This window comes from Gopherus flavomarginatus, chromosome 3 (genome assembly GCF_025201925.1).
Source record: "Gopherus flavomarginatus isolate rGopFla2 chromosome 3, rGopFla2.mat.asm, whole genome shotgun sequence".
NCBI classification, from domain to species: domain Eukaryota; kingdom Metazoa; phylum Chordata; order Testudines; family Testudinidae; genus Gopherus; species Gopherus flavomarginatus.
The window spans coordinates 24,460,068-24,590,402 of NC_066619.1; the positions used below are offsets into that span (position 1 = coordinate 24,460,068).

The window sequence follows — 130,335 nt, forward strand, 5'->3', positions numbered from 1 at the left end:
ATGGCTTTCTGTGTCTTGTTTCTCATGTCAGATAAGAACACAAAAGTCATGGGAATTCCTTATAGAACCCTGAATGAACAGTTCTAATCTAACAAAGTAGATAAAATAATATCACTCTGAATTTATGAAACTGTGGGAGGGAAAAGGATGTAGTTTAAAACACTCCCTTTTAAAGAACATTAGAACAAATCTGCTCTCATAAGTGAATGAATTAGGACATAGAACTTTGCTGAAAAATTCCTCATAGATTTACAAGTTGCTGTAAATCCCTCGGGAGATGGATTTTGATCTGTAAACTTGTCCTAGGTACACAGATCTGCATAGTATAGTGAACATTTGGGAACTGACATCTTTCCACAACAGATACCTCTGATTCTAAAAACCAGACCTATCTGCCCTTTTTTTAAATCCCCTGCGTTAAATCAGTGGAGACTTAAATACACATTAATAGTTACTGACTTTAGGAAGCAAGAGATTTTAGAATACAGTGTGAATGTAAAAATTAAATGGAGTAATTCTGAATTAAAAAAAACTGTGACAATTTTCTTTTGTGTCCCTTTTACTGTGCACACTCCTGGAAAAATGATTTAATGTTCGTTGTTTAGAATGTATTTTGCAAAAATATTTATTTCTTTTGTCTTTATCCTTTGCTTGCTTCAGTGCCAAAGGAAAGCAATTATTCCAGTCTATAATACTATTCAGAATTTTTATCGTGCAATGTATCCAGATCAGCTGATACGAATTCCTGTCAGAGCATGGGACAATTTAAAAGCAAGGCCTGAATCTGCTGCCATTCCTCACACTGAGAAGTAACATAGTGCTTGATTGAAAGGCCACTAAACTCAACGGGAATCTTCCATTGACTTCCATGAGCTTTGCATGAGGACCATGTTATGCAAATAATCTCACTGATTTCAATAGGACTACAGTGGAGTAAATTATTATCCATCATAAAGTAGGCAGAATTTGGGCCCTTAGATATTAGGCATTCTCCTTTGAGTTTACCAGGAAAGTAAAATTTACTGTTTAAGTTTTCTGCATGCTTAAAAGTAGAGCTGGTCAGAAAATAAGGGTTTTTTCCTGGGAAAAATGTTGACTTCACAAGAAATATTTCAGCAGAAAACTGAAATATTTCAATTCAAAATGGAGCTCTGCTGCATCATGGAAGTTGTAGTTCTAGTGTGCTATGCTCCCATTCTCTTCCATTGACTGGATTTTCTGGCCAGACTGTATTTCCCATGATGCACTATTTTTCCCATCTTGGTGAAGGGCGTATCATAGGAATCCCTGGCTGTGGTGCGTAATGGGAGATGTCCTACAGCCAGAGACCAAGGTTTAGCACTTTTGAAATTCCAAACCCCCTCACACGAAGCAACCTCAACCATAAGGCAAGTCTGCACTCTCCCCCACTTCAACAGCCACTTACAGTATCTAGAGAGAGCACATATAGTGATTGATAACATCACACCTCTCCTCACTCTCGCGCGACTCAAACCCTCTCCACTACACACACGCAGTGCTCTTGCGTATTGGTGGATGGACAGCTGCTGTATTTTCAACAGTTTTGATCTGTTACCACTTAAACTGCATCTTTAGCCGAACACAGAAACTTTTAACATTAGATATCCCAGTGTGATGATAATGCAAATCCTTAGATCCACTTAAAGAAAACCTGGCAGATTAAATTATTTTTCTGGCAACTGGCAAGCCCATAAAAAAAACCTGGCCACGCTGTTCAAATACCATCCCAGGAGGTAACCCTTCAGAGAGCCCAGAGCTTGGAGGAAATGAGAATATGAGGCAAGTGACCTACAACTCCCATAAGGCACTGTGGTGTTATTTTGAATCTAAATATTTTGGTTTTTAGCTGAAATAGTTCTGTTTTCAGTTTTGGTGAAATATCAACATTTTCCTTGGAAAGCAGACACTTTTTGTGAAAAATGTAGATTAGTTGAAAACCCAATTTTCCTCAAAAGTATTTTTGATGAAAAATTTTCAACTAGCTTTTCATAAAGGTTTTTCTTTTGTGGTTACCTAATTGGGAAAAAATGGAGAAGAACCTGATAGACATCCAGATCCTTCAAAACCTGGAATATGTACTCTAAAAGATGTGGGGGTTTGTTTTTTTTTGCCAAATTCTGTATTCTCAGTTACAAAAAATGTGGTTTTGGTTTTGATAGTATTACATGACAAGTTCTATAACAGTTTATGAGAAATCTTGTATGTATGTATTTTATCTTATGGACCAGATTCACAGCTGGTGTAAGTAGTTGTAACCCCACTGAAGAGCACATTTGGAATCATTTCTGAAGTTCAGATCCTATTTAAAATAAAATTTGTTCCTTTTTCTGAGTATTAGACTTGATTAAAAAAACCAAACAAAGGAACCAAATTTCCATGATAAATGTTGTTTTTCAAGTATTGGTTTCCTCTCCAGACAGTGGAAACTATGCAAACCAGTACGTCCACAGAGGGGACACACTTCCAATAGCATTGAATAATATTTTATACCCAGAAGTGGGGTGTAATAATGAAGCACAACTGGTGCATAATGAAGCCCTGTGTCCAGCATATCATTAACATGTAACATAGACATTTCTTCTATTCTGTTCTATGTTGGTCCTTGTATCACACTCATCACCACAGTGTCTGAGCACTTTCAAGTAATGCATTAAGCAAAGTGACTAACATCTGTCATATACTGTTTGTCCTCTAATCTTCTCCCCAGGGGGAGAAGAGTGTGCAGTGGAGTGTCTTGTTTTCATATGGTTTTAGGTTTGTGGGTTTTTTTTACATATACTTGTAGTGCTTTTTTAAGTTAGAGAAAGCAAGGTCAAAGGAATGTGCCTTGCACTTGGAGCAGAAAATGGTAGGGTTTGTGATGGTCCTTTAATTCCTGAGGGAGTTCATTCCAGAATACAGGACTGCCCCCAATACATTTTTGTTTTTTGCAAATACAAGCTTTGCCCTTATTGTAGAGAGTTCCACTGTGCCAGAAGAATGGAGTTGTCAGCCATGGTCTCCATTCCAGAGCTTTAGCTCTAGCTGGTCTTTTAGATATCCTGGGCCAAGGCCATGGAGTGCCTGGAAGGTAAGAACAAAGACCTTGAATTTGTTTCAGAATTCTATGGGAAGCCAGTGTTGGGTGGAGGACAGGTGTGATGTGCTCACCTTATCTGTGTTGCTGAGGAGATGCACTGCAATGTTCTGTACTAGTTGGAGTTTCCATGAATGGAAGACTTCGTGCTCAGGGCTATTGCATAGCTGTAATCCAGCCAAGAGGTGATGAAAGTGTGAAAAGTAAGACCAAGTAATCATCTGCCAGATTTGGAGGGAATCTCTTAGCAACTGCAGATGCTGGAACCAAGAGTGCTGGGAGTGCTACTGCACTCCCTGGCTTGAAGTGGTTTCTATCATATACAGGATTTACCGTTTGGTTCAATGGCTTTCAGAACCCCCATTATGCAAATTGTTCCAGCACTTCTGATGGGAGATGATAGAGAGTGTTACTCACAGATGCTACTATGTAATAGCATAGCATTAGTGAGGAACCTATGTGTATTACTTAAACTATAGACTATATGTATGTACTTAGTGTTTGCGTATTCATCAAGCCAAGCAATAGCATTCTTAGTGGCCAAGTGGAGCTCTCGGAGCCCACCACTGAATTTGGCTAGCGGGCACTCCTCAAAAATGTGTATCATTGTTTGATCTGTGCCACAGCTGCAGCCCGGATTGTCTCGAAGACCCCTATAGTGCTGGTTGGCTGCATAGAGGCCTTGCCCAGTCCAAAATTGGTTGAGAAGAGTCCACTGATGATATGGCAGATTAAAGCTGGGAGGGTGAGCAGTAGGGTCTGTGATGAGGAACTGATTGGTGGTTGGTGTTAAGCACCGGTCTTCCTTCCATAGGGACTCTGCTGTCACAGCCTGGCATGGCAGCCTTGCTCAGAGTGGGTGTCTTGATGAAAGATGTGTAGCTGGTGAACTAAAAAGGTCGTTGAACAAGGGCAAGCTTGGGTTGGCATGTACCTTCTCAACAGGGCCAGCCCACAACATTTTGGAACCTGAGGTGGGGAGCTCAAATGACCCCCATCTCCCTCCCTTGGGCCAAAACTTTGAAAGGTCTCAATTCTGCCTTCTTCCTGTTCTACTCCTCTCATGGTACTGCTTTGCTACCTACCCCAATAAAGGAGAACTAACAACTTAAAATGCCTTGTTCAAAAATTTTAAGTAACACTTAACTTTCAAAGGCTTGAACAGCAAATGTAACTTTTCTTGTCTGCATAATAAACACTGGCATTTTTATGTTTGAATAATCAAAGTGGTGCTTTCCATGCTTTCTTGGTTGCAAAGATTTGAACTGTTTCCTGGAAGTCCACAGTCTGGGCCAGCTCATGCTCTATTGAGATGGCTGCAAGGCTGACCAGCCTTTCCTCTGTCACTGTGGACCGTAGATGTGTTTTTATTAACTTCAGCTTGGAAAAGCTGCCTTCTCCACTGGCAACTGTTATAGGAAGTGTTAGAAGTATGCTCAGAGCAACAAAAGCATTTGGAAAGAGGGTGGTCATCTTATTTGTTCACATATATTCCAGAACAGCCTTTGGAGTTGATCCTGCTGCAATGTATCTTGAAATGGCTTTCAGTTCATCACTTAAATTGCTCACATCAATATCATGCATGTCATCATGTGTCAACACTGTCTCTAGTGCCTGCATTGCTCGTGTAAGTCTTCTTCGGGTATAGTGAGGAGCTTTGGAATATCATACAACATCCCAAATATACTGCTGTGTTCCTTGAGCTGAATGAAACGTTCTTCAACTGATTGTATCACACAATCTAGCACCTGGTTAAAGAATTCAACTTTGAATTGTTGTTTGGGGTCTCTTATGGGATTATCCCATGCCTCATAATCAAAATGTCATCTTCGGTGACTCTTGTGGTCTTGAATGGGTGGGAAAATAGCTTCAGTGGGAAGTTCCTGTGCCAACTTCTCTGCACTCTTCAGAATGTTTTGAAATCCCAGTAAGATTGTAGGTCTGACTTTGCTTTGTCCAGTTGTTCCATTGCTCCAGATATATCAAGGTCATCACCTTGGAGTCTCTTGCTTACCACATTTATTTTGAACAGTATGTCATGCCACAACACTAAGTCACACAGAAATTTGAAGTTATGTATGTTTCTGGTGATTCCATTTCCCTCTGCCACTGTTTTTCTACGAACAGTTCCTATCATAGCATTATCCTCCATAATGGCAACTATGGCATCATCTATCTGTCCAATTTGGTGTTTGATAGGCTTTGTTGCCTCCACTTGACTTTCCCATCATGTTGCACTCAGTGGTTTCAGTGTCAGAAAGGATGTTCCCAGATGTTGCTTCAAAATTTGCCATCGATGAGTTGATGCAGAGAAAAATACGTAGATGCTTTGAATTACATTAAAAAATTCAGCGGCCTCACTAGAAGCTGATGCTGCATCACTGACCACCAAGTTCAATGAACGAGAACTGCATGGGACAAAAAAAGCTCAAGGGTTTAACTCTTGGATCTGTGTCTGTACTCCTCTGTTCTTTCCTCTCATGTTGGCACCATTATCGTAGCCCTGACCTCTCCTGTCAGCTATCATAATTTCAGTATCTTCCAGCTTTTTAGGAAGCGCATTTGTCATACCAGCTCCTGTAGTATCATCAATGTCAATATTCACCCACGAAAGCTCATGCTCCAAAACGTCTGTTAGTCTATAAGGTGCCACAGGATTCTTTGCTGCTCTCTGACAGTCACCATTGCAGGGACATTTTCACTAGGTTCTGTTGTTGTTACAAAATGCACCATTAAAGTAATTTGTTCCATATGGCTGATGTCAGGTGCGCGGTCTGGAATAACAGAGTAATATCTTGCTGACTTCAGATCTGCCACAATCTTCTGCTGACTTTTGTTGCCAGTAACTGTATGATCTCATTTTGAATTGTTTTTCCAAGGTACTGGTGTGTGTACATTTCTTGGCTGGTCACTCTTCCTAGATGCTCCTGGAATACAGCGAAAAACTCAGCCATCAGCTCCACAATTATAAGGAAGTTTCCATTGTTTGGCACATACAGCTGATCTGAAGTGCCACGCAGTGCTAGGTTTTGGGTAACAAGCATTCTCACAGTGGCATTAAGCCTTTTCAGAACATTTTGCCAATAAATAGACTGATGCAATCTTCCCTTGATGCTGATCATCTATGGTGGCCTTTAGCCTTAGTCTCATCTCAAGCTCTTTCCACCTATGGAATGCTCTCTGGTGATTTGCTGCCTTCTCATGGCATGCCAGATTTCTAGCCAGATTTTTCCAGTCCTTTGTTCCTGTAGAATCCACTGTGGCTGGAACATTAGACTGGAAGAGTTTGCAACAAAAACAGTATGCAGCATTGTGGGGTTTTGAGTACATAAGCCATGGTCTCTCCACTTTTGTCATCATTGGGGATTTCACGCCAGTAATGTGTTGGATGGAAACTTCCATTTTCATTGTCTTTGGAGAACGCGAAGTTTTTCACTCGCTGTGGCCCATGCAGTGCAAGGAAGTCCCTCAGGCTACTGCTCAAGTGGGTCCAGAGTCCTGGATCATCTAGACTTAAGGATCTAAACTTAGCAGCAGCTGTTTCTTGCGCCTCCACCACACTCTTCTCTGATCTACACTTTTCTTCAGGAATGTGCATGGTTACATCCATTTGAGATGGAGATATGGATGCTGCAGTAGCTGCCAGATCACCTGCACTCTGACTAACTGGAAGATCAGGCATCTCCTCACCACTCACATCCTCACTGTGGCCAGAAGGCTCACGATGAACATTTGTGTCTGTCTCTCAGGAGAGCTCCTTCCTGCTTAGATAGAAAAGCTTCCTTTGCTTTCTTTCTTTTTCTGAATGCTGCCCCAGAGGGGCGTTTTCTTCTTTCACTCAGGACTGCTGTTCTGTGCCAGCTATAGTGGCTCTCAACACTCAGTTGAAGGGGACAAATAAGCAGGCTGGTAGCAGGGCCAGAGTGAGGGAAGATATAAGCGTCTTATGACCTAACTGGCTCCTACTACTTGAGTTGACTGCCTGTTCTTCTCAAGTGGGTTCAGAGAAGCAGCAGGAAACAGGAATCCCTGAGAAGCTGGTGTTAATCAGTCCAGGATTCTGGGGGTGCTAGAGAGGCACCTAAGATGCTCCCCCTTCTCTCTCTCCCTGCAGCTCCTGCTGCTTTCTGTTATTCCCTCTCACCTTTTCTACTGCCTGCCTGTTATGTCTCTTGTGCCCTCCTTCCTCCAGCACAGCGCTTCACCATCTCTGTGCATTTGGAGCAGAGACAATACATATGCAGCATCAGCAGACACAATTTTCTACACTCTGGGTCCTAGTGGCGCCCCTCTCCCTCCTTCCCCCCGCAGTCTGGCACCTGAGGCAGCCGCCTCAGTTCGCCTCATGGTAAGGCCAGCCCTGCTTCTCAAGCAAGTTGCCAGCTGCAATCTCTCTCCTGATGTAAGGGGGAGCAATGTGGCTCAGAACTGGAAGCCATGGAAGATGAGTCAGTTGGAGAGTTCATTGTTGAGATGAGTTGCTTGTCAACAAGTTTGATGTATGCCAGCCAACTTCATACAGTACTCTGCTATTGAGTCTGAGATGGGAAGGGCTGAGATCCTTAGAATTGGAGCATCTGCTCCCTATAAAGAACCTGCCAGTTTGCTGAGAAGGTTGTTGCATGTCTTGACCTTCTCTACTATCTTGCTTATGTGATTTTTGGATGTCAGTGGTCAGTCGAGGGTCAGGCCTAAATAAACTGTGTATGCTTCATGCTTCAGTGGCAATGGATCAGCGTTTTCATTGCACCACTTGTCAGTATCTGGCACAGTCCAGGGAAGGTAATGATCCTCCTAGAAAACCGAACTCTGCATGTTCATACTTAAAGAATCCCAGTATTGCCACTTCTGGTAACCCTAAAACAGTACAATCCCATGGTTTTTATACCATCCGGCCCTCACTTCAAGTCTGACAACTCAACGTTGAAGGTTTATCAACAGCCAAGCAACATTTAATCAGTTGATAAAATCAATTTTATCAACAGTCAAGCAACATTCTTGCTCATCAACATGCTATCAATGTTAGCTGTGTGGACTACATTGATCAATTGTTGGTTTCCTTTTGCCTTTTTAGTTTAACTCTAGTAAAACTGGATTTGATTTTTTTTTAAGTATGCATTCAGCTGGCATGACATTGCCTTCTTGGTTTGTACATTGTAACTAGAGCTGTGGGGAGCTCATCAGCAAGGCGAATGAACTGGTCCTCAAAACTTACTAGCTTTCCACCATCCTCCTGGGAAGCTACTCCTTATCAGCAAACCTGATTCCATCCAATAAGGCTTGCTAGGAGGAGTGAGGCTGAAAAACGTGGGAAAACTAAAGCCTCAGAATCACTGTAAAAATTAAGTATTTTGCATGTGTGGCATCTCACCCACTCTAGCCGCAGAACTGAGGTGTGATGTTCTGACAGAGCATTGTATTAGGATCTCTTTCTGAATGTGAGTACAAGACAATCATGTTGCATTTGTGATATCCACAAAAGGGTTAATGTCTGTTTTCAAGTCAATAGGTAACAATATCAATGCAACAACAGAGTAGGGAGAATAAATTAGTCACCCTTAGCTTATTAACGAGGGGGAGTAGGAGGTTTATATGTTACTATTTACTTGAGTTAAAAATCATTTTCTGCTTTTCTTTTTTTTTAAAGTTTTACACACAACTCCTTTACTATGGTTCATGCCTCTCAATATGTAATTTTATGGAAATAGTTTGAGTTAATGAAACTACCAGAGAGGAGACAAAGGTCAAGTTCTTCAAAAGTGAGTAGTGATTTTTGGATGCCTAAATCTGAGGCACTTGAGGACCCTGATTTTCAGAGGTGAAAATCAGGTGCTTTTTAGGTGTGTCAAATTGGGCAACCAGAAACAGAGCCATCCAACATACATGTAAAAAATGCTGCACAAACTTTAACTCATCACTGTTCAAAATTTCCACCAAAGGATCTGAAAACATTTCAGATCAACAAGGGTACTTTGATGTGTGGAAATAGTGGGAGTTGCCCCACTTCCATCACTTATAGTGACTCAACCTGAATATTTAACTAACTGAAGAATAGAAGAGGAAAGGGCTTTGTCAAATACCTGAACTAACTTTGTAAGGAAAATGGAGCTGCCATTGAGAATGTTACATTCTCAAGTAACATGTAACATTCTCTGAGAGGTGGTGCTGTTCATTGTCACTGCAGTGGATCCCTTTTTCCATTTACAAAGAGGGAACCATTACCACACTTTTACAGTTTTTGTCTGCCATGTACCTTTCCTTGTTGGTTGTGCATAGAGGTGCAATTCTAAAGATAATTAAAAAAACATACAGCATATGATTTCACATTTTGCAGCTATATGGTAATGAGAAGAATTGCACAGATATCATGAGGAATGTGAAGGCATGTCTTTGCCGCCTCCCTCTACTGTCTTGTTGATAGTGTAAGGTTGTTAAGTTAGGTACAATATGTTCTAGCTGGACATGAACTCATAACAGCATATGTTTGACAATAAATTTTATTTAAACTCAAGTTGTCAGTGGGTGGGCCTGGGCATGGCTGAAGGTTGCAAGATTGCAGTGTAGATTTTAATTTTTCCTCAGGGGTCGAAGGGACAGAGTTCAGAGAGAAGGCAGCAACATCTGGAAAAAAAAAAGGTTCAGAATACCCAAATGAGGTTTATTTTACCTTCCTAGTAAGAGTACATGAAAATAATCCATATGATAAGACGTTATAGTGGATCACAGATTGAATATGAGTCAAGAATGTGATGCAGTTGCAAAAAAGGCTAATATTCTGGAGTGTGTTAACAGAAGTGTTGCATGCAAGACATGGGAGGTAGCTGTTTCACTCTACTCAGCACAGGGGAGACCTTAGCTCAGGCCTGCACAACTCATAAAGTGGCGAGGTCCATATTACTCCAAAGAAAACAGCTGAGGGCTGAATCTCCCAGCACTGCTGAAACACCCCCCCCAGCGCTGCCCAGCCCCCCCCAAAACACAATCCCCCCAGCACCACTCGCCCTGTGAAAACACACCCCCAAGCGCCACCCGCCCTACAGAAACAAACCCTTCTTCTTCCAGTGATTGCTCACATCCATTCCAGTTAGGTGTGCGCGCCGTGCGTGCACGCTCGTCGGAAACTTTTTACCCTAGCAACTCCAGTGGGCCGGCAGGTCGCCCCCTAGAGTGGCGCCGCCATGGCACCCTATATATACCCCTGCCGGCCCACCCGCTCCTCAGTTCCTTCTTACCGCCGTGTCGGTCGTTGGAACTGTGGAGCGAGGCATAGCTGTCCTCCACGTCCCTAGCTCTCCTTGTTCTACTGTTGTTAGTTAGTGGTTAAGTATAGTTAGTTTTATAGTTTATAGTGTAAATAATATTGTACATAGTTGTTAGCCGGTTTGGGCCGTAGCCCTTCCCGGCACCCGGCACCGGGCTCATGCCTGGTTCGCCGGGCTTTAAGCAATGTGCGGCCTGTAAGAAGCCTATGCCGACCAGCGACCCTCACGACGCGTGTCTAAAGTGCCTGGGGGAATCGCACAGGTTGGACAAGTGCCGCATTTGCAAGGCTTTTAAGCCCAGAACAAAGAAGGAGAGAGACCAGAGACTTAGGACTCTCCTAATGGAAGTGGCACTTGACCCAGCAGCTTCGCAGACCGTGATCTCTACACCGGCACCGGATCGCACCGGCACCGGAAAGACTTCCCGGCACCGACCTTCCCTGGCACCGGGTGCAGAAACAAGACCCTCGAAGTCTGCAACTCCATCCGGGCAGACTCGAGTGGAGCGCCCGGCATCGACATCTGCCGCGGCGCTACCGGCACCGTCGACTCCGGGCCCGGTGGGTCCGTCGAGTCCGGTCCCGCCGAGCTCCCCCATAAGATCTGGGGTTGAGCTACTGGTCCCATCGACTCCAGAGACCTTCGCCTCTGCACGGGACCTCATTGCCCTGACTGAGTCAACTCAGCCGCCACCCCCCGGTACCTCCGGTGCGGGTAACGTCCAAGGGCAAACCCATGATGACGGCGCCGTCTCGGGACTCACGCTCGCGATCGAGGTCCCGACGCCACGGTCGCTTGAGATCCCGCCGCCGCTCGCAGTCCCGGCACCGCTCCCCTCGGCGGTACCGGTCGTACTCGCGGCACCGATCGGCCTCCAGACGGTCACGGTCTGGTTCCAGCCGCCGATACCGACACCGGGACTCTAAGAGCCAGTCCCGCCGTCGTTCAGCGCACCGGTCGACCTCCCGGCACCGAGCTGGTGGCAGGTCCCGGTCGACCTCCCGACACCGCGTCGGTGGCAGGTCCCAGTCCCGATCCCGGCACCAAAGCAGCGGCCGGTACCGGTCCAGATCCCGGCACCAAGACAGAACCCGGTCCCGATCCCGGCACCGGTATGACTCCCGGTACCGGTCCCCGGCACTGAGAACATCTTCAGTGCCGGACCGCGGAGACTCTTACCAGCCGCGGTCGGCCCCTCCATGGCCTTCCAGACAGCCGTCGGTGTCATCACAGGCGGACAGCGTATACGCGCTGGGCACCGACAGGCAAGCGGCTCTCTTCCAGGACCCTCCGCAACAGGACCAGGGTCCGCAGCAGTGGGGGTTCTGGACACCCTGGGCGTACCATCAAGCCCAGGGCCCCCAACAGCTTCCTCCTAGGCCTGCAACGGCAGAGCACAGGGTGCCGGAGGCATCGTTGTCCCGCCCCCCTCCCTCCCCTGACGGGGAGGAAGGATCGAAGCAACAAGACCCTGGTCTTCCTCCTGAGCCAGAGGCGAGGGCTGAGGCGGACCCCCCGCTGGACACTTTCTTGCCAGGGGTCTCCTCATCCTCTTCTCCTGACGAAGCGGTGGCTGGCACTTCCTCCAATAGCCCTCCTCCGCTAGATCTCAGGGCACATCAGGACCTCCTCAGGCGCGTAGCACAGAATCTGAGCCTGCAAGCTGAGAAGGTCTCTGAGATCGAGGACCCCGTCGTCAGCATCCTCTCCTCCGATGCTCCCACCAGGGTCGCCCTCCCCTTCATTAGGACGATCCAGGCCAACGCCAATACAATCTGGCAGTCACCGGCCTCCATCCCCCCTACTGCGAGGGGCGTCGAAAGGAAGTACATGGCCCCCTCCAAGGGCTATGAGTACCTCCACATTCACCCGACACCATGTTCCCTGGTGGTGCAGTCGGTGAACGAGAGGGAGCGTCATGGACAGGAAGCCCCAGCCCCCAAATCCAAGGAGGCCAGGGGTATGGACCTCCTCGGCCGCAAGGTCTATTCGGCTGGGGCCCTTCAGCTCAGGGTTTCCAATCAACAAGCCCTTCTTAGCCGCTACGCTTTTAACTCGTGGGTGGCAGCGGACAAGTTCAAAGAGCTGCTGCCACAAGAGGCTCGTCAAGAATTCGCGGCGATTCTTGACGAGGGCAAGAAGGTTGCACGAACCTCATTGCAGGCCTCCTTGGACGCTGCAGACTCGGCTGCCCGTACCCTCGCCTCGGGGGTAACGATGCGCTGCATCTCCTGGCTTCAGGTTTCTGGCCTTCCACCGGAGCTCCAATACACCATCCAGGACCTCCCATTCGAAGGCCAGGGCCTGTTCTCAGAAAAGACAGACCCCAGACTGAAAAGTCTTAAGGACAATCGGGTCATTATGCGCTCCCTTGGGATGCACACGCCTGGGACGCAGCGCAGACCCTTCCGGCCACAGCAACAGCAGCAGCGTCGGCCATACCCCCAGTTCCGCCAGCGGCAGGACCTTAATAGGCGCCGCGGCAGGAATGGAAGGCGCAGACAGTCGGGGAACCAAGGGGGGCAGAATCAAAGCTCCTCCAAACCCCCGCCTGGGCCCAAACCTTCGTTTTGAAGGTGCGCCCGAGGGCGCAGTACCAGTTTCCCCCACGGATCCTTCCCCCCCCGTTTTCCAACCGCCTTTCGTTTTTCCTCCAGGCGTGGACCCAAATAACATCCGACCGCTGGGTCTTACGCACGGTGCAGACGGGATACCGCCTGCAGTTTGTATCATTTCCTCCCTCCCGCCCCCCTTCCTCGTCCCTCTTCAGGGACCCCTCTCACGAGCAATTCCTTCGACAGGAGGTACAGACGCTCCTCAACAAAGGAGCTATAGAGGCGGTTCCGGAAAACGAGAAAGGCAAGGGGTTTTATTCCCGCTACTTTCTGATCCCCAAGGCCAAGGGAGGCCTCAGGCCTATCCTCGACCTGCGAGAGCTCAACAAGTACCTAGTGAAGTTGAAGCTCTGCATGGTATCCCTGGGGACCATTATTCCATCTCTGGATCCGGGAGACTGGTATGCCGCCCTCGACATGCAGGACGCTTATTTTCATATTGCCATATGGCCACACCACAGACGTTTCCTTCGATTCGTGGTGGGCCGCCTTCACTACCAATTTGCAGTCCTCCCATTTGGCCTTTCTGCGGCTCCGAGGGTATTCACAAAATGCATGGCCGTCGTTGTGGCACATCTTCGGTGCAGTCGCATCCACGTGTTCCCTTACCTAGACGATTGGTTAATTCGGGGCACGTCGGAGCTACAGGTTTGCAGCCAGGTCCGCAGGATCACCGGCCTGTTTGCTACCTTGGGCCTCATGATCAACGTGGACAAGTCCACCCTGCTCCCCTCGCAGAGGGTGGAGTTCATTGGGGCCGTCCTGGACTCCACCGTGGCCAGGGCCCTTCTGCCGTTGCCAAGGTTCCAGGTGTTGTCGGCGATCGTTCAGCGCTTGCGGGCAGCCCCCTTGACATCGATACGGACATGTCTAACCCTGTTAGGCCATATGGCAGCCTGCACATTTGTGACCGGATACGCACGGCTCCGCATGAGGCCCCTCCAGTCGTGGCTCATCGCACATTACCGGCCGGCAAGGCAACCACTAGACATGCTGATCACAATCCCCCAGGGGGTGTTGGATTCTCTCAGCTGGTGGCTAGATCAGTCCGTAGTGTGTGCGGGGCTCCCATTCCACCCGCCCCAGCCCTCGGTGTCCCTAACGACGGATGCCTCAGATCTTGGCTGGGGGGCCCACCTGGGAACCCTGAGAACACAGGGCCTGTGGTCCCCACAGGAGGTGAAGCTGCACATCAACATGCGGGAGTTGAGAGCGGTCCGCCTTGCTTGTCAAACGTTCTGTCACCAGCTTTGGGGTCGTTGTGTCGCGGTATTTACCGACAACACGACGACCATGTACTATATCAACAAGCAGGGCAGCACCAGATCCTCTCCCCTATGTCACGAGGCGATGCGACTCTGGGACTTTTGTATAGCCCACTCCATTCACCTCACGGCTTCCTTCCTCCCCGGAGTACGGAACACGCTGGCGGACCGCCTGAGCAGGTCCTTCCTCTCGCACGAGTGGTCCCTTCGCCTGGACGTCGCCCTCTCGATCTTCCAGAGGTGGGGTTGTCCCCGCGTGGACCTCTTCGCGTCCGGGGGGAACAGGAAATGCCAGGCGTTCTGCTCCTTTCAGGGCCGGGAACCCGGGTCTATAGCGGACGCCTTCCTTATTCCGTGGACGACCCACTTGTTCTACACGTTCCCCCCGTTCCCGCTGGTCCACAGGGTCCTTCTGAAGGTGCACAGGGACAAAGCCCGCGTGATCATGGTAGCCCCGGCGTGGCCCAGACAGCATTGGTACCCCATGTTGCTGGACCTGGCCATAGCCGACCCAGTTCCCCTGCCCCTTCACCCGGACCTGATCACCCAGGACCACGGAACTCTCTGTCACCCGGACCTCAAGTCGCTGCACCTAGCAGCGTGGCTCCTGCGTGGCTGACAAGTTCTGAGTTGTGCTGCTCCACCCCGGTACGTGAGGTACTCTTGGGCAGCAGGAAGCCTTCCACTAGAGCGACATACTCGGCCAAGTGGAAGCGTTTCTCCTGTTGGTGCGTGGAGAAAGGACTCCTCCCAATGGAAGTTTCGGTGGCCAATATTTTGGACTATATTTGGTCCCTCAAACAACAGGGCCTGGCGATATCGTCCCTGCGGGTCCACCTGGCGGCTATCTCCACCTTTCACCCGGGTGGGGATGGCCGCTCCGTTTTCTCTCACCCGACGGTGACTAGATTCCTGAAGGGGCTGGAACGTCTATACCCTAACGTCCGACTCCCTGCCCCGACCTGGGATCTTAACCTGGTGTTGTCTCGGCTCATGGGGCCCCCCTTCGAGCCGTTAGCTACTTGCTCCCTACTCTATCTTTCTTGGAAGACTGCCTTTCTAGTAGCTATTACCTCAGCTAGACGGGTGTCGGAACTCCGGGCTCTCACGGTAGACCCCCCGTATACAGTCTTCCATAAAGATAAGGTGTAGCTGAGGCCACACCCTGCCTTTCTCCCCAAGGTGGTCTCAGCCTTCCACGTCAACCAAGAGATATTCCTCCCGGTTTTTTTCCCGAAACCTCATTCTTCAGGCAGGGAGCAACAACTCCACTCTCTTGATGTCCGTAGGGCTCTCGCGTTCTATGTGGAGAGGACCAAACCGTTCCGCAAATCCCCCCAGCTTTTCGTGGCAGTAGCGGACCACATGAAGGGGCTTCCCATTTCCTCGCAGAGGTTATCCTCGTGGGTAACATCCTGTATCAGGACCTGCTATGAGCTGGCCCACGTTCCTACGGGCCGTGTGACTGCGCATTCTACCAGGGCGCAGGCGTCGTCGCTGGCTTTCCTCGCCCGTGTGCCCATCCAGGAAATCTGTCGGGCAGCGACCTGGTCATCGGTCCACACCTTTGCTTCCCACTACGCCCTGGTCCAGCAGTCCAGAGAGGACGCGGCCTTCGGATCTGCAGTGCTCCATACCGCGACTTCTCACTCCAACCCCACCGCCTAGGTATGGCTTGGGATTCACCTAACTGGAATGGATGTGAGCAATCACTCGAAGAAGAAAAGACGGTTACTCACCTTTGTAACTGTTGTTCTTCGAGATGTGTTGCTCACATCCATTCCACACCCGCCCTCCTTCCCCACTGTCGGAGTAGCCGGCAAGAAGGAACTGAGGAGCGGGTGGGCCGGCAGGGGTATATATAGGGTGCCATGGCGGCGCCACTCTAGGGGGCGACCTGCCGGCCCACTGGAGTTGCTAGGGTAAAAAGTTTCCGACGAGCGTGCACGCGCGGCGCGCACACCTAACTGGAATGGATGTGAGCAACACATCTCGAAGAACAACAGTTACAAAGGTGAGTAACCGTCTTTTAGTCCTTCCCCAGCGCCACCCTGCCGAAACAGTCGTATTGAACCTTGGTAATATGTTATAGCAGGCCCCTAAGGTAGTATAATTAAGGCTAAAGAAAAATGTCATTTTGCTAGAAGTAGAATAAGATCTTCCCCCCACTTTGTAATCAATTGCCCTGTTGAATGAATGAGGTGTGACTGAGGAAGGCGTGGAGGCAGCACCTCCAGACAGCTGCAACCCTTGGAGAGGGGATGAGAGCCAGACCAGATCAGTAGAACAGATCAGTCACCGACTCGTAGCTCATCTCTTCAGCCCCCCACCCCCTGCTCGCCTCCTCAGCCCCCCTCCCCTGCCACCAGCTCACCTGCCCCCCCGCCACTGCCCGCCCACTCACCTCCTCAGTCCTCCTCTCCCGCTGCCAGCTCACCTGCCCCCCTGCCAATGCCTGCCCTCTTGCCTCCTCAGATCCCCACTCCTCCGGCTTACCTGCCCCTCTGCTTGCCTTCTCAGACCCCCTCCCCTACCACGCATATTCACCCCCCCGCCACTGCCTGCCCGCTCGCCTCCTCAGCCTCCCACCCCCCTGGCCTGTGTTGAACTGCCAAAATCTTAACAACTGGTTCCCTCCTCACCCCACAAGGGGGTCATGGTCCGCCCCCACCCACTGGAACTCCTGCACCATCCAACCCCCTGCGTTCCTTGATGTCCCCCCGGGACCCCTGTCCCATCCACCCCCCTTCCCTATCCCCTAACCATGCCCTGCCACCCCATCCAACCCCTCCTTTCATTCCTGATGGCCCCCCGGGACCCTTGCCCCATCCAAACACCCCTTCTCTCTGTCCCCTGACTGCCCCTGGAACCCTTGCCCCTGACTGCCCCCTGCTGCCCCATCCAACTCCCCCTCCATCCTGATGGCCCCCCGGGACCCTTGCCCCCATTCAATCCCCCGTTCCCTGCTCTCTGACTGCCCTGACCCCTATCCACCCCCCCCACCCTGACCACCCTCCTCCCTATTCACCCCCCTGCTTCCTGCCCCCTATCCAACCCCGCTCCCTGCTCCCTGCCCCCTTCCATGCTGCCTAGAGGTGGCTGGCAGTGCTACAGCTGCGCTACTTGGCTGGAGCTGGGCCAAGCTGCCGCCGCACAGTGCCTGGAGCACTGAGTCAGGCTGAACTTGCAGCCCCCCGCTTCCTGCAAATCAGCGGTTTGCATGGGAAGCCTGGGAAGGCTGAGAAGCAAGCGACAGCTTCACACTCAGGTCCAGGGAGGCGAAGGCGGAGCGGAGGTGAGTTGGGGCGGGGAGCGGTTCCCCTGCGTGCCCTCCCTGGGTTACCTGCTGTGGCGCGGGCGGCCCCCCCCACCCCAGCTCACTTCAGCTTCATCCCCGCCTCGCTGAGCCTGAGCGTGAAGTCACTGCTTGCTTCTCTGCCTGCCCCAGCTTCCTGCGCGAACAGTTGATTCACGGGAAGCAGGAGGAGGGGGGGAAGTGGGGCGGAGCATTCAGTGGAGGAGGTGGAGGTGGAGCAGTGGTGAGCTGGGGTCAGTCGCTGGCTCACCTGCCCCCCCACCACTGCCCGCCCGGCTTGCCTCCTCAGCACCCCTCCCTCACCCGCCGCTTGCCTACTCACTCCCTCCCCCATACCGGCCGCACAGTGAGCCCATGTGGGCTGCACGTTGTGCAGGCCTGCTTTAGCTGGAGTACTGTATCCAGTTTTAGGTGCCACACATTAAGAAAGATGTGAACAAATTGGAAAGTCCAGAAGATAGCAAAAAAATGTTAAAAGGTTTAGAAAACCTGACATACGAGGACAGGTTAAAAAAACTGGGCATGTTTAGTTTTGAGAAAAGAAGGTTGAGTGGGGACCTAATGAGTCTTCAAATAGGTTAAGGGCTGTTATAAAGAGGACAGTGATCAGTTGTTCTCCATGCCTACTAAAGGTAGGACAAGAACAAATGGGCTTAATGTGCAGCAAAGGAGATTTGTTTAGATATAAGGGAAAACTTTCTAACTATAAGGATAGTTAAGCTCTGGAATAGGTTTCCAAGGGAGCTTGTGGAATCCCCATTATAGGAGGCTTTTAAAAACAGTTGGACGAACACCTGCAGGGATGGTCTAGCTTTCCTCGATTCTGCCTCAGTCTGGGGTGGTGGGTGGGGGGGAGGTGATGGACTAGATGGCCTCTCAAGGTCCCATCCATCCAGAGTAAAGCTAAGATACTCTGTCATTGAAAGGGATTGAAGACAAATTTGTAGTTATTTATATTACAGTAGTATCCTGAAGCTGCTTTGTACAAAATAAAGTGTAAGACACCATCTATCCCCAGATAGCTTGCAATCACAATAAACAAGACAGACAGAGAGGGAGGAGAAACACAGAGGCGGGGAGATACATGCAGCATGTCAGTGACAGAGCCATGAATAGAATCCAGGTTTCCAGACTCCCACTCCAGTGAATCCAAACAGAGAAAAGGCCATTAGAGCTTGTGTTTTGGTTGTCTTCAGCTGCAGGTATTGTCAGGACATCTTTCTGGGTTCTACAGCACCCAGATTGACCCTTTTGAAAATCAGAAATACCTTGAAGAAAGAGAGAGAGCTGAGTAAAATTAGAAGGAAAGGGGGAGAGCGAGAAGTATGGGAGGACCACAAAGGAGGAAAGGGAAGGAGGGAAAAATAGAGAATGATCTGAAGATGAAAATGAGTGATGAAAAATAAAAAGAGAATGTGATGGAAATTCAGGTTTTCCTCTTGCTCACACATAGACTTTCAAGGTTGGGAAATGCTATTCATCCTTCATTTATTTCCTTGGTCCAGAAAGGGGAACTTCAGGAGTGGGAAACTCAATGTTAGCTTGTGCTGATAAAATCTGTTGGTCCAGTTGCAGTTAGGGACAGGGGAAGGAATTTTCAGGTCAATCATAGCCCAGGTGATGAGAACATATAGCAGCATATTGAGCCCTGGAACTGTCAATAGCTCCTAATGTCTTTAATCTCTAGGATTTGACAAAAGAGGGAATTGTTAATGAGGCCTTTAAGATATTTGCTATTGCCTAGTGGTGCACGTCTATAAATATTCAAGAAATGATGGGTTTCTGGGCTGAGATTTGTGAACCAATCCGCCTGAGCTTGAACCTCAACTCTCTTCCCAAATGGAACTGGAAATTTGTATACGGTGTGTGGCTTGCTTTAAATTAGATCCCTCTCTTCCCTGTCTCCCTTTTCTTGTCTGCTTCCCCCAGATCGCTCTGTCCGTATCCAGGCTGCTTTCAACTCCAGCACTAATTAGGAGCTTTTCTCTGAATGTATCCTGGCCCATAAATAATGGGGAATCAGAGATGGAAATGATAACTGATCAGATCATCTTGCCTTCCCACGTGCTGCTGCAAGATTTTCCCCTGCTGCGTAGTCTCAAAGGCTTTTGCTTTAAATACCTGAAGCAACAAAAATTCTATATGCCAACTTTGGGAGATTAGTAGACTAGACTGCTCTGCAATTTTTCCTGATACCAGCCTACATTTTCATCTGTTCAATGTCATGATTCATTATCCTATTTATAAGTGGTGTTGGGTGAATCTCAAAGGGTTCAGAGGCTTATTTCAGTCCAGTTAGACATCCAAAAATGCATCTGCTTATCTAAATCTTGTAGGAGTCTCACAGCCAGGCCTAGTTTCCACTTTCCCCATGCTGCCCATCTCCCTGCAATAGGCCCTGCTCCTCGTGTTTATCGTGTCAAGGTGGTTGGGTACTGGCCAGTTTTGACTCCCTGACTTTCCAGTGTATAACCATAAAATGTCATTACTAGCTCTTCAAAGAGCTTCAGTGTAGAACTATGTAAAAACAACTTGACTCTTTGCATTTCTTGTTGACAATTTCAGACTTTACGCACCAAGAGGTCAAAGCAGTTGGTTAGGATCATTGGAGAAATTATAAATAGAAATTTAAATAAACCGGCTTGTTTAAAGTAGTATTACACCCCAAACACGATCCCTCAAAATGATCCCAAACCTACATCCTTCACCGAGTCCTTTCTTATGCATCACACCTCAAAGTATGGGATGGAAGAGTCAGAAGACGACATGCTGGACTTCTCACTCATTCCCTTTCTGTGAGGTTAGCACCCTTCTGGTACATAGTACAATCTGGGACATGAATTGTAGAAAAGTCTCAAAGGACCTTTCAATGTTATCATCATCATCACAGCACTGGGCCCAGTGAAAAGGGAATAGTTAGCCCTGGGATCTTGGCAAGTATGGGGAGAGTGAACCACTTGGCAGCCCCCTGAAATTGATAGGACACTAGACTGGGGGAATTAGGCTACTGGGTAATAACTAGAAAATGGCACATCATAGATTGAGTGAGAAGAGATTTACCAGAGCAGGGGAACAATGCATTCCCATTTTTCTCCTGGGATAGTTTTTTTCTTAGAAAACAGCCTAAAAAATTGCTATGTGGCCCCTGGGAATTTTTACTCATCCCTATAAATTGATTGAATAATATGCATCAATGTCAAAGGTGTGCTGAAAGAATTAATATTAGTGCCCTGTTTAGAGATCCATGGATAAAAGATACTACGCAGTGCAAAGTGTTCAATTGTTGGGCCTCGTTGGGCCTATATTTTTTGCTTTCATTTACCCTTTTCTTGTTTGCTCGTAGACTTGCACAGAGTCACAACTAGTCATTGTGCTGCCTGGAGAGAGCAAGCCTATTTGCACTCCCTACTGTTTTTTCATAATTTTTCCATGCCCGCAGCTTTGGGCCCTAGGTGGCTGCCCTGCTCAGCCCACCCTGGTTAGGGTCCTGGTAACTCTGTTGGCTGTTACATATCTAAACCTTCTCTCTTGTAAATTCTCAAAGTCTTTTATTTTGATGAGAATATGGATTAGATGTTGACTCCTCATATTCATTTTCAAGTTGTTTTACGTTATCAAAGTCTGGTATGGTTTCAATAACTGGCTTTAAATTTGGATTGCACCATAACATTGATGCAACATACAAATGTATGTTTGTAAGAAAGCTGTAGACCAGGAGTGACAGGATGTCCTAATGACTGTATTTTAAAATCCCAGAAATGTGTCAGAGTAATACAGTCACGAATGTAAGAGATTTGATACATATCCTGCAGTCCATTCTTGGGAAAAATTCTTCAGTGCAAGTTTTGCCTGACTGCAAGAATTTGCACACAGAGGTTTAATAGCTGGTGGATTTAAATAATCATGTGTCTATTTTATATCTCATTGGAGAAGCCAAGAAATGTATCAAACATTTTACAATTATTTATCAAAGCCTTTTTTGGACTTTGACACAGTTGTGGTATCTTTCTTCTGACACAATTAAAATGACTCCCAGTGTAATCAATTACTGGATTTATTTAATACTTCACCTTTGATAAGCCCTAGTCATTATTAAAATCAGGATTTCATTAGATGTGTAAAAAGTAAAATCAGAAGAATCTTTTTATCATTAACACACTATACTCTGATGTCTCCAAACATTAGAGACCAACAATAAAATCAACAGGTGATGAGAACAGAGCAGGAAAATGTACACTATCACATTTCTATTTCTTTAATGGGAACATTTTGTTATACTCTGGATATGTGACATTCTTGCCGCCTTGATGTGTTTACAAAAAATGTACACAATTAAAATCAGTGGGCACTGATGAATGTAGATATTTTAAATGACCAACTTGTAAAAGAAAGAAATACATTACACACATAAAACAGAGGTTATATCCACAGTCATGAATACACATTCTCCTTTACACAAAAACAATAAATAAAATCACATTATATGCATATAGTTCTACTTACATCAGTACAATATACTGTGCAGCTTTCCATTCATTTTCTACTAGACTGATACTACATTTCTGTGTTGTCCAGTATTTTTACATTGATAATGAATAGTAACATCCCAAAAAAGGGGACAAAGTTAACTTCCACAGTCTCTATCCTGAGTCCTCTTGGTTTCGTGATAATTACATACTAGGCACAAGGAACAAAGCAAATCCATCCCATCACCTTCCTTTCAGCATCCTGCCCCAAAGCCTGGGGCTTTATATTTTTAGACATGCTCAATAAAATAAACACTCTTATTTAGGTAAGCACTTAGTTTTAGAGGTGAGATTCACCCCTGGGCAGAAGGTCAGCCCAAGTCCTATGTGCCACTTAAATTTAATGTAAGCCATATTTTGGGATTTAATTGGTGAATAGTCCTTAGGCTGGCCCTCTGAGCTTAACTATAAAATAATATAGACCGCATCCTGTGCAGAAAGCAAGAGCTTGATCCTGCTCTCACTGAAGTCAGTAACACATCAATGGGTGTACAATCAGTCCCTGAGTTTCTCTTTCTTTTCTCCCTCAACTCAACTGCGCAGGTATTAATTCTCTATTCCCAACAGACCTTTCCACACCTTGAATTCTTTGCTACACTAGAAGCCATTAAATAGTCAACACTTGCCAATCGTTACCCCACAGTCACCCCAGATATGTACTAAATACAAAGAAAAACTGTAATGATCTCGTATACCACTATGTGGTAACTGTTACACTGGATTTTTAGTGGTGCCTCCTATACTATACGGAGAAACACCCATGCATGTGGGTCATAGGGGATAAGGCGTCAAAGAAATGAACCAGATCTTCAGCTGGTAAATATCAGTGCAACTCTACTGAAGTCAATGTAGCTGTGCCAATAATTGTCAGCTGATGATCTGGCCTAATGTTTGTAAAACACATGGTTACACACTTTGCTGTGAGAGAATTGTGCAGTTATTCCTTGTGCAGATCATCTTAGATTAAGAAATTAACAATCAAAACAAGATTTTTTAAAATCCCTTATTAGGTACATTTCCTCTGCTTGCTCAAGTGTCTGGTAGGAACATTCACGCAACAGAAACACCAAGCAACAATTTACACCGAGTCAGGATTTTTAACCTTCTGAAGTTTCAGCACCTAATGAATCCACAAAAGGCGTCTGATGTGCTGTAGTTTAGCACATAAACTTTAACAGTGTCAGATTCTTCAGAGTATTTTGCAATCGATGCAGACTATTAACATTAGTGGTTAATGAGAAATTTTGAATGAACTCTAGTCCAGCACCTTTTAAAAGTCATTTTTGTAGGGTCTAAATGTGGTGTACACCAGTCAGAGGCATTTTGAAATGTGCATTCTGGAATAAGCAATTCTGGATTTAAAAAAAAAAAACCTACACAGTTATTTCATAATTAAACACTAATCCAAGATAAAGTCTCCAAGTCATAGCAATATTATTTTCCTGATAAAAAGTCAATAATATCCTTGTAAAACACCAAAGCCTCCCCTTTAAACCAGATGGGTAAAATATAAAGGGATGGTCTCCATTTCACATACATGCTAAATTTAAGACAGAATTAAGGCCAAAAAGACGTACACAGGTTTCTTGTGATTCCCAAGAGGAGAAAACACTATCATAGCCCATTGCACTACTTGTTAACCCCTTCAGATGGTCCAGTCCTGAAATCTTTCACTGGCAACATTTCTATTGACTTCAACAGAAATTTGGCCTCATATGGTCTACGGGATCATTTTCATTCCGTATTCGAAGATGTCTGAAAATAAAAGACCACACATCATTGAAACTCCTTTCTGACTAATATTTCTATAAACAGAGATGTGCACAGTGCAAATACTTCAACTTTCTCATGTGAAATGTGTCATTTAAACAAAAGCTCCTGTACTCATAAACTCTGCCTGCAGATATTCAGACAGCCAATGGGCATTAGGCATATATCTGAAAGCAGAGCTTTCCCCAACATCTTTAACTGCTACCAAAAAAAAAAAAAATTATGTATGAATTCTCTATTAACTATATCACTTTAACACGTATGGATGTGCTTAAGTTTGTGTGCTAAAGTGCTGGGCTCATTTGTGGCCTTTATATGTTGATTATTTGTTGTTATTGTTATATATGGATAGCCACAAATACAGGTTTTGGTTAAACAACTTTCTGAAACCCACATATTACAATACATTTTATTTACTTGTATAGCCCCTTAGATCCAAAGAATTCTTTAAAAACTTATTTGAAAATCAGTGTTTTTTGTTTGAATTTAAACATTGCCCTGCAGTATTTGAAGCCTAAGCTCTGAGCTACTGCAGGAGAACCAGAGAGGGAGACTGACTAGTCTATTTTCCTTGTCCAAATTGAGAAAAATGTAAAAAATAAACAAACTACATCAACGGTAAAAAGTAATGTTAAAAAATTGTTCACTTTTAATCATCTACAGTGTTATTACTAACACAGGACAGAGATTTTAAAAAAATAGCTAAACACGCATTCTTCCAACAGCAGTCTGCTATGCTCCCAATGTTATGGTGCCTCCTCTGGAAGTGAATAAAGTGGGTTGTGGTGCTTTAAGCTGTGGCCAGTCCTGCATAGGAGCCCCAGCTGGTGAGACTTCCTGGGCAATGCTATCTAGGGTTGTGATTAAAAGGATACAGATAATCCAGGGCTGCATGATTTTTTTTCAGCCTCACAGTGGCTCTCTAATTACCCTTTTCTGTTTTCTCCTCAATTCCATTTAGCTGAAACAAGATCATGTGATAAAAAATTGTACTGTTAATTACCCCAGATCCTCTACCTGGACTTAACTGTGCTTGGCACAAGACCAGGTGATGAGGACAAATGCAGCTTGAGCCCACCTTTGTGTTTCTGATCTGTGAGGCAGGTCGGGGGGGACAATAGATCAGCCTCCCGTGTATGTCACAGCAAACAAAATGTTTTGTTTTGTGAAAAAATATAATATTTTAAACTGCCCTGGTTTACTATAAAAACATTTTGGTTTTTATTTTTTGCTTTTTTCCTTCCCTCTTTTTCTTTCCCTACTTTCAGTAGCAAAACAGAAAATGAGAGAAAAAGAGGAAAAAAACAAATTGAATATTTCCAAAAGTGACAAACAAATCAAAATGAGTTTGAAACCAGTAAAAAATTTTGCTAACATTTTCAAAATCAGTTTCAACTAAAACATTTTAGAAATTTTCCAAAAAATTGATCAGCTTTTTTCAGCCAGCTCTAGTGCAATGTGAATTCTGCTCTAACCTATGCCAAGCTCGGTGGTTCATGGCTTGAGGGGGGCCAGTCTAGTGACCAAAGTTCACTGGGCTATAGTGGTACATTGGCCATGTCATTTTTTCAACAGACGCACACTGCAGACCTGGGCTGTGAAATGAGTTATGTTAGAGCCTCTACCTTACTCTGTGCTACCCAATGAGAGGGAATCCTTAAGGTCTCAAATCCACAGTTTCCAGCCGCTTTGATCTACTCTGGAGCAGCTCCAAGAATGGGCCCCTGCCTCGATGCCTGAGGAATCAGACAGAACTTCACAAATGCAGGCAGTAAACCCAGGACTGGCTCTAGGGGTTTTAGCGCCCTAGGCGCATGGCAATTTCGACGCCCCGCGCCCTGGTCCCGTGGCTCCGGTGGAGCTGCCGCAGTGGTGCCTGCGGGAGGTCCACCGGAGCCGCGGGAGCAGCCAACCGTCCGCAGGCACGACTGCGGCAGCTCCACCGGAGCTACCTGCCGCCCCCCCCGGCAAAATGCTACCCACCAATAATCCTGGCGCCCTACGCGATTGCCTAGGCCGCCTAAATGGAAGCGCCGGCCCTGAGTAAACCACATGCCCAGATACATATTTTAGAAAAAAGTAGATCAAACACATCAGCAAAATCTGTCCACACACTGAAAAAATAGAGAGCTGTAATAAAACAAATCGGGCCAAATTCTGCTCTCCATTTACTGTAAGCTACTTCGGTGCACTTTCTCTGGACTTACACTAGTGTAAATGATGGCAGAATCTGGCCCTTAGCGCAGTGGTCCCCAAACTTTTCCTCTCGCGCCCTCCCCCTTGCCAGTAATAGAATGTGTCTGCGCCCGCCCCGGGAGTGGAGTTATGGCTGGGCTGGGAGCCGCAGCTGGGGCCAGGAGCAGGAGCCAGCGGCTGAGAGTAGGGGTCGGAGCAGAGCTGTGGCCAGGGCCAGGAGTGGAGTCAGGGTATCCACTGTGGCCAGGAGCTGGGGCTGGAGCGGAACTGGGGGCAGAGTGGGGCTCGATGGAGCTCCCTCCCTGTCCCCTGGTAGGGGCTGGCATGGGCCCTGCTGTGCTGCCCCCAGATGTTCCTCTGTGCGCGCACACCCCAGGAGGGTATTCCCCAGAGTTTGGGGACCACTGCCTTAGGGACTAGTTTTAAGGGCTCTGTTAAAGAAAAGTTTTCTTAATATGAAAAATTGCCAGGATAAACCAAAGGATTCACAAACTTAGTAAATTTTCTCTCTCTCAGGCAATACTCTTAGAGCGATTACTCTCCAAATCAGGCATTCTAAATAATACCTACATTTCCTGACTAGAAAGTGTTTAGAACTTTTCTATATACAGTATAAAATAACCTACTTTTAACAGAGCCAGTCCTGCTCCAATTGAAGTCCATGATAAAATTAATGAGATAATTATCAAAGATACCAATGTCAGCAGGATCTGGATCAGGCCCCACAGCAGCATCTTAAAGCTCCAATCCTGCAGACGCTTTACTTTACCCATGTATGTAGTCAGTCTCATTGATTTGAATGTGTGTAAAGTTAAATGTCTGCAGGATTAGGGTCTAAATTTGTAATCTGAATAATTTTTTGCAATTTTACAACTAAGTAATCAATTGCATTTTACTTTAGCTAATTAATTATTTGCATTCTGCACATGCCTGGGGAAGAGGGAGGGGAAAAAACTGGTTAATATTCATAAACCAAAATAACTTTTATTTACATCAATGACTTCCTGTGTACATTATTCACACTGTAAAAATATTTCTTCAAACCTTCTCGCCTTGACTTTTAATTTTATCAAAGCCAAAATAGACCATTTCTAATCGAAAAATACAAGATAAAGAAACCTAAAAATAAAATGCTAGCACGGAATGTCATTTTTATAAAAAAAAAATCTTTTGAATTACCGTTACTGTACAAACACTCCCCTATTATTAATATTTACAGAGTCTGGATCGTACCCTCCTCTCACTGAAATCAGGGGCATTTCTGCCATTGACTTCAATGGGAGCAGAAGCCAGCCCTTTAGGTACTGCACTAGCCTTTCTAAGAGGTGGTGATCGTGGAGAGAGAGAAGGATGATGACTCTTCTGGGATGTTTTGTTACAATATAAAAGCATATGTTAGGCTGAAGAAAAAGCACTTCTACTCCAGGGTTCTGTTTCTCCCTTTGCTTATGTCCCATACCAGTGAAACGCCACTGACTGCAATGAAGCTACTCTTGACTTACACTACTATAAGTGAGAAGAGATTCAGTCTCTGTATTCCCTGTCTTGATTTTGATACTGTACGTGCAATGAAAAAATGACTTGAGTGCTTCCACCCCCTACTTTCTCAATAGTTATTTACATCTCAAGTGCCAACTCCTGAGATTAAACTCTAGCGGTCTTATCCTGCACCTACTGAGGTCCAGGGCAAAGTGGCCCATTGGTTTCAATAATGCAGGAAGCCCATAATGAAGACATCTTTATTTTAATGGCAAAGCAGCACTGAAACCACATTTTGATATCCTTGCTTGTGATGCAGCTAAGAAAGGAAGCACTAGGAGTTAAAAAGAAGGGGTCAGGAAGAAGCATTCCCAGCCCTAAGCACAAAACTGCTGCCCTCAATAAATGTCTTAGAAAATACCCTCTCAAAACACTAAGAACATCCTATAATGTGAAATTATCTTTTTTTTTCCACGAGATGAAAGGCCATGTGGCATAATGTGATTAGTAAATCATTCCTGAGTTTTTGAAAGAAATTAAGATAAAATGACTCTACTGCTTAAAGAATTAGTTCTTCAAGAGCCTCTTCTTTTACACTGATGTCTTTGGTTTTGTCCATTTCCCTAAAGTTTTTTTCAGGAAGAATGAGATTTTTTTTCTTCTTTACGCGGCAGAAAAATGAGATCTAATGGAGTCTTCACGTAACTGTCGATGCTTGCCCACATTACACTCTTCCTGTTGACTTCGTCTCTCAATAGTTATTCTGTATTTCTTTCTGCATGAAAGGAGAGGAACAGAGTGAGAAATCCTCCCTCAATAACAAGATAATAGGACTTCTCTTTCAAAGAATGCCTACAGGGGAGAACTGGGTTTCTGTTGAGAAATGAGAAGTGACAGAATCTGAAACCCTGGTAAAAGATTAAAGTCATTTGCCTTGAAGCATTTTGCCCTAGCCCAAGAATTCTGTGTAAAAGTTAACAGGCATTCTCAAGGCACGCAGACACAAACATTTTCTTCTTTGACAATTTGTGAACTAAACGATTAGGACGTTTTTGTATAGTGGCATGGGAACTATGCCAGATTACTCTTTTTGCATTGATCAGAGCCAAATTACTTTCTTATACCAGACATGGGGGCCACTTTCTGTGGGATCCGCACAATGGATCTGACTCTTTATGCAGTCAAAACTCCCACTGAAGCCAGATACTATCTAATTAGCTCCTCACAACATCTACATGAGATACATTAGTGTGTTTATATCACTGGAAGGGATCTTAAGGAAAACTGGAAAAGAGATTTAAATGATATCTAAGGGGTATATTAAATTGCTTGTGCATCAGCCATAGTTTTCCATGTGTGCCCACCTCAAGCCCTTATCAAGAGTTTCTTTATATTATTCATACATCAAAGTAAGGTACTAAACCCACTTCCTCCCATAAACCTCCAAAATGAAATTTTAGAAACTCTGAGTCTAATACTTTTAATATTACATCTATGAACCCACTGGGTTTCAGGGCTAATTATTCAAAAGGGCCTCAAACCAGCCCCTGTTGTACATGCAGTTTTTGCACAATATTGCTTTTGCACACAAATGACACAATGTTCACATACACAGGAAATTTGCATTCAATTTGCATGAACAAGAGGATTTAAGTCCAGGATTTCCAAAGTTAGGCTTCTGAAGATGCAGCTAGGCACTTAACGTGCTAACACCCTTTTGAAAATGCTAACAAGTGCCTAACTCCCATTGAAATCAATGGGACTTAGGCACCTAGCTGCTTTTGAAAATCCCACTAGTCATCTTTCTGAATCTTTAGGTACCTAAATACTTTTTAAAAAACAGACTCTTACTTCATGTATATTCTATAATTTCTTTGTGCATGGAAGGTGTTGAGGCACAAAACCAGGCCATTTTTGGAAATATAGCCTTTTACTTCCTTTCAACACAATATAGCAGAAGAACTATGGTTCTGATTTTTCAACAAAGTGTAGTTGTACACTCAAAGATATGCAAGAAGTTGTATCCCTAATTGTGGTAATTACACATGCAGATGACCAAATAGTTGTATAACTATATTTGCATGCACATTAGTGTAACTGCTTCATAACTATGGATGCAGATACAAATAATTTTTGTGAACACAATCCTATATGTGCTTTTCTTAAAATCTGGCCCAATTTGTCCAGTGAATATATGCCAGGTCTGATATTTAATTCTTGCCATTCATTCTAATGGATTAAATAAGGCCCTAACCCTCCACTCCCTAATGTCAATGTGTGCAGAATTCGTCCCCAAATGTCAACGTCAGAAGCACTTGGGGCAAGTCCTCTGCTGGTGCATACTCTCAGTTTACACCAGCAGAGGACTATGGATCTGCCCCCTAGTGTGTGTAAACTTAAAAAAAAATACCACCCTTATATTTTGTACTTTCAAATTGGGAGTGTTGTAAAAGATGCAAGGGTCTGGCTGTGACCATGCACAAAGTAAATTATAAAGGCACGTTTGTACCATCTTTTTGTCTTTTTCAAAACATAAATGGGGTCTTTAATCATGTATTTATGTACTTGAAAACTGTTATCCCGTCCCCCTCAGTCTTTTCTTCTCCAGACTAAACAGACCCATTTTTTTCAATTTTCCCTCTTAGGTCATGTTTTCCAGACCTTTAATCATTTTTGTTGCTCTTCTCTGGACTTTCTCTAGTTTGTCCACATCTTTCCTGAAATGTTGCCCCCAGAACTGGACACAATACTCCAGTTGAGGCCTAATCAGTGCAGAGTAGAGCAGAAGAATTACTTCTCATATCCAGTTTACAACACTCCTGCTAATACATCCTAGAATGATGTTTGCCTTTTTTGCAATAGTGTTACACTGTTGATTCATATTTAGCTTGTGATCCACTATGACCCCCAGATCCCTTTCCACAGTACTCCTTCCTAGGCAGTCATTTCCCATTTTGTATGTGTGCAACTGATTGTTTCTTCCTAAGTGGAGTACTTTGCAATTGTCCTTATTGAATTTCATCCTATTTACTTCAGATGATTTCTCCAGTTTGTCCAGATCATTTTGAATTTTAATCCTATCCTCCAAAGCACTTGCAACCTCTCCCAGCTTGGTATCTCCTGCAAGCTTTATAAGTATACTCTCTATACCATTATCTAAATCATTAACAAAGATACTGAACAGAACCTGACCTAGAACTGATCCCTGCAGACCCCACTTCATTTGCCCTTCCAGCTTGACTGTGAACCACTGATAACTACTCTCTGGGAACAGTTTTCCAACCAGTTATGCACCCACCTTATAGTAGCTCCATTTCCCTAGGTTTTTTTTATGAGAAGGTCATGTGAGACAGTATCAAAAGCCTTACTGAAGTCAAGATATACCACATCTACCACTTCCCCCTACCCACAAGGCTTGTCACCGCCGTTTCCACAAGGCTTGTCAAAAAAAGCTATTAGGTTGGTTTGACACAATTTGTTCTTGACAAATCCATGCTCACTGTTACTTATCATCTTATTATCTTCTAGGAGTTTGTAAACTGATTGCTTACTTCTTTGCTCCATTATCTTTCTGGCTACTGAAGTTAAGTTGACTCATCTGTAATTCCCCAAATTGTCCTTATTTCACTTTTTATAGATTGGTACTATATTTGCCCTTTTCCAGTCCTCTGGAATCTCTCCCATCTTTCGTGACTTTTCAAAGATAATTGATAATGGCTCAGATATCTCCTCAGTCAGCTTCTTGAGTATTCTAGGATGTATGTCATCAGGCCCTAGTGATTTAAAGACATCTAAGGTGTCTAAGTAATTTTTTCCTTGTTCCTTCCCTATTTTACCTCTGAACCTACCTCATTTTCACCAGCACTTATTAAGTTAGATGTCCAATTGTTAGTAAACTTTGTGAAAAGTGAAACAAAGAAGTCATTTAGCACTTCTGCCATTTCCACATTTTCTGTTATTGTCCCCATCCCCACCATTGAGTAATGGGCTACCCTGTCCTTGGTCCTCCTCTTGCTTCTAATGTATTTGTAGAATGTTTTCTTGTTACCCTTTATGACTCTAACTAGTTTGATCTTGTTTTGTGTCTTGGCCTTTCTAATTTTGTCCCTACGGACTTGTGTTATTTGTTTATATTCACCCTTTGTAATTTGAATTAATTTCCACCCTTTTTAGGACTCCTTTTTTGAGTTTCAGATAATTGAAGATCTCTTGGTAAAGCCAGGGTGGTCCCTTGCCATTTGTCCTATCTTTCCTATGCAGTGGGATAGTTTGCTCTTGTGTCTTTAATAATGTTTCTTTGAAAAACTGCTAACTGTCTTGAACTGTTTTCCCCTTAGACTTTCTTCCCATGGCTGACTTAATGATATGGAGAGGGAATTAAAACTTCTTAGAGCAGTACTTTTCCACCGTAATGTGTATTCATTGACTGTGCAATTGACCAGCATTGACTGCCCAGTAAAATTTGGACTTTAAGTATCTTCTGAGCAAAACTAGTCAAATATCGGAGATATTTCAGAATGATTGCTTAAGATGGGCTTGTACATCAGAAACACAGGTTTCATTATGTTTCATTTTGTTAACCTGTATTTCAAAAACAGTAAAAAAGGGGCAGTTGTCTTAATTGTTACTGTTGCATAAAAACATTATTTCATTGTAATATACAAGGAATCAAATGTATTCTTTTTACTTATTTTCTTCCATGCATAAGGAAATACAGAACAACATGTATAATATGCTCAACAGTTAAGTCAATGGAAGTTTTGCCTGAGATGTACAATGGCCTCGAATGTTGGTTGACAGTATAAGATTTAAAAATACACAAACAACCTAGCAACAAAGCATTTGGTCCTGCCTCTTGGAACCCACAGAAACTCAACAATTCCCTTTGGCCAACCGTGCTAAAGCAGTCACTTTGAAATATCTCCAGTATAAAACTGTTTAATTTTGTTCAGCAGTTAATTAAAGACATTACTCTGCTCTACTAGGCAGCTGGTCCTGTGCGCAATCACTACATGCACAATGCTGAAAAATTGCCATAGGAAAGCTTTCCACACCTGTGAGCTTTATTATGTTAGCCGTGAATTTACTGGCAATACTAACACAAGTAAAATTACCCACAAGCATAAGGGATTGAAGGATCAGGGCCTAATACACAATAAAGCTGACTCAAGCATACAAAACAGCTATTGAGACAGTAAAGTGAATGAACTGGCTTCAGTGGGAGTTTTGCCCCAGAGAAGTAGGCCCTTGTTTTAGCACTTGTCGTCTCCTCTCCCCATACCAGACACAGGCATGCAAGGTGTGGAGAGGTTTGGGCTCTGTAGGTAGCTAAGGAACTTTTAGTAACCGGGACTAACCTGAAAATGTAGAAAGCCATTAGTAATCCTGCTCCAAGTAAGGCACCCACTACGATCCCTGTAACTGCTGACTCTCCCAGGCCACCTGCTTGAAAAAGCAAAAAGAAATAAACGATCAGCATTCATACCCGGAACTGTTCATGTTCACATTTTGGAAAATATGTGTTAAAGAAATGACCAATGCAAAAAAATTACTAGAGCTGTTTATAACCTCGTTCAGATGGGGCTTGAGGGGAACCTCTCCTTTGGTTCAAACTCATGTGATTTTATTTTCCTCTCTGCTTTACTCTGAGTGTTGGGGGTCAACCCTCTCACCACCACAAAATCAAAGGAACACTCAGTCACAGTTGTAATAAAGGTGTGATATAGAGAAATGCTGGTAAGAGATGAGTGTGTAGGGCCTACCCCTCACGATAGGGGCTAGGATTACAATAGATGACATGGCAGGGGTCAGGGTCTAATGACTGCAGCAGCTACTATGACAGAAATGACTGAGTTTCACCTGGGTTAACCTCAAAATTGTACACCAGCCCAGGTTTAATGCAAGGATGGGCTCATCTTCACTCAGTAGCCTCACAGATCTCAGCAAACCTTTTGATGAACCTGGGCTGAGTTTCAAGTAAAATTCACGTGATTTTAATTCTGTGCTGAAAGTTTTGCACATGAAGTTACAGTCAACAAATGACTATGTGAACACAATCAGAAATCAATATTCAGCTGAATGGTGAGAACATAGCACTTTGCCACAGAGTTGAGTAGGGGGCAGAGCAGAGATGCAATGACCCAGGGCGAGCTCAGGGAAGAAAGTCCCTCTAGGGAGCAAAAAAGGAGCATGCTCGCGGCATCAGTCTTTAGGAGGGCATAGCCTGCTTCTCTTGCCATGCCTGGCCCACACCACAGGCTGGTACAGAGGAAGGGGGAAGCCATGGACCCGACTCCTCTTCACGCTTCTTTGACTCTTTGAAGGGCATTGCTGCTCCCCACCCAGGGACACATGGAGATAACAAGGGGGCACAAATGCCCTGTCCCCCTCTGTGCTAGTCAGGGACAGACCAGGCCAGAATGAATGTATACAGAAAATTATAGAGTACAGCTATTGTTTTAAATCTTAATGGAAAAGAGGGAAATAATACTGTCGAGCTGGAGGTATCTCCCAGCTCCAGAGCTAGCAATTCATCTCCTGCAAAACCCTCCTTATAAAAGGGGAGCTAAGACCATCCTTTTGAGGGAGATGTCCACAGCAGAGGGAAACTTGCCACAGAAATATTGCAAGTATCTTCTTCCAGTCACCTCACTGTCCCCTCTGTGAGGCATGTTCTGTGAACACAAGGAACTGGAAAGAGATGGGGCTGCTCAAGTTGAGAATCCCTGGAGGGCACCATCCCAAACCCCGTGGAGAGTTAATGCTCTTCTTATCAGCATCTGTCAAAGAGGTATGATTACGCCTTGTCTCGGGGGACAAGCTTGCATATTCCAGCTACTCACTGTGTTTGCTCCCTTCTGGCCTGCGGAGAACTACCTGTTTATTTTCCTGGAAGGAGACTTTCATGGGCTTAGGGCCAACACAGACGTATCTGTAGCATAATGGGCATGCACCAGCTTAATGATGGGAGTCTGACAAGAAGTTGCATATCTGCTTGAGCTTTTTTGTTCCCAGTAGCAGCATGCAATGTCTGGGAATAAAGATCTGTTCCAGCCATTATAAACAGAACTATTTCAATACGGCACAACTGTCAAGTTACTGCTGGCATTTTCAGGCCCAGCAACTTTGACAGTGTTCCATTAAGGAATGTGAGTGTAAACAAGAGGATGCTGTCTCTCTCTCTTACAGCTTGGAAGGAAACATTAAGTCACTAAACTTACATGATTTACAAGGCGTATTGTTCGTGTGCTCTAAAACTCTGTTTTCATCTATTCTCAGCTTGCCAGGACCCCAAGGATACTTCACATTTGATCGAATTTCAAAACGCCCTTGCTTTCCATAGTAGTCCCCAATCACCTGTGTAAAAACAAGAAATGATAATGCTTTTCTCATGAATTTATTCCCAGAGAAAAGAGACACACTGGACAACTGCATGTGCTTGGAACCTTGTGAAACGTCCTGATTATTCACAGGACTTGAATAAGTTGCCCTGTCAGAATCCCACTGATGCGATCAATAATTAGCAGCTGTCATAAACAGATAAGTAAGAGTTAATAGAACAGAAGTACTTCATATCTCTTTTGCCTGTAAAGGGTTAACAAGATCGGTGCGCTTGGCTGTCACCTGACCAGAGGACCAATCAGGGGACAGGATACTTTCAAATCTTGAAGGATGGAAATTTGTGTGTGTGCTGTTAGATTTTGGTGGTTGTTCTCTCTGGGGGCTCAGAGTGACCAGACGTGCAACCAGGTTTCTCTCCAATCTCTCCGATACAGGCTCTTATAAGTTCAGAATAGTGAGTACTAGGTAGATAAGGCGAGTTAGGTTATGTTTGTTTTCTTTATTTGCAAATGTGTATTTGGCTGGGAGGAGTTCAAATGTGTATTTGGCTGGAAGGAGTTCAAATTTGTATTTTGCTGAAAGGATTTTAATTTGTACTTGTATACTTAGGCTGGGAGGGTATTCCCAGTGTCTATAGCTGAAAGACCCTGCAGCTATTCCATTTTAAATTTATGAAAATAATTTTTACTGTTTTTCTCTCTTTAATTAAAAGTTTCTTTTTTAAGAACCTGATTGTTTTTTTTTTATTCTGGTGTGAGACCCCAGGGGACGGGGTCTGGATTCACCAGGGAATTGGTGGGGAGAAAGGAGGGAAGGGAGAGAGAAAGGTTAATTTCTGTCTGTGTTAGGATTACTGTCTCTCTCAGGGAGAGTCTGGGAGGGGGAGAGAGAAGGAGGGGGGAAGGTGAATTTTCCTCTCTGTTTAAGATTCAAGGAGTTTGAATCACAGTGATCTTCCAGGGTAACCCAGAGAGGGGAAGCCTGGGAGAGGCAACGGTGAGGGAAAGGGTTTACTTTCCTTGTGTTAAGATCCAGAGGGTCTGGGTCTTGGGGTTCCCCGGACAAGGTCTTGGGAGGACCAGCATGTACAAGGCACTGGAATTCCTGGTTGGTGGCAGCGCTACAAGTACTAAGCTGGTAATTGAGTTTAGAGGAATTCATGCTGGTACCCCATCTTTTGGACGCTAAGGTTCAGAGTGGGGGTTTATACCATGACAGCAGCACTTATGGCTATGGACAAAATTCTAGATTATAAATCTAGGGCTTTCCATACGTTGCTCTGCTTTAGTTACTGAAATCAATTTCACCAGCTTTCTGCCTCAAACAGTAAATGGCCAGGGTTCAGAGATAATTTGGAGTTAGCTTTTTTAAAACTTTGTGATGGTTCTTGAAATGGTTCCTGATGGGGTGTACCAAGCCTTTTGTGGCCCACTGCTGGAGGCTCTACAATCCTACTACACCTCTCCCCAAGAAAGGAGCAGGAAAGGTGGGCCTTCCAGACCTGCCTGGAGCGGCTGCACAGATACAGCCAATCAGAGCCCAGGAGGCTCAGATAAAAAGGAGCTGTAGAACTGTAGCAAGTAAGTTCCTGGGACCAAGGGCTGAGGAAGGGTGCTTTTTTCTGGACAAAGGAGCTTGAGTGGCAACCAGAGTTTGGTTCTGACTACAATCATTTAAGCTGGAAGACAGAGGACCTGAGACCTTTAACCCTAAGATAAGTGGATGAAGATAAAGGGGCCAGGTGAGAAGAGGTTTAGGGAAATAGCAACAATGAACTGAAGTGAGTGGTATGTGGCTGCTGTGTGTGTGGCTGCTGGTGGGCTGGAACATGGAGTAGTAGGCAAGCCCAGGCTCCCCTACCAGCCACTAGCAAAGTATTGTAAACCCTGTGAAGGGGACAAAGCTTGTTTGGGAACTTCAGCCAAGGGCTGACTTTAAAGGGCCCAGAGCCAGAACTGAAGGCCCTAGTAAGAACTCTTCCTACCTCAGAAGGGGTTCATTTTGACTGCGACCAAGCTGGAGGACTGAGCCACTGGAGGGCTACCAAGAAAGGTCGACAACCTACAGGGGTGCCAGGAGTGGGAAAGACCTGCAGTATCTCATGCAGTAGCAGGTGCTCCAGAGGTGTTATAGGCCAGAACAAAAACCCTTTAATCTGATCCTCCACAAACTTTTTGGCATTTGAAATCTGGACTCAGATCCTGACTTTCTTGCATGGAGACCATCTCTACCAAGTTCATGGACCTCAGTAAACCTGGACCAAGGGTTTTGGGGTTGTAAAGAAACTTAAAAGCAGGAAAGCTTGGCCTGATTTTGGGTTCCATTTTATAACGTTCTGAGAGGTCTACATGCATTTCTGTTTTCTGTTCAGGATTTTGGGTTCACATGTGAGAGTTTCAAAATCTAGATTAGGATTCTGAACTCTGAACTTCCTTAAAATTCAAGGCTGTATGTAATCAAGTTTGTGAGTTGGTTCCTTCCTTAATATTATATGTCCAAGAAGATGATTCATGTTGCATCCAACTAAACATATAGGATATGGTTTACTACTGCAGCAATCCAGTTTAATGCCAGTGGAACAACAGAGCTACAACAGTATACAGATGGAATAATACAGTAGGGAATCTGGCCCAAATTATCTGTATAATTAGCAGAGTAAAAGAGGCTGCTTTCTATCTACTTGATGAAATTCACACAGGAGAATATTTTAGGCTCCCATTTGTGGGTGCAGTTTGCAGAAATAAAATGCAAGAACAAATGAGTAGCTGCATCTCTACCTGATTTGTGCCTCCAGTCAAGTACTGCAGTTAGAGGAACAAATATCCAGATATGTGAACGGCATGGGCAAAAATGCAGGAATAAATCCTGCCTGCAAAAGGAGAAGAGCTGCCCACCCTTCTGAAAATATTCCCTAAAATGTATAAATATTAATGAAGAAAATTTAAAAAAAAATGGAGGGCCAAATTCTGCCTTTAAGTAACATGCACGGATGCCAGGGAAGTTAATGTAAGTGGTGCATTTGCATCAGAAGATATAATTGTCTGGGCTTAAAGTAAAATTTGTTACTTTCCTTATCTGAGCCACTGAGGCATGTTGAGGTGTGAAATTCACCATTGTACATAGGTCCTGCCCAAGCTAGATGTGCCACACAAATCCTATTTTGAGGGCTTACATAAGACTTAAATGGAGTATACTTGCTACATGCACAGGAGAATTTCACGTTGAAGGAGTCTGCATTTCTCTGCCATTAGTGCAACTGTAGTTCAAATCTTTACTGGAAACACTTTTATTCATATTCCAACTAACAATTGCTCAGATATGGGACTGCAGGTATAGCAAAGTGGAGAGGGTGCAGAAAAGAGCCACAAACATTATTCAAGGGCTGGAGAAAATGCTTTACAGTGAGAGACCTGAAAAGCTCAATTTTTTTAGTGTATCAAAAACAAGCTTGAGAGGCAACTCAGTTACAGTATATAGTACCCAGTATTTTTTTCCCCCATGAAGGTACTTAAAGGGCTCTTTAACTGAGCAGAGAAAGGCATAACAAGAATGAATGGCTGGAACCTGAAGCCAAACAAATTCACATTAGAAATGTGTGGGTGATTAACCACTGGAACAAACTGCCAAGGGAAGTGATGGATTTTCTCTCTCTCGATGTCTTCAAATTAAGATGGTTGCCTTTCTGGGAGATACGTTTTAGTCAAATACCCATTACTGAGGTCAATATAGGGGTAACTGGGTGAAATGCAATGGAGGTCAGACTAGATGATCTAATGGTTCCTTCTGATCTTAGAGTCTATGTATGAAGCTGTGAGCAGGGTTCTGGCCAACGCATGCACTCATCTGGCTCAATTCCATTGAGGAACTAATGTTTTCATGACCAGATGGAAGGAACCAGTGAAATAAATTAAAAAAAAACAACAATGGCTCAAAGAAAGAGGCCAGGTTATAAATCAGGGCAAGGACAGCGGAAAAACCTGAGCAAAACAGACACAATTAACAACTAATAGATTACAAAAATGAAAGGAAGAAATTAGCATGAGACATACTTTTGAAGAGAAACAGAAATACACCATCGAAGGGGAAAAAGAGAAATTCAACAGGAAATGAAAGGCAAGCAGAAGCAAAGCAAGGGAGAATGAAATTACTAAAAAAAAATCAATACAAATAGGGGCTGATCACACAAGATCTTTCCCCCGTAATCAGTCCTACTGACTTCAAATAGCTATGACTACTCATGTAAGTATCTGCAGGTTAGGTTCAGAGTTTTCAGTCACTTGTATCTATAGAAATGTATTAGTGGCCCGGCCTGGCCCTGTAAATCATTACTCATGTGACTAGACCTTACTCACTGGGACTATTCAAATGAGGTCACTGGAACTTTCTGAGTTGTTATGAGCTTGTCTGCACTGCACTGTTAGTTCGAGGTATAACTTGAGTGTTGGCCTTAACCTAACTCCCATGCACATATATCTAGCTTGAGTTAAGTGGTGCTTTAAACTCTAGCTAGTTGGACTCTGTGCTGAATCAGCCACAGACAGTGGTTTTGCGCTCACCTCACCTAGTTTACCTCATGGTAAAACTAAAGTGCCTTATCTTCACTGTGTCATTACCTTGGATAACTCATGTGTTTTAGCTTCCCTGGGGTAAAAATATACCTTTTCTTACCAGTGAAGACAGGGACTTAGTCATTTTACTCTGCAACTTCTCTTTTTCAAACTATATCTCAGGATCAGCTAAGATACAGAGCAAGGGTGGCCACATCGCGGCTTGCAAACCACATGCAGCTCTTTTTCAGTTAGTGTGGCTTGCAGAGCTGGCCCCCTCCCTCCCATTCTCTGCCTACCAGGCTGGGGGTGGGGAGTTTGGGACCTTTGCCCTGCAGTGGGGCTTGGGGCTTCTGCCCAGAAGGGGAGGGGTGCCTGCTGGGGCTTGGGACTTCAGCCCCTAGATCCAGCAGGCGCCCCCCTCAACCCCACAGGGCTGAAGTCTCTAGACCTGGCAGGCACCTCCTCAAGGGCTGAAGCATTTCATAGAATCATAGATTATTAGGGTTGGAAGGGACCTAAGGAGATCATCTAGTCCAACCTCCTGCTTTGAGCAGGGGGTTGGACTAGATGATCTCCTGAGGTCCCTTCCAACCCTAATAATCTATGATTCTATGAGCCCGAGCCCCGGCAGGTGCTCCCTGACCCCACACGGCAGAGGCCCTTAGTCCTAGCAGGCGCACCCAGCTCTCAAACTTCTGAAGATTATCGCATGCGATGTGGAATGTCAATAAGTTTGGCCACCCCTGATACAGAGCCTAGTCCTATAAAGTCTTACACCCAAGTAATCCTTTGAGTGAGAATTGATTTGTAGAACTGGGTTTTACGCTTTAAGATTACTTTTACAAGCTGGATTTGCACTTAGGGTTTGTAGGATTATGTTATGACATTTTAATACACACAAATAATTATCCGTCTACTGAGTAAGCAGACAATATGATGGTACATTATACTGCGACATCTCGTCAGTAGGCATTTGCAGTTATCTTTATTTTCTTACCTCCTGTGTGCCTGCTTCTGGGTTGGTCATTGCAATCACTGAGAAATCCCCATATCGGTCTCCATTGGCATCGATGGATACCTGCCCTGCAATGCCTAGAGAATGGCATGTAAGGAATTAGAAAATTAATTAGTTAAAATGTTGGACTCTTCCAAGGAAAACAAAAATATGAGTGGACAGATTTTTACAGACTGATACTTGACAGGAAATTTCATCGGTCTCACAGCACTTTTATTGGCATTCCAGAAGAAATTGTAATTTCATCTCAGCGTCTGCATTCCGAAACGCTTAACATTTCTCCTTTTGAAATATAAAATATGTGAGCCTGTGTGGGGAATATGTGAAAAAAAATGTAATCCAGAAACTCAGAGCACTGGAATAAAAATAAAAATGCATTTCATGCAAGTTAATTTACATAAGGCCTTGTCCTGAAATAGACAACAAAGCCCAAGTGAAAACACACATGCTCATGTGAAGCTGGGAACTAATGAAACAGAGACCAAGGCCAGAGTCAGCAGCTCCAACATGTGGTACACCTGTGGAGTTGGTTTATTGCTGTTCTCACTGGATATGATATGGGGGGATATAGCTGCTTTACTGTGAGATAAATCCTGCCCTCATTTAAATTCCATAGTCTTCATTGGGGCTGAAAAATTTGATCCTGAAAGGGCGCTGTTAATCTTACAGGCTCCAGTTCAGTAAAGTACTTCCTGCACATGCTGAAGTCTCACTGTCAAGCTTAAACGTATGTTTACGTGCTTTGCAGAATTGGGGCCTTGTTTTCTTTCTTCTCTATGTTACAGGTAGAGATCAAGGGAATTATTAAACATTCACTGAAGCAATGAGACCCTTCCCATAGAATTCAATGGCGCTGAATTATGCACACATCCCCCCCCAAGAATATACTGTGTGGGTTTGACAGACCCACAGCTCATATAGACTTAAATCAGAGTTTGCGGTAATCAGTCCTTTTTAAGGTCAAGGCTCTATACAAATTTCTATGCATGAAATTGGGTTCAATTCTTATCTTTTCAATGTTTCTGGTTACAGCTTTGAGAAAGACACATTCAGCACTTGTCGTCAGTTTCTCAAGTCCTCGGCTTGGCACCTGCCCTCAGTGACTAATCTCCAGTGAAACGTAGGGTCAGTTTATCCATTGGTGTAAATTGATGTAGCTCTACTGAAGACCAGGGTTCCATTCCAGTTTACACCCCCAAGGCTCTGGCTCAGAATGTACACAGTAACAGCCGAATGCATTTCTGTCAAAGACACTGTAGAACTTTGTGAATACACACTTATGACTGGGAAACTGTGTGCCAAATCCTGAAATTCTTAGTGAGTTTTTAATTCAATTTTAACTCACAGAACAACTCCACTAAAGTCACTGGGCCTGATTCTTCTCTGACCCCAGTGTTACAGCAATTTGCCTTCACTGATTTCAGTGGCGTTACCCCTGAGTTATAGCGGTATAAGTGTAAGCAGAGTCAGGATGAGCTCTACCCTGACATCTGGTGGTGAATTGTGGCGAGTTGTGGAAAAGAACTTCAGAGTCTGGTCTTGTTGGCATAGGCACACCCACCCCACCTGGTATGAACCCACAGCCGTCCAAATGGTCACTTTGGCTGCTGTGGGATCCCTAGTTTCTTTGTTACTGGGGCAGGAAGAATAAAGTGTTGTTATCCTGATTATGTGAATCAAGGCCAGTGGAACTGTTATATGACAGAGGGACTCACCATAAACTAAGCAGCACTCGTTAGACAAGGGACATGGGTTCCAAAACCCAGTGAATTGAGAGAGAGGTGCTGGGGACAGGTATTTGTACCTGATGGACTGGGCCCCCCTTTGAGAGCCTGAAACACCAATTGCACCTCCTCTTTCTTCTCTCTCCATTGTTGAATAGCAGAGCTAATTTTGATCCCATTAAGAATCTAGCTACAGCCTGCTGTGCTGAGTTCACTTTGGTGCACCAGCACTGGGGCTTCCCTATTAAGAGCTGAAATCACTAAAGAGCTAAAATTACTAAGAGCTGAAATCACTGAGTGCTGTGTTAAATACTGGGGGAGCCTGAAGATATATTGCTAAGCAGCTGGCAGAGCAGAGCAGTTTTGTGAGATGACTGAAGCGACCCATGGGACGGTGAGCGGAGCTGAGCAGAGAAGTTTGTGGGATGGTTGGAGTGGTCAGCAGGACGGCAAGTGGAGTGAAGTGGGGCGGAGTGGGGCAGAGCAGAGCAGTTTGTGGGATGGCTGGTGGAGTGGAGCAGCTCGTGGTGAAGGCTGCAGCAGAACCCCATGGAGAGACGAGGCAGTCACCCTCGGACCACGTAAGGTGTCCCTTAACACCCTGAGTGCCCCTTCCGCCCCCCATTTTCACCCAGGCTGGGGAGGTAAAACTCTGCAGATAAACTTTCGAACTCTGGGGCTACACTGACCAGGGGCAGAGACTTTTGGGGTGCTGGACTTTTGCGTAATCTTTTGGGTTGTTGGACTTAAGACCCTGAGGGGAAAAGGATACTGCCAAACTTACTTGAGGGTGGGTCTTTTGCTCATGATTTGTGTTATTAATCCTGTTTGTGGTGTTTCCCCAACATAATGCTGCATTGTTTCCCTCCTTTTTTAAAAGGATTTTGCTACACTCAGACTCCGTACTTGCGAGAGGGGAAGTATTGCATCCTAGAGGCACCCAGGGAGTGGTATATAATTGTCCCAGGTCACTGGGTGGGGGTTCGAGCCGGTTTTGCATTGCGTTCCTGAAACAGAACCCCTAGATACTGAACCCGGCCCTTGTTGCTGCCAACTCAGAAGGTTACATAAGCAAGAGCAGAATCAGGCCCACTAGGTGTTTTCCCTGACTCAGCAAAAGAGTGAGAAAGGATGTCACGATTTGACCCTGGGGAATGACTGAATTTAGCAACTTTGCAGATTTAGGCCCTTACTGAGTAGTCCTACTGAAATCAGGGGATCTTCTTGTGGAGTAAGGCGCTACTCACCGTGAATAAAGCTGGCAGAATCAGGCTAACGATCAACAAACCCAATAATAAAACAGGAAAATGCAACACAGTGCACTGTGATAGTTTATTTTCTCAGTTTTCCTGTAGTTTAATGACTATGGATAATACCTCCCAATATACTAGTACATGTAATGTGGCAGAGTTTGTGAAAACAATGGAATCATAAGAACACAAGACCTCTTTCCAGTGCCAATTCTTTGCTGAGGGGCGTGCAGAGAACAGGGCAAGAACAAGGCAAAGGGCACAGTTAGCAAGGTTCTGTTGTAGCTCTTCTTCAGTCAGGGGATGAAGACCATGGGCCTGGGTCTCTGTTGCACTGTGCAAAGTGAAAACAGATCAGAATGGTAGCCCTTGACACCCATGCCACTGAGATGATTACGCAAGGTGCAGGGTAGTGGAGAATCAGGTCCCAAGGTGCAATTACAAACCAGGAGAGAGACTTCAGGTACTCAGTACCAGAACGTAAATTTTTCTCAACAAACCTAATCTTCCCAAATGCTCAATGAGCTAAAATGCCTCACCTTTGCTCTTTTCCTATTAAAATAGAATGACCTCAGGAAAGATTAATCCAAGTTTAATCATAGGCCTACTGAGTATTAACCAAACTGTTTACAACCAAATGGCTGCCTGTAGATGTAATGGTACGGTAGCCAAACAATCACAAATTTGTGTTACTATGCCGGACTGAAGGATTAAAGAGTGAGCACAGCCAAATGACAATAGCAACACTCAAAGGCCACTACCAACTTGTCTGGCATGGCAAGGCTGACTCCCAGAACTGAAAGGAAGGGTTTACTAGAACAGGAAGCTTAGTGACTGGAAGCCAAGACCATCTGGCCTGAAGTCATTACTAGAGCTATTCAAAACTTGGAAATTCTGAAATTTTCTGTCATTCTGAATTATAATGAAAAGTTGAAAATTTCCTGCAAAAATTTTTGAAAATTTGATCTGGAAATATTGAAACAACTTCATTGAAGTGCTCTGGTTTGACTTAATAAACTATCAAAACTTTAATATATTTTTTAAAAATCAGCATTTTCTAATGGAAAACTGTTTTATTGGAGAATTTTTGACCAGTTCTAGTCCCTATCCCTCTCCTGAAGCATTCATGCTACCATTGACTGGCTCTCCCCTGCCCCAACCTATGCAGAGGGGAGGATGTGTATGAATGTTTCTTTAGCAGCTATTAATATCCAACAAGATTCCTGACTGGACACTTATCTGATGTGGAGCGGAATGTACCATGGAGAAAAGGTGCCCAGGCAGTTAGAAATCTAAATGGCAGCTACTATGTTTTCAATGACCTGTGTGCAAAATTTCAGGGGGAATACAAGGCCCCATCCTGCAATGGACTCTGCATGGATGGTCTCCTGGCTCCCACACAGAGCCCCACCGATCATGGTAGGGCTCCCCACAAGGGCAGGAGTCCACTTGCATGGTTCTCCTTGTAGGATTGGCTCCTAAGAGGACAGGTTGAAGACCACTTTCAACATCAGCCCTATAATTAATAAATATTTGCTCAGCGAAGTATTGGGATAGTGAGGAATTGGGGGGCAGGAGTCTTTACCTTGCAGTCTTATGCTCCTGACAGCTCAGCGTTAAGCCTGAATTTTCAAAATAGCTATGATAAGAGAGAGGTTGCTCAGCAACAAAGAACTTGTTTTTACCAGTGAGGAAAGAGAACATTATTTTCTCTTGGCTGGTTTTATGAGTAAAGAAGCTTAGGACACTACTGTGTAGCCTGGCAGTCCCACTGTTTAGAGCACATATCTCTATAAGAAACGCGCAAGGACGCACCTTGGCATGTTCTTGGAGGACTCTAGCATAAAATTATAGGATATAAGATGGACATTTTGGGCGGATTCTCTGTTCAGAGAGGCTGCTGTAAAAGGAATCTCATGACAGAGGGGAATCCCCTGGGTGTAAAGTGCTGTGGGGTGCCATGATTTGGAGGGGATGGAGTACTTTATACAGCACTGTACCTGATCCTGACCTAATGCAGTGGTGCCTGTGGGGCTACTTTAGCTGCATAATTCAGAGGAGTCACCAGGCTGCTTTAAATTCACTAGGGATCATATTAGCTTCTGGTGAACCCAGGACCAGGGGAACAGAAAGGTGCTTAGAGCCACCTGCCCCTTGACTTCTCCTCAACTCTGCCCAGTGTATACTCATGGCAGCTGAGAATCTGGCCCATTATGTCTTTCATAACTGTTATATTTCTGAGTTAATCATTGGTTTCTTATGTAAGGGAAATATTTTCTTTCTCAAGTACTTCCACCGGAAATCAAACACTGAAAGATTAATGTAAGAAATGACATGTGGGTCTGGTGCTGTGTCACTGCTCTGTTTCTTTACTGAGGCCCATACTCTGCAAAAACTTAAGCACATGCATAACTACATCAATGGGAGGGACTACACACATGTTTAAAGTTACACATCTGCTAAAGTCTCTGTAGACTCAGGTCCTAAGGGATTAGGCTCAGAAAGCCACAGTCCTTGTTTGGTTACTGTGCCTGAGATAACAAACAAAGCTCTTAAAAGGAAGGGAAGAAAAACCTTCCAATGCTCAAAACAGCGTCAACGACAAAGGAAAAAATTGGCACTCTTGTACTTTTATCGAATCCAGCTTGTTAAGATAAAAACGCTAAATGGAAAAAATGAAGCAAGCTCAAGAGGTAGTAGATGCACATGAAGTAAGACACGCTGCTGTAATCTTTTCAAAAACAAAGGAGCCTGAGAAAGTTATTGGCATTTCTTTACAACCCTAATGAGGGTCATTAAGTTATTAGGAGTTCCTTTAAGCAGAGTAATACCTAAAAGGATGTTATGAAAAATGTTAAAAGTGGTGAATTATTTGATCTTTAAAAATGCAGGGTGTATATTTGAAGAACACATATTCTGACTATTTTTTAACCTCTTGTGTCCTGGTCCTCAAGTGGCACACACAGTAATAGCCTGAGTTGTAATGACACTGATACAATCCAGTATTCCAGCTAGCAGATACCTACCTTCATATGTCCTGTTCCGTGTCTGATGAACAATTTTATCCCCATCCTTCTTGCTAAAACCATATTTTAGGACTTCACGCAAAGCCAGAGCATAGAGGAGAATGGCATCATGGAATCCTTCCACAAACATGTTAATCTAAGAACAAGATGACAACATTCATATTTAAGCCATCTATGAAAAAATATTTATCTTTACAAAGGCTCAAACCCTGGATCAGGGAGACCAGGCTTGGCCCAAACTGATTAATATTAGGGAACTTCTACAGAATAATCAAAAGAACCCATTTTCTGGGTCTGAATCTTTGTTTCAAAGAAAAACAGAGAATTTTGCAACTTGTAACATTTAACGGAAAACCACTAACTGATTTTTTTTTTTAACTCTGCAACTCTGGCATTCAAATGGTGCTTCATTATCACATCTAAACAGTGATACAGAGAAGAAACTCACTGTACCACAGTTCATGTGCCAATCTGCGTATAAACTGTGCAGCTGTTCCTTAGAGATGCCGAGTACCTTCTGTAAGGTGCTGAGCTCCCTCATCCTCATTAGCCTGAGGGCCCTCATCATCTTACATCATCTTCTGTATTCAGGCCAAATTCTGCAGCCCTTGGCTGGTTGGCGTTTACACCCATAGTTCATAGGCTTACTAGACTAGCAGAACTGGATCAATAGTTTAATGCAGACATGCGCCTGTTCCAAAACCCCAGGAGAACACATCTGGTTAATTGTCTGTTTTACACCGCACACTTCACTGGACATGAAAATATCCTCTCCCCATTATGTTTATGGCGAGAGGAAGTTTTTCTGACTTTGCTGACAGATTTGCTTGTTTAATGATTACTCCCCTCCATTTCTGCTGATTCTGGATCTTGCTCAACGGACCATCTCTCTGCTAGCAAATGAACAACAGAGCAAGCTGTTTACTCTGTACTATGTAACGTTCTCTGGAGTTGCCAGAAAACTGGTTTCCCATCTTTTACGTCTGTTTCAGTAAATGGCATGAGCTAAATGAAATGCCATTTTCTAGTATAAATCCAAAAAGCAAATACGGTATTGTAAACCAGCACTGGCCTTCAGTGAGAGCAAATGTGATTTCACATTAGACCTACACTTACACTGATCTCCAGAACACTTATGAACAGAGCAGTGCAAAAATTGATAGGTTTGGTCCACAGTAGGGTGGCAAATTTAAAATAAGCCTTTGTGGGTGCTATATCTGAAATCTTTTTTTTTTTCCACGTTTTGGGTTCAAACTGAAAATTCAAACTCAGTTGAAGCCAGCTAAGTTTGCCTGATGTGAGGTCAAAACCTAGACAAAAGAGTGGGTGGCAAAGTTCAGTGCTGGATCCAAACTTCCCCAAAATTCAGGGAGGTTGGAGCTGGGGATTTTGGTTCAGCGCCCTGTAGGGAGAGGGACCACATATGAACTCACATTTGGGTTCATTTTCCCCAAAAATCTGTGGTGTTCAGTTCTGAGGTTTTGGTTCAGGCCTATTTCAAGATGAAATATCGTGAAGCATCCAGTTTTCATATGGATTCTAAACTAAAGCATGAATTCCTACCTGGCACCTCTGGAGAAAGAAGGGGTTTTCTGAAAACCTTCCCCCAAAAGCTGGAAAAAGTTCACCCAAGGTTGATCCTCAACTAACATTTCCGCCAAACCCACTGAACCTGAAAGGATTTGGGCCTGATCCTGGCTCCCAGTGAAGTCAATGAGAGTGCTGCCATTGACTTCAATAGGATCAGGCTCCAAAATATCAACTAAACCCAAACCTGAGTCAATTTTGCTTTCTTTTCTGGAAGTGATATGCAATACATGGCAGTTACTTTATGCACCTGATTAAGAAGTGATAAAAAAAGAAGACAAGAGTGTGCGGTGGCATTGGAACAATTTGTATAGTGGGGGTGCTGAAAGACGTTGAACAAAACTGTAAACCCTGTATATTATGGAAACCACTTCAAGCCAGGGGGTGCACCAGCACTCGTAGTTCCAGCACCCCTGAGAATGTGTATGCACATTGGTTTCAGAGTGGTAGCCATGTCAGTCTGTATCAGCAAAAACAATGAGGAGTCCTTGTGGCACCTTAGAGACTAACACATTTATTTGGGCATAAGCTTTCGTGGGCTAAAACCCACTTCATCAAATGCATGGAGTGAAAAACACAGTAAGCAGTATATATATTACAGCACATGAAAATATGGGAGTTGCCTTACCAAGTGCGGGGTCAGTGCTAACGAGACCAATTCAATTCAAGTGGAAGTGGCCTATTCTCAATAGCTGACAAGAAGAAGTGAATATTAACAGAGAGAAAATTACCTTTGTAGTGCTAACGAGGCCAATGCAATCAACGTGGATGTCGCCCATTCCCAACAGTTGACAAAAAGGTGTGACTATCAGCAGAAGGAAAATTACTTTTTGTAATGACCCATCCACTCCCAGTCTTTATTCAGGCCTAATTTGATGGTGTCCAGTTTGCAGATTAATTCCAGTTCTGCATTATACCATTAAGTCAATGTTATGGAGCAGAAATGCTATGCCCAGCAGCACCATCAACAAGAATTTGACTTCTAATATGTGCCCCTTTTAGGAGAGAACTATGTGTGCACACGTGTCTGACTAGCTGTACTGGCCAGTGTGAGCTGTGTAGTCATAGCTATACCTCTTGACAGCTCCCTGCACAAGAGTGTTCTGGGGCTACACTTGGGGCTAGCCTCTCCATGGGTATAGCACACTGGAAGGTACAAGGAGACACCCATGTGCACTCATGCCAGGACCAAATTCAGTCTGCAATTTGGCCTCCAATTTTTGTGCTCAATATAAACCAAAAAAATGTAACAATGGAAAAAAACAGCTACTGAAAGGAAGATGATTTTGAGCTCAGTAGGATCACTTGTGTGAATCAGAGTTCACCAACGTGAATAAAGTTTGCATCATGTAGTCCTACTCTCCCTTCTCTCTCTCAGTATATCTTATCTTATAGGTGCCTGAATCATAGATTGCAGGGACTGCATTTATGTTTCTGTTCTTCAGAAAGCAACAGTACTTAGAAAATGACTACATAATAATAAATAATAACACCACCAACTGATGCAGTGAATTACATTAGGAGCCTGGATTCAAATATGGATCCCATTGTAAGGCAATACGGCTTAAACGGTACACGTGTTCCTCTTCTGTAAGCAACTGCTCACATCTCAAAACCACAACACATCCTGGGCTTGGTGCACAATAATTCACAGAGAATTATCTTTTCAGCCACAAGGAGGGTGGTCCCATTTACTCACAGTTTAGTTATATTGGAAAAGTCCCTGCCTGGGCTGCAACTAGCCAATGAGTAAGCAAAGATTTCACTCCATCGTTGGTCTCTTCTTGACATTTCTGGTGCCCCAGACCCCCAAATATACTACTGTTTAGAAACAATATTTAGTTTACCAGTAATTTCATTGCTTTTGAACAACTCAAAATCCAGACAAATAAGTGCTGTTAAACCTCTCATAGTTGTAGCTGGACATATACAATGCCAAAAGATAACAACATGTAGCCAGTTAAGTAAATAGCTGTTACATAGATAATAAAGAATTACATAGTCGATTGGCTGTGTTAAGATAATCAAGCTCCTTGTTATGTAACTACACAGAAGACATTCTTTGGTCCTTAAGCCAGCTGCCTGCAATAAGCATAGTTCCCCCTGACTCTGAAGTTCATAGAATCAAAGTTAAAATTTCTCTGACATCTTAATTGGGGCTGCAGATGTTTCTAATTCTCACCTGTGCTTCATTTAAAAAGATCTGCTGAATGTTTAGAAATAGGAGCCAGTGCCACAGAAGGCGCAAACAGTTCATGTGAATGAACCTCGGAAAAATGAAATGCAAAGGTTAAAAGGAAGCCACAGCCTAAAGTTCAGGAAGACAAAAATTATTTCTACCTTGAGAGACAGTAGACTCTCTCCAGCAGCTGTTTGCGTGGAATTGTAGAATCTGTGTGCGGAAAAGCTCATGCTTGGACAGTCCCTCTTTATATGGATGTTGGAGGGCTTAGTTTTTCATGTCTTTCTTTTTTTTTTTTTTAAACAAACAAGCAAAAGACAGAGTCGGCCGACTCAATAAATCCTGGCCCCACTGAAGTCAATGGGAATTTTGCCATTGACTTCAATGATGCCAGGATTTCTCAACTGGACTTTGGACCATGATTTCTAGTTTCATTAGGCTCCTGCCCTAACTCCTTATACATCAGCTGTTTGATGGTTCCTATCTTTTCTTGATGCTCTCCTCATGTCTATTCTATCAGCTGGTTTTAGCATGAGACCTGTCTTATTCTAAAACATGCTCTTTTACTGTAGCAACTTCTGATGCAAGTGCTCCTTTGTATGTGACATGAACACAGCTGGCTTTTCATTCCCAGTGCCCACTAAGAACACTTACAGGGTACCTTTTCATCACACTGGGCTTAATCCAAACAGCCTGAGTTCCTGAAAGCAGTCAGTTTTAAGGTACTGAAGATTAATAGTTTTAGTAATGTCTGCTTTAGGCCTGGCAAACCTAACACTGGAAATTCTGCTGGTTTCATGTTTTCCAGTTTTAAAAAAATCATTTCCCCCATTTCTAGTGGAAGAGGCACCCCAAACTATGTAGTGCCTTGTGCATTGGTTAGCCCTTACATTAGTCACATAGCATTTTCAAGCACAAATCCTTAAAAGGGAATATGGGATGTTATAAAGCACTTACAGTCTACCTGCCTATCCTGCTGCACCATCTGGAAATCCCTATTGCTGTGATATATTTTTTTCTTTTTCAAAATCAGGGTATCATAGGCATGTGTAATAAAGAGTCCTCTTAGGCTGTTCCTCTCTAACGGTTGCACTGTTGCAGCTGAAAGTTATATTGCAAAGTAGAGGACATAGCAGTAAGATGAACATTAATTCATTATTTTGCTATTTAATGATTTTGAGATAATTTCACAGTGTGTCCTGAAGGAACTTCTGTTCCTGTTATTGGGTACCATTCCATTTGTCTTTGATAACACTCATCCAGTTTCACTTTGTAACTCTACAGCTGTAACTAGAACTGCTTTTTTTTGGGGGGGGAGGGGGGATCTGTAAATACAAAATAATTTTAATATACTCTCTGTCATACTAGGCACACTAGTTATGGCTAAGAAAGCACTTTCTTACATACCTCCTATTTTCAAACACATAACTCTTTGAAGCAAAGACCATTTGATCCAAAATATCTCATGGTAGTTCTTAGCCTGCACATGAATTGCTTTGGAAAGTTTGATATCATTCTCTCTGGTAATGTTTGAGGTATCTGTACATGCAATAGTTTTTATTTTTTTCTTAAATAACAGTGGCCAAGATATTTAAAAAGACTAGTGATTTTGAGGAGCCCAACTTTAAATACTTTAAAGTGGCCTCATTTTCAGATAATGGGTCCTCATCAATTTAAGCCCCTTTATGCTGTCTCAAATTATGCGTCCAAAACTTGAGACATTCCAAAATCACTAATCTCTTTTGAAAATATTGGTCATTGGTACATAAAAAATGGCCATGTAGACTGCTATTGAACTTTACAGAGCAATGTGTGAATTTATTGTGTTTATTCAGATGTTAGACCGTCCAATAGTAAAAGCAAAATTCACTAGCAAAAATAACATACCCTCCCCTCTCCGTAAGAAGAAAATACATCACTGTGGAAAGGGGTAGAAAGTGATGGAATAAATGGACATTCAATGAAATTTATCCAGTGGGGAATACTATACTTCTGAGTAGTTCTTTGTAGGATGCTTAAAGGCAAAATCTGGGTCTCCGTAGTAACTAATTGTGTAGTTCAGCAGTAGACTGTACTCAAGGAAGAGCCCCAAATTTGATAAAAGCTTTTATAAGATCCTCTAATCTTGTAAGTAATAAAGAATTCTGCTAGCTAAGATTTAAAAGTTAGAAGCATTGAAGAATATTGGGCATACTATTTTCTGCTTGTTTTTCAACTAACAAGTGAAAGAGAGACGCTGCCATCCAAACACTGTATATATGCAGGCAAGATGGGTCTATCTTAATCTTGGCTGCTCCAGATTCTCTCTGTGCCCCACCAACATGTGGCTTGGATGACCTGAGTGATCAGCAGAAAAGGCTGCCAGATTTGCTGCGCCCCTTTGGTGACTGTCATAAAGGGAGGCGGAGAACCTTCTTGCTCAGACTTCTTCACCACCAACTTCAGATTACACACCCATTGTAAGGTGCAGTGCACCCTATGTGTGAGATCCAAAAATGTGCAAAATATAGTCTAGTTGCATAGCCAAAGGTCATAGTCAAATAAATGCACATTCTTCCTTTCATTTTGCCATCTTTCCCCTCTATTCCCCATCTTTCTGCCCTTTGTAGTCATGTTTCATTATAAAAAATCATCCTCCAAGGAAATTAAATGCAAAAACTGTATCAGTGCTACACTATGGTTGTGATTTTTACATGATCAAAAGTCAGGAAATTCAAAGTTATGGATCCCCCAAACAGTTATAGTGTGACCACACTGTACATATATACATTAATGTTAACAGCATGTAGAGCAATACAAAATGTTACTTATGTGGAAGACTGCCAAGTTACAGCTCCTGGGGACCCATAACTCTCCATATTCTGTTTTGCATTTAGAATTGCCGAACACTGAGCATCCCTATTATATATTAAAGCCATGGAGCATTTCAGTGATGGAGAATGGTCTAAGCATCAGCCTTACTCGAGCTATGTGAAATGGCTAATATTTTCAAACTCGAGTGCCTAATGTATGGACAAAGACTATGACTATGAGCTAACTAATCAATTCGTGCTACAGGAGTTAACAGGGAAGTGTACATTAAAAGAGAGCTGAGCTCCAGCTTCAGATCTGGATTTCAAGCCGCCTCAAAGATTAAGTGTGTTCAGAAAAAAGCACTGGGATTCAGCCATAAAGCTGTCACTAATATTTTGTGTCTTGGTCCTGTCTAAATTGGCAAGAACATGGCCAGTTGCCTAAACCTGCATGTTCACTGGGATACTTCATGTTCAGTGAGATACTGGAAAGATCATAGACTCATAGACTTCAAGGTCAGAAGGGACCATTATGATCAGCTAGTCTGACCTCCTGCACAATGCAGGCCATACAATCTCACTCATCCACTTCTATAACAAACTCCTAACCTATGTCTGAGTTACTGAAGTCAACACAGCAGTTGGAATGGGAAAAACAGCCTCAAAGCAGTTAATGGGAGTTGTGTGTTTAAATCCACACATGCTGAAAATATACCCCATTCTCTCAGGCGACAAGACTGCTTCCCTAATGCAGTTGGAGCTTAGTGGTTCAAAGAAACAGGAACAAAAGCAGCCCCTGCTAAGGGAAAGAGGAAAAAATAATAATAGAAAAACATGTCTAGTGCAGAAAAGGCCATTTCCTTAATATTCAGTTTACCTTTGAAAAGGGCAACATGGATGTAACTAAGGGCAACATTTAGCCCACTGTGAGTTGAAAGAATGAAATACAGAAATAAATTGGCATCTGCCCAAGCACTCATTTGTTTACTAGATCAGAACTAGGCAATGGCTTTCTAAAGGATAAACCGCATTCCAAGCCTCACTAGATGTTATGGTGTTTTGTAGGGCTGCTCACCTGAGTAAGCTTGCAGGATGAGGTCCTTAGGGGCTGTATAGAACAGTGAAAGATAGTACAGTGTTATAGAAACATTCATTCATGCACAGGCCCACCTACAGCAATTTGGGCTGCAGGGACGTCCCTATATAAATGGAATTTTGAAAAGCACCTCTCCCAGAAAGGGAAGGCTACCCACAATTTCCATTCCTGGGCACATCACATGCCCAACCTTCTCCAGGCACAGTTGGAACAAGACATTTTCTCCAGTGTAACCAAAAGTGATTTCTACTCCATTATATACGACTGAGCAGTACTGAATAGCACTCCAAACACACTACACGATTAATAGTCAATTTTCTGACTGGAATGCAATCCATGACATTTACATTTCCTGCAATGAGAGCAATACACATGTAAAGGAAAATGTAACCAGGCATGACTGAGTCCTGGCATTTACTGGCTTCCATTGATGCTCCTCAGCTGCAAAAAATTAGCTGAATGGGGGGTTGCAATGGCACAAGGCTCTAGCAATCCCTGCTTTTTGAGGGGTGGGCCTGGAGCCCCCAAAAGTTGGCAGTGCTGGCCAGGAAACCCAAGAGATGAGCTGATTTAGTCTCTACTAACAGTGCTTCTCTATAACTTGGACACAGTTTTAAGATGCTCTCCCCTTGGGTAATCACCTTTTTCCCCAGGGAGGAGATGATGCATCTGCTGCCTGCCATCCCCCCCACTAATGTAGCTGTCCACTGGCACTGGCACTCAGGTTACCATTTACCCCAGCGGGGTGAGGTAAGCCTAGTGATTTGTTATTACTGTTCTTCCTAGACAAAAGGATAATTAATATCGAGTAGCAAGCATATTATCTACAACAAATACTGGGGCATGTTCTACCTGGAACTCGGCATCAATGGGAGTTCTGCATGTGGATTTAGGGCAATATTTAACCCACTATAATTAACTCATTATATGTTTTAATACCACACTTGGGTCAGAACCTGACTAATTGTTCAATAAAAATTATACTAAAACAAAATTAAAAAACAACACCTAGTAGAGAGCTATAACAAAATGACACAAATTCCAGAGAATTTAGAGATTCTATCTGGGTAGGTTATTGTCATTTACTAGAGAACAAATATAAACACAACATCCCTATTCATTTATCTCCTCCTCATAATTCAGACTTCATTAAACTCAGAGGAATGGTAGGAAGAAAATCTAAGAGAAAAAGGAGTTCAGGAGAGCTGGCAGTTTCTCAACGCACAATACTAAAGACAAACAGCAAACTATACCTATACAAAGAGGCAGAGTAGTAAGAAGCAGACATGGCTCCATCAGGAGTTCTTTAATGATCTGAAAATCAGAATGGAATCCTATAAAAAGCAGAAAATTAAACAAATTGCTAAGGATGAGTAGAAAAGAAGAGCATAAGCATGCAGGGTAAAAATTCCTATTTTGCTTCAGTCTTCGCTAAAAATGTTAATTGTAACCAGATGCTGAACACAATTAATATTAACAACAAGGGAGGAGGAACACAAGGCAGAATAAGGAAAGAACATATTACAGAATAATTAGATAAGTTAGATGCATTCAAGTTGGTAGGGCCTGTTGGAATTAACCCTAGGGTACTTAAGGAATTTGCTGAAGTAGAATCTCAGAACCATTAGCAATTATCCTTGAAAACTCAGAGTGGATAGCTGAGATCCCAGACCACAGGAGAAGGACAAGCACAGTACCTATTTTTAAAAAGGGTAACAAAGAGGACCCAGGGAATTCTAGACCAGTCTGCCTAACTTTGATACATGGAAAGATACTGGAACAATTATTAAACAATGAATTTGTAAGTAAGTAGAGGATAAGAGGGTGATAAAGAAAAACCCAATGTGGATTTGTCAAGAACAAATCATGCCAAAACAACCTAAATTTTCTTTTTTAATAGGGTTACTTGCCTAGGTGACGGATGAAAGCAGAAGACATGATATATCTTGATTTTTAGTATGGCTTTTGACATGGGCCCATATGACATTCTCATAAGCAAAATAGGGCAATGTGCCCTAAATGAAAATGTCAGGAGTCAGGGCCTGCAGTAGAGTTAGTCTACTCAGCACTTGTCAGGCCTCAGCTGGAGTACTGTGTCCTGTTTTGGACCCCACACTTTAAGAAAGATGAAGACAAACTGAAGAGAGTCCAGAGGAAAGCTACAAAAATGATATAAGGCTTAGAAAACCTGAGCTATTAGGACAAGTTTTTAAAAAAATGGGCATGTTTACTCTTGAGAAAAGAAGACTGAGGGGGGACCTGATAAATCTTCAGGTATGTTAAGGCTATTATAAAGGGGACTCTGAATTGTTCTCCATGCCCCATTGAAGGTAGGACAAGAAGTAATCTACTTTATCTTCAGCAAGGAAGATTTAGGTTAGATATTAGGAAATACTTTAAAACTATAAGGATAGTTAACTATTTGAATAAGCTTCCAAAGGAGGTTGTGGAATTCCCATCATGAGAAGTTTTTAAGAACAGGTTAGATAATCACCTGTCAGGGATCGGTTTAGATTTCCTTGGTCTCACCTCAGTGTTGGGGGCCTATGACCTCTTGAGGTCCCTTCCAGCCCTACATGTCTATGATTATTTCTTCCTCATTTTTCATTTGCAATCATTAAGTGGTTAATTTACTCATCATCTAGCTGGCAAAGCCACAAGTTGCTCATTGTCACAACTGTGAATTAAAGTATAAACCTATTTCCGTTCTAATCTGCAGGATAGCAACACAGTAAAATGCAGAACAGAGTATAACAGAATGGAAAATGACATACAAGTACAGAGAAGAATCCCTCCAGCACAATAATTACAATGGTTCCCCACTGTTTTATTTATTTACCGCTTACTCTACCTTTTACTAGGGCATTCCTTTGGTCTCATTATCTAAAATATAGTCTTAAATTTCCACTAACTGCCTGCTGCCAACATACCAAACAGCAGGCATCAAAAATATAACCTAAAACTATTCCTTGAGTTAAGATTACGAAATGCATAAGGGCAACAAGACTCCTTGCTTCAGCAGATTTGGGGCCTGATCCCAAGCCTATTGAAGTCAATGGGAGTCTTTACCATTGATTTCAGTGTGCTCCAGACCGAGCCCTTAAGGAAGGAGGTAAATCCCTTGGCTATACATCAGCAGTTCTCAGCAAGGGGGCTGAGCCCCCCTGTGAGGCCGCAAGCAGGTTTCAGGGGGTCTGCCAAGCAGGGCCAGCATTAGATTCACTGGGGCTCAGGGAAGAAAACCAAAGCCCCACCAGCCCGAGCCCTGCCAACCGGGCCTCAAGCTGAAGCCTGAGCAGTTTAGCTTTATGGGGGCCCTAGGGCATGGGTCCCTGAGCAGTTGCCCTGCTTGCTACCCCCTAATACCAGCCTGGCTGTTACATGCAGAAAAACAGTTGTTGTGGCACATGTTTTATAGCATTTTAGGAGGCTGGGGGGAGGGCACAGAAAGAAAAAGGTTGAAAACCCCTGCTACACATCACAGGTCTCATTATCCTCCAGAACTGTCAAGAATGTCAGTCAGAGCAGGGGTCTGGGAATCAGGGAAGAAATCCTGGCCCCACTGAAATCAATGGGAATTTTGCTATTAACTTCGAGAGGATCAGGATTTTGCCCAGGATTCCTAGATTCTTCTTCGAGTGATTGCTCATATCCATTCCAGTTAGGTGTGCGCGCGCCACGTGCACGTTCGTCGGAGAAACTTTTACCCTAGCAACCCAGGCGGGTCGGCTGGGCGCCCCCTGGAGTGGCGCCGCTATGGCGCCCAATATATATCCCAGTCGACCCGGCCACCTTTCAGTTCCTTCTTACCGCCCGTGTCGGTCGTTGGAACTGTGGAGCGCGGCTTCGCTGACCTCCACACTCCCTAGCAGCTCATTTCGCTATCGTTGTAATATAGTAGTTATAGTTTATTGTTGTACATATATATATATAGTTATTAGTTAGTCAGTTATCTAGTGTTATTAGTGTAGTTATTAGTTGTAGTTTGAGGGGATCGGGAACCCCCCCCCTTCCCCGCACCGGGAGCCGGAGCTCATGCCCGGCTCATCGGGCTTCAAGCAGTGCTCGGCTTGTCACAAGCCCATGCCAGTTGGAGATCCCCATGACTCCTGCTTGAAGTGCCTCGGGGAGTCGTACTTATCGGCCAAGTGCTCAATCTGCAAGTCTTTCAAGCCGAGAACCAAGAAGGAGGGTGACATTAGATTAAGACAGCTCCTTATGGAAGCGGCCCTGACACCTCCGCCCTCGGCACCGAGCACAAGTCAGCTGGTAAGCAAGGGCACCGCCACGGCACCGAGCGCTGCCACCAAGAAGCCGGCACCGAAACCGACTCCGAGCCGCTCCCTCTCCCCGAGGCCGAAGACGGCGAAGGCGCAGATCATCCAGCCACCAGCTGCTTCGCAGTCAGAGCCTGCGCCAAAGACGGATCGCCCGGCACCGATACCTGCCGCGGCACCGTCTAAGCCGGTACCGTTGACTCCGACCCCACGAGGGCCGTCGAGTCCGGCACCTGGCGGCTCCCCGGTGCACACCGTGGTAGAGCCTGCTTCGCCTTCTACCCCGGAGATGTTTGCCGCAGCGAGGGATCTGATCGTGATCACCGAGGCACCGTTGCCCTTACCCCCGGCACCGCCGGTGCGGGTACTACACTCCATGGGCAAACCGACCCTGACCAGACCAGCTTCGGTCAGCGTAGCAGACCAGCACCGCTCCAGATCACGGTCCCGCGGACGCTCTGCATTGAGGCGTCGCTCATGCTCTCGACATCGATCTCGGTCCCGGCACCGGTCAGACTCCCGGCACCGTTCACCTCGGCACCGGTCAGGCTCCCGGCACCGGTCACCTCAGTACCGCTCACGCTCCCAGCACCGGTCAGGCTCCCGGCACCGGTCGACGTCCCGAACGTCAACCCAGTACTCCCGCTACCGCTCCAGCTCACGGCACCGCGGTGGGCGCCGCGCCTCCAGGAGCAGATCGAGACAGAGGCACTCGGGATCCCGGTCGACCTCCTGGCACCGAGCCGGTCGCAGGTGCCGGTCTCGCTCTCAACACCGTCACCAATACCGACACCGGTCACCACTACCCAGAGGTGTAAGGTCTGTCGGTACCTCGGCATCGACTTTCGCCGCTCCACCTTGGCCATCTAGAGGCACGTCGGCATCCTCCCAGGCGGGTAGCTACTACGAACGGGACCAGGATCCCGAAGTACCGCTGGGAGTGTTCCAGGACGCGGGTGCCCAACAGTGGGGTTTTTGGACACCCTGGGCATATCATCAGACCCAGGGTGCCCCCGTGCCCCAGACACGTTCTACCGCCTCAGAACATCGGGTGCCAGAGGCCACTGTTTCCCGCCCCCCCCGTGGTTGAGTCGGATAAACAGCCGCCACCAGACTCCCCGGGTCAACTCGAGCAGGAACCAGTCCAGGAGCAGGAGACCGCACAGGATGCCCTCATCCCCGGAGTATCCTCCTCCTCCTCCTCGCCAGATGAGGCAGTGGCTGGGTCTTCAGCGTCAGGACCCCCACCGATAGACCTCAGGGCCCACAAGGACCTCCTCCGTAGAGTGGCCCTTAATATCAACCTACCTGTGGAGGAGGTCCCAGAGGTTGAGGACCCGGTAGTGAGCATCCTCTCGGCCGATGCACCTACCCGGGTAGCCCTCCCATTCATAAAGACTATCCAGTCTACGCTGATAACCTGTGGCAGTCACCAGCCTCCATCCCGCCAACAGCTAAGGGAATGGAAAGGAAGTACATGGTATCCTCTCGGGTGTACGAGTACCTATATGTCCACCCTCCTCCTTCCTCCCTAGTTGTCCAGTCTGTCAACGACAGGGAACGGCACGGCCAACAGGCTCCGGCCCCTAAGGCCAAGGAAGCTAGGCGAATGGACCTCATGGGGCGCAAGGTGTATTCAGCTGGGGCCTTGCAACTCCGTGTGGCCAACCAGCAGGCCCTACTGGGACATTATAACTATAATATATGTGCGGAGGTGGGTAAGTTCTCCGAACTTCTACCCCAGGACTCACGCCCGGAATTTAATTCGTTCCTAGAGGAGGGTAAGAAGGTGGCCAGGACCTCCCTCCAGGCCTCCCTCGACGCGGCTGACTCATCAGCCAGAACCCTGGCCTCGGGAATAACCATGAGGCGCATTTCATGGCTTCAAGCCTCCACACTACCTCCGGAACTCCAATATACAGTCCAGGACTTACCCTTTGACGGGAAAGGGTTGTTCTCGGACAAGACGGACTCCAAATTACAAAACCTGAAGGACAATCGAGTCATAATACGCTCGCTGGGGATGCATGCACCTTCCACCCAGCGTAGACCCTTCAGGCCCCAAGCACGACGCCCATACTTCCTACCCCGTCAGAGGCAGGACCTCAGTAGACGGCGTGGCCGGGGGGGCCGCAGACGCCGATCCGGCTCCCAGGGAGGCCAAAGCCAAGGGCCCTCCAAGGCACCACCGGGCTCCAAGTCCGGCTTTTGAAGGTGCGCCCGGGGACGGCGTACCAGACGCAAGACAGGATCCTTCCCCTACCTTCTCCAACCGCCTCTCCCACTTCCTCCCGGCGTGGTCCCGGTTAACTTCAGACCGTTGGGTGCTACGCACAGTGAAGCACGGATACCACCTGCAATTTGCTTCCTCACCCCCTTCCCGCCCCCCTTCCCGGTCCCTCTTCAGGGACCCCTCTCACGAGCAAACCCTCCTGCAGGAGGTTCGTTCCCTCCTCGTGGCGGGAGCTATAGAGGAGGTACCTCTAGGCGAGAGAGGCAAGGGGTTCTACTCCCGATATTTTCTGAACCCCAAGTCCAAGGGAGGTCTCAGACCCACCCTAGACCTGCGGGGCCTCAACAAATGGATGCTCAAGTTGAAGTTCCGCATGATCTCCCTGGGAACCATTATCCCATCCCTGGATCCTGGAGACTGGTATGCCGCCCTCGACATGAAGGACGCGTACTTCCATATCGCCATCTTTCCACCGCACAGGAAGTACCTTCGCTTCACCGTCAGACATCAGCACTTCCAGTTCGCAGTCCTACCCTTCGGCCTCTCCATGGCCCCGAGGGTGTTTACTAAGTGCATGGCCGTTGTGGCTGCCCACCTCCGTCGGCGGAAAATCCACATCTTTCCGTACCTCGACAACTGGCTCCTAAAGGGGTCCTCCCAGTCGCAGGTGCGGCGACATGTTGAGGCCGTTACGGACCTCTTCTCCCAGCTAGGCCTGCTTCTCAATGCCGAGAAATCCAGCCTGGTCCCCACACAGAGGTTGGACTTCATAGCTGCAACCCTGGACTCTACTCAAGCCAGGGCTTACTTACCTCAACCCCGCTTCCAGACGATCGTCGTGATCATACAGAGCTTGCAGGCCTCCCCAATCACCTCGGCTCGCACCTGCCTCACTCTACTAGGGCATATGGCAGCATGCACTTACGTGACGAAGTATGCCAGGCTCCGAATGAGGCCCTTCCAAACGTGGCTTCATTCCGTATTCTGCCCGGGCAGGGACCACCTAGATGTATTGGTGACGGTCCCCCCCGACACTCTCCGCTCCCTCGACTGGTGGCTGACCCCATCCCTAGTATGCGCGGGGATGCCGTTCCATCCACAGCAACCGTCGATAACTCTAACAACCGATGCATCATCCCTGGGGTGGAGGGCCCACCTAGGGCACCTGCGTACCCAGGGCCTCTGGTCGTCCCGAGAGCTGTCACTCCACATAAATGTCCGGGAGTTGAGGGCAGTCCGCCTCGCCTGCCAGGCGTTTCAACGATGCCTACATGGCCGTTGTGTTTCCGTACTCACGGACAACACAACGGCCATGTACTATATCAACAAACAGGGGGGAACCCGTTCGTCTCCCCTATGTCAGGAAGCCATTCGACTCTGGGACTTCTGCATAGCCCAGTCGATAGATCTGGTGGCATCCTTCCTCCCAGGGGTCAAGAACACACTGGCGGACAGACTCAGCCGATCCTTCCTATGCCACGAATGGTCCATCAGACCGGATGTCATCCATTCCATCTTCCAGAGGTGGGGATTTCCCCGCATAGACCTCTTCGCGACCAAATCCAACAGGAGGTGCCAGGAGTTTTGCTCCTTTCAGGGTCTCTCTCCCGGGTCGATCATGGACGCATTTCTCCTGCCGTGGACCCGCCACCTACTGTATGCTTTCCCTCCGTTCCCTCTGGTGCACAAAGTCCTGTTGAAACTACGCAGGGACAAAGCGCATCTAATCCTGATCGCACCTGCGTGGCCCAGACAGCACTGGCTCAACGCCTTGCTGGACCTGTCTGTGGACCCTCCAATCCCCCTTCCTCTCCACCCAGACCTGATTACGCAGGATCACGGCAGGCTCTGTCACCCGGACCTACGAGCCCTGCACCTCACGGCGTGGCTCCTGCATGGCTGAACGCGGCGGAGCTCAGTTGCTCCGCACCGGTCCAGCATATCCTCCTTAACAGCAGGAAGCCTTCCACTCGCTCAATGTACAGGGCCAAGTGGAAGTGCTTCTCTTGCTGGTGCGCTACTCAGGGGGTGGACCCTACGCAGGCCCCGATTCCCACGGTCCTAGACTTCCTCTGGTACCTTAAGCAGCAGGGCCTGGCGACATCCTCCTTAAAGGTACACTTAGTGGCCATATCCGCCTTTCGACCAGGAGAGGGTGGCCGCTCCGTATTCTCCCACCCCTTAGTCGCCAGATTTGTTAAAGGCCTGGAGCGTCTCTACCCCCCCGTACGCCGCCCTGCTCCTACCTGGGACCTTAACTTGGTCCTGAACAGGCTCACGCTCCCGCCATTTGAGCCACTGGCGACTTGCTCACTCACGTACCTGTCATGGAAGACGGCCTTCTTGGTGGCCATTACATCGGCCAGACGGGTCTCCGAGCTGAGAGCTCTCACAGTGGACCCACCCTACACCGTCTTCCATAAGGACAAAGTGCACCTGCGACCCCATCCGGCGTTCCTCCCTAAGGTTGTTTCTACCTTCCATACCAACCAGGACATCTTCCTCCCGGTCTTCTTCCCGAAGCCACACTCTTCTCGGAGAGAGCAGCAGCTACACTCCTTAGATGTACGCAGAGCGCTCGCTTTCTACATTGAGCGAACAAAGCCATTCCGGAAGTCCCCTCAGCTGTTTGTGGCGGTCGCAGAACGGATGAGGGGTCAACCAATCTCCTCTCAGAGGATTTCCTCCTGGGTGACTGCATGCATTTGCGCATGCTACAACCTAGCTCATGTCCCCTCTAGCCACCTCACGGCACATTCCACGAGAGCTCAGGCGGCGTCGGCAGCCTTCCTGGCGCACGTGCCTATCCAGGAGATATGCCGTGCAGCGACCTGGTCTTCGGTCCACACATTCACCGCACACTATGTGCTAGTCAGACAATCAAGAGATGACGCGGCCTTTGGCGTAGCAGTTCTAAATACCGCCACATCTCACTCCGACCCCACCGCCTAGGTAAGGCTTGGGAATCACCTAACTGGAATGGATATGAGCAATCACTCGAAGAAGAAAAGACCGTTACTCACCTTTGTAACTGTTGTTCTTCGAGATGTGTTGCTCATATCCATTCCAAACCCACCCTCCTTCCCCACTGTTGGAGTAGCCGGCAAGAAGGAACTGAAGGGTGGCCAGGTCGGCTGGGATATATATTGGGCGCCATAGCAGCACCACTCCAGGGGGCACCCAGCCGACCCGCCTGGGTTGCTAGGGTAAAAGTTTCTCCGACGAACATGCACGCGGCGCGCGCACACCTAACTGGAATGGATATGAGCAACACATCTCGAAGAACAACAGTTACAAAGGTGAGTAACCGTCTTTTTTCTATTCCCAGTTTTCTCTAGCTCTCTTACTGACATATGATGTAATCATGTGCAGGCTACTTTATCTTTCTGTGGCTTAGTTACTGTGATATTATAGTATAGTGTTTACTTACCTCAGAGGTGTTGTCAGGCTTAATTAAGCAGTAGCACTGTTTGACACTGGAAATAAATTATTAATTGAATGAATTATTAGATTAATGTTGCCTTTATTCATCAAAGTATTCATTAATATAATCAAACTAGATAGAGAGCTTGCCAAATACTTGAAAATATTATAGGTCAAATAAAGTTTTCCTGTAACTATGGTGAAATTCACCCAACAACGTATTCAGTCAATAATATTTGACCAACTCCATACATTAGTATCTATAAAACAGTTTTTTAGATCCGAGGTGCAAAGTGTAACATTACTGTCAAATGACTATTGAAAGGATTCATAACTAGAAAAAGTGTGTTTGTGACTTAAAGCATGAAGCATTTTCCATATCTTCAAATGTTCAGCTCTTCTTTTAACAAAATCTTTACTGACTCCTGTAATGAAGACACTGAGCACAAGAGGAATATTCTTTTCAGCTGAATGCCAATCCAGCTGAAGAAATTCTTTTGTTTCAAACACATTAGTCTAGTCACCTTATTGACAGTCTATGAAGGCAGCATATAACACTGGCTTTGTGAATGCCTACATGTTAATGGTAAGAGGTTTGAATGGCTTATAATGTCATATGCTACACATCACAGGTCTCATTATCGTTATATAATGTGACCATTAGTGCATTTTGGCTACAGGTGAAACTTAAAATAATCTAGTAACCCAACGAATAGTGCTTTTATTAGATCCTAAGTAAAACTTCAAAACTGCAGGAACAGGCCAGTTCTTTAGAATAATTAATCTGAAAATCTAAAAGACTCAGTTTTAATTGTTAAGATATGTTAACTGGTTCAAATCAATGCAGGATAGGACAAATAGAGAGAGCACTTTTTGTTAAATGTTTGCCGTTCGAACCTTGTACACAACATGTAACATATGTTGGGGTCCTAGACTGCTGATTTTATCACAAAACCAGTCCACTTCATTTGAAATACTTTATTTTTACATAGCTTTTGGGTTGTTTCTAAGTACTTCTCATGTCAAAATGAGTAAAACCTCCAAATGTGGAGAAAGATCACTATTGGGGAGCTGTAGGAATGTTCATACTGAAGTCAACTCTACTAAGATAAGCCTTTAAATAAATACAGGACATTTGTTCCATATAGGCTGATGACAGCTGAAAGTGGCTAGGCAAAACCTGACACATAAAGGTAAGACTAGAGCCAATTTACAGCCATGTGTAAAGACCATAGCTTAAGAAAGGCTACCCAGAAGAGAATTTGTTTCCAGTGCAGTCTAAGACTTCCTGCTATTGATTTCTATAGGTTGTTTAAAATATTCGATAGAGAGGTACCATTCTTTATGATGATAATGAAAAAATAAAGTTAGATTCATATTATGCTCTGCAAATTTAGTCATTTGGAAGATTTCATTGTACTGAGCTTTGTCCTGGGTATGGCCACTCTCACCATTTCAGAAGAGAGAGGAAAACCTAACAAGCCTTTGGTTTGATTATTTAAAATACTACAGCATGTATTCAAGTCTCACTGCTATTCTAAGACTCTCTAGATATATTGGTATGTGTGTTGCTTTAAGAATGCTCTCTGCATCTGAAGAGCTCACCTAAGGCAGGGGTTGCCATGGCGAATGATTTTTATTAAATACCAGAGTAAATGTGCATGCTTACTTGCAAAACCTGATGGAAGGTAGCTAATGCAAACCCTCAGGCTGCTATTATTTACATCTCCATTTTCAAATACTTTAAAATTATTTTTTTAATTCCTGGATATCAGTCAATATGTTTTATTTGGCTGACTGCTATCTCTTTAACTATAGAACTCATAGACTCATAAATCGAGGGGTTTCATGACCACTGGGTCAGTTCTCTTTCACCCTATTTATACTAAGCAAAAAAGCACTGAAAGAAATCATTGCTTACAAATAATGAGTTGAACTTGCACCACTTGCATCCCACTCATTGCGGGCATTTTGCAAGGTTTGGTTGAAAAACACATAAGATCTGGCTAAACTGGTGAAAGTCTAGGACAACTTCCACCCTCCTCTCCTCCCAAGGGAGGAATGCAAGTCAGAAGCATTGCACTTCTTCAGCAGGCCCTCCCAATCTCATCTCTAAAAAAGGTGCCATCTAGTTTTGAAAAGTTCCCAGAAGCCCTTGCTCTCCAAAAAATGTACTGTGCAAAATGGGATAGATAGTGGGCAATCCCATTGAATGCATTGGTGCAAATAAGGTGTGTGTGAGTGTGGTTACAAGTACAAACAATGCAACAAACAGTTCTATGCACTCAATGCCCCTTAAATGGCATCTCATTGTATATGGACAGGACTCTTTGAATGTAGCAATCCTTATTTCACACTTTCCCACATATGCAAAATGTAAAATGTTGCAAAACTTATTGATAATATAGGGACATAGGAAGTCCTATACAGGATCAGACTGATCATTCAGTATCTTCTCTCTAATCATGAACAGTATCAGCTGCCTCATAGGATGGGGCAAGAAACACTGCCATAGGCAGAAATGGATACCATGCCCACAAGGAAAGTTTCTTCTCAATCCCCATTAGCTAGAGATTGGTTTATGCCCTGAAGCTTGAGGGTTCACATCACTTTCAAAACTCTTAGATTATTATTATTATTATTATTAATAATAATAATAATTTTTTTTTACATTTTACTATAACAACTCTGGATAGTCTGTCCAGTATATTAAGATGACACATAACTGTTGATAGTGAGGAGGTCACAATTTAAAGATGCAGGTGGTATGTTCAGAGCAGGGCACATAAACTCTGGCAGAAATCTGGAGTGCCACATGACCCTGCATGCCCTCCCCATGCATTGCCTCTATCAGTATAAATGTCCAGTCCTCTCTGGAATTCTGCTAAATTCTTGCCTCAATGGTATCTTGTTGCAATGAGCACCATGGGCTAATTGGATAATTGAAGGTTGGTGAAAGAAATAATTCCTTTTATCAGTTTTGAATGTTATGCCTATTACTTCCATTGACTGTCTCCTTGCTCTGGAATTGTGAGGAAGGCTGAATAGAAATGTCTGAGCCATCTCATAGTTTTGGATGTCCTTTCCATGCCCCATCTTATTCATCTCCTCTCTGAGGCAAACAATCCCAGTCTTTTCAATCAATCTCTCTTCATATGTTAGATTTTCCTCTTGGAATGAACTACACCTTTTGTTTCACTTTTGGACTCTTCCTCCAAGGTTATTAGTACACCTCTACCCCAATATAAAGCCAACCAATATAACACGAATTTGGATATAATGCAGTAAAGCAGTGCTCGGAGAGTGCGGGGGGCTGCGCGCTCCGGTGGATCAAATCAAGTTCGATATAACGCGGTTTCACCTATAACATGGTAACACTTTTTGGCTCCCAAGGACAGCGTTATATCGAGGTAGAGGTGTACTCTAATTCTGTTCAAAGGGGAAGATCTTCTACTAGGATTCTTGGACTTCCCTCCATTCCTCATATGCATGTGAACTCTCACCCTCTTTATTCACACAATCCATCCTAAAAATATATTGTTTCTACCAAGCCAGCTACGTTAACCCACCTCAGTGTATGCCCACACTACCCACTGGATCAGCGGGTGGCAATCGATCTGCCGGGGATCGATTTATCTCGTCTCATCTAGACACGATAAATCAATCCCCAAATGCTCTGCCATCGACTCCAGAACTACACCAGGGCAAGAGGCAGAAGCAGAGTCAACAGAGGAGCCACGGCCGTCGATCCCGAGCCATGAGGACGGGAAGTAAGTCAATCTAAGATACATCGACTTCAGCTACACTATTCTCATAGCTGAAGTTGCATATCTTAGATCGATTTCCCCCTCCTTCCCCCCGCCCATTGTAGACCAGGCCTAAGTCAGTAGGCTTGTTACCTAGCTATTAAAAAAACAACAAAGCCTGCATCCTTCTATGTTAATCTTCTTCACCCAGGGCTGGCTATGTTTATATTGTTCCACCTGCTCACTTAGGTCCCAATCCTGCATGTCAGTAACTTTACGCCTGTGAATAGTTCTATTGAATTAAACGGGACTATTTATGTAAGTGTTAGAAGAATCAAGGACTTACATTATAAACTCTGAGACAGGGATTGGATCTCTCGCTGTGATTTGTAAAACTGCACGAAGCACCGAGTCAGTGCTTGGTAAATAAAAATGTTCATGTGGCATAACATCACAAATACAGCATAGGACCAATAATATCTATTTATTCTTAGAACACCCCTGTGACAGATGGCTTGCCCTCTAAATGCTGCAGAGCTTAGAGATAGCCAACCTGAACTACTGAAGAGGCATCCTTGGATTGGATCAAGTAATTCCCTATAAAGGATAGCAGGTTGCTATGGTGAAGGTGGAAATTCAGGACGTTGTAGGAAGTGAGAAAGGCTTCAGCAGGGAAGACCCTGAATAGGTTACTATATGTCTAGGTTTTCCCAGACATTGGCCCCTTTTTTGAGTTCCTTTCTCTGTCTGGGGGGATTTTTCAAATAACAGGAAATGTCACAAGTTTTTGCAGAGCAGATAAGTGGCAGCTCAGAAAGAGCTTTGATTGGTCCCCTTCTCAATTGGTCCCTCCCCTGCAAGCCACAGCTGCTGGATCCCGCCCACCCAGGCCCCTCCCTGGGAAAAGTTCCCACAGGAAGTCGCTGACTGATGGCTGTCACTGCATCCTGGGCTTGTGCCAGCCACAGTGACAGAGAGCCAAACTCCAGTGCTTCTGCTGCAGGTATCTCCCAACTGTACCCTCCCCTCCATCTCCTCCTCCCCCTCCAGCAGTGTCCTCTTTTTGGGAACATGAAATATGATTACCCTATTGATACCACGGGGCTTGGAGTGGGAAGGCAAAGCCAGAAACCTGAGGCTCCAACCAGACAGGGCCTGGAAGTGGCCTGTCCAAGCAGGAAACGCCCCAGGCAGGAAGGCCTGGGGAGTCGAGTGGGTTGGAGACTGCTGGGAGTGAGCAGGCTCTAGCAGAAAGACCAGTGGCGTCACGTTTCCCTGCTGAAATTATGGGCAGGAAAAGCCTGGGAGTGACCTGACAAGAAGGTAAAACTGACGGGCTGTGTTTTGGAACTTTGAATTTTATTTTGGAACTTTATTTATCTGACTAAACTCAGACCCCCAAGAAAGGGTGGTGAATAGGTGAGAAAAGCCTGTGTGGAGTTTAAGAAGCCCCTTGAGGGGGAAACTGAGGTAGGTTGCCAGAAATATGACCCCATGTCAGGAGGGGGTGCATGGGAGGTGGCTGACCCCACTGCAGCCTCCACTCCCCTTTCTGTCAGGTAGTCAGATCCTCAACTGGTGTAATTTAGACTAGCTTCACTGAAATCAGTGGACACTGATTTTTTACTAGCTGAGGATCTAGCCCAGAGTGCCTAAAGGCTCAGCACAGGTAGCCTCTTGTCTCTATTTGGGCCTCATCATGGGTATTCAGGTCTGCCCACATGAGCAGATTTGAAGGTCAGGGCCATAATTTGCAACTGAACATTTTCTGTTGCATCTCTAAAAAAAACAAACAAACAAAAAACAACCTCAAACTATTTGACTCCAGTAAATTCCCTCATGCTGAAATCTTAGTCCAACATAGCTGACTGCAGCTCTGCTCATAAAAGCAATCCTCTCCAGTAGCTGGAATGTGAGCCCCCAGCGCTGCAACATCTCTGAATACCCATTGAGACAAGCACTTCTATCCTGGGGGGAAAAGGGATCAAACGGCCACCTTGTGCTTTTTTTTTTGGCACTGAATTGCTATTTGCTACCATATTTCCTGCTGCTGAGGTCTTTATCACCTAAATCCCCGAAGACTTTTTGTTCAAATGACCTCATCTTTGCTGGTCTTAGATTTTTGTGCCATTAAATAAAGAACTTCCAGTTGCATGTTATTTTTCGTAAGTTATTTTGGGACTATGAACTGTAGTGGATGTACTTACTGGCTTCTAGAAAAGTCAGTTAGTGAATGCTCTGGAGTTTTTTAAATGTCAGTTTGTGCAAAATGAGCTATATATTCTTGATCTGCTCTAGTTCAAAGAGAACAGGCCCAATCCTGTGCTCCTTTGAAATCAATGGCAATATTCCTGTGAATTGAAATAGAAGCAGGATATGGCCCAATATTAGCTTTTGGTAATGCAATAAGCATAATGCTTTAAAAAGTCCTGCAAGTTTCAACATCTTAACTTCTTGTTAGTGGAATATAATATACATATCTGGCAAGTATTTTCAAGAAAGAGTATCCTGCCTGCATTCTGATATTTCATAGAGGTAAATGCGTATGTCTGTTTACTAAAATGAAATCTGTGAAATCAAAGTAAAAAGACTGGAGACCTATGGGAAATATACAAGTATATAAGACTAACGATGCTAACCATGGACATTCCAGTGAATCCAATGTTTTTATTATAAGTCATAACTTTTGTACTAACTGGTTCAGTTGAACAACTTCAAAAATATCCCGAGACACACTCTACTCTCTCTGCTCCCGCAGAAAAACTAAACAGACATCAACAATAAGAGGGAAGACTAATTCATTTCATTTTTTATATTTTCTGGCACTCGTCAACTTACCAATATTCGGTATTTTTGTTTAAGAACCAAATATACTCAAGAGATTAGTCTTTCCCATCATTAGGGAAGCAGTAAAGGCAATATCTTTAATTAAAACAAAAAACAAAAAAACTGGAGTGGCTACTAAACCCAGAAAACTTAGCAATCAGGAGTCCAACTTTGCTCCTATTAAAATCAGTGGGAAAACTCCCATTGACTTCAAATTATGTTTTGTTGATAGAATTAATCTTTGTATTAAAAAGATGGCATGTGAACTCATTTTTTTCTTGCTACTAAAAGCAACATAAGATTTGCTTTTATTCTTTCAAACACAATTAGCAAAGCACTCTAGGCGCTGAATAAACCTATTCATTTGAACAAATTATTCCCTGGCAGAGGCATAACCCCCCTCCCCTCCAACCCTTTCCTATTCTGATGCAGTCAAAAGAGACACAAAAGCCTGCCTGTGCATTTATCCTGCCTGGCTGGGTCTGAGAAAGACAAATGGGACATACACCATTGAATATGTTATATTTTTCCTGTCTCTCTCAGTGACTATACTGAATTGCTTACTTCCCCCCTCCCTAATCTTTGTGCGTGTACAATCCCAATTAAAGGATGATGTAAGGCAATACACATGGGGGAAGAGTCTGGCACGGATGTTATGGATGAAGTGATAAACTTTATGACTGCTGTCTACTGCTACCTCCCACATAGCTTTTGTAGATAATTGGTGAAGCCCTAAAAGTTGCTTTAGAGGCATCCCTTCTGGGCCATTTCTCATTTAGAAGACTTAAACCCTTAAAAATAATAGATTGTCACTTTTTAAAAGGTAGTGCCTAGCTGATCTAAATAATGTATTTAGCTTTTACTTTGTTCACATTCTTTGAGTGAGATAGCTTTGCAGGCAAATTGAACTTCAGTTTCCTTTTCCTGGTGCTCATTGTGAGTGTTGGGAAGAAGACAGTGGATAAGAAAAAACCCCACACATCTTTCCCCACAAACAATGCTGCTGTGCCGTTAACACAGTAGGAATGTTTATTTAATTAGTTAAATTTTCAGCTTTTAAATAAGAAGAAAAAACAAGCCATGGGTGGTCTGCTAACCTCAAAAGAGCAAATATCCAAGGTTATAAAATCATCCCAGCTCAGAATACTGGGTTAGATATAAAAACAGCATTTATTGAATTCTACCCCCAAGCCAGGAACAGAGGTAATATTAAGAAGTTTCAAACTGAAGCCTTAAGCCAGTGCATTAAGTGTTTAGTGTTATTTAATAAAAATGGACTGAAACACTGTTTCTTCTTCGAGTGATTGCTCATATCCATTCCAGTTAGGTGTGTGCGCCGCGCGTGCACATTCGTCGGAAAACTTTTACCCTAGCAACTCAGTGGGCCGGCAGGTCGCCCCCTAGAGTGGCGCCATCATGGCGCTTGATATATACCCCTGCCGGCCCACCCGCTCCTCAGTTCCTTCTTACCGCCCGTGTCGGTCGTTGGAACAGTGGAGCGCGGCTTAGCTGACCTCCACTTCCCTAGCTACTCGTAGTTCTCGTATATAGTTATGCAGTTATAATCCTTTTATATATATATTTGTATAGTTATACGTTTTTTCTTTGCTAACATAGTTAGTTTAGTAATTGTTAGCGGGGTTCAGGAAGTAGCCCCTTCCATGAACCCGGTGCCGGAGCCCATGCACGGCTCACCGGGTTTTAAAATGGGCTCGGCCTGCCAGAAGCCGATGCCGAAGGGAGATCCACACGACTCCTGTTTGAAGTGCCTGAGGGAATCGCACTTGACAGCTAAGTGCCCCATTTGCAAGGCTTTTAAGCCGAGAACAAAAAGGAGCGGGACTTTCACTTACCCCTCCACCTTTGGCACCGAGCGATGATCAAGCGGCTGGCAGAAGCGCCTCCTCGGCACCGGACCCCACCGGTACTGCCAAGGCCTTTCGGCACCGGCCGTCGCCGGCACCGAAGTCGACTCGGCACCGCTCCCTTCCTCCGAGGTCGAGAGAGCCTACAATTCCTGCTGGTGCCTGACGGCTCCCCGGCACGCGCCGTGGTTGAGCCCCCTGCTCCTGCTGCTTCCGTGCCACCTGCATCGCAGCCAGAGAGCTCGTCTAAGTCGGATTGCCCGACACCGATGACATCGGCACCGTCGATCCCGGTCCCACAAGGGCCGTAGAATCCGGTGCCTGACGGCTCCCCGGCACGCGCCGTGGTTGAGCTACTGCTCCTGCTGCTTCTGTGCCAACGGCACCGCAGCCAGAGAGCTCGTCTAAGTCGGATCGCCTGGCACCGACACCTGCTGCGGCACCGACACCTGCTGCGGCACCGACGACGTCGGCACCATCGATCCCGGTCCCACAAGGGCCGTAGAATCCGGTGCCTGACGGCTCCCCGGCACGCGCCGTGGTTGAGCTACTGCTCCTGCTGCTTCTGTGCCAACGGCACTGCAGCCAGAGAGCTCGTCTAAGTCGGATCACCTGGCACTGACACCTGCTGCGGCACCGACGACGTCGGCACCGTCGATCCCGGTCCCACAAGGGCCGTAGAATCCGGTGCCTGATGGCTCCCCGGCCCGCGCTGTGGTTGAGCTACTGCTCCTGCTGCTTCCGTACCAATGGCACCGCAGCCAGAGAGCTCGTCTAAGTCGGATCGCCCGGCACCGACACCTGCTGCGGCACCGACGTCGGCACCGTCGATCCCGGTCCCACAAGGGCCGTAGAATCCGGTGCCTGACGGCTCCCCGGCACGCGCCGTGGTTGAGCTACTGCTCCTGCTGCTTCCGTGCCAACGGCACCGCAGCCAGAGAGCTCGTCTAAGTCGGATTGCCCAGCACCAACACCTCTGAGGCACCGACAACGTCGGCACCGTCGATTCCAGTCCCACAAGGGCCGTAAAATCCGGTGCCTGACGGCTCCCCGGCGCGCGCCGTGGTTGAGCTTATTGCGCCTGCTGCTTCCGTGCCAACGGCACCGCAGCCAGACAGCTCATCTAACTCGGATCGCCCGGCACCGACACCTACCGAAGCTCTGACGACCTCGGTACCGTCGATCCCGGTCCCACGAGGGCCGTCGAATCCGGTGCCTGACAGCTCCAAAGTATGCACTGTGGTTGAGCCTGCTGTTCCCTCCACGCCGGAGACATTACCAACGGCGAGGGATCTCATTGCCATGACAGAGTCGATGCTGCCTGACCCCGGCACCGCCGGTGCGGGTAATACAGTCTCTTCATGTGACCGTCCTCTGTCAGCACAGCAGAGCGGCACCGTTCATGATCACGGTCCCGCAGACACTCCAGATCCTGTCGGCACGCCCGACACCACTTGCAGTCCCGGTGCTGTTTTCCTCATCGGTACTGGTCGCACTCGCTGCACCGGTCGGTATCCCGTTCGCCGACCCGCTATCGGCACCGTTCCGACTCCCGGCACCGCGACAGGTACCTTGACTCCTGTAGCCTCTCCCCGAGCCTCGAGATCTCGGTCGACCTCCAGGCACCATTCTGGTTGCGGGTCTGGATCTCGTTTCAGGTACCGGTACGTCTCCCGGTGCCGGTTCCCGGTGCCGAGTTGGGCAAGGTCCGATAGAGTCAGAGACTCTGCCTGTGCCTTCTTTTAGTACCTCCATGGCCATCCGGACACGCATCCGTGTCATCCCACATGCGCAGATCTTATGCTCAGGACCACGATTCTGATACGATGGCCAGCGGGCGCCAGCCCCTAAACCGAAAGAGGCTTGGCGAATGAACCTGTTTGGCCGCCAGGTGTATTCTGCAGAAGCCCTGCAGCTCTGGGTAGCAAAGCAACAAGCCTTGCTTAGCTGCGATAATTATAGCACCTGGGTGAAGGTAGTTTAGTTTATGGAGTTTCTCCCTCAAAACTCCCGCCAAGAGTTCACTGCCGTCTTGGAGGACGGGGGAAAAAAGGTACCCAGAGCGTCCCTCCAGGCCTCGTTGGACGCAGCAGACTCTGCAGCCAAGACTCTGGCCTTTGGTGTCGCCATGAGGTGCATCTCATGGCTTCAGGTTTCAAACCTCCGGCCGGAGCTGCAGTATGCCATTCAGGATTTACCCTTTGTTGGTAAAGGCCTTTCGCGGCAAAGACAGCCCCAGGCTGCCAAGCCTGATGGACAATAGGGTCCTAATGCGCTCTCTCAGCATGCATATGCCAGCGACTAAATGCAGGCCTTTCTGTCCCCAGCCGCCATACTCTGTGCCTAGCCAGAGACAGGACTTTGGCAAACGGCGAGGCCAAGGTGGTCGCAGACGAACGTCAGGACCCCTAAAGAGCCAAGGTCAAGGTCCCTCGCAATTACCACTGGGACCAAAGACGAACCTTCCAAGGTGCGCCTGAGGGCGGTGTACCAGTCACAGGCCGGGATCCCAATCCCGCTTTCTCCTGGCGTTGCCCCAGTTAATTTCAGATCGCTGGATCCTGCGCACGGTGGAGCATAGGTACCACCTCTAATTTGTTCCAGCCCTGTCCCCCTTCAGGGACCCCTCTCACGAGCAATTCCTCGTACAAGAGGTGCAGACGCCGATGGACGAAAGGGGCAAGGGGTTTTGCTCCCGTTATGCCCTAGTCCCCCACTCGAACGCAGGTCTCAGACCTTCCTAGTCCTGCACGGACTCAACCGGTTTAGGATAAGGTTGAAGTTCCGCACGGTATCCCTGGGAACCATTATTCCATCCTTGCCTCCTGGGGGCTACTATGCCGCCCTGGATATGAAGGACGCGTACTTTCGCAACGCCATCTTCCCTCCGCACAGGAGATACCTCCGCTTTCTAGCCAACTGTCAGTACTTCTGGTTTACGGCCATAGTCGCCACCTACCTTCGCTGATGTCGGATATGCGTTTTTCCGTATCTGGACGATTTGCTTATCCGAGGAGACTCTGAGACACAAACCACTCAGCGCGTGGGCATCGTCACGGTCTTATTCACAGGTCAAGGCCTGATGATTACTATAGAGCAATCCACTCTGGTTCCCACGCAGAGGTTGGACTTCCTAGGGGCTATCCTGGTCTCCTACCTAGCCGGAGCCTGCTTATCACAACTGCGGTTTTAGGCGATGGCAACTATCATCTGAGGTCTGCAGGCTTTCCCAACGACCTCGGCTCGTACTTGTCTCAGTCTCCTGGGTCCATGGTTGCCCGCAAGTTTGTAACCAAACACGCCAAGCTCCGCCTCCGTCCTCTCCAAGTCCGGCTCACCTCGGCGTACCACCCGGACAGGGAGCCAATGGTCATGGTAGTCACCGTTCCCTCGAGCACCTTAGGCTCCCTAGAGTGGTGGCTAACTCCCTCCCTGGTGTGGGCAGGGATGCGGTTTCATCCGCCCCAGCCCTCGCTGCCCCTGACGACGGACGCGTCATCTCTCTGCTCAAGTGCTCATGGTCACCTCCGAGCATAAGGCCTTTGGTCTTCTCGGGAGCTGGCATTCCACATCAATGCCCCAAAAATGAGAGTAGTCCGCCTGGCGTGCCAGGGGTTCCAGCGGCAGCTGCGAGGCCGTTGTATCTCGGTGTTTACAGCCAACACAGCGGCCATGTGCTTCATAAATATCCAGGGAGGGACATGGTCCTCCCCCCCTTTTGTCAGGAGGCCATCCATTTCCGGGACTTTTGCATGGCCCACTCGATGGAGCTGGTGACGTCCTTTCTTCCAGGCGTTCGGAACGTCTTGGCGCTTTGACTCAGCAGGTCTTTCCTGTCTTACGAGTGATCACTCTGCCCCATGTGAGGCGTTCTGCTTTCCAGAAGTGGAGATGTTTCCTCACATAGACCTGTTCGCTCACCGCGAGAGCAGAAAATGCCAGATGTTCTGCTCCTTCCAAGGTCCCTCCTCGGGATCAATCTTGGACGCATTCCTGATGCCGTGGAAAGGCCAACTCCATTATGCCTTCCCACTGTTCCCACTGGTTCATTAGGTCCTGCTCAAACTCCGCAGGGGCAGAGCGCGCATCATCATGATCACTCCAGAGTGGTCCAGGCAGCACTGATGTACCACGTTGCTCGGCCTGTCAATAACAGACCCAATTACCCTGCCACCTCACCCAGACCTCATCACTCAGGGCAACGACAGGCTTCGTCACTCGGACCTGCAGCCTCTTCGCCTCACGGTGTGGCTGCTGCGTAACTGAGCCGGGGTGACAGGAAGCCTTCCACCTGGTCAACATACCGGGCCAGGTGGAAGCGTTTCGTCTACAGCTGCAATACGCTCAATCTTGCTCCGGCTGAGGCCTCGATCCCCTCTATTTGGCCTGCCCTCTGGCCTTCAGCGGCAGGACCTGGCGGTATCATCGCTGAGGATACACTCAGCAGCCATCTCTACCTTCCAGCCTGGCTAAGGTGGACGTTCCGTGTTCTCACGCTCTATGGGTTTGAGATCCCTCAAGGGCTTGGAGAGCTTGCACCCTCGGGTGCGCCGCCCAGCCCCAACCTGGGACCTCAACCTAGTTTTAACCAGACTTATGTCTCCCCCAGTCGAGCCGTTCACGACTGGCCCTCTGCTATACCTGTCTTGGACGACAACTTTCCTCGTAGCTGTTACATCGGCCAGACGGGTCTCCGAGCTCAGAGCTCTTACGGTGGTTCCGCCGTACACTAGGTTTCACAAAGACAAGGTGCAGTTATGACCGCACCCAGCTTTCCTCCCTAAGGTGGTTTCGGCCTTTCATGTTACCCACAGCTCAACGCAATGGGCACAACCATTGCACTCCTTGGACATCTGTGGAGTGCTCGCATTTATATTGCGCTGCCAGAACCATTTCGTAAGGTGCCCCAGCTCTGTCACGGTAGCGGGCCAAAGGGAGGGCTTGCTTGTTTTCCTCTCGGAGGATCTCATCTTGGGTGATGGCGGACTTCCGCACTTGTTATGATTTGGCTCATATTTCCCCAAGCCACATCATCGTACAGTCTACCAGGGCTCAGGCTTCATCTGCCGCCTTGCTGGCTCGTGTTCCTACCCACGAGATCTGTCGCGCAGCTCCATTGGTCCTCGGTCCATACCTTTGCTTCGCAGTATGCCCTGGTTCGACAGTCAAGAGATGCTGTAGCCTCTGGCTCAGCAGTTTTCATGCTGCCACATTTCACTCCGACCCCACCGCCTACGTAAGGCTTGGGATTCACCTAACTGGAATGGATATGAGCAATCACTCGAAGAAGAAAAGACGGTTACTCACCTTTGTAACTGTTGTTCTTCGAGATGTGTTGCTCATATCCATTCCACACCCGCCCTCCTTCCCCACTGTCGGAGTAGCCGGCAAGAAGGAACTGAGGAGCGGGTGGGCCGGCAGGGGTATATATCAAGCGCCATGATGGCGCCACTCTAGGGGGCGACCTGCCGGCCCACTGAGTTGCTAGGGTAAAAGTTTTCCAACGAATGTGCACGCGCGGCGCACACACCTAACTGGAATGGATATGAGCAACACATCTCGAAGAACAACAGTTACAAAGGTGAGTAACCGTCTTTTCTTGCTAAATATTTTTTAACCAACATGTCTGTCTGGAATTAGTCTCACCCCAATCCAGAGGCAGTTGCAAATGCTGGTATCAAATAAACCACTCCCATTGCTGTCTCTGGCACATTTATCTTAGCGCTCTCATGTTATGCCTTTAATCCAAGCATCTCAAATCACTCTACAAGTGTTCAGAGCATGTTGTAAGTAGCTGACTGATACCTTGTTTAGCTCCCAGACTATGACAGAGGCAATATCTTAGCTAGTAATGTTAGGCTGCTTTACTGTCCCTAATTCTGACTATCCATTCCAGATGGATTGTTGAGAAGTTTCAACTACTAAGGGCCTGATTCCATAGCCCATATCCAAGCAAATCCAGATAAACTTCTACAGGAGCTTAGCCTGCTCTAGGAGCTAATCCTACACCTACCAAAGTCAATTGGACTTTGGCAATGGGGTAGCAGGATTGAGGTTGGAGACCAGATTATCAGAAGAGCTCAGATCCCATTTAGAAACCAAAATAAATGGCCATATTTCCTAAAAGCAGCATGTTGGGTGCTGGGCTTTTGGGGAAGAATCTCTGTTATTTAGGTAGATAAATAGAAGCTAAGCACCAGGTCCCAACACCAGAATGGGAAGCGAGGCCCAGCCCCATGGGACAGGAGCCTTTGCTAGAGGGTGAGTGCAGGGTTGGCTCCCTCTCCAACAGTCAGGCTGGAATTATGGTATTGCTGGGGTTTGGGGAAAAAAAAAAAAAAGACACAATGCAGCTGGCGGGTTGCTTTATTAAAAAGTTTAGGAACCAACTGTCTAGTGCCTTCTTAAAAACTCTCTACCACTTGCTTTTCTGACTGTCACCAGTGATCAGTTAAAGACTGCTTAAAGAAATTCATCCAGGACAAGGATTCCCAAACCTTTTGGACTTCATCCTAACAGCGAGATTGTCTCCTGGACACCTCCGCACGGTCAGGTTGGCACGGACCATTCTTGATTATAGGGATGGTACTTAACAATGATAAGAACTGCTTACATGGAAAAGCAACATCAGGAATGTTTTGTGTATTTTTAGCTTCTTTCTGTGAAATGTACCAGCTGGAAACAAGGAGGGCCAGTGCCATGTGAGCTGCTAGCTCTTGACTGGCCACAAACATGTCCACCAGTCTGAGAACTGCTATGTGCTTTGCCCCTCCTGTTTTTCTATCCTTTCTATTGGCTGTTATGTTTTCTCCATTTTTATTATGTTTTTTCTATGTAGTCTAATAATGCCCTTGGAGTTTACCATGGCAAGAGTTGAGGACAAGATGCCGTATTAACGAATCTCTTTTTTTATCAGAGTCACTGTCAGATAAATGAAGCCACACATTAAGAGCTTCATTCTCCCATATGCTGGAAAACCCAGCACAAAGAAGTGGATACTCTGTTTTACAATTCAGAGTTTCCCTGGATATTTACACTGGGACACATGGTTTGCCACATGCAGAAGCAGCTGAGAATTGCACTCAAACACCCATTGATCATCCCTGTAATCCACTGCAGGCAAGATTCCACCTGCAGTAACATGCCCACCTTCCCCAGTAGAAAAATCATGTGTAGAAAAATCCAGTAGCGTAGAGACATCCCCACCTCCTCCCAGTCCACAGAGCCTGAATGCTGGGAAGCCTCCACAGAGGGAAACTCTCTTGGAGTAGCAAAGGCCAGCATACAGTGAAGCTGGCATCCCCTTTCCCTTCCATGCAGGTAGGAAGAGGGCTGGGTGATGAGGCCCTTAGTCAGATCCTTAGTTTTTGTTTTGCTTTTTCTTCTTTCACAATTTTACAAAAATATAACTTTTCTTAATTTACATTTTTTTAAAAATTGGATTGTAACAGTGTCTGCAACTGATTGCAGTGTCTGCAACCCAATCATTGCTGTAGTGTGCTGGTGCATGAGAATTATATAGGGGAAACTGCCCAGTCTGTTTTCATTGCCCACGCTGAGTGACTGCAAAAAATAAATGGTATCACAAATGGTCGTAAATTAAGACTACTAAAATCTGTTCATTTTTGAATGCTCTCAGGTGTTAGTGACACATAATGATAATTAACCTGGTAGCATCCCTTAAAATTGTTTATTTTTTAAAAAATCATGAGGATAAACTGATGTGGGAAGGTTTTTGAGTAGATCTGTATAGCACGGTAAGTAATAGTACAAATTTCAGTACACACTGAACTTGTCTTTGAAGCCAACCCCCTTTTCCCTGTAGCTCTGAGCCCCTGCTCTGAGCAAAATACAAGAGAGCTTTGGGGTCACCTGAGTCTGTACTGTGCAGAGCAACCAAGGAATGTTATCAGCACGGAGATCTGACTGCTCGAACAGCTAAGGTCTGATAAAAGTGAACAAAGAACAGTTGGCAACATGGATGTATTTACAGGGAATCTTCTATTTGGAGAATAAGTTAGCCAACAAAAAACGCATGTGTTTGCTAGCATGAGGGAGCTTGCTGATCTCTCTCACACATTATGCAAATTCTGCATATTATAATAGGACTCATATTTTGTTGGCAATGTAATTCTAACCAGGTGTTTAACACAACGCTGAATTGATACACGCATGGTCCTCCAAACAGATCTTTGAAGCGGGCTCCATGTCCTACAGAACCACAGAGTGCCTCTCCTTCTTCCTCCAAACTGTCCTCCCTAATTCACCCACCTCAGCCTGTGAGCTGGACAGATAACATTCATGCTCCTGGCTTCACTGGCTCTCCCAGCCATTCGGCTGCTCTTGCTTTCTGAACGTTAGCCTGGCCGCTCTTGACTGGTGGGGCTACCAGGGCAAGTCTTCGGTTCCAGTTGGTGGGAATCAGGGTTTGTCGCTCCCCTTAACAGATCTCAAAGTTCCTTGGAAGGCGTCATTATCCCCATGTCCTATGGGAGTTGTGTTGTCTTATAACTTCATCTGCAAAAAGATGTGCAAATCTGAATGGGCCTCCTGTGCCCTTGGTTGGAGCACTATTTGAACTCAGTCATGCTTTCTGTTTCATTGCAGCAGTAAGGTGTGAACCAGGCTTTCCAGGATTCAGTCTGCATTTGTATGTTTCATGGAATTATGACCCAAACTATGACTGTAACCCCCCCGGGTAACTGAATCAAAAAGGCTTTTCATTCCAAATAACCCTCCCCAGTACCTAAAAGCACAAATCGGTGATAGATTTTCAGAGAGAGCTGTTCTATGGTTGGTTGAGTGCAGATTTTCTGAAAACGACTGATATTGTACAATACCGTGCAGGAAAGACCTCCTGTTTGTTAACTCAGCAAGCACATTAGCATAGCTTTTGTTTCAGACTTTATGTTTCTGCTCAAAATCTGAGTTTTCAAGCAATATATATTTACTGTTTCTGCTTTCCTTTTTTTTACAGAAGTCAATTAATGCCAATCCTTTAAACAATATAAAAACAACATAAAATAGTGTATGACTGTATCAAACAAGTAGCTTTTCCTGACTTTCCAATTTCACTGGTCTCCTGTGTAAATGTGGTAATTTTAGTTCCAGTAGTAGCGATGGTGGGAAAGTTCTTGCACGGCATTGTCGCTGCAATGGATTGACATCCTCACCATGTTCCTCTGGAGCCGTATGAGCTTCAGCTCTCATGTGGCCACATTCTCTTCTAGCCACATCAGGGGTTTTTAAGTGGACATGGAAAGTTCCTCCTTCACAGGGAGCGAAGTACCTGCACCAGCATGCAGGCAACTGTATGTGTGTATTGTGCTGTGAACTCCTCCTATCTTCATCTCAAAGATGACACATCTAGGAATGATCTTAGAGCACTATCCTTTCAGTGTTTCTGATACTCTATGCTAATTCCCAGAAGCATCTTCCTCTAGAGGTGAACGGTAACAAGAAATATAGTATTTTACTTCCCTCTTTGCAGCACTGTGGTACTTCCAGATTTAAAATACTTGACAGGATTTGTGGAATACCTCCAGTGGGTATTTGGATGGTTAAAACCGCACAGACAAGTTTAGCCTGGTACGCTGGGAAGTAGGGCACAACTCTCCTTAAGAATAAGAAAAGTTCAGTTTACCAGATACAACAGGATAGCACAACCTGCTGAAACCCCATTTCTCTAGAGTGAAAAAGCATGAGGGAGAGTTGGAGTGAGACAGAGAATACAGAAATCAAGAACAAAAAAAATATTTTACCAATAAAAGGAGTGTGATGAACGATGGAAGTGCTGGCCCTCCTACTGTGTACTCCCTTATGACTATGGACAAACATAAAGAGCAATTTTCTTTAGCCAGGGAGAAAAACATCTTACCAGAGAGAGTTCACAAAGTAACAGTGAATTTCACAACTGAACCCAGGTGTTTTTGACAGATTCAGAATAGGACACTTTGTCACCTTTGATTTAATCAGGAGCCTGTTTTTGAGGATGGTAAAAGCCCTAGGCTCATAATCAAGTACTTACGTAATCATCCTCGTTCAGACCTTGTTTCTGAACAGAACTTTTCACTTCCATGGAAAACCTCTCAAACTCAGGTTTCACTGTCCTCAGTAGAGTGACTGTTTGGAGGGATGAGTAGGCTTGCTTTGCTTCAAGGTCATGTTTGTCTCCTCTCTTCCACGAGCCATTTCCTAAGGGAGAAATAAAAATATTTACAATTCCAGGCTAGTTTGCATAAAGGGCTCGCTCTCCCTTTCTGCTTAAATATCCCCTATACATTGCTTGGGGTAGACAGCAATGTACAACATATTGTCACATTTGTGCAATATGTGCTGTGAGGCTAATGTAAGAGAATTCAACGTGCCTCATGATACTAAGGGAACAAGATAGCAAGGGGGACTGGCATAATGCCCTTGAAATAATTATACAGATTATGATCCTTAGTCAGAAGCCCAGCCTAGCAGAATGGTCAGCAATAAGGTTTTCTTCCCATATTTGCTTGATCATTTTTAACATCTGAAGTCAAGTCTAGATATGAGCAAATAACATCCTCAAATACAGAGAAGCAGGCTGTCTAGGGGCTAGAACAGGTGAGAGGGAGACAAAACTGGGTTCAGTTCCCAGTCAATGTGCCACTGACTCCCTTTTAAACTTTGAGCAAAGTCAGGTCTAAGTAGAGTAAGAAGAGTAAAGTAATTACCAAGAATGATGTCGCAGAGGGCCTGATCTTGTAGCCACTTGTCACCCAGCTCTCCCACTGAAATCAATGGGAATGCCACGTGCACACTAGCTGCACGATAGGCCCAGTTTGTCTTAGCAGAAAACAAACACCCAACTACAAATGTGCCATTGCACATATTGTACTTGCATTTGCCCAATGACACAGCAGGTGGGAGACTGGACTCAGGAAACAACTACAAGTAATCAGAGATTTTTAAATTCAATTACAGCTTATTTGTTTAAATACCTTTGCCTTCCTGGCCCTGATCCTGTCATGTCCTGAGTACTTCCTGTGCATTGGCTGAGGCCAAAGGACCTGATTCAAAGCCCACTGAGGTCAGTGGAAAGACTCCTATTGCCTTGAATCAGGTGCTAAGACTGTTCTATGGAACTGATAAATAATGAGGCCCCAGGGGAATAACAGTGTCCTTAAACAACTTGCTTTTAAATGCTTAAAAATAATTAAAAGGCCTGACAGTCATTTGTATTTTTGGAACTAAAAGCCAGTTGTAAAAGTACAAAGACTAAAATTGCAGAACACAAGTAGCTGTTGAGGTTTGGAATCCGGAGACACACAGGACCCTCAGATGAGGGAGGATGTGGTCATTCAGCCTGGTTAAAGGAATTTGTTGATTTATAGACAGGCAGAAAGCAGGTCAGCTGAGACCAAGGGAAGGGAATGGAGATGGATGAGATGGAGTGAATGCCAGAGATGGTAGCAGCCAAGTATCAAACATTCTATCCGCCTTGACTTGGGACTATGTGCTTGCACAGGGATGGATGAGGGATAAAGAACTTACGGCCATGAGTGGGTTACACGGACCCTGGATCCAGGCATGCAGGTGGGTAAAAAGTGGGAGAAGCCTGCGTTTCATCTCCTCTGTTCCCCAGTGTATTGTGATGGCAGCCAAGCCATTGGGGAGATGTGGAAGTACAGGCCACTGGAAGTTATTCACCTCTTCCTGACCGAGCATGAGGGAACCAATGAAGGTACAGGGCCTCTGAGAAGCACATTTCTTTCCGTGTGCTGCTCCCGGGCTACTGCAGCTGCTTGTCACTCTATACACAGGACCCGTGGCAAAGCCACAGTCTAGCCCTTGGTGAGATCCAAGTCAAATGGTGGCTCCCTTCCTTTCTCTCTCCTTTCCCAGAGAAAGGCCGCTGTGCTTGGGACTCTTTGTTGTTTGTTTACCAACGCACAATGCTGTGAAAGTGCTGCATCTCTATAGCCCTTGTGGATTATGATCTTAGCAAAATTCATAAATGACCCTTTTTTAACTCTTTAATTTTTATTGACCATCTATCTTCTCTTTTTCAATCAATTCTTTGTCTCATCTCCTCATGAGGTTCTCAGCTACTGTTCCAGCCAGCTATCACATTCTACACTGTAACTCAATCAAGCACAAAAGCTTTGTTCTACCATGAGGTCCACACAGAAGATCTCTGAAAAGAGCATGACAACAGCTGACAGCCACAAAACATTATTAAGCCATGCTCTAAGAAGCATAGTTCCCCAATCCCACATATATGCCACATTTTGGATCTTGGCTTTCCCAGAGACAGCTGGGTTTCAGGTAATATTGGGCCTAAATGTGAACACGCTTCTGTACCTCAGTCTGACCTAAACATGTTCACTTGAAAAGCTGTTGTAAATGGAAACAGAGAAGCTACCGTTACTTAACAGAGCTTCTAAAGTAATTTTACACACTTTCAAATTCTTCCAAAGATTGCTTTGGGCATGGAGTCTGGGAGCAGCACTTAAAATGACTTTCTGATGAAGCAGCGCAACTGTTGCAGCCTCAACAATTAATGTGTCTTTTTACAGATTAAAATAAAAAAACTTTAAGGACAACAAAAAAGGAGTGTGATACTGTTATCTTACAGGAACAATAACTACTTGTAAATCACATTCTGTCTTACAGTTCTGTACCTTTTTAGACTTCCAATAACACAAAGTTTATTAGAACTTTAAGAGGAGGTATGGGCATTCTGTGTTCAGTTTGTTTACTTTATGCATTTGACAATAATTTGTGTACAGTCAGTTGCACAGATTTCTCTTCAGAGTCAGTTTGCCCCTACTTAAAAAAGAACAGAAGATCCTTCTAATGTTTTTTCCCCTAGGAATTATTTACAAAAACTATTCAGGAAATGCTATTTAAACTGGTCAGTTGCCAAGAAGTCAGATAGACAGTGCTCCCTTAACTCTGGGGTTGTGGTGCTGAGTCCTTTGTGAAATATTTACCTTAACTCCTAAGGATACCTTTTAGTATATGGATGTGTGGGACACAGAAATCTGAACCAATTAAAAAATATAAGCATATCACGTGTATGTGACTATATTATACTGGGGTGAACATGACTGTGCTTCTGTGCGCCAGGTGATACTACAAGGCTAAATATAGCAGCGTGTCTCTGCAGGAATTATGTGACATCAAAAACTGGAGCACATATTAGATCAAGGGTTTCCAGCCACTGGCAGGTGTACAAATCTACAAAACTCCCACTGACTTCTGTGGGACTAGGATTTCGCCCTAAGGCATCAAGATTTCCTGGCTGGTGATCTAGGCAACCCCTCACTACCTTAACAATGACGCTCTGTGCTGGGATTTACTGTGTTACTGCTGCCTACCTCCCAGTCAGTCATGTGCAGTCTAGCCCACAACAGGGATTGGGTTATTCCAGGCCCAAGACTTGCAATCACAAGACTGGGATTTGGAGCAACCTATTGTGAATTCAAACACACACAATAGAATAGAAGGTAGTGAGAACTGGCTTGTATAACAAAGGTCTTTGCTGAAAGCAGTTTTCCCACAATGTAAGGGAATTTCTGTATTAGGCCTTGGCTACACTGGCGCTTTACAGCACTGCAACTCTCTCGCTCAGGGGTGTGAAAAAAACACCCCCCTGAGCGCTGCAAGATACAGCGCTGCAGAGCGCCAGTGTAAACAGTGCTGCAGCGCTGGAAGCGCGGCTCCCAGCGCTGCAAGCTAAACCCCATGAGGATGTGGAGTACGTGCAGCGCTGTGGGCACTGCGACCACACTCGCAATTCAAAGCGCTGCCACAGCAGCGCTTTGAAGTTTCAAGTGTAGCCATAGCCATACCCTTAGAACTCTCATTTAGTCACATAGCTTCTTCACACAGATTAGTCCAGAAGTAGTTAAATCTAGAATTTCTGGTTTCCGTCTTGCTAATATCATAATTCAAGTGGCGGGTAACCTCGGGGCCAGGGAGAGACAGTGGTGTATTTTAAGATGAATAGTGTTATATTTTAAGACTAACAAATCTAAAAATGTTATCATGTTTACAGAAAGTTTTGCAACAAGCTGCGGGGGTGGGAATAACATTACCATATGACGAGCTGTTGAAGAGTTCAATATTGAAGAAAGCGTAGTCCCCATTGGTCATTCCTTGTCGATGAGCAACTAGCATGATGTTCCTTATTGTGTCACCGCTGGCACACATTATTACAACTGGTGGAGGAAAATGGAAAACAGAGATAAGAAGCTGTTCTTGAAACCTCTGGGAACAGATTATAAAGCTTGTCCATTGCCAGAGACAGTGACCTGAACTGTCCTCCCAACATGTTAAAAATCATGGGAACAGGGCTAACAATTAAATCTGGGATTTCCAAAGGAGCCTACATGAGACAGGGGCATACAAATACCAAAGGCCAATCCTTTACCCACTGAAGTCAACGCCAAAAATCCTATTGACTTCAATGGGCAAAGAATTATGCCCAAATACTATCTTATTCTTGATTCATGTAATGTGGTGAGGTTTTTGTTGGTTTGTTTAATTGTGCATTTAATTTTTATTACAACAACAATATCTAACTCTTATATAGCACTTTTCATCAATAGATCTTAAAGCACTATACAAAGGAGTATCATTATCTCCATTTTATGGATTGGGAAATTGAGGCACAGGTGGAGAAGTAACTTGCTCAAGGTCACCCACAGGTCAGTGGCAGCACCAGGAGAACCCAGGTCTCCTGACTCCCAGTTCAGAGCTCTATCCACTGCCTTGTTATTGCAAGTGAATATGCAATTATTCCAAGATTAAGACATAAAATGATAAAATTATCATTCAGAATTTCATTTTGAATACCTTGAAAACAGTTACAGTGTTAAAAGATTCAAGGTCTCATTTATCAATGATCCAAAAGACATATAAAAGTTTGGATCCTAAAATGTGATCCGCTATTATTCAGCGGTACTCTATCCGTGCTAGCGGATTAGAAGATCAGAGCTATGCTATCATCCAAGAGGTAATATCCAGTCAACACTTACATTACTTCAAAATTCTAAATACAGAGATGCAACTGGACACTTGCATTCTGGTTTGTACTGTATGCTGGAGAGGAGGGGGTTACAATGGAAATCTACTGTTGTTACCATATGTCAGAATTGGTGCCAGTGATCTGCAGAAAGACAAGATACTGGATGGCTCCATAAGCTTGAGAGCGAAGTCTGGTCAAAAACTCCCAGGGCATGTTAATAGCCCGTTTTGTGCATGTGGTGAAATTCATCCCTTCCCACTCAATAACTTGAGTAAAGAGACTTTGTGCAGGGAGCTAAGTAGAAACTGCAGGGATAGAATCTACTTCCCAACCTGCCACTAACAGGTTGCAGCTGCTATTCCAGCCTATAGGAACATGGTTGCTGTTCCATCATGCTGCCTTTTTTTTCTAGCCACTTGATCTGTATAAGCATGGATCTAATCCCTGTTTTCCCCTCTGTACTAGCTTAATGATCCTAGCACATAGGCCAGTTCCCCAGCATACAAAGCATGTAAGGCGACATCACCTATTTCCTTCTCCCCCTTCATCAAGAGGTGTACTTCTCTCATAGTAAACAGTCTATATGACAAATTGCTATATAACTTCACAACACATGTGAAACTAGCTAAATTATTAAATATGTGCAGGTCTGTGTCCAGGCAGAGCATTCTGTTCCCATTCCTAGGACGACACATGCAGCAAGCACAGAAGGCAGTCTGGTGTGATACAAGTATGCTTGTTTAATGGCCTGGTCCATGAGATTTGATCAGAAAAATCAAAACAAAAGTTGTCAGTGCGCTGACTAAAAAGAAACATAACATATTCTCAAGAAGTACTGCCATGCCATGGTAAAGCTACAACAATGGAAGCAGCTATTTTCATCCAAACAATAAAGCTCAATCAAAATCATATTCAGTTTTTCTTGTCAAGTGCTTGTGCTCACATAAAAGTTGCACACAAGCCAAATCTTTACTCACACAATCCATCTTCTCTCTCTTTTCTAGGTTTATTCCATTATAGGCATAACGATCCAAATTCATCCCTGGCATAACCCAACACACTTCAGAGAAGTTCCACCAGGGACAGGTCTGCCTTAATGACTGTAGTCGATTAGTATAATAATTTCCAGAGCAAACTATAACTTATGAGTATTGTGAGTCTCTTACATTGGAGGGGGTGGGGGTGAGGAAAAAGAGCTCATGTTTGATATAAACTTTGGCATGGGAATTACTGAATCATTATCAGCAAATACAGCCTATGGGATCAAATTCTTTCTGGGTTTCCCCAGGAATGAATTTGGCACACTGTTCCTAATTGGAAAGGTGAGCTGTTTTTCTTTTAAAACACTTTCTAATTGCCTCCCAATCGTCTGTTGACTTTTGCCTTCATAATTCACATCTACTATAAAATCCCCATCCTGTAAGTGAAATTGAAGTTATTCCCCCTGCACCAGTTTATGACCTTGACTAACAGGAATGAAGAGTGGAAAAATTTCTGCTTTAAAATGTGTTGATAGGTCGTAGTTTGAGAGCTGATAAAGGAATGTGAGGGGACAAATGTTAACTATTTGGATGTGGTTTTAGCACAGCAGGAATATATCAAAGATTACAGTTTTTTCGTGTGTACAGGAAATACACCCATGAAATTCAAAGATATGTGTGTGTGTGTGTGTGTGTGTGTGTGTGTGTGTGTCATTTTTTGCAAGCTTTTAAAAATGTAAAAGAAGTAAAAATGTAACTATGTTTATTTGGTCTGCATTTGTAAATTAGTAGAAAATATAATTAAATTCTTATACTTTCTTCAGTTTAAAATATACATATCAAAGTAATTCCAATATTACTATTTTGATCCTGCAAGCACTTACACAGTACTTAACTCTATGGACATAGAGTAGTCTTACTGAAATTAATGGAATTACTCAAATTCTTAAATTAAGCATGTGCTAAAGTGTTTGTAGGATCTGGACCTCAGCCAGCATTGCTGAGTTTTGTTAAACTAATTATTGCTGAATTGAAAGCTTTAGCCAGTTGACTAGATCTGGAAAAGCATTAAAAATAAAATGGCCAATCGTTGTAATAAACACTCACTTTTCATGGTAATTTTTTGTGACATTAAGATTTGGAAGAATCATTTTCAAAGGCTTAGGTTCATATTTGTCAAGCTGTCTTCCTTTCTCAACCATGGTTACCAAATTTGGCCCTACCAAATTCATGGCCACAAAAAACATGTCACAGACCATAAAATCTGGTCTCCCCCGTGAAATCTGGTCTTTTGTGTGCTTTTACCCTATATTTTACAGATTTCACGGGGGAGACCAGCATTTTTCAAGCTGGGGGTCCTGACCCAAAAGGTAGTTGCAGAGGAGTCACAAGGTCGTTTTGAGGGGCGGGGATGCGGTATTGCCACCCTTACTTCTGTGCTGCTGCCATCAGAGCTGGGCAGCTGGAGAGCAGCGGCTGCAGGCTGGGAGTCCAGCTTTGAAGGCAGGGCCGCTGCCAGCAGAAGTAAGACTGGCATAGTATGCTATTGCCAACCTTACTTCTGTGCTGCTGCTTTCAGAGCTGGGCAGCCGCACAGTGGCGGCTGCTGACTGAGAGTCCAACTCTGCGGGTAGAAAGCAGAAGTAAAGGTGACAATACAATCCCATGCCATCCTTCTGTGCTGCTGCCGGTGTCAGCTGTGCATTCAGAGCTGGACTCCCAGCCTGCAGCCACTGCTCTCCAGCTGCCCAGCTCTGAAGGCAGCACTGTCGCCAGCAGCAGTGCAGAAGTAAGGGTAGCAGTACCACAACCCACTCTACAATAACCTTGTGACCCCCCCCCAACTCCTTTTTGGGTCAGAACGCCCATAACAACAACACTGTGAAATTTCAGATTTAAATAGCTGAAACAATGAAATTTATGATTTTTTAAATCCCATGATCGTGAAATTGACCAAAATGGGCCATGAATTTGGTAGGGCCATAACCATGGTATAACTTTTAAAATGTATTGTACTTCTGTATTAGGGCTTGACCCTACCCAGAGCATGTGGGATGATGCTACCACATGGATGGTATCCCAAACGGCACTGAGCACAGCACGGCAATCCTGCTGGTACATGTCACTAGGTGTGCCAGGTGCAGAGAGCTACATACACATGGCCACCATGCAGTAGCAGCAGTCCAGAAACACCCACACTCTCCAGGAGGGTGCAAAAACAGGAGGGTGTGCTCCATGCTGTTATGGATGTGCGATCCAGGAGGCTGCAGGAACTGGAATTTTGGTTTCCAAACTACATTTTTAAAACGTTACCTTAGTGTGAAAATTGTAAAAAGTGTATTCTGAAAACTAAAATTCATTAACTCGTTAATGCAGACTTATGAATGACCACATAAGCAGGTTCTTAACTTAAAACATGTGCATAAGCCCCACTGAAGTAAATCCCTTCTCTTTTGCTATGAAAGTGAGTGGGACTATCTGCATGAGTAAAATGAGTAGAATTTGAGTCTATATCAAGATTTCAGTGACTGTCACTCTCATTCTAATAAAAAAATCAAAATGTATGAAAAATTAAGCAACAATCAATTGAAAGTATAATCCTATGAGAAATTATGGAAATTCCCCTTGTAAACAGGAATGAAACTGAAGATGAATGAGTTGATGGAAGAGAACGCCATTCCCTTTGTTAAAATAAAATGTGGCTATCTATATATAATGCAATTAGGAAGAGAATCAAAAAGAAATCAAGTTCCATTTGCTACAGGTTAACACTTTTCTTATTGAAATAGAATTATTATGCTTTTAATCATCAAGAAAACAAAGCAGAGACATAAACCTTATGTTAATTAAAAATGCTTTTCTCTGCTTGGCTAGTTTGGCTAGCCAAGCAGTTTATCATTTGTTGCATCTTATTCATTCAGGAAATCACTTAAACTAGTGCTTAAATTCGTCTCTGTTCAACTTTAGCACTTGCTTAAGTGCTCTCCTGAGATATTAAAAATCCATCAGTTGGTACCAATTATCTCATAGACCCTGTGAGTTCATGAAATTCACACCAGTGTAGCTATATCACCAGTGCAAAGTCCTAAAGCACACACACTGCATCAATACAAATATACCGTGTGTTAAAGTATATACACTGCATCAATACAAATATACCATGTGGTGACTGCACTGGGGTTATATGGAGCATGATTTGTATCTGTTTTGAAAAAAAAATCACTCACTCAATAGGATTCTGTTTAACTGGGAGTTAAAAAAAATAGTTTTAAGTGCATATTTTAAAATTTAACTCTCCAGTCAGTTTTAGGGAAGGAGTTTCTTTAACTTGATCCACTATCAATTAGTGCACAGTGCATGCTTAGAATATTTTGACATGTTTCTACCTTTGTTTTTTGTGGGGGGGGGGGGTTGGGGGGGTTGTTTTTCTTTCAACAAGCAATTAACAAAAAAAATTCCCAGGTTAGCATTGCCTGTTGCAGGAAAATGTTATTTAATATGCTTATGTACCAAATGAATAAATTAATAAGTAATTAATTCAGGTTTGCATTTAATCCAGTGCATTCTAAATATGTGGGTTGTTCTATTATGTTTCATGCTTTTTGCTATTATATGATATATAATCAATTCATCCAGCCTAAGGATGATTTATTTGAAGATATTTTACAAAACACTTATCTCCCTGATATTTTGCTAACAGTTGGTGGCAAAATTACTGCACACATGCAAGAATTAGGAATTCACATGTTCCCCTGCTAGCTGCTTCCACAAAATGTTTTTGTTATTTATGTAATACCCAACCGGCCTTCTCAATGGACGGAGGGGGGAGAAAATCTCCATGGTAAGACTTATGAGGATGAGAAGAAAACTTCTTTGCTCAACCTTTGAACATATGCAGAGTCACTAAAACAAAAACTTGCAGGATAAGCAACAGGTCTGCTGTCCAATCTAAAAATCTGCAGTTTGGCAGATACATTGTTTTCTCTCTTGTTAGCAATGCAGCTTGTTTGAAATAAATCAGATTTCTACTATAAATAAAGAGCATCATAATACAAAAGGGTGAAATCCTACCCCTGCTAAAGTAAATGGCAAAATTCAAATTGATTTCAATAGAGCCAGGATTTCACCCCAAAGGCGCTGGTCCTGCTCTCATCTAAGTCAGTAGGTTCACTGGGAACAGAATCATGCCCAAACTTTTCAACATGTGACAGTCAGCTGGGCAAAATATTACCCCTTTCAAGTGTCCTCCCTCTCCCAATACCTCCAGGGTCTCAACTGCCCTTATCTGCATTAATCCCTGCTAATGAGGATGATCAGCCAAAACACCATACATCTCGGATGCTGGGCCAAATTCAGCGTGGTGTAAGGAGGTGCAAGACTCAATACATTTTAATATTTAAATATAACCTTAAAGGAACTATATGTCCACATTATTTCAAGAAGAGTTCCCTACAAGTTCTAAGCAGGTTACTCAGAAACCACATGTAATTTTCATACTCAAACACACCACACAAACATGCCATGGTTCTTTTACTCTGGCATTTAGATTATTTGGTAGAGAAAGAGAGTGTGTGTGGAGAGAGACAGAGAGACATCCATAATCAGAATTAGTCAATGAGTCTAAAGTGCCACAGACCAACAGTGAAATCTGCCCTTTGAGATGTCTCTGCATAACAGATGACATACATATTCAATGAGTAACACAGCAGAGCCAGTGTAAAGCTTCTGCAGTGTATATCCCACCCCAACCACTTGCATAACTGGCTCCTTTGATAGCTACCGCAGTGCTGAACTAAAAGCCTAAAAGCCATCAGTGTGTGACCTGAACGGAGAAAACTTTCCGATCTGAATAAAAACAGGAAACGACACAAAAGATCTACCCTGCCGATACTGTGAGTGGCCACTTGAAAGCACAGAACATGAAATATTTGCAGCACAGTATAAACAACAAAATAGCCTCGAAAATCTCTCTTACTTATCTCTGTGCACAACTAGCACATTTTTAATGTGTCACGTTCTAGGGGAAGCGCTAGAAAAAAGACTCTGACAAGTTGTTTGCTATTATATACCTGAGGAAACATAACTAAAACCTTCTCTAAAACAGAAAATGCATGCAGCATGCAAAACATGCAAAGAGCTAGCTGAAGAAAAGATACTCGAGGATTTAGCTTCAACAGGCGATAAACAGCAAAGTAATGCCTGAAGGGTTAAGTCATTCTGGACCAAAGGTTTTATCTCATCCTGTGCAGTTTCATAGTCATATTTATTCATCATTTCTTGCCCACACTGCTTTGGATTTCAGATTACTCTGCTTGCCAGCCTTGATATGCAAACCTGCTTTATCAACACACACACATTTCACCGTGTTACTTCCGCGATGAGTTTGCTTTACTTTCAGACAGATTATCAGTGTAGCCCCAGCTGAATGCAGCTACAATTAATGGCTATTTCTCATTAGCTGCCTTACGGATCAGACAAACTGCCGGCTGCCTCTGTCGTAACACGTTGCACCTACGCCCTCCATCTCCCCCAGTTCAGGTGCACGGCACTTGAACGAATGCATAGCGAAAAAATACAGCTCACTGCACACTCCCATTCCCCGCTAAGAAAACTGGAGAGCACTCGCGAGCACAGTGTATACGGCAGACGGCGTTACTAGGACTGTGAATGCGTCCAACAAACCACTGGCTGCAGGAACTGAATTCTGAGCGTCATGTTTTGCAAGCTAGGAATCCCCTGAATGTTTCCCGTTTACATGCAGTCAACGTGGGAATAAACCGCTGTGGCATTCAGGACATAATAGTAATCCCATTGCAACGACTTTCCACACAAAGAAGATTTGAAGACCGCCCCCCGCCCCCAGTGTCCGCATTTCACAAGCTGCACACAGTTGGGGCTTTATCAGACGTTCTCCAGCTTTAAAACAATGTTGTCTCGTTGCTTTAAAGGGGGAGGCTTATGGTCCCAGCTCTGCAAATCACTATGGGAAGGACTGACTGCCCGTGGAAATCTGCTCCACTAGACACCGCGAGACTGATTCTCTGTCCCCTTGCGTGGCCATTTGCACCAGTGCGAGGTGCAGCTTTGCAGACGCTGATCTGACAGCGTCTCACACCCGTTCGGCACTGGGGGGAGAGGGCTGCAGCGAACTGGGGCCGGGTTGGTGGCTGAGCCACAGCTGCTCCGCACGGCCACAGGAGGGGGCTTTGCACTACGCTTCCCACCCACGAGGCGCTTTCTGGGAGGCTGGCCCTCGGCTTTGGGCAGCGACCGCTTGGGACAGACTTTTACGGCGGGTGCATAGTTGGGGGGGGGAGGTGGAAGGGGACTTCGGTGATTTAACTCAACTCCACCGGTGGGCGATGATTTGGCCAAGGCTCCTTCAGCGGAGACCGGGGGGTTGGACAAAGCTCCACTGGGAGGCACTGGAGGGAGGTGATGGGCGCATAGGGGGGCAGCGGGGCTACAGCCCTGGCTGGGGCGGGTATCCTGCTCCAGTGGAGTTGGCGGGGTGTGATCGGGGCAAGAGGGAGGGGGAATTTCCCCCCGCGGGTGCCCGTGCTGCCCCTGGCTCACTCACCTCGCTCCCCGGCCTGGATGGAGCGCACGATCTCGTCCAGGTCCAAGTAGCGGCCGCTCTCGTCGAAGCTGTGCACGGCCATGGGGAACGCCTCCTCCTGGAAGACCACATGCACCCCCTCCATGGTGAAGTAGCAGTTGCGCTCCTGGTTGTTGTCGCTGTAGAGCAGGGTGGCCCGGCTCCACTTGTGGTGCCGGAACAGGGCCAGGAACATCTCGCCCATCTTGGAGTAGGCGGGCGAGACCCGGGTCAGGTGCGAGTACTCGCCCGTCTTGGTGCTGAAGCCGGTGGCCAGCGCCCCAGCCGAGATCATGGGCAGGTTCCAGTGGGAGGCCAGCCGGGCCACCGGGGCAGCCGCGTACTCGCAGACGGGCCCCAGCAGCAGGTCCGGTTTCTGCTGCTTCAGGGCTACCAGGTCCACCAGGCTGAAGAGCGCCCGGTTGCCGCACTCCGAGTCCTCGTAGATGACCTCGAAACGGTAGCCCGGCAGGCAGGTCCCGTTCTCCTGCAGGCTCCGCACGGCGTACTCGATGGCTGGCTTGACCCTGGCCAAGGAGAACAGGTAGGAGTTGTCCTTGGGTAGCAGCACCAGGACCCTGATCAGCTTCTCCTCGTCGGGGCTGCTGCTGCTGCTTGCCAGGACCATCCAAGCCATGAGGATGCAGGGGACGCTAAGTAAGAGGAAGGATGGCATTGTTTCAATAGCAGTGAGCTCCCTCCCCCCTCTCGCCGCTGCCTCCGAGTCCCCGTGTGCCCTGCACAGAACAAGAAAGTGCTACCAACCTCCGCCCCCTGCACACTTTAATACAGAGACCACTAGCCCGTGGGGGTAAGAGGGAGCTGCTGGTTTTCTCTCGGTTGTTGGGTGGCTGATTTTTAAGGGTGTTTTGGCAGGTTAACTAACTGTCCCAGCAACTTGTTATTAGTGGGGCATCTTCCTCCCCCACGCTCTGCCTCCTGGCTAATCTTATTGATCCTCGCTGGTCTATAGCCCTCTGTTTAAATAGTGTGGGAGCCAACGCGCCTGTTGCCACACATGGCGCTGCGAGGCCGGGTTTGTGTTTGGGGAGGAGTCGTTCTTTAACATTCCTGCAGGGCTGATCCGCCCCTCCGCCCCCTCCCCCCCAAACAAAATCCCGGCCCCCCCACCCCACCGCCCCTCTTCCTGTAACCAACCCACATCTCGCCCAGGGGCGCGCTGATGAGCAATGGCTGCAAAGGGCGCTGCAAACCTGGAGCAAGGGGAGAGGTGGGTAGGAAATAACAAGACACCGCTCGGCTGCTGCTTGCCTGAGAAGTCGCGCTCACCCTTGCAATACGGACGTTGAAAATCCCCTGGATGCGATCGTTGTTGGGTTTTTTCCCTTCACCGTGCATGTGTCCCAACACGGCGTGCAAAAGACCCGTTTAAAATCAGGAGCTGGGGATGCAGCGAGTAACACGCATGAAGTTGACTCGTAATGCTGTAACTCTGGATGCGGAGCGACCTGGGGCCGTACAAGAGACCGAGCGTGTTTTAAACGCCTGGTTTGCAGGATTGGGAGCCGCCCTCCGAATGAATGAATCTCCCCCCACACACTTGAAATGGCCCTTTCATGCAGCAGCGGGTGGGGCGCCCCTTTAATGCTGCTGCCCCTGCTGAAAGCTGGCGGAAGGGAGGCGTTCGTAGCTCCCCTCTGGGCGAAAGCACCGTGCCGCTAGTTTGCAGCAGTGGAAGAAAGCGCGCGTGCTAGTATTAGCAGCATAGGAACTGGCAGGGAGAGGACACAGTAGCTGCCCCCCAGCCCGCAGAATCCCAGACAATCCAGCTGTATTCTCCTTGGCGGGTTGTTACTGCGCCGAGTGCGCCACACGGACTCCGGCTGAGTGGTGCCTTAGTGCACGAGCATGCCCGTTCACATGAACGGAGTAACTCCGGGTGTAACGTACACCAGCCTGAGCATGGGTGATGGACAGTGTACGCGCCGGATTCATACTACTTACTCCGCAGGCAGCCTCATGGAAAACAGTGGACTACCAATGTGGGGAAAGCTAGCAGAATCTGCCCCAAAATTAACAATGGGCCGTTCTGTGGCTGGGGGGAGGGGAAGAAACTCTTCTAGTTTGCACAGCCTTCATGAGGAGGGGTATAATTGAAACACTAGCACTCGGATGCCCAGAAGGTACTTCCAGGGAGTAGGTAGGACTTTGGCTCTGCCCCACATAAACTAGCCAGCAGAGCTGGTCGGCAGCATGTGAGAAGCGTGTTGCCTCCTTTAAAGGTAGGGTGGCCAGATAGCAACTATGAAAAAACGGGATGGGGTGGAGGGTAATAGGAGCCTATATAAGAAAAAGTCCCCCAAAAATGGGACTGTCCCTTTAAAAATGGGCATCTTGTCACCTATTTAAAGGTATGTAGCATAAATGCTCCCAATCCCCCCATGCAACTGTGGAGCTCTGGGAGACATTGTGCCACTCGGTGTGGCCCCTAGAACAGAGCAGCTCTGCACTGCCCCTTATTACAGGCTGGGCTTAACCAGCAAAATTTAATTCTGCAGAAGACTTTGTGTGCGCCAATAAATGTGTGTGATTAAAAGCAAAACAAAACTCATTTTTCAATTATATTATTTCATTTGAAAAGAGTTTGTATTCAGAGAATTGTGTTTATTTAACACTGTGTTTTGGTGTGAAAAATTCACTTGTTAAGTAGTCTGTGCACCACCTTCTGACTAATGTTCTTAGCATTGCCCATGGTAAAAAAAAAACACACTTGTTTTTATAGCATTGCTAACAAAGCAATTATAACTTCAGAAATTTTTGGAAATGCCACTTGATGGAAGATCGTTTTCTGAATGAGAAACTATTCTCAACATTAAATAATGAAAAGAGTTAAAAATGGTACAGTGAAGGAGGATACAAGTAGAATGGAGGGGGGACTAACTGCATTCATCACTTGCACTGTGAAATCTCTGTGGATTGTGCATGTTCCATAATGATCAGTGGTCCACGTCTGCACAAGCAGAGTAATCCTGCACAGTTTTACATTTTATGCTTATAATGAGAGGCCCAAGGTTGAACTGGTAGGGTGAGTGAACTGCTTCTCACCTTACAGAAGGGGTCTGTTTAACTCAGGGTTGAGGTCACTGTCAGGGCAATGTATGTAAACAAATTGGTGCTGCCTTTACTGTACAGAGTATAAATTGAAGACTTTGGTTCCTAGTGGAACCTAGCTGTTCATCTTTAAGAGCACATGAAGTCTGAATTAAACCCAAGAGGAAACTGCACGTGCTTTTAATGCAATTAAACTAAGCAATAGAATTTAAAAGGTCCAATAACATTATTTTCTTTCTAATCAGAACTAATCAACTAATCAAAAATTCACCAGAATATTTTCCTGGAATATTTATCTAATGGAGATCAGTCAAAAAATAAGATGTAGAAATTCAAAGACAAGTAACTTGCCTGAAAAATGTGCATTTAAAATAATATTATTTGATTACTTAATTTGGTTTCAGAATTTTTAAAGTTTACAGATACATCCGCCCTACTGAAGATCATTTTGTATGTTGCCTTTCCAGCCCTGCTATCCATTGACCCTATATGTCTGTTTATGACACTGCAACCTGGCAACATCGCTTCAATTTTTTCCCCAAAATGTATCTTTCTTTTTCATTTGTGTGTGCTGCATTTTGTCTGAGGGGCATCTTATTTCAAATAGCATAAATTGTGTCAATAAGGAAGAGATAAGCAAACAAATCACATGTCTGCCATCCTTATTCATTTTGACTACTCAGAGAATAAGATGCTACTCAGCATACAGGACAAAAGTGATTAAAAAAAAGAAGACTGGAAAATACAAGGCATGAAGGCCAGTTTTCATACATAGATACAGACTTGGATTTAGGCCCCAACCTGCAGCCCTTATGCACATGAATACTGCCATTCAAACTAGTAGTAGTCTGGCTTTAGTAAACATTTCTGGATCAGGCCCTTAGAGCACAAGGATCTTTTAGAGTCAAAAGCTTATGTGTAACAATTTATTGTTGATCCAAATTACATCTATCACTTACTCCACCTTGTCACGAGTACAAATACAGTACAGCTGCAAACATTTTCCAGGGCTGTAAATCTAAAATTGTTTTCCAGCGAGCAGACATTAGTTCTTTCAACTACATATATGTTTTTAATATGTTTAAACTCATACAGTCCTGAATCTTTTGTCAGGCAAAAGATCCATTGGCTACAATAAGAGTGAGGATTTCAGAATCTGGCCCTTTAGGACTAAGGTCATTATGGAAACAGTATTTTCCTCCCAGAATAGCATGCGTACAAATCAAGATTGAAATCACTGTTCGAACTCAAAGCATTACAGTGAATTGTGCTTTTTATTCTGGAAGGCTTTATTCCTAAATTAAGCTCCAGCTAACATTAAGAACAATTTCTGAAGCCTGCTCTAGATTAAGAAAATTCTTCTTGGAGGAGGGTTTGCTGAAAACACAGTTCCCCCTAGAGGTTGAAAAGATGAAAGAACTTAATATTGTCTGTAGTGCAAATAAATTCCTACTTCGGGGATTTTTAAATTAATTCTGTTTTCCTATACAGTTTTTATTTTAGTTTAGTTTAGTTTTAAATTGTACCTTATGGATGTATTTTTGGTTCATTATATATCTTGGTGTATCTTTTTATATTTTTGTATATTTATAAGTAAAATGCAACAAAGATTTTAAATGAAGGTACTGCAGCATAAAATCTCATGAGGGACAAAAGTCATGCCAGAAAAATTAAATGAAACAAATTAATATAATATCTTGCATGTTTTTTTTTCTTTTGTTATTGAACTACAGGATGGAAATTCACCAACAGTGAGTGGTGTACATGAGTGCAGAAGAGAATATATTAGAAAATGTAGATATATAATAATAATAGTTAATAATACTTTGTGGTTGTACAGGGACTTCTATCTGCATATCTCCAAGTGCCTGACAGATTAACAAATTAAGCCTCACAACACAACAACCCTGTCAGAAAGGTAAGTAAATATAATTATTTCCATTTTACTGATGGGGAAACAGAGGAGTTAAGTGGCTTGACCATGGTCACCCAAAGGTCTGGGATAGAACATGGGAAAGAACTTTGATCTTCTTCCTCCCAGTGCTGTGCCATAACCCTTCCTCTCCTACATAACTTTCCTTCTCTATGTCCATTTAAGTCATGAGTTCTCAGCTGGGAGGTCACAAACAGGTGCTAAATAGAGGGAAGGGTAGTCCCAGCTACATGGGAGAGGGCTTCCAGGGGTGTGTAAAAGAGAATCCTTTTACAGTATGGAGAAGGTTGAGAGAATCATTGAACAAGTCTATCTGGTATTTTCAGAGCTGCTATTTTAGCAGTTTCTGAAGTGTCAAGAGCAAATGCGTTGTCCTAGGCATTCTCCTCTTGAGCAAGTTAAGTATGTATAATGCTTTAAATATCTACGGATATCAAACCCCAGATGCACTCTTTTCTACAGAAATACAAGGGAATATTGACAAAGTGAGCGAAGGTGGGGAAAAAATAAACTAGCAAATCTCTCTAGAGGATTGGAAGAATATAATGTGAACTATGAACAGTACAAGTTCCCTGTTGTGGAGAGAATAACAGTGAGAAATTATTATTAGATATTTTTGCACATGTGTTATAAAACAAGAGACATAGCTAGAGCAGATGCCATGGTGTAGGGAATCATCTTCAGATCTTCCAGGACTTTGTCAAATTGAAAGGCATCTGGTCTTATGTTAGAAAACTGATACAGGACTCATTTCTAATATATCTGGTGTTAGGAAAATGTATTGATTTCCTGAAATTAAACAAAGTTGGGTACCTGCTTAGTTCTAAGACCTGGAGTAATATAATTGGGATGAAATTTAGCAGTGCAAAGTGCAAGGTAATGCATTTAGGGACTAACAATAAGACGTTTTGCTATAAGCTGGGGACATATCAGTTGGAATCAACAGAGGAGAAGAAAGACCTGGGTAGTGGTTGATCACAGGATGACTATGAGCTGCCAATGAAAATGATGAGACTATTAAAATGCAATCCTAGGATGCATCAGGCGAGATGTTTCCAGGAGAATACGGAAGTGTTAGTACTATTATATAAGTCATCTGGAATATTGTGTGCAGTTCTTGTCTCCCATATTTAAGAAAGATGAATTCAAACTGGACAAGAGCAGAGAAGGGCTACTAGGATGATCAGAGGACTGGAGAACCTACCTTATGAGAGGAGACTTAAGCAGCTTGGCTAGTTTAGTCTAACTGAACAAAGGCTGGGCAGGGAACAGATATGATTATTCTCTATAAAAATATTGCTCAAGTGTGCAGGAGTGTAATCAGGAAGGCCAAAGCACAACTGGAGTTGCTAGCAAGGGATGTGAAGGGTAACAAGAAGGGTTTCTACAGGTATGTTAGCTACAAGAAGAAGGTTAGGGAAAGTGTAGGACCCTTACTGAAAGGAGGACACTTAGTGACAGATGGTGTGGAAAAAGCTGAAGTACTCAATGCTTTTTTTGCCTCAATCGTCTCAGGCAAAGTCAGCTCCCAGACTGATGCACCGGGCAGCACAGCATGGGGAGGAGGTTAGCAGCCCTCAGTGGTGAAAGAACAGGTTAAGGACTATTTAGAAAAACTGGACATGCACAAGTCCATGGGGTTGGATGCACTGCATCCGAGGGTGCTAAGGGGGTTGGCTGATGTGATTGCAGAGCCATTGGCCATTATCTTTGAAAACTCATGGCAATTGTGGGAGGTCCTGGACTATTGGAAAAAGGTAAATATAGTGCCCATCTTTCAAAAAGGGAAGGAGAACCTAGGGAACTACAGACCGGCCAGTCTCTTCTAGCCCCTAGAAAAATCATGGAGCAGATCCTCAAGGAATCCATTCTGAAGCACTTGGAGAAGAGGACAAACCTGATTTCCTTCTATGATGACATAAATGGCTCTGTGGATATAGGGAAAGCGGTGGACGTGATATATCTTGACTTTAGCAAAGTTTTTGATTTGGTCTCCAACAGTATTCTTGCCAGCAAGTTAAAGAAATGTGGATTGGATGAATGAACTATAAGGTGGATAGAAAGCTGGCTAGATCGTCGGGCTCAATGGGTAGTGATCAATGGCTCGATGTCTAGTTGGCAGCTGATATCAAACGGAGTGCCCCAGGGGTCTGTCCTGGGGCCGGTTTTGTTCACATCTTCATTAATGATCTGGGTGATGGGATAGATTGTACCCTCAGCAAGTTCGCAAGTGACACTAAGCTGGGGGGAGAGGTAGATACGCTGGAGGGTAGGGATAGGGTCCAGAGTGACCTAGACAAATTGGAGGATTGGGCCAAAAGAAATCTGATGAGGTTCAACAAGAACAAGTGCAGAGTCCTGCATTTAGGATGGAAGAATCCCATGCACTGCTACAGGCTGGGGATCGACTGGCTAAGTGTTAGTTCAGCAGTAAAGGACTTGGGGATTACAGTGAACGAGAAGCTGGATATGAGTCAGCAATGTGCCCTTGTTGCCAAGAAGGCTAATAGCATATTGTGCTGCATTAGAAGGAGCATTGCCAGCAGACTGAGGGAAGTGATTATTCCCCTCTATTCAGCGCTGGTGAGGTCACATCTGGAGTATTATGTCTAGTTTTGGGCCCCCAGTACAGAAAGGATGTGGACAAATTGGAGGGAGTCTAGAGGAGGGCAACTAAAATGATTAGGGGGCTGGGGCACATGACTTTGGAGGAGAGGCTGAGGGAACTGGGCTTATTTAGTCTGCAGAAGAGAAGAGTGAAGTGGGATTTGATAGCAGCCTTCAACTATCTGAAGGGTGGTTCCAAAGAGTATGGAGCTAGGCTGTTTTTAGTGGTGGCAGATGACAGAACAAGGAACAATGGTCTCAAGTTACAGTGGGAGAGGTCTAGGTTGGATATTAGGAAAAACTATTCCACTAGGAGAGTGGTGAAGCACTGGAATGGGTTACCTAGGGAGGTGGTGGAGTCTCCATCCTTAGAGGTTTTTAAGGCCCAGCTTGACAGAGCCCTGGCTGGGATGATTTAGTTGGGGTTCTATTGAGCAGGGAGTCGGACTAGATGACCTCCTGAGGTCTCCTCCAATGTTTATCTTCTATAATTCTATAAATACATCAGAAGGATAAACACTAGAAGAGTTATTTAAGTTAAGACCTAATGTTGGCAGAAGAACAAATGGATTCAAACAGGTTATCAATATGTTTAGACTTGAAATTACATGAAGGTTCCTAACCACCAGGGAAGTGAAGTTCTGGAACAGCCTTCCAAGGGGAGTAGTGGGGGCAAAAAAACCTAACTTTTTTTAAGACTGAGCTTCTAGCAACTAGACCAGCCAGCCTGCTTCTAGCAACTAGCAACTAGATCATGGTGGTCCCTTCTGGCCTTTAAGTCTCTGAGGCCTGCTGCTATTGATGTAAATGACAAAACTCCCTTTGACTTCAGTTTCTGACTGTCAGTTAGGGGATGTGGCTGGGGAAAGGAGGCATAACTGTTGCACTTCTTTCTGACTGGTGCTGGCAGCCAGTACAACTTAAAGCAGCATGAAGACTGCTCCAATTTTGGGAAGAGCAAATTTTTCATAAAGCAACCTTTGCACACCCCCTCCTTTGTTATGTGTTCTCCGCATTTGTAGCTCGGGATCTGGATCCATGTCTTCATTTCCATCAGGGAATACTGGCTTCAAGACTAAGCTTGGGGTGTTTATGGAGGGGATGGTTGTGATGAACTAGGAATCCTGGGCCCCTCCTCTGCTAAGGTGCCAACTGAAGGTGTTGGAGACAAAGGGATCAGGTGACCTCGTGGCCCGGGAAAGGAACTGAGCAGGGGAGGAGGGGCTGGAGGGGGTTGTTAGTCTGGAGCTGGCTGGGGACGAGGAGTGAAGTGCAGATGTGGGGGTCTGGCTCACTGCCCCCCAGAATGGACCCGGCTGAGGGGTCCAGCTCGCTGTATCTACAAGCTCTGTTTTAGACCCCGTTCCAGTCATCGAATAAACCTCTGTTTTACTGGCTGGCTGAGAGTCATGTCTGACTGCAAAGTGGGGGTGCAGGACCCTGTGGCTTCCCCAGAACCCCACCGGGGCGGGCTTACTGTGGGAAGTGCATGGAGGGGCAGAGGATTCTGAATGCTCCAAGGAGAGACCCAGGAGGTGAAGCCATGTGAGCTTCTTGCCCTGAACAGGTCTGCTCCAAGGGAGAGGAGGCTCCCCGAAGTCCTGACTGGCTTTGTGGGGAGCAGTTCCAGAGCATCGCCCGGGGACTCTGTGACATATGTGTCCTCCGCATTTGTAGCTCGGGATCTGGATCCATATCTTCATTTCCATCAGGGAATACTGGCTTCAAGGCTAAGCTTGGGGTGTTTATGGAGGGGATGGTATGATGGGATAGCCTAATTTTAGCAAGTAATTGATATTTGATTATGAGCAGGTAAATATGCCCAGTGGTCTGTGATGGGATGTTAGATGGGGTGGGATCTGAGTTACTACAAAGTATTCTTTCCTGTGTGCTGGCTGGTGAGTCTTGCCCACATGCTCAGGGTTTAACTGATCGTCATATTTGGGGTCGGGAAGGAATTTTCTCCCAGGGAAGATTGGCAGAGGCCCTGGAGGTTTTTCGACTTCCTCTGCAGCGTGGGGCATGGGTCACTTGCTGGAGGATTCTCTGCACCTTGAGGTCTTTAAACCATGATTTGAGGACTTCAATAACTCAGACATAGGTTAGGGGTTTGTTACAAGAGTGGGTGGGTGAGATTCTGTGGCCTGCATTGTGCAGGAGGTCAGACTAGATGACCATAATGGTCCCTTCTGACCTTAAGTCTATGAGTCTATGAGTAATACCTGTAGCATGCCTGGCTCCTCTTCGTTGTCTGCTGGGAGCAATAGTAACCAGTCCTGGAACCAGGGATACCTCATTAGCCTTTCCTTGATAGGGTAGCAAGGGCGTTTTCTCTCCTTCCCTTCTTACTCAATGGAATTATGGCAGGGATAAGTCTGGCCCAGTATATCTTATTAGAGAATCCTGAAAATATGCTATCGATCATTTGTGGTTGCTGAAGTTTTGAAAATAACGTTATTGTGCAGTAGTATTCCATCAGGACCATACATCTGAATTATATTTCTTGGTCCTTTTCCAATTTACACTGTATCCTGCGTGAATGTTAAACTCTATCTACCTTACTCAAATGTCACTGGGAAAACATGAAGGAATGTTTGTCATTTTTATGATGATTCTAAAATTGTCAAATTTTGTTTATAGCACTTTCAGTTTCTAGTCATTCATCATCAGCTTCAGAAATGCTAAGACTTATTAACTGTCTGAAGGAAGACTGTAAATCCTAAAGAGGATGAGCCAAAGCATCTTTTTTAATGTTTCAAAGTAGGAAAATGTGTACATATAATTATTTTTCCATTTGAAGTTCATTCCTCTTTAGTAGTACCACCTCTTCCAAGTGGAAATAATCACCTAGAGGAATATTACAGAGCATGTAAAGGATTTTGCATATGTTGTATCCCTTCCAGTGGCTAATATTCATAAGGAAAATTATCACCTGTATTTCTGTAGTCAAGGCATGTCTTCAGCTGCTGTTGTGCCTTTGCCATGTCTTTGCCTTTCATTTCCAAACACATGGAGGTTAAAGAAGGTACTAGTTTTCTCTGTAGACTAAAGTCTTGACTTCAGTAGTAGCATGAGCAAAAAGAGGAGAAAAAAGTTGTGTTGCAATTGTCCTACCCACACTCTCATCCACAGACCCCTGAGCCCAGGCAGGTCGATCTAGCTTGCTGGCATTTGACCACTCAGGACAGGGAGTGACACTGGCATAATAACCTATATTTTTATTGCTCTGAGCCAGAACACGATCTTGCTGCCTGCCCTTTGCGAACACCAGCCTGGACAGATCAGGGAAACGACCAACCTCAGGCTTGGTAGAGGTGCTTGGTATAGGTGTGACCAAGGGGTTATAGCCTGGGACAGCCCACCTCCCTGATCTTGACTGGGACGCATCCTGGGCCACATGGGTCCTCACCACACTTTTGAGTATGATACAATTACGCATTCCGAACGAGAGCCTTCCAGTACCTGTGCTATGGGCCCTTAATGATTCCAGTGCTGCTGATAACTTTATCGATATCAACATGGTTCAGACCGGCAAATCCCTGTACAGCCAAAACCTACCCCAGACATTGTGGACAGGATAGGAGGGTCCTTCCTGTCCTCAGGTCCAGTGGTAGAAGAGACTGAACCCCTGGAAATCACCATCTAAGGACACTTGAGAGACACTGCTGTTTGGTTCAATCCATTATGCGCATTTCCCCATGATTCTCAGTGTCTCACGGCTGGCTCTCCACAACCCCCATATCCTTTGTGCAAGGCTGACAGTGGTTCTTCACATCCAGGTAGATCCTTCCACTGTAAGGCAATGTCAACTTCAGGGATACTCTTGGCTCTTGTGGTAGGTCAGATGGGACTGCCCTCAGGATTGTCCACTCACCTCCCTGTCAAATACCAAGAGTACTTGGCCATTTTTGAGAAAAAGAATTCAGACATCCTACCCCACATTGAAGCTACAACTGCCATATAGATTTCCACCCTGGGGCAATAGCCCCTTATGGTTGAATCTATGCGGTGTCTAAAACCAGAGTTAGCCACTCTGCGTAGTACCCCCCAGTCTACAATGCTTCTTAGGCTTCATTTTCTATCAGTGTTTTATTTCAGATTTTTCAGGGCAAATAGAGCCCATGACCACCCTCCTCTGCAAAAATGCCAGATTTATTTGGTCCCAAAAAGCCCAAAATGTACTTGAATGACTCAAGAGCACCTTTGCCACTGCCCTCATCCAGGTATACCTGGACCCAACGCAGGCCTTTATTGTGGAAACTGATGTGTCCAACATGGTAATAGGAGCAGTGGTCTCAGCAACATGGTCCTGAATCGTTATTACACCAATGTGTCTACTACTCCAGGAAACTCAGTCACACAGAACAAAATTTTGAGAACTTGGATAAGGAACTCCTGGCAACCAGAGCTGCTTATGAAGAATGGTGGTGTTACCCTGAAGCAGCCCAGTATCTGGTACCACAAGAACCTTGAATATCTACACAAGGCCAAAGTACTGAACCAGAGGCAAGTGAAGTGGGCAGTGTTTTTCTCTCTCTTTGACTATATAATCACTTACCGGCTAGAGGCCCGGAATGAGAAGGTGGACTCACTTTCTAGAAAGGTGGACTATTACTTAAGCCAAGAAATGCCTAGCAGGGAACTGTCCTACATCCTCAAGCCCTGTAACTTTCTTAACAATCCCATCCTCTAAGATCTAATCATTTTCAGCCTCAGAAATGGAGGTCTCTCCCAAAGAGCTAGGGACAGAGACAAAGGACAACACTACATGTGACAATAATACGTGAGAGGTAAATAGACAGATATATGTGCCTCTGGGATGCCCTTGAGTGGAGGCACTGTGTCTGTGCCATGACTCTCCACTAGTGAGCCATTTCGGTCATCTTAAAACTTATCAGTTAGCCTGCCATTTATTTATGGTGGCCCTGGATGTAAGCCATACATAGACTCATGTTGACTCCTATGACTTGTGCATCGGCACCAAGACACTGCGCAACAAATCCCTTTGCCTTCTCTTGCCCATGAAGGGCTGTCCCAGGCCTTGGGCTGTTATCACCCTGGATTTTATCGTCGAACTCTCTGAGTCCAGCAGCCACATGTTAGTCCTGACTGTCATGGACCAGTTTATTAAGATGGCACACTTTGCCCCTGCACCCACCTACCCATTCTCCAAAGAAATAGCCCAACCCCTAGTGGAGCATGTCATCTGCCTCCATGGCTTCCAAACTGTGTCACTTTGGATAGAGACCTGCAGTTCATCTTGTGCTTCTGGTGTGAGGCCCTTCAAGGGGTCCATGCTTACATCTCTTCAACATACCACCAACAGGCAGATGGCCAGACAGAGAGGCTAAACCACATACTAGAACAATATCAGCAGAATAACTAGCCCTACATGGAATTTGCATATAACAACACCGATCGTGTCTCCACTGGGCAGAGACTTTTCTTTGCCAATTACAGGTTCCATCCCCAGTTCACCCAGCATTACCTTTGGCCTCCCCAAACCTGGCAGCTATCAGCTGGATTCAGCAGATTCACCAGGTCCAAGAGAAATTAAGAAGCCACCTTAAGGAAGCAAAGAAGGCCTACAAGTAGTATGCAGACCATCGACAATGAGAGAGACCAACATTTTCAGTAATCCAAAAAGGGTGCCTATCCATGAAACACCTCTACACCAACCAGCCTTCCTGTGAACTAGGTCACCAGTTCCTTGAGCTTTACCACATCTGTCAAAAGATCAACCCCGTTACCTTCAAACTCTGCCTGTCTCGATCTCTCAAGTTGCACCCTGTATTCCAAACATCTCTCCTAAAACCTTACATGGAAAATCCATTCCCTCACCAAAAATAACCACCACCTTTGCTGGTATGTGTCCAGGACCACAAATAATATGTAGTTACTATGTGCTTGACTCCAAGATAAAGCAGGGCAAGCTATTGTACCTCACTGGCTGGAAAGGCTCTGAAGAACAGTCCTGGGAACCAGCTGACCAAGTCCACTCATCAAAACTTGTGGATGCCTTCCACAAAAATCACACTGTTGAGCATGATCCAGCAGCACCCTTAAGGGACATGGGGGGTGTTGGTGATGTGAAGTTCCGCAGGGGCTAAAACCCAGGTCCTAGGGATAGTCGATGTCTCCTCGCTGCTACCCAGCAGCTGTGATAGGGCTGTGTACATTACCGTATAAACACTGTGGCGATAAATAACACAGGAAGTACCACCTTAGAAACCCGGACTTAAAGCTTCCCTTTTGGCCCCTACTTGGTCCAGGAACTCTATTTAAGACCAAGAGGAGTTCCAATAAGTGTCTGTGCAACAAGGTGGACTCCCCTGCCAGTTGTGGTCGTGGACCTGCCTTTCAGCTTGCTTTTGGACTCCTGACTCTGACTCAGACCCTGAACCTTGGCTCTGGTTCCTGACTCTGGCTCTGACCTACAGTGCTGTTCCTGGCCTCTGACTGCTGCTGCTCTGACCACTAAGCTGACTGCCCAGGCATTGGTCATGCCAATGAGAAGCCTGAGGAGTGGAGAGTCAGACTGGGTAGGCAAGGATAATAGGACAAGGAGCCAGGACGAGGAAAAGACAAATTGGGACAGGGACAAGTTGAGGAAGAAGGGGACAAGCATGGTGAGGTAGGTAGAAGAGTCATAGAATCATAGGACTGGAGGGGACCTTGCGAGGTCTTCTAGTGCAGTCCCCTGCACTTAAGGGAGGACTAAGTATTATCTGCACCGTCCCTGACAGGTGTTTGTCCAACCTGATTTTAAAAATCTCCAGTGATGGAAATTCACAACCTCCCTAGCCAATTTATTCAAGTGCTTAGCTACGTTAACAGGAGGGTTTTCCTAATGTGCAGTCTAAACTGTCTTTGCTGCAATTTAAGCCCATTGCTTCTTGTCCTATCCTCAGAAATTAAGGAGAACAGTTTTTCTCGCTCCTCCTTGTAACAACCTTTTATGTATTTGAAAATTGTTATCATGTCCCCTCTCAGTCTTCTCTTCTCCAGACTAAACAACCCCAGTTTTTTCAATCTTTCCTCATAGGTCATGTTTTCCAGATCTTTAATCATTTTTGTGGCTCTTCTCTGGACTTTCTCCAATTTGTCCACATCTTTCCTGAAATGTGGCAGCCAGAACTGGATACAATAATCAGCGTGGAGTAGAGATGAAGAATTAATTCTCATGTCTTGCTTACTACACTCCTGCTAATACATCCCAGAATGTTTGCTTTTTTTGCAACAGTGTTACACTGTTGACTCATATTTAGCTTGTGATCCACTATGACCCCCAGATCCCTTTCTGCAATACTCCTTCCTAGGCAGTCACTTCCCATTTTGTATATGTACAACTGATTGGTCCTTCCTAAGTGGAGTACTTTGCATTTATCCTTATTGAATTTAATCTTATTTACTTCAGACCATTTCTCCAGTTTGTCCAGATCATTTTGAATTTTAATCCCATCCTCCAAAGCACTTGCAACCCCTCCCAGCTTGGTATTGTCCACAAACTTTATAAGTGTACTCTCTATGCCATTATCTAAATCTCTGATGAAGATATTGAACAGAACCTGACCCAGAACTGATCCCTGCAGACCCCACTTCATTTGCCCTTCCAGCTTGACTGTGAACCACTGAGAACTACTCTCTGGGAACAGTTTTCCAACCAGTTATGTACCCACCTTATAATAGCTCTAGGTTGTATTTCTCGAGTTCGTTTATGAGAAGGTCATACTAGACAGTATCAAAAGCCTTACTGAAGTCAAGATATACTACATCTACTGCTTCCCCCTAGCCACAACGCTTATTACCCTGTGAAAGAAAGCCCTTAAGGTGGTTTGACCTGATTTGTTCTTGACAAATCCATGCTGTTACTTATGATCTTATTATCTTCTAGGTGTTTGCAAATTGATTGATTAATTATTTGCACCATTATCTTTCTGAATACTGATGTTAAGCTGACTGTCATATGTAATTCCCCTGGTTGTCCTTATTTATTTTTGTATAGATTGGCACTATATTTCCTTTTCCAGCTCTCTGGAATCTCTCCTGTCTTCCATGATTTTTTAAAGATAGTTGCTAGTGGTTCAGATATCGACTCAGTCAGCTCCTTGAGTATTCTAGGATGTATTTCATCTTTTGATAATAAAAGAAGAGAGATTAAACTTCATGCTTTAGGGTTTATAACTAATTTCTGACTATTAGAGATCAGGATGAAACCTAATGTGGGGAGCAGATTATCCCATATCTGTCTACTGTAGGGTTCTTATATGAAGCATCTGGTGCTGGCCGCTATTAGAGATAGGATTCCAAGTAGCTGGACTCCGAAATGATCCAGTATGCCAATTCTTATGTTCCAGCAACCTCTTCCCCATGGGGTATTCCATATGCTTCACAGAAAAAAGAAAAAAAAAGAAAAAAAGTCCTAGCCAGCAGGAACTACTACCTACTTTTTAATATGCAGCCTGGAAAACAACAGTCTGGCTCTTGCCGACTTGAAAATGTGACCTCATTTGTTAACATGGCCCTATTAAAAGAGCCAGCTGAGTTTCAGTTATAAAGATCAATTTTAAAGGTAATTAGAGGCAGATAAAAGCCAACTGTACCGTACAAATGTGACTCACCACATTCTAAACAACCTAACTGAAAATGTGGCATGTGAATCCTGTGCTTTCATATTGCAGTAAGATAAAGATATTACAGACTATTGAATCAGTGCCAAAGAGCCAGTTAGACAGTGTGGACAAACATTTAGGAATTGTTCAATGCTTTTAAGCTTCATAGAAAGACAAGGACATTGACTGACCATAACCCAGCTCACAAGCAGAAATGGGATGGTAAAGATTCAAGGGTAATGGAGTATTGTATTATTCAGATATTTACAAAACAAAAAGTGCACTTATTATGTAGCCCAGTTGCTGATACAATGCAGATATAATTTCCATACCAAATATAAACAAAGGTCAGTGCTCTACTGTGAAAGTTGTTTTGCATTTGCAGTGAAAATAGTTAATATGGGCTGCAAAACTGGGATCCCAGTTATGAACCCATCCCAAACTTTGGTTGTTTGGGTCTAGGATTTTGTTTGATTCATTGTAAAGATAAGGGCTGTTTGCAAAATTCAACTTTCAATCACACCAAAGTTCAGGTGGGTTGGGATCCTGGGTGTTAGTGTAATCTCTTGAAAATATTTAAATTAATGGTACCATTGCCGTTGAAAAGAAATGTAGTGTCTGCTACCATGTGTAACTTGTTATCAGTTTGACTTTAAGGACCAGGTAGAATGTTTCCCAAAGAGAGCAATACAAGCACATTCTACTGTATATATCAGGATGAAAACAGTGTTTGCCTGCTTTGGATACTGAAACATAGAAGAATGTGGAGATAGCCTTCTAAAATCTAGAAACATGACAAATGCTCTACATTGGAAACTCTTTGGAAAGGGGGCTGTTTTTTAATTATATGTGTAAAATCTGGATCCCTAATTGGGGCCTCTATGAGCAATAATACAAAGTAATAATAATAATTAATGACCACCTAATCCTTAGCTAACACGGCTAAGGAAAGCAAGGATGTTGTCAGGTATATCTTTTGATCTAAGAGTCCTGCCACCCTGTAAGTGCACTGTGTAATGGGATACACATTGTTGTGCTAGCTTGTTGGAGAACCAGAGATGCATCAAGCCGGAAAACTGCCTCCTTGGAAACAAGATTGCCAGCTGACACAAATCAACATAGCTTCATTGACTACATTTGAGTTATGCTGATTTACCCCTCTTGAGGATCTGGCCCATGGAATGCAAGAACTATCATCCACTACTATCATTCTCAAGCACTAGTGAGAAATCCCATATGGAGTGCTAGGAACAGCAGCTTCCTACCCTCTTTCTGCCACCAGCACAACATACAGCCTGGCACAAGATCCAGCCTTTAACATAAACAAGACTAGCTATCGTTTGCGTTATTATTTAACAGGATACATGTGGTTACACCATCGCCTACATCAGAGAATGGCACAAATAAGTTAACATTAGAATGTCACAGACACATTTTTGAGTTAATATATTACTAAACATTTTTCCAGTTTAAAAAAAAGTACTCCAATGCTTCTTTGTTATTTATTTTCCAAGCATTTGCTGCCATCAGAGAAATATTTAGAAAACAAGCTTATTTTAATTACCTAAAAATGTAACAGTATGCAATACCATTTTCCCCATGGTATCCCCTCCCAGCATACTTCTCTTTTGCATGACAGTCAGTGGAGTCAAAGCCAAGCTGTAAAAGATCCAGCAGCAAGAGCTAACTTGTTTGGAAACACAGACAACCGTGCTGGCTGTGTTGTTGTCTCTGAGATTAGCACATAAGGAGCCAACTAATGATCAATATTTTCACTCTTTAGATGGCCAAGGTTTTATGCACTGTGGATCAAATTTGGAAACAAAGGAGCTCATTTCCTATTATCAGTGCTGAATTGGGTTAGGAGGAGGGATCACCTCTGTTAGAGTCATGTGGCCATATTTCATGTTATGAATTATTTGAGATTGTAGGGAGACCACCTTTTTTGTTTCTCTGTGAATGCAAACACCAGTGGGAGTTGCATATGAAAAACTCTTGCACATAGTCATAAATATAGTAGCAAAGTAAATCAACTTTTAGGGCTCAAGTCTGCCTTGGATGGTTATCTATGACATTCATGTGATAGTTTTCATCTAATTCTTAGTGTGCATTTGACAGCATCACAGAACCACTCCATACTCTGACATAAGTAGCTTCTTCCCCAAAGGAGATCCAGTGTCACAACCCACAGGTCTCAAACCTAGGGCTGCAAGGTTTATAGACATGGCTACACACCAACCTTCCATCGGGTAGCTTGCCAATACTTGCTTACCTAGGACTCAAGAAGCCCAGCCTTAGTTTGCAATGCCACTTCTGCAGTCCTATTGGTGGAGTCCTGGAGCAGCTGATTGGCCTCCTGGCTCTATTTAAGCCAGCAGCAGGAACAGGAAGCTATCTGAACAACTGGGTTCCCCTCTGTTTTGGACTATATGTGCTTCCTGCTCTCCTGGCTTGATTTCCTGGCATCTAATTTGTAGTTCTGATCTTCAGTTTGTCTCCCGAGTCTAACCTTCTGGTTCCTGACACGTGGTTTTGATCTCCAGTTTGTGTTCTGTTTCTGACCTCTTGGTATCCTGATCCAGCTGACTCCTGTTTTGTGACTGTGGGCTCTGGCTATGACTACTAGCTCTGGCCACTCATGACATGGCTGTGATGCCCAGTATTGAAATATAAACCTCCACTGTGCCTGTCCCACTATTACAATCATTATAAACAGATAGTGTCAGATACACATGTACTTATGGTGTCCTAGCTGGATCAACATTCAATGGCCCTGTCTAGGGTTGCCAAGAGTCCCTTATTATAAGCGATGTCCTTTATTTTTTCATCTCTATACAAGATTGGGAGTTGCTGAGTGCCATGAAAAGCAGCAAGAAATACTGCTGGTGAATGTAGGTGAGTACTGCTTATTGATAATGATAATATTGAGAGAAGGGGTGGGGCAGGAGTGATAGGAAAACAGTCCTTTACTTTTTGAAATACAAGGTTTGCAACTTTATCTATAACAGGGTGGCTTGTCCCATGAGCTATAGAGCATGGAGCTAAGTCAATGCTGATTATGGGATGGGTCTCACCTGAGAGGAATTGGGTGATTTCTGTATGGAAAAAGGTGGGTCTAAGTACTGAGAGGGCCCAGCTAGGGAAAGGCTGGAGGGGAGAGACTGAAGGGAGCAAAATGGATCCCACTGGCCCCTGAATGAGCAGGGAGGTTTGGGAGAGACCCTGAATAACGGGAGGAGAGCATGGCTAAAGAAGAGCCCGAGAGGGCGGAAGCTCTTTTTCTGTCAAAGACAGTTTTTTGAACTTTTAGTTTGGAACATGGTAATTCCAGAAGGGATGGGCCAAAAGACTGAGACCTGGCCGGGGGGTCAAGTTACCTGACACAAAGAAAACCACAGTGGGGAGTGGACTCTGTTACAGGCCTCAAAATACACACACGTACTCTGAAAAAGTAGTTACAGGTGCCCCTCCGTACTGTGAAGTAGGAGTAACAGCAGAGGGCACTGTTCTCACCACTGCCAGTCTTCTCTCCTTTTAGCTTCCAAGGCCAAAAGGGACCATTGTGATCATTAAATCTGACCTGTATAATACAGGGCACAGAACTTCCCCAGAATAGTTACAAGAGCATAGCTCTTAGATAAACATCCAGTCTCGATTTAAAGATTGACAGTGATGGAGATTTACCACAACCCTTGGTAAATTGTTCCAATGGTTAATTACTCTCACCATTAAAAAGCTATGCTTTATTTCCAGTCTGAATTTGTCTGCCTTAAACCTTCAGCCATTGGCTTATGTTACACCTTTCTCTACTAGAGTGAAGAGCCCACTGTTAAATATTTGTTCCCCATGTGGATACCTATAGACTATAATCAAATCATCCCTTAACTTTCTCTTTGTTAAGCTAAATAATAGACTCAAGGAGCTGAGTCACTAGAAGATATGTGTTCTAATCCTTGAATCATTCTTGTGGCTCTTCTCTGAACCCTCTCCAGCTTATCAACGTCCTTTTTGAATTGTGGGCACCAGAACTGGACATGGTATTGCTACAGCTGTTGCACCATTGCCAAATGTAGAGGTCAAATAACCTCTTCTACACAAGGTTCCCCTGTTTGTGTCCCAGGACTGCATTAGGCCTTTTGGCCACAGCATTGCACTGAGAGCTCAAGTTCAGTTGATTATTCACCATGACCCCCAAATCTCTTTCGGTGTCACTGCTTCCCAGAATAGAGCCCCCCACCTGTAAGTACGGCCTACGTTCTTTGTTCTTTCAGTGAGGAGACACTATCTTACTTTCTCCATCACTGTTTATGGACACTGGGGAACTCACAGGAGGCACTCACAGCATTGGATTGGGTCTGTAAAGGTGGTGTGTAAAGGATTTTTTTAGAAGTTGGGATTGTCCCCCACCCCCTTTTTTTTTTTTTTCTCCTTAATGATATATAAAGAGGATCTGAATGGGTTTGGTGTGTTTTGTTTTGTTTTGTTTTTGGGGGAGGGTGGGGAGAGGGAGGTTCGTTGTAACATTATCAGGAATGTCAATTCTATTTCCTGGTATTGATGGAGACCTTCTGAGGGCTCTCAGCAGAGAAAAGGTATTGAGTCTTAGAGCTTAGTTAGCCAATAAAGCTGAATAGATATTAGCAAATTAAAAACAAAGAGTTTTAAACATTCTGACTAAACATCTTATTTCAGTTACTCAACTTTCACTTTTTTTTGGCTCTTGTGATGTCAACATTTTGCTAGTTCTCCGGTTATTCTCTCTTTTACACTGGGAAGATTCTATCTTTAAAACAACTCCTTAAAGGCGCCATTGTACTTCATAAAGAAGCAAAAAAAAAAAAAAAGAAAAAAGTGTAAGTCCATTTTTTCCCTTTACACTGAAACACACCAATTTACTTGCTAAGTAAATACAACATATGACTTATTTTAGATACAAATCCAGATATAGAAATGGATATTCTTTCATGTACTTAATTTATAGTTGTTGGATTGTTTTGTTTTTCTTAATCTGTAAACACTAATAGCTATATTGAAACTGAGATGGAAGAAGTTCATGGTAAACAGAATCTCCCTGAACCTAACCCAGTGTTGGCACCATGCCTTTCTGAAATGTTCAGATTCCAGTTTGTAGCTGAGCTTAGAGCTGAAAGAGCTGAGGTTCTGCAGAAAAAGCTGCTGTTATGTTATTTCTAGCCATGATGTAAGCAAAAATCTCAGGCAAAGGCCTAGTCTCTCAAGACTTCCAGCATAAGGTCCTGATCCTACAAATACTTACGCAGTAGCGTGCAGCAGGATCAAAGCCCAGTTTGGCAGATGTATGAGGCTTGGATAATTTCCATAGATGCATCCAATTTTTTAGCCAAACCAAATCCTAATTCAGAAACATTTGTACCTGTGTACTGAAATATGAAACAAAATAACTTACCGTGCAGGAAGACAGGTTTTATTCCAAAACAGCAAGTGCTTATTCAAATAATTCAATTATGCACTTTAGGAGTTCTGCCATTTGCAGTTTATTAAAGTGCTAATTTAATAAAAAACATATGTTGCCTTTCCAGGGCACTTCTCTCTAATCTAACTCCCAATTTAACTTATTCACTAAGCAACCCACTAACTCAAAATTGAAGGCTACAGCTTAGCCTCATATTTTTCTCATGGAAACTGTGCATTATAAGCTTGTACATCATAAAGACAATGGCAAATTTTAATTTGCTGAGTTTGACTAAATTCTGTAAAAATACCCATAGTCTGAAGGATTTGGTAGGTGCCCTTTCATCTTCCTTCACAATTAACTCACGCTAGATCTATGTAAAACTAACTCTTTATTTTTAGAGAGAGTTAGTCTAAGGAACAGCCATGAGTCCCAGCTCACTCTAGTGTCCAGAATCTGTACTGCAAATCAATGATTTTCAGAAATTTTAGTGAGATCACTTTTGTAGGGCTCTTCAGGCCACTATTGAGCCTCCTCTGGTTCAGAAGTAGAGCCTAGCTACTTGTGCAAGGGTCATAACACAGGAGGAACATAACTAACAGAATCAGAGAAATTGGGAATGGAAAAGGCCTATTAGGTCATCCAGACCTTCTCCCTGCCACTGCAGGCTGGCTCTTTTTGGGGTACTTTTTAGTATTCAGTCTAGTTTTAAAAGTCCTTAGCAATGGGGCTTCTGCCACTTCTCTTGGGAGAAAAGACCAGAGTCTAATACATACACCTTCCACTCTGGAAAGTTTTCTTCTTCCGCATGAATTTTATTTTTGTTAATTCCATGCCATTACTTCTAGTTATACCCCTGAGTACAACTCTAAAATAACTCCCCTTAAAGGCTAATCCCTTTGTTTACTGTGCTGCTCCCTATATTCAATTCTCTCCCCAATCGTGCCTTCTCTTTCCCTTTCTGCACAAGAGGTCTATGCTGCCCCCTTACTCTCCTCACTGGGAGGTCTTCCATGCCTCCTTTTACTCTCTCATCTCAAAGGGGTTTGTTCACCCTGTCCTCTAACTGCCTCATTTCAGAGTGAAGCGCTGCTAGGTCTCTCCCTTATTCTGACACCTTCCCCTTGCCCAGTGTTGCCTCATCTCTCTCAGTGGCTGTTGCCACAACTGTTGAGAGCTGTTGGAGTCTAGGTCTCCTTTGTCTTGGCTCTCCATGTCAACATTTTTCAGCTGAACCAGATATTCATTAAGGTGCCCCCACCTTGTGAATGGGGGTTCTGTTGACAACGCAGAGGAAGGGTCCTACTGAGCTGCTGCTCACTCACAGTAATGCAAGTGCTGCTGGCAGAACCCTACAGGGTTTTCTCACAGTCAGAAGTCAGTTGTGGGAAACTGACAGTTGTAGGGACAGTGTAAGTGGGGAAACAGCCCCAAAGATGGATCTGCTGATAATGCAGTTCACTGGAGGAGGATATAATGAGAGAAAATGGAAGTTAAGACAGAGGTAGGACAGCTGGTCTAGTCTGTTGTAAAACCATTCATCTGGTCATTGCTCTTGATTGGGATGCCAGGTGAAGGGGTAAGCTCATTCCAGTGATCTGTAGGTCCAGACCCATAGAAAGGAAAACAATCTTAATTTCACTCAAATGGCCAATGGAAATTTCTATTCCCTCATGTTTATCTAAATTGTGGCATTTTTTTGTCACTCATGTCAGAGGACATAGTACCATAAATATACAAGCTAAGCTCTGATCAAAAAATCTTTGCCTAAAGAGTACAGGGGCAAAAATATGCAACCCAGTCTTGCTGTTCCTAATGAAGTATATTTCTTACTTATATGAATAGTACTTCCAGTGCATCCAGTCCTGCAGGCTCTACTCAGGCAAATCTCCTATACAGATGTCTTTGGCATTGCAGAGGAATTGGTAATATATTATTTTATATACTGCTTCATCATTAATAGCATCTGAAAAAGACAGTCAGAGGTTTTACTTTTATTTGAAGAGTAATTTAAACAGAAAGAAATACATATGATACTCCCCAAGTTCAATCACACTTGATTTATTGCTTCCAAGCGATTCAGTTGTTTTCTCAGAAGTTGAATGCATGATGTTTGCTTTTTTAGAAAAGAGGGAAAAGTCTTTTATTTCTCAACAGAACCTATTTTTAGATTCTGCCTAAGTTATAGACATTGAAGAGCAGGCGTGATCTGCAGATATATTCTTTGTCAGGTTATCACCTTGCCTATCTCAATGGGTCAGAGGTGGAGGGGAGGGAAGTTAATTAGATACATTTTGTGTAGCCCTTTGAAAATAAAAGCTGCAATAAATTCTAATTTATTATTGTGAGATTAACTCAGCAGGGTCTAACACAGGGAATGTCCAGTCAACACCTGCTTACCTTATCTACATCACATCTGCCTTACAATGAACAAATCTAAGACTAAAGCAAAAAAAAGTCCTCTAGAAACTGAAAAAAAGGGTCTCCACTTTAATTTGCACAATAACACCCCTACGCCATACTAAAGAATTCAGTGCCCACACAATGCAAGCACATCAAAACCTTTTGTTTTCTTCCCACAGCTTGGAGACAGATATCAAATAACTGTGAGCTGGAAGAGCATTCTGGGTATTGGCATGCAAATGAACATACCAAGCATCCCACTTTGCTTAAGAATTCCCATGTCTGAAAAAAAGTAGACATTTATCAAACAACTTGTCCTCAGGCAGCCTTAACAGATGTACCATTTTTATAGAATATTTTTAACATTTTATTTCTTTTTGTTTTGTTTCAATTCGACTCAGGTCATTGAAAAAAACAAAGTTAAAAAGAAATAGTTGCTGTATTTGCCATGGAAAGAAACAGTTACTCTACTTACTATGGAATCTCTAATGTGTATGCTAATGGAAAATTGTGCAGAACTAATAACCCTTTATAAAAATACAGGAATGGATAGGTAATGAACTCCTGTACATTTTATTACTTTAAGGATACACAGATGTTTTCCAATAAACAAATTTTCTTCCAATTCTATTTTTTAATTTATTTTTTAACTTTAAGCCTTTTGGAAAACATGTTATAAATGTTTTTATTGGAACAAAAATATATTAAAACAAAAATGCGGTGGCAAGCAATATTTTAAGGTGGAAGGAAGTGGGGGTAAGAAGTTATAGCTGGTATGTCTTGCAAGAGGGCTGTGGTCTTCTGCTAGTGGATTTGTCACCAGCTCTGATGTGGGTGAGACAGTCTGGATTTTCTTGTGGCTGTCCCACATCCCAAAGATATGTTTGCCCTGTTTTCCTCCCTCTGAATCAAGTGTGTCATACTAGAACAGAGAAGCCAACATTTGATAGGACCAGTCGGCTAATCCCACATACAGAAGACAATTGTCTGATTATATCAAGGGAACTTCACAATATTGGCTTCTGAACAATGTGCTTGAGTGAGATTTCAAGCACCAATTAAATCTGCTTGAGAGAGAGTTCAATTGCCTTTGCTTTGGAAGACTGGCAGGAGTTAGTCCACATGCACACAAAAAAGCATCATAGCATTTCCCATAAGAGGCACACTTCACTGCTGTTTCTTACCTTCATCCTCCTGCTGTTATTGGGAGAAGAACGAAGCACTGAACCAAGCAAGAAACCCCAAAGCAAACCTGAATCCAGCATTGGGCTGCTCATTCTTTTTCCAGTTAGGCTGCACTTAGTAAAACTCCAGCAGTTCTGACAAAAACAACTAGGAAAGCACTGAAATATTCCCAAGCACCACGCATGCACTGTCAATTATTCTATATTACTTTTTAAGTGAACATAAGTATTCTGGGTACCTTGCAAAAACAATTAAACCCCCTTCTTCAAAGAGCATATATTTGATGTCAAAGAACTTCCTTTGTATTCAGAACATAAGGAATTACAACCCCAATGTACATGAAATAGCTTAATTTAGTGGTCTGCTGAGCAGACCAGAAGGCAGAAACCTCTGAGTTTTAATCCCAGTTTGCCAATGCCTGATAGATGGTCTTGAACAAGTCTTTTAATTTCTCTATGCCTCTGCCTCCCCTTCAGTAGAAAGGGGAATAGTATTTTCTTAGTGCCCTAAGTGGAGGGTGGTATAATGATGAATTTGCAAAGGTTTGTTAAAATACTTTGTAGATAATACTTATTGCTCACATAGAATTTACTATCAGACAGTGCCAGTTTGTGAAGCCATCCTGCAGTGAGAAAATGAAGACTTTGAACCTCGGACTCCTCTGAGACAATACTATTATCATGATAGGCAGGAAGGAGGACTGTAGGAAGAATAAATACAGCCAGAAAGCAAAGCATTTTTTCCCCAAACTAGACTATAGCCTCTCTGTTGAGGTCATCTATGGTGAGCTAAGGAAGTAGAATTAGAAAAGTAAACTAGGGGTATGTCTACACTACCCGCCACATCGGCAGGTAGTGATCGATCTATCAAGGATCAATGTAACGCGTCTCATCTAGACGTGATACATGGATCCCCAAACGCGTTCCCGATCGACTCCAGAACTCCACCAGAGCAAGAGGCGGAAGCGGAGTCGACGGGGGAGTGGCAGCCGTTGATCCTGTGCCCCGAGGATGCAAAGTAAGTCTATCTAAATCAATCTAAGATACGTCGACTTCAACAACAAGAATAGTGTAGCTGAAGTTGCATATTTTAGATCGATTCTTCCCTCCCCCCCAGTGTAGACCAGGCCTAGGAGTCATCATTATCCCTCAAGGTCAAGTATCAAGATTAGACCTCCATAGGAGGGAGCCCTAGGAGGTTAAATACTTAGAGGAAAAGGATAACCTAAGGTGCAGTGGTGAAATTCCTAAAATGGGGATGGTGCCTGAGCATGGCTACCAGCCAGTATGAGGCTCATGGACAAAACCTCAGAATTACCCAAGTCCTCCCATAGTGCGGCTAACCAGGCTAACTGGCCTCCCCCCTCAGCCCACATAAAGAATGCAGGGTCAGCATAATATGATTGTGGCAGAAGTGGAGCTGCTCCGTAGTAACACAGCTACCTCTCTGACAGTCTGTAGTAATTTATTAATCCTGTATATTGACCTGGTTATCAAGATGTCTACTGTATGACTACTGGGTTAAATCAATAGGACTGTTGGGAAACAAACAAGAAGGCTAAACAAATGGCTCAAGATGTCCACACTGAAGCAACAATGCAAGAGCCTCTCTCCCTCTGCTGAGTTCCCTGAACTAGTTTGTCAAGGGGGGATCCAAGCTTGTGAACACCTGGGAACAAAGACCCTGTCTAGATTTAAAAGGTCACACTCCCTCAAGCAGAGGACAGATAGGGGGAATAGACTGACAACCAGACCCCGGAGGTGAGGGGTCGCTGGAAAAATGAGGCCTGTGTAGGGTATCTATCCAAGGATGGTAGGACTCTAGGTAAGATAGACATATTTGTAGACAACCTGCTGTATTAATATCCGTTCTCTCTTTAAAAATCCTTATGCTTTTGTGATGTTATATGATTAAAATATGACCATGTAGATCATTGTTGCTACCACTGTTATAAGATTGCAACAAATCTTGTACGAAGTATGTCCTGTAAGGTGTCAATGGAAAAGTTATGGTTTGCTGAATATGATTATCCTATCTGCATGCATCATTTTGGTATCAGGAGTTATGAATATTGACTATGTACCTGTATTTCAAATGTTTGTTCCTGGGTAACACCCACAAGGTACCTACATCTAGTTTAGCCAGCACAGTGTGAAGGGACTATTCAAATTGAATGGCCCATTGAAAAACATTTAACTTGCAATGCACCATAGAAGAGGCTTATCTCTACCTGTTGGGTCTTCCTGTGGATGTTCTAGCTAGAATATGGGTGATGGCCTCTGTTATGACTCATCAAAGCATGCAAGGGCATGTGACTAAACTGTACAGGCACACAAGATGGAGTTATTTTCCACAAACTGAAACTGAGATCTTTCCCTCCATGTGGCAGAAGCTATAAAAGGCCCTGGAAACATCTCCATTTTGCCTCTTTCCTGATCTTACCTCTGGACTATGGACTTATACTAGTGGAATCATTCTAAGCAGGGGACTGAGGACCTTCCAATTATTTGGAAGCAACCAGAGATCTGACTTAAGCCAGCAGTTTATTCCATCACTGTACCAAACCTGATGCAAGAACACCGCAATTGCTGTATGTATTTTATTCCTTTAATCAATTTTAACTCTCACCACTTTCTTTTTTTTTATAAATAAACCTTTAGATATTAGATTCTAAAGGATTGGCAACAGCGGGAATATTGGGTAAGATCTGAGTTGTATATTGACCTGGTATGGGGCTAGTCCTTTGGGATTAGAAGAACCCTTTGCTTGATTAAATTGATTTTAAGTAACCACACAGCATTAAATCTTGGTGTTGAATCCAGAACTGGAATACCTAAGGGGGCTTCATTTCTGACCTCTGGTTAGCCAATGTGGTGAGAGAGAAGTTTACTTTTGTTGTGGTTTGGTATATCTTACGGAGGAATAACCACCAGTTCTGGAGTGTGTCTATTTCTCAGCAGTTTGTCCTGAATGTGGTATTCTCAGTTGTGACCCACTGAGTCACGGTGACAGCTTTAGTCCTACTTTCAAGATTAGACAATACTTTGGTTTAAGAAGGCTGTCTGGACACTCTGTTCACCACTGGTCACAGGCTACCAAGCATAATAATCACAGGTAGTGTATCCAGCCAGATCTGCTGGGTAACCATGGTCGACATACAGAGTACTGTTAGCCCAGGGCCTGGTCTAAGAGTGGGAGCACTGAGTGATTCCACCCCAGGAGAGGTAAAGGCATGGGGGCTGACATCCAAAGGGATGCACTCAGAGGGGGAAGATGTGCAGCTATCCCTGTAACTGTGACAGTGATCACTGTGAAATTTAAAAACAAACAAACAAACAACAAAAACCAGGCGTGTGTGTGCATTCTCCATTAGCTTTTCTGAAAGCCTTGCTAAGAAGGCATTAAAATAGTCAGGCCTTGTCACAAGGACATGTGAAGGTCTTGTAGGCAGATTTAGTCCTTGGATTTGTTAATAGTGAGGGTGCAAATTGCAGCCTCTTGTAGGCCAGTGTTGTGAGGCTGGAAGTGGCAACAATAAAGTATTTCCTCCCCCCCAACCCCTTTTCTAAACAGGAAGAAGATGGAGAGAGGGAGACCAGTTTGAGCTTCATACCGAGAAGTGTGTGTGTAAATGCAGAAGCCACTTGGCAGGGGAGATGAGAAGAAATATTAAAAATGATGAACAAATTGCCCATATTACTGCAAACTGTGAAAGAACTGGGGAAGGAGTGATTGTGCAGGAAAACAAATCAGATGTGTGTTTATTTTCCCCATGAAGAAAGTAGCAGTCCATCCATTTGCCCCTTGTTACAGGCTGTGAATCATGTTAATCCTTTTATTGACCTGGGAAAGTTGGTCTGGAATCCTCCTACCCTAGTTCATATACAGGAAAAGCTGTGTTATCTGGCACTCACAAACCGGAAAGCTCTATAAACTGGCATTTTGGGAGAGGGTGCAGAGCATGGGCTTTGGGAGGGAGTTTGGGTACAGGATGGGGCAGGGGGTTGGGGCACAGGAGGGGTTTTGTTGTGCCAGATCTGCGTGGTGCTCACCTCAGGCGGCTCCCCACAAGCCGTGACATGTCGGGAGACGTGTGGCCAGGCCGCGCTGCCTCCACCCGCAGGCACCACCCCCACAGCTTCCGTTGGCTATGGTCAATGCTCTTAGGCAGAAGAATGGCCACAGGGTCTCCGTGTGCTGCCCCGTCCCGAGCACTGGCTCCGCAGCTCCCATTGACTGGGGACCACGGCCAATGACAGTGCGGGGGCGACACCAGCGGGTTGGGGCGGCATGCAAAGCCGCCTGGCTGCACCTCTCCGCACATGTCGCTGCTTGCAGGGAGCTGCCTGAGGTGAGCACTGCCTGGATCTGGCACCCCGAAACCCCTCCTGCACCCAAACTCCCTCCCTCTTAGTTAACTGGAATTTTTGACTTACTGCACCCCCCCCCCCATTCTTTCAACATGTTGGATAACAAAGCTTCTACTAGGTAGCTAATAGTAAAGTCACTCAAAATCCTATTTTAGGGCTTCCTAGAACTAGATACGGGCAAATTCCTTACATATGAACTATAGGATCTTGCAATAACTTTGAACTTCAGTATATTTTTTTAGTTCAAATATTTCCGTATAAAGAGGACACAAATTAAAAAAAAAACTTTTTATATAACTGGCAGTGAGCATTTAGCCAAAATTCACGGAGCAAATTGTTATATATTGCTCTGATGCTGTTTGCTCAGATGCAGCTTTCTCTTGTTGCACCCCCTCCCCCCCAATAACATTATTGGAATGCTTCCATCAAACATCATCATAAAGCCTGTTCATGAGATGATCACCAGAACATTTGAGTCATGGCTAAGAAATAATCCAAGAACATGCATTGCAGACAAAATATATTTAATTGGAAATGTCTGGAACAACAACAACATGAATACAATTAAAAAAATGTTAAAAGACCCTAATACCTAGAATACAATATCTTTCTTTGCTGTTTAAAGTGATGTTTTCCCTAAAAATACTAAGTGCATATGTGCCTGAGAGAAAGAGGACTCCTTGTTCTCGGTGCCTGGAATTGATTTCTAACCCTAGTGAGCATAATAAAGAAAGAAAACTTCGGAAAAGTCGTGTCCATGGAAGGTGTCAAAGTGACAGCTCTGGAAGCTAAAGTCCGTATTTATCCACATAATGTGTTCAGTTTCCCTATATTACCATGCCACTGTGGCTCGACCCTGATCTGGATGGATTTCCTTGAAAGGAAGCCCTGTGCAAGGGAGGTTCTGTGACCTGTGTTATACAAAAGGTCAGATTAGATGATCACAATGGTCCCTTCTAGCTTTGGAATCTGTGACTCCGTGCCATGTCAGTCACCTGCCTTTCTGTGATGACTGGCAACAAGGCTGTTAGGTAGTGTTATCAGATAGGCCCCATACACTAGACTGTTTGAAACAAATGTTGAGACGTGGAAACTGTGAATATGATCTTATTTTTCTGCTGATGTCTAAGTTACATTTTTTTGATTTTTCCACTGGTTATAACTCTTAGCCCTGGTCTACACTACGAGTTTAGGTCGAATTTAGCAGTGTTAGATCAATTTAACCCTGCACCTGTCCACATGACGAAGCCATTTTTGTCGACTTAAAGGGCTCTTAAAATCGATTTCTGCACTCCTCCCCAATGAGGGGATTAGCAATGAAATCAACCCTGCTGGGTCGAATTTGGGGTAGTGTTTACGCAATTCAACAGCATTGGCCTCCAGGAGCTATCCCAGAGTGCTCTATTGTGACCGCTTTGGACAGCACTCTCAACTCAGATGCACTGGCCAGGTAAACAGGAAAAGCCCTGGAAACTTTTGAATTTCATTTCCTGTTTGGCCAGTGTAGCAAGCTGATCAGCACAGGTGACCATGCAGAGCTCATCAGCACAGCTGACCATGGAGTCCCAGAATCGCAAAAGAGCTCCAGCATGGACCAAACGGGAGGTACTGCATCTGATTGCTGTATAGGGAGACGAATCTTTGCTATCCAAACTCCGTTCCAAAAGACAAAATGTGGGAATATTTGAAAAAATCTCCAAGGGCATGAAGAACAGAGGTTATAACTAGGACCTGCAGCAGTGCCATGTGAAGCCTACCAAAGAACCAGAGAGGCAAACGACTGCTCCGGATCAGAGCCCCAGACATGCCGCTTCCATGATGAGCTGCATGCCATTCTAGGGGGTGCCCCTACAACTACCCCACCCCTGTGCTTCCCTCCTCCCCCACCCCTGCCAAGTTACGTTGGCAGTTATCCTCCCATGTGTGTGACGAATTAATAAAGAATGCATGAATTTGAAACAACAATGACTTTACTGCCTCTGCAAGCAGGGATCAAAAGGGGGAGAGGAGGGCAGTTGGCTTACAGGGAAGTAGCGTGAACCAAGGGGGCGGGTTTTCATCAAGGAGAGACAAACAGAACTTTCACATGTAGCCTGGCCAGTCATGAAACTGGTTTTCAAAGCTTCTCTGATGCACAGTGCACCCTGCTGTGCTCTTCTAACCGCCCTGGTGTCTGGCTGCATGTAACCAGACAATTTGCCTCAACCTCCCACCCCTCCATAAATGTCTCCCCCTTACTCTCACAGATATTGTGGAGCACACAGCAAGCAGTAATAACGATGGGAATATTGGTTTCGCTGAGGTCTAACTGAGTCAGTAAACTGCACCAGCAAGCTTTTAAACATCCAAAGGCACATTCTACCACCATTCTGCACTTGCTCAGTCTATAGTTGAACTGTTCCTTACTATTGTCCAGGCTTCATGAGCCATGGGAGCAAGGGGTAGGCTGGGGTAGGTGCGACCGCGCAGTGCTGCCGACTGGGAGAGCAGCCTGAGGCAAAAGCCTCCAGCTGGCATGATATTCCAGGCAGGACTGAATTGCCATTAGACAAAACTTAAAGAAAAGAATGACCTGGAGTCATTCCCATTTTTGTCCAGGAACCCCGACCGACCTCACCGAGGCCAGCCCAGAGCACCCATATCTGCCCAGGAGCCCCCAACCAACCTAATCAAGGTTGGCCAGGAGCACCCACAGGATGATGACGACGGCTAGCTGTTGTACCCTCTGCCATCCGCAAGGCAAGGCAAGGCAAGGGGATGCTGCTATGTAGCACTGCAGTACCGCGTCTGCCAGCAGCACCCAGGAGACATACAGTGACAGTGAGCTGAGTGGGCTCCATGCTTGCCATGGTATGTCGTCTGCATGAGTAACCCAGGAAAAAAGGCGAGAAATGATTTTTTGCCGTTGCTTTCACTGAGGGAGGGAGGCTTGACAACATGTATCCAGAACCACCCGCAACAATGTTTTTGCTCCATCAGGCACTGGAGGCTCAACCCAGAATTCCAATGGGCAGTGGAGACTGCAGGAACTGTGGGATAGCTACCACAGTGCAACGCTCCAAAAGTCTACACTGGCTTCGGTACTGTGGACGCATACCGCCGACTTAATGTGCTTAGTGGGGACATACAATCAACTGTATCAAATCGATTTCTAAAAAACTGACTTCTACTAAATCGACCTAATTTCATAGTGTAGACATACCCTTGGTCTACTTCATGATAGCCAGCTAAAAAGATGTAGAATTGTAAGTGTGTGGGGGGCAGAAGTTTTTTACATACAAGTTTCTCCTATTCTTTCCTCAATGTGTGAGCACAACTCCCATTAACCCATCTGACACCCCATGTATGTTCTACCTTTGACCATTCAAATGGTGTTATGCTATAATGTATTTAGCATACATTGTCATGCAGCAAGGCCATACTTGAAAACCAAAGGATTAATAGGCCCCACTGAATGGCAGTGCTTTCAGTACAGGACTGGTAATAAAGAATTAGATGTGGATTAAATGTGAACCTCTATGTCCTTGTGGAACAAGACTTTCCTTTTTATTGGTGTTATTATTTAAACATTTCCACTGTGGTCCTTTTGTGGGGCTCAGAAAAGCGATCTGTTTAGAGGCCATCCCAGAAAAAAAGATTTCAATAATATCGGGGGGAGGGGGGAAATGGCCATCAGAAATCAACAAAGTTCCATTACTACAAAATCAGTAATAAAACCACACTTCTTAACTTTAAACACTGAGTTACACAGTATGAAGAAGCATAAAGAGCCAAATATTGTGGTCAGAAAAAAATCTCTCAGTTTGGGGAGAAAAAAAATTACGAAATGTAATTGGTTGCACCCCATTTATGTGAAGTGAAGCTTTGTTTTTGTAGGATGATTGGTGATGCTGAAAAGTGTACAGTTTGCACTAGAAGTTAGGCAGTTTTAAGTGAGATAAGAAATATTAGGGTGTGCCTCAGAGACAGAGAGAGGTTGGGAGTGGGGGGATGAGGAGAGAGAAAATTTAAATTACATGTTTGGAATTGTTTTGTTTTAATACTCTAACAGGATTAATGACACAGTTAAGGATCTTTTAAAAATATATATATACCAACTTTTTAACCTGAGTGTCATTTTAAATGATTTGCCTAGGTCACAGTGAGTCAGTGAAAATATAGGGGAAACCCAGAAGTCCTAAATCTCACTCCCCATAATCTAAACATAAGATTCAAAGTGCATAATGGCAACACCATGAGAGCCACAAACTGGGGGATTATTTCTGAGACCAATCTCCAAAAGTGAATTTTTTAAAATGAAAAACAGAAATAAAACCTCCATCTGGTGTTTCTGGGTGTAAATTTTATTAGAAAACTGTAGTAATTTGTTTCAATACCTTTAGGACTGGAATCTATAATCACCCTGCCCACAAAGCCACAATTGATGTAAAAACAAAACTAGACCCTTTACTAATATACAAGATTACCTATTTATCGAATGTCCCTAAGGGATCACTGCATTGATGATACAGAGGACTCAGAAAGGTGAATTAAGAATAAAAGATTAGGCTTCATCTCTCAATATTCCTAATGTATACCAGTTTAAACTAGACCTTTGAAGTTATTTTCACACAGGTGCTCAAATGTCAGTTTCCTATGGTGTTTTTGTACTTCATGTATTGCTAAAGCTCCTTCTATGTTTATTCTTTCATTTCTGCCTTACCGCCATAATTCAGAGAGGCCTTTCACCTTACCAAACCAGCCCAACCAAAGATAATTCACCAAAACCTGGAGAAAAGAAACAGTCCCTTTGGATTAGTTCACTCCTGCCTCGGACTCTGCTCTTTCATATGTGGGCATTTGTCAATTGTCTCTGGGGGGAAAGGGCACATTAGATACGCCACTTTACAGAACAGAGCAATGAAAATAAATAATAGAATAAGAGTTATATGAAGTAGATGGCTTAGGTATCTATAGTTCCTGGCTATTTGCAGACTCCAGAGCACAAAACTGCATCAGATTCTATTTAGAAGATTCACAACCATAAAGGCTAGCAGCCGTTATTATAAACTCTATATTTTAAAGATGAAAATCTAGATTTTTGACACTAAATTCAATGGCAGAGTGGATTCTGCAGCCAGTCCAGCAGTGAAGGGCTCATGGAAAAGACCAGCTTCCTGCTGAAGTTACGTACTGTTAACACTAGGTAGGGATGGATGAATTTCATGGAGTTCAGCTTTTTGCAAACTTTTCAAATATGTTTTTGTTTGCAAAACTAGTGAGAGTTTCTGGACCTTTTCTTCCTTGAATCCTTATTCCTCCTACAAGGGTACTTCTGTTTAAACCAAACATGAAAAAGTTAAAATATATTTTTCTACCTACAGGGAAGCTGTGCTACGCACATTAGGCTAAAAGGATCCCCCAAAAGAGGCTAGTACAAGTGGGTGGCCTGGGTATGTGGTATTTTTTTTAATTAAAATGTTTACCTCTTCCCCATTTCATCACTACCACTTCCCTTGCCCCAGCCTCTCTGTTTCACAGTCTCATTGCAATTTTTCTCCCTATTATTTCACTGGCTTTTTTTTTTTCTTGGCTCCTTTTTTCAGTCTCTCCTAAGCAGAATGTGAACCCAATAACATTCTAATTCCAGTCAGTCTTTCCAACCACAACTTTCAAGTGAGTTTGACATTAGGCAAAACAGG

General features: G+C 44.7%; 1 protein-coding gene across 5 annotated transcripts; it reads right to left on the reverse strand.

The window, feature by feature from the left end:
- Positions 1–21,593: 21,593 nt before the first annotated feature.
- Positions 21,594–96,692, reverse strand: NPR3 (natriuretic peptide receptor 3). Of its 5 annotated transcripts, none has more exons than XM_050943805.1 (9): positions 96,332–96,692; positions 95,024–95,694; positions 86,532–86,654; positions 82,487–82,653; positions 46,433–46,568; positions 40,415–40,509; positions 34,747–34,882; positions 32,884–32,971; positions 21,594–28,301 (listed from the first exon to the last, which is right to left on the reverse strand). In XM_050943805.1, exons 2-9 carry the CDS (start codon positions 95,676–95,678, stop codon positions 28,190–28,192), a joined length of 1,512 nt encoding a protein of 503 aa, XP_050799762.1. In that variant the 5' UTR covers positions 95,679–95,694; positions 96,332–96,692; the 3' UTR covers positions 21,594–28,189. The 5 variants fall into 5 exon arrangements, with proteins under 5 accessions (XP_050799762.1, XP_050799760.1, XP_050799759.1 ...); XM_050943803.1 differs by lacking the exon at positions 96,332–96,692 and adding an exon at positions 95,807–96,067; XM_050943802.1 differs by lacking the exon at positions 96,332–96,692 and having other exon boundaries at positions 32,884–32,968; positions 95,024–96,067.
- Between the last annotated feature and the right edge of the window lie 33,643 nt (positions 96,693–130,335).

What these genes read in the sequence shown, in the direction of transcription:
- NPR3 (XM_050943801.1), bottom strand. Translation starts at nt 95,717, where the DNA reads ATGCCATCCTTCCTCTTACTTAGCGTCCCCTGCATCCTCATGGCTTGG. An exon ending in GTCTGAACGAGGATGATTAC is followed by an intron (nt 46,569 to 82,486) that starts GTAAGTACTTGA and finishes TCTTGTTCTTAG; the next exon opens with ATTAACATGTTTGTGGAAGG. An exon ending in CAGAAGCAGGCACACAGGAG is followed by an intron (nt 34,883 to 40,414) that starts GTAAGAAAATAA and finishes GTTTTTACACAG; the next exon opens with GTGATTGGGGACTACTATGG.